This window comes from Talpa europaea, assembly GCF_964194135.1.
Source record: "Talpa europaea genome assembly, chromosome: 6".
NCBI lineage: Eukaryota > Metazoa > Chordata > Mammalia > Eulipotyphla > Talpidae > Talpa > Talpa europaea.
Genome location: NC_140072.1, coordinates 3,083,976 through 3,224,440, shown reverse-complemented (window position 1 = coordinate 3,224,440; position 140,465 = coordinate 3,083,976). Strand labels below are relative to the sequence as shown.

At 58.4% G+C, this 140,465-nt stretch overlaps 2 protein-coding genes across 2 annotated transcripts; one reads left to right on the top strand and one right to left on the bottom strand.

Moving 5' to 3' along the window:
- The first annotated feature begins 26,652 nt into the window (after positions 1-26,652).
- Positions 26,653-30,856, top strand: ODC1 (ornithine decarboxylase 1). Its single transcript, XM_084235323.1, has 10 exons — positions 26,653-26,920; positions 27,153-27,326; positions 27,470-27,642; positions 27,896-28,030; positions 28,156-28,237; positions 28,409-28,492; positions 29,183-29,345; positions 29,426-29,538; positions 29,921-30,135; positions 30,571-30,856. The coding sequence occupies exons 1-10, from the start codon at positions 26,819-26,821 to the stop codon at positions 30,716-30,718; spliced, it is 1,389 nt and encodes a 462-aa protein (XP_084091449.1). The 5' UTR covers positions 26,653-26,818; the 3' UTR covers positions 30,719-30,856.
- Positions 30,857-36,366: 5,510 nt separating this feature from the next.
- On the bottom strand, positions 36,367-105,893 carry HPCAL1 (hippocalcin like 1; the record flags this gene model as incomplete). The annotated part of the gene is made up of 6 exons (XM_084235011.1): positions 105,827-105,893; positions 71,362-71,405; positions 48,127-48,219; positions 38,023-38,421; positions 37,074-37,179; positions 36,367-36,464 (listed from the first exon to the last, which is right to left on the bottom strand). Exons 4-6 carry the CDS (start codon positions 38,398-38,400, stop codon positions 36,367-36,369), a joined length of 582 nt encoding a protein of 193 aa, XP_084091137.1. The 5' UTR covers positions 38,401-38,421; positions 48,127-48,219; positions 71,362-71,405; positions 105,827-105,893.
- Positions 105,894-140,465: the final 34,572 nt, after the last annotated feature.

Genomic DNA, 140,465 nt, shown 5'->3' with positions numbered 1-140,465 from the left:
AAAAGAATCTCCATTTATCTGTTCATAAAAAGATTTAGTGTTTGTTTAAAAAACCTGAAAGTCTCAGAAGGATTTGCCACAAATACAAAGTTTAAGTAATAGCAACTACGTTTTTTTGCCTTGTAATAGATGCGACTATAATCACTTTTGATAAATATTTTCTCTCTCCTCTCCCTTCTCTGCGCTCCCACCTCTTCATTCCCCCGGCCTCCACCCCATTACGGAGCTGGAAGGTCAGACAGGGGTCAAAGGCTGCCATGAGAAAGGAAACCTGAGGGAAGACTCGGCCAAACACGTTGGGGTTTCTGGTGGGGTTGATGTGTGGGGCACACGCCCACGCACAGCTGTGAGGTCTCCTTGTTCCCACGAAGCAAGTCTTTCATGGTGGGAAGGGAATATTAATTTATTTGATTGGATGCCTGTCAGCATTGTTCTAGGGGGAAAAATGCCAAAACTGCACCAGCAAACCCAGCCATGACGAAGCACCAGCTGCAAGGCGCTCCTCTACCTGCCTCGCCTTCCCGCACCATGGCTTCCCAAAGCCCGGGGCCTGAGCACACAGCAGGCTCTGGGGATACACAGCCTGAGAATCCAGGGTCCCCCCTTAAAGAAGGCAGGGAAGGAAGAGCTAGCGAAGGCCCAGAGCCCAGAGTCCCATCGAGAGCAGCCCGGGCTCCTCAGGGGAAGGGTCGTGAGCGTGAGCGTGGGCCACGCAGGCTCCCTGGGTGAGCCGACACTGCCATTGAGTCTGGATGGACAAGCCAGGAAAAGACCCAGCTAGTGAAAGTGTCCAGAAGAAGAAAGAGGACCTCAGCCGGGGATGGCCTCCACACACAGAGCACGTAATTGTTTATGGCTGGGTTCTGGAAGGTGCCGGAACAGTCTCACCTCGGGGGCAGGGGGTGACTCTTGCCTATTGGACAGTGAACTTTTGGGGAGAGATGACATTTCCTTCTCTGAGATGCCTCACAACAGGCTTGATACAGGTAGGGCCGCTTCGTGAACGGAGAGTGATTCAGACAACGGCCTGGCACACCTGGCCCTGTGTGGGCGACATCTTGCTCTGGCCCAGAGGGCCTTAGCATCCATTCTCCTTTGGCAGAGACTCGTAGATCCCTTGAAAGCCCAAGAGTCTTCCTCTCTCTACACCGAGTTACAGAAACAACACTGAACAATGCAGCACTCTACCCCGACTCGGAAACATGACACCATCTCCAAAATTGGGGTGTGCTTCCATTTTTGGTGTCTAAGTGTCAAAGAAAAGCTTACTGGTAGAACATCACGTCGTGTGAAAAAGGGCTTTATCAAAGAAGAATGTTTGGTAAACTCGCCCAGAGTCAAACTAATTGGTTTGCCAGCAGATAGAATCTCCTGCGATCTCTGCTGTTAAATTAGCATTGGTCAAGATGTTTGAAGCTCAGAGGAGAGGGATTCTCAGAGGAGAAGCCATTTGCATAATTGGCATCACATGGTGTTCCCAGTGCCTACTCGGGCATCCAACCCTCCTGGAGAGATGAAAGAGACACTTTCCCTGGAACGGATCTGGGTTGGCTGCCAGTGGAGAAAACCCGGAAACTTCCAACAGGTGGCTTCCAGCCGTCCCCTGAAAACGAAATGTGAGCACGAACAAGGCCACAGAGGAATGGATTTGGGGGACAGGTCTTTTCTAGGCCTCAGCGTGGTTGACTTTGGGGTCCACCCATGATATGACAGGAGCACACCCCCTCCTTGTTGGAACAATCAAAAGTGACTCCAGACTCTGCCGAGAGTCCCCTGGGAGGCCAAGATCACCCCAGCTGAGAACCTCTGGGCTAGAGCCACAAGGGCCACCCTTTGCTCTAGACAAAATGTGGCACCTATAGCTTCGATTGAGGAGCTTCGCTGTCAGAAGAGTGGCTCCTGCATCTCCTTGCTGTCTTCCTCCTGATCCGTGGGGTGAAGAGGAGGTTTATGTCACAGTTCTCGGTGATGAGTTGGCAGCACTGCGGCCTAACTTGGAGCTGTGTCTCCTCATTCGTGTGGCCTTAGGCAAACTGTTCCTTCCTCAGGGCCTGGATCTCTCGGCACCCCCACACTTCTCTATCCTCACCTGAGCAAATGGGGTCAGCGACCCCCCATTCCAAGGTTTTGGTGAGGCTGAAGTGAAGCGACAGATGTGAAAGTCCCCAACTCACTGCTGTACCTGCTAGTTCTCAGACATGGTTGGTGGCCAGTTCTAGTTCAGTCAGGGTGATAGGCAGGGGTCCCAGCATGAACCACTAGGCAGTGCTTTCTGGAATGTGCCAGAACAGCCTCACCTCAGGGGTGGTTGCTGTGCACAAGCTCTGTGTGAGTCACCTGCCGAGCTCCAGACCCACTGCAATCAGTTTCTAGAATCAGGAAATGTTGGCACCGAGGGACAGTTCACTGTTATCTCTCTAGGTTGATTTGCTTTAAGCAAGAAAATGTTCTTCCGTGTGTTTCCCTAGAGATCATAAACCCAGCAGCAGCAGGGGAACCGGGGGCGAGCCGGGGGCAGGGCTCAGTCAAATCTTCCAGGGTCTTCCCAGAGGACCCCCTGGCTCGCAGACATGACTTCTCCACATCATAGATCGGTTTGCTCCCCCTTTCTCTGACTCTGAGCACCTCGGCCCTCAGTGATATTACCTGTGTCCCTCAATGTGCACTCACACATGGGTGCGTCTCAGCCCAGCAGGGCCACACACGCACCCTGGACGCGTCACAGAACGCCGTCTAGAAAGCTCCCCATGGAACTTCGTCCTTAGGACGCCTGTGCCCTCGGGCTGTGTTGTCAAAACGGTCATGGACATCACCCTTCTCTTCACCACCTTGACCTGCAGTCGATGGGCTGATTGAGCGTGTTTTACTTCTTAGGGATTGCTTTGCTGTCCTTTTTTAAATTACCTTTTTGTTAAAATTATGTAAACTGTGTACAGTTCCAAAGTTAGCGCTGTGAGGCAAGGCAGCTCAGAAATGGGTATCTTTGAGTATAAGTACTGACTGCACACAGATGTATATATATATGTGTGTGTATTATATAATGTAAGCATAGACAATATATAAAATATACAAGTTAAAACATATTCTCTATCTATCTGTCTGTCTGTCTATCTGTCTGTCTAAACTAGCAAGCTTCGTGTATGCGCTGCTTCTTTCTCTTGTCAAGGAGGGGCAATTCCCACCCTACCCCTCTCTTCTTGGCTAGTTGAATAACCAAATTAACATCAGACAGATGAGCAGCCACACAAAGATGGAACGCCAACCAATCGGAAGCCAGTGTGTAGGGAAGGTGGGGCAGGTGAGGTGGGGGGGTGCTCTCTGACCTCGTCCTGGAGTGGGGTCTGCCTCTGCTTAGGGCTGGCACCCCGTGATTCAGCCCAGGGATGATGCCAGGGCCCAAGGGAGGAGGAATAAGAGCTGCCAGCTTCCCCCAATTGAGAAGCATCCCCGAGGCCTGGGACCCGCACCAGTCCATGCCAAGGGCCTGCATTTGGGGCACTGCAGCCTCTGGCTCCAGGTGCCCATCCTGGCCTGGCCATCCTGGCCAGGTCCCCGGCCTGGACACTAGCACCTCGGAGACGCTGGGCGCCAGGTCCTTCTGATTGGCAGGTGTCCTCAGAGCCGAGCTTCCCACTCTAGTCCTTGTGGGGTCACCTGTTGGCCAGGTGAGGGGTTTCAGGGCGGCGAAGCTAAGGCTGGGAAAGGGGCATAAAAATAGTGGACTTCTGCGTTTGCAGCCCAGAGGCGGCAGCTTGAGTCGGCTGTGACCCCAGTGCCAGCTCCCCGGGACCCCACTCCAGGGGTGTCCTTCCACGCCCTTCTCCACCAGACGGCAGCCCCCACCAGCGGGAACCTCTCCGCAGACACACAGAGCCTGGACGGAGCGGACAGACGTGCCCTTTTCTTTCCTCCGGCGCCCGTCACTCATGTTAAAATCGCCAAGTGTAAATGTCGTTGAAATGTTTTTGGTCTGCCCGATGCATTGTGAGCTGTAATGACTCTTCCCACGCGCTGATTCTCCCGTTTCTCTGAGAATCTGACGTACAAAAGAAAACAAGGATCACCTTCTGCTTCAGTACCAGGTGTTTCCATGTGCTGACGGGGGGCTCAGTAGTTCCAGCATTCACCCCCAAATCTCTCAGTTCATGGGAACAGCCCTGGAACAGCTCAGGTCTCCCAGGACCCCAAGTTCATGGCTCCCCTACTCTTCTGTATGCTCCCCAAAAGAGAAGCACCCTCAGGCATGGGTTTGCTCTGCCCACCCTCCCGGCTGCCCCGCCTGGTGCTAATTACACGTGTGGCAAGGCTTCAAGGAGAGATGAAAGGACCAGCAAAACAGAACTTTCCACACGCCGGCCTCTCGCCTGACGGCTCCATCTATCTATTTATCATCTATTAATTCTTTTAAGAAGGTAATTGACTCTCCCGGCCCAGAGTGGAGACAGGTGGAGACCGTCTTTCCTTTTTTCTTAGGAAGAAAGGAGCCTAGCGGTCGGGCTGGGTGGCTTTCTCGGGGGCTGGGTTTTCGCACACAAACAAGGGTGCAGGACGGTGACGGCTCCTTTTTCCCTCATACCGCCTGGGCCTCAATTTCCCCTTGTGGCAACACCTCAACTCTGCTTAAAGTCCGCCTAGCAAGGGGGATTAGAAGGTCACTAAACCCATCCCAGAGCCCAGGCATCGAGAGCTAAAGCCAGGCGAGGATGCGGGTGTCCGCCCTGGACCGCCCCCCACGGGTGTCTGGTCGGTGATGAGACGCACCTGTGGGGTCTCTGTGGGATTCCAGGAGAAAACTCCTGGGGCATCCCTAAGCCAGGCGGCTCAGTCACTGTGTTAGGGGGAAATGATGTCCTGAGTTAATCCCATACAGGCTTTGTGGACCCCACCCCGACTCCAGACTAAAGCCATCAGGACATTGGGAAAGACAAATCCCATCACCACCAAAGGGAGGGTGGCTGGGACCTGAGGGTGGAGTTGGGCAGCCAGGTTGGATATAAAAACCAAACACGTGGGCCTTGGGGCTCGCTCTCTTGCTCGCCTCCTGGCTTCATGGCCCCTGGCTCGGGGCCAGCTCTCAGAGCGCCATTTGGGATTCCAGGTCGGTGGATCAGGTTGGACGCATTTAAAACTTTGTCTCCCACTTTTCTCCCTGAGCTGTCCATTTGCTTATTTTGTTAGGGGGAAATGATGTCCTGAGTTAATCCCATACAGGCTTTGTGGACCCCACCCCCACTCCTCCAGGGCCTGAGACACGCCTCTACCGCCTGGGAGGCCCCACTCGGCCCCCGGGGCGGCCCCAGCGCCAGCCACAAAAAGCAACGCTCCTCCATCCCGGCTTGTATCGGGGTTGCTCTACAACAGTTTCCCCTGCCCTTGTCAATAAACCTTTTATGAACCTTTCGCGTGTGCCTGCAGCACAGCATGGATAAGTCCTTTGAAGCGCGCGGGTGAGGACCCACAGTCAGGCACCCCGTTTTGGGGTTGCTCTACAACAACTGGAGATACTTCCTGCTCTTTGCCAGCCAAGGACTAGAAGCTGCAATTATCACGCTGCATCGATTATTGGTAGGGAGAAAACATAATTTTTCTAAATTACATAAATTAGCTTCTAGAACTTAAAAAAAAAAAAACACTTTCTGTGACTATATCTGCCTTTGTTTCTGCTTGCATGGAAATTAAATTTTTGCCTTTTCCTGCAAAATTATCTTTTATAGTCTACTGGATTGTGATAATCATACTTTGTACTTTTGCAGAGCCTTTTATCCGAGAATCTCAAAGCGCTTCATAAACTTTAATTAATTCTTGCAACAAGCCCCGTGAGGTAGGTAAGTATTATTATCCCCATTTTACAGATAAGGAGAGCGAGACATGGAGAAGTTAAGTAATTTGCCGAAGGCCCCAAAGCAGTTAGCAGCTAAGTCTGAACAAGACCGCAGAACGCCTGTCTCGGCCCCGCCTGGCCCGGTGGGGCTGCCCTGGTTCTCTGGGCCCCGGGGCATGATTGACGGGGAGGCCTCAATCAATTGCAGCCCAGGTTAAATACATGTTGTGCGGCTCCCAGGCGTTCGGCTGACTCAGATGTTTCGCCCCTGGGGACTGGCCCCCCTTCAGGAGAGCTGAGCAAAGCTGCACCCCCACTTCTGCCCCAAGCTGCCCCAGCTGTGGACCCCGTGGCCTTCCCACTGGGACTGTTAGGGGGAAAGGATGTCCTGAGTTAATCCCATGCAGGCTTTGTGGACCCCACCCCCACTCCAGACTAAAGCCATCAGGACTCTGGGAAAGACAAATCCCATCACCACCAAGGGGAGGGTGGCTGGGACCTGAGGGTGGAGTTGGGCAGCCAGGTTGGATATAAAAAACCAAACACACGGGCCTTGGGGTCTCTCTGGCTCCCGATCGCTCGCCTCCTGGCTTCACCGCTCCTGGCTGGCGGCCAACTCTGAGGGCGCCATTTTGGGATTCCTGATCGGCGGATCGGGAAAGAATCATTTAAAACTTTGTCTCCCACTTTTCTCCCAGAGCTGTCCATTTCCTCATTTCCCCTTCCCTTGTCAATAAACCTTTTTTATTAACCTTTCGCGTGCGCCTGCAGTAAAGCATTGATAAGTCCTTTTAAGCGCGCGGGTGAGGACCCACAGCCAGGCACCCCGTTTTGTATCGGGGTTGCTCTACAACAGGACGACCGGCATTGGTTGTGTGCCTGGCGCAGAGCTAGTGGCTTTGGGGCCCACGGCAGCTCCGGTCAATGAATTCTCACGGTGACCCAAAGCCTCGCGAGGCTTATCCCCATTTTGCAGAGGGTGGGGGGGGAAACTGAGGCTCAGAATGTGACGAGCACAGCCACAGTCACACGTGGCTTCGAGGTCCCCCTGTCTCAAAGATGAGCGACTTGACACCCCGCCTGGTGTCCCCTTGGGCCGCAGAGGGGCTGCGGATCCTACCACGGCCTCTCCCAGGGCCACTGTCCAGTGGGTAGGGAGCTTTTATTGTCATCATGAGCCGGGCCAAGCTACCACCCTCTGCTGGGGATGGGGTGCCCTCCTAGGAAGGCAAGGTTTCAGAAAGGAGCCGGGGGTCTCCTTCGAAAGGGTGCCCAGCAGAAGGCTCTCAGAGTCTACCCCGCCCCCCATATTCAATGGCCTCGTGCCTCGGGCAGAAAACTCCTTCCCTCAGGCTGGAGCGGGAGGGAAGGCTCCAGGCACTTCACTTTCTTACCCCCCCACCCCCGCCACATGACTGTTCACCCCCGTTTGAATTCCGATTCCGTGCACGTTTATGGTTACCCTTGGGCAAGTCTCGACCTGCATGTGCCTCAGTTTCCTCACCAGGAAGAGGAGCTGTTGCAAGGACTGAATGAGTTAATGAGCCCAAGCCCGGGGCTCGGCGTCCGCGCGCGTTGTGCTCGGTGAACAGCACGTGCCGCCCGGCCACGCTCACCCCGTCCCTGAGGCGCTCCGTGACTCTGGGGGCGTCCCCTTCCTGCCTCTGCTGCCCTGGCCAGCAGTCTGGTTCGTGCACCCCGAGGCCTGACCTTAACCCCCTGGTCCCCGCAAGGCCCACAAGCCCCCGGGAGAGCTGCCCTCCCAGTCCCGGTGACATCTTGCAGGCCCAGAGGGCGGGCCGGGGTCGCCTGCCTCTCCCAGCTGTGGGGTGCAGCGCCCGTCTCTCCTGACCCTGAAGCTGAGGCCCACCCTGCTAGAGTGAGGTGTGGGAAGCGGGGCTCGCCTGACATGTGATTTCCATTCTGCCCTGGCGGCAAGCGCGGCCGTGCAAGGAAGTCCCCTCCCTGCCACCAGCGGAGGCGCAGCCCTGCGGCCAGAGCTGCGGGCTCCTTTCGGGAACAGCGAGAGGCCGAGCCCTGAGAGACCCGGACCAGCTTTCTGTCGCTTTCTCTCTAAGACTCGCCGCACGTTATTGAGCAAGCTCTGAAACGCCAGCCCTACCGCGCTCCCTCTCTCCTGCTCCCCGGGCCTTGCTCCTGCCCAGGACCAACTTTGGAATCTTAGTTTAAGGAGGAAGGTCTTGGGCAGTTTGGTGGGACAAGTTCTCTTGAATCCTCCCTTTTCCCGCCCCAGCCACAAACAGGTGGCGGCCCGGCCTGCCTTCCAGCTCCCAGGCCCTGCACCCAGGCCTCCTGCCTGGGTCCCTCGGGAGCAGCAGAGGGCAAGGCGGTGCTGGGCCTGCAGCGTGTGGGGAGGCCAGGGCCGGTGGGCTGGGAGGAGGGCCTGGCAGCTAGAGCCAGGAGGCCCCTGAGGACAGGGGTGGAGGGACACGGCCCTGTTTGGTTTCTGTTCTGGCCCAGCATTTCCAGAGGTGCCCTACATGGGGACCGGCGTGTGGCCACCAAATACTGTCTTGGAATAAAAATAACCAGGAGAGCCGGCACCTCAGCCACCTGGCCACCCGGCCTCCCAGTCCGAGCACCCTGGGCACCACCTGGAGTCAAGTGCAATGCTTGACTCCCCCCCAACTAGTCTGTGGCACAAGGCCAGTGACGTGCAGGCCAGTCTGTACACACCCAGGCTTGCCCAGGTGGCCTGACCGGCAGCAGGGTGCATCCAGTTTGCAGAGGGGCTGCTTGTCAGAGAAGAAAGACATGTGCCGCTATCATGCTGCACCCCCAGCTTTGCCTGTGGGGTCCCCCAGCCTAAAGAGTGAGGGCAGGCACCCGCTGGCAGCTCACACACCCAGCCTCCCTGGTTTTCTGCTGCCCCTCAGCCTTCCAACCTGAGCCAGTCCCTTGGGCCCTGGCAGCGAGAGTTCCTGGGCCTATAAAACTGTGGACCCAGCTTCCGCCAAACCCATCCAAGTCCAGCCTGAGGGCCCAGTCCCCTGCTGTCTGGACAATCTGTCTTTCTTGTTTAAACAGTAGCAGAATTAAGTAAATATTTGCTAAGTCCATGTGCTTAGGTGCCCTGGGGACTCCCATAGTCTGGTCCTATAATCCCTTCACTCAAGGGAAGCCGGCAGCTTCACCACCATGTATCCTCCGAGAAGTTTCTGGACCATGGCAAAGGACCCAACGGTGAGAACAAGGAAGGTGCACCTCTGTGAGCCCTGGGGCCCGACATGAAATCTGCATTCAAACCAGCCCTGAGAACCACCAGAAAACAACCAAGTGCACCCTCAGCTCCCCAGATGGTCCCTCTCCACGAAGGGGCCTCAGGCCATGGGCTTGTATGAGAGCTGGCCTATAAGTGAGGGACCCCCAAATCTGTGCCCTCTTATTAAAAAAATTCACATCAGGAAACACCGTGAGGGCGCTGAGGTTAAGAGGGAGGATGATGCCAGGAAGGGAGGCAAGCGAGGGTGAGAGGAAAGGAAATCAGCCCCGGCCTTTGTTCAGCACGGCGTGAACATTCACAATAAACCTGTGGGCCAAAATAATAAAAAATAAAGTCTTTGTGATCGTAAAGGTTACAACTTACTTGTTACAGAAAGTTGGGAAAATACAGACTAAGAGGAAGGAATGATCACCTGAAATCCCACCATCCCAGGGTAATAATCAACTAAGTAGCTTCCGCTGAGTCACACCCTGAGAACCCTGTCTTACTTACCATTATTTGGAATTTGGGGTGTCGTTATTTGGAATTTGGGGTGTGTCTTACTATCTAAACACTGCTGCAAGCAGTAGCCAGTGCCCACAAAACCAAGTGGGTTTGCAACACAACACACTTGTCAGTTAAAAAGAACAGAAAATAATGGTCCTGGTTTTTCTGGGTGATTATCTAGAATCAGGAGTCTCAGATTGCACCGTATCCTGCTGTCTGATGGGAACTGTGGCCTTTCCCGGAGCTTCGATTTCCTTATCTTTGACATAGTTCTTGCTTCACTGAGCTGTGGCAAGAGTTAAGGAAGACCAAGCCGGCAGAGACTGGAAAGTTCTCGGTAAATGTCAATTCAATAAACAAAGAGGGTGCAGTGTGGCTCCGGGGTGCAGGTGTCCCAGGATTTATTGGAGTTTTCTTTATGACCAAATTAATAATTATGCAATTGCTTAGACCCAATACCACAGCAGCGCAGTGCCCCTCCCCACCCAAGGAAGGGGACTCAAAAAGAAGAATCCAGAAAATAAGACAAGTGTCCCAAGTGCTTTGTTTTGAGTTCTGAAATATTTTGGAAACAACCTAAGAGCCCACAGCAGATGAATGGACAAAGAAGATGTGGTGCAGATACAAGGCGGAATACTACTCAGCTATAAAAAAAGATAAAGTATGGCCGTTTGCGACAACGCAGGTGCAACGGCAGGGGGTGATGCTAAGTAAAATGAGACCAACAATAGATGATCTCACTCACATGTGGGACATAAAGAAAAGAGCAAGGAAGAGACAAACCCAAACCAAAGCAAACCCTAGCAATCCGACAGCCGGACTGAGGCTACCAGAGTGAGGTGTGGGGGTGGGGACAAGAGGGGGTGGGGCCCAGTGAGGGGGGTGGGGATTATGGGTGCTGCTGCTGCAGACAAGGTGTGACAAGAGACATACATACATGTCATGTTCACTGACTGAGTCAAGGACCCCCGTGGGGCAATGTGGATGCGTGGAAAGCACCTGCACCCGGGGGGGTTCTAAGCACAGCGAACAACCACGCCACACAAAGAGCCGGCCTGACGCTGCGGGGGCCTGAGTGGAGGGCGCTGGGCTCACATTTTGATGCTGGCTCGTCGGTTGTCATTGGAGCACCACACTCGTGCAAGACAGTGACAGGAAACGAGAACGCACTTCCCTGCTTGATTTTTTTGGTAAACCTAAAACTGCTCTAAAAAAAAAAGTCACATTAAAAAAAAAAAAAGGTAACAACTGGAACTCCTCAGACCCTGGCCAGGCAGAGAGAAGCAGGTCCCGCAAGCCCCCGAGGGACAGGAGCAGCAACGCGCTGATCCCGGTGGAGGGAAGGGGTCGGGACAGAAGGAGGGTGAGAGGGAGGGAGGGCCACGCGGGGCAGCAGCCGGAAGCCTCGGGCTGTGGAAGGACGTGACTAGCTGCGGCCTGTCCTGAGGCCAGAAACCACCTCGGACTAACACCAGCCCTGCCAGGCTGCTTTTTCTGAGCTAGAGGCTGAGATGAGGCAGCGGGGACGTGACCACCCCACTCTCCACCTCATCGCACCCGCGGGGCCCAGGCCTGCGATGTGCTGGCTCCTGTGATTTCTCATCCAGGTTCTGGGAGCTTGTTTGTGCTTTGAACTCGTGTTCAGACGACCTGGTCTCGTGAAGCTGATCTCAGGTCAGCGCTCAGGGCCTTCCTGTCAGCCACAGGCTGCGTAGCAACAGGGACACCAGGGGACGCCGACGTCACCCCGCCAGACGCCGGGGTGTCCAGCGCCTCACCGGCACCTAAGCCTTCAACACCCACAGCGGGCGAGGACCGCTCGAGGGTGGTCCGGGCACGACGCCTCCGCTGACCTCAGTAACTCTCGGAGGAAAGAGAAGAGCGGAAACAAAAATGAAAAAAATAAAATAATATCAACTCTCTGAAGACCTGGAGCGTCCTCGCCCGCCTCGGTGAGGCCTGCGTGGCCGCCGGTGAAAGAACGTGTCTCTCGGCCACTCCAGGATCCTGCGTCCCTGCCTCCAGCTCCGGCCGCCAAGCGCTGGCACTTGTGCTGGCGACTGAACCTCAATTCCCGGTCACCTAAGCGGACTGTCCCCCAGCCTGTGGAAAGGTACCCCCAACTAAATGCCGGCTCCTTCTTCCACCTCCCCTTTCCTGAAACCATACTCCGGCCTATCTGCGGTCACTTGGAATCTGTGACTTCCGCACTGACTGAGGAAGGGACAGCGCCCTCTCGGCTCTCCTGAGGTAGAATCCGCCCTGCTCGGGGAATTCCCAGCAGAGACGACCGCGACCTCTGAGCGTCACGCGGGCCTGAACAAAAAAGGCGGAGACGTCATCCAGGTCCCCCGCGGTTCAGTGGAGAAGCTGGGACCTGACCACACCTCAGCTTTGCTCTGGGCTCAGGCCTAGACTCCTGGTGATTAGCCGACCTGAAGGGGGTCAGAAGGGGGTCACGAGGCTGGCATCGCAAAGTGCCAAAAGCAGAGCTCTGCCCACAGCTGGGGCTGCCCCAAGCAGGCACTCGGCCCAGGGGCTAACGTGTCGGCCCTGGGCTTGTTCTTTGGATCTGGAAAATCAGCATCGGGGTCGTAAAGACCCTGAGGGCTCAGCAGAGCCACCCTCCCGCCTGTCCATTTTGTAGATAAGGAAAGTGAGGCTCGGACAGGGGAACAGCTTAGCTAAAGCGATGCGGCTGGAGGGTGGCAGCGCCCGGGCTAGCAGCCAGGCCTCCCGACGCCGGCTCCCTGGGCGGCTCCAGGAGGGCGCCGTGTGGCCCCGGGCAGGGTGCAGGCCAGGCCAGGGCCTTGACACACTCACTCCCGCCTTTGCAATTATGCCATGGGGCGCATCTCCCCCCGCGGTTGGCGGCCACAAGGCTGCTCTGTGATGTCACTGGGAGGCGTCACGTGTGACTTCACGGGGTGTGACAGGGCCACATGCCTCCTCTGGGCCGCAAATCTGCAGCGCAGTGTCTTTCCAGGCCTTTCACACAGGCCCGTGTGCGCCGACAAAGGAGGAGGCGGAGATGACAGGCCACGCGGGTAATGAGGGGGTTGGTTTTATGAGCAGGAAGAACCGTCTTTGTCCAGCAGCATGAAAAAGTGGTTTTTAAGTGAAAATTATGTCATTGGGTGGCTCTCTGACTCCGGCAATTCTCGGCACCTCACTAAAAGTTACAGGGGTGCTTTCTTCCAGAGGGAGGTCAGAGCCAAGGATGCACGGCCTGGGGCTTGGCGAGCCGCCCCCACTGGCTCCTGTAGTGCTGAGTTAACAGACTTTGCAAGGAATGCCCAGGCCTAGGCCAGAGTCCTACGCCGAACAGTCCATGCCATTCAGCGGAGAAGCGGGAGCTGACGCCAGGCTGGCCCGACTCGGCGGGAAGGGCCAGGTTGAGAGCAGACCGTGACCCTGGTGCGTGCAGGCGGCCAGCATGCGGGCACTCTGCATAGTGCGGCTCCTGTACAGTTATTGTCATGGCCGGCCTTGGCCTGCAGCCGTAGAGTCCAATACGGCCACCACCAGCTAAGCCTGGCTATTTAAGTTTCAACTCATTGAAATGAAATATAACTGAATAAAACGGGGTTTCTCCGATCACTCGAGCCCACTGCAAGTGCCCAAGGTCACAGGCCACTAGTAGTTGGCAGCAAAATGCCCAATGCGTTGGCCTGGAGAGTGAGGACCATCAGCGGGTCGGAAAGGCCAGAACCGCGTGCACACAGGGCTCTACGAGCAGACATCAGAAAGTCAGGCCCGGGACAGTGGACACCATTCCCTCCCGCACCAGCGGGGCAGGAGCTCACCGGCTGGGCCCTGCGTCTGTCCTGTACAAGTGACAGCATAAACCTTGTGCACGCATGGAGTCTAAGGATTCACAGTGGCCTCTTATGTTGCACTTCGTATATGGTTTTGGTCCTGGAAATCCAATCATGAAAGAGTTATTACAAATATGATACATAAAAATAGATATACATACATATGAAAAGATAAATAAAACTATAAAATCATGTTCTTCCAGGAGAAAGTTCCTGGTGATTCCTAGGGCCTGTTTGCTTTCAAGGAACCCTAGTGACCTAGATTGAGACTGTGCTGTCAGCGCATGTCCTCAGGACAGAGTCCTCGGGGAGACCCCTTCCAAGGACAGGGGCATCGCCTGAAGCAGGAGGGAGACAGTTCTGACAGGGGCTGGAGGTGACCTCTCCCGGGTCGCCCCTACCTGTGCCCTTCCAGGCTCCCCATTCCTGCTTCCCCAGCCTCTGGCCGTTCCTCTCCGGGCACACAGGTGAAGTGGCTCCGTCTGCAGCCTGTGCTAGGTGACCCTGGCTGACCAGTCTCCAGGCCTCATCACTGCAGTGAGTAGTGCTTACGTCAGCAAGCCGGACAGAAGGAATCTGGCCCGGCGGGTTTGGGTCAGGTGTCTCCCCTGAGTCCACTTGCTGGAGCCTGGGGGTGGCTTTAGTGCAGGGTTAAGGCACAGGTGCTCCAGAAGGGGCACAGGAGCTGTCTCTTTGGTGCAACTTGGCAGGAATCAAGCCCCCTCGGGAATACAGTCAGACAAGAGAAAACAAAAGAACTGAAAATCTCTGCAGCATCTGCCAGGATCAGATTTGGCGAGAAACTCAAGATTGGAGCCTAAATTTACAGTGTCCAGTGTCTAGAACAGTGCCAGGTGAATATCCGTACAATGGACGAATGAATGAATGAATGAATCCACCAAATGACAGAGATTCAGAGTACAGCACTTTTATGTCACACACACATTTAATTTTCTTATTTATTTATTTATTTATTTGTTTGTTTGTTTGTTTATTTATGTATTTATACAAGCACTGGGCACAGTCAGAAGCGCGGGAGGGTGAGAGAATCCACCAGAGCCAGAGCGGGGAGCAGAGCAGGCAGAAGGACCGAAGTACACTGTTGAGGGGAGCAGCAGGGGCAGGAGAGGTCTGCGCGCCATGCGGGACCCTCCTCCGGTGGCCGGGGAGCAGCCGGGGATCGAACCGGCACCGCGGAGGCCCCGGGCAGCTTCGCAACCCAGCGCTCAACCGCTGCGCCACTGGGGAGGCCCCACACATTTAATTTTCAAAGAAAAAAAATGTTTCTTCCAAATGGCCCTCAAGTCTCCAACATCTTTCAATTTACTGAAAATCTGCCCCGCACACCTCCCCGGGAGACTAGAGGGAGTCCACTCTTGGGTGCTGTGCGGTGGGAGGACACGAGCTGGACCGTCACCAGCCACTGCACGGGCCTGTGGCCTATTGAGGATGAAGGAGATCTGAGTATGTGCTTCCTGCTCCTTGGAAAACGTCACTGCAGTAAGTCTGCAAATCGCAGCAGAGTTAGAGGGGGCGCTGAATGTTACTTTGAAGATAAAGGTGGTGTTTCTCCCTTCAGACAACATTTTTTTTTTTTTTAAGATTTATTTATTCATGCAGACAAGAACCAGGGTACAGGCCAGATGCACGGGAGGGTGAGAGGACTCACCAGAGACAGAGTGGGGAGCAGAGCAGGCAGAAGGACCGAAGTACACTGCTGAGGGGAGCAGCGGGCGAGACAGGAGAGGTCTGCGCGCCATGTGGGTCAGTTCCCTGGCTGGGGATCGAACTCGTGCTGCAGTGGCTGCTGATAGCTTCATAGTGCCGAGACAGCCAATTGTGCCACCAGAGAGGCCCCAGACAAAATTTTAAATGTGCTTTAAATCAGTAGACTTTGCTTGTTGGTTCAAAGTCAGACAATATGGAACAGCAATAAAAGGAGAATAAGAATTCCAGCCATTCACATATGTTTATATAAACACCCACTGTTTGGGACGATGCAAAAGTTCTGGAAATGGATAATCATGAGTGCATTGGCTGCCATTGAACTATATGGTTGTTTTATGTATTTTTACCACAATAAAAAAAATTTTAATTCATACCAGATACAAAATTTTATAAACATGCTTTCATCTTACCATACAAGAGGGCATCTCTCCACAGTGTTATAAAACATCCATAAATATCATTTTAAAGATTGTCCTGCGGTTAATAGTGTAACTGTATTATCATTCAGCTCAGCTCACGGTGGGTATCTGGAGTGTTTCCAAGTCTGGGCTATTGTGACATTTTCATGAATATCCTTGCATATAAAATGCCATCCTTGGGCTAGCGTCCTAAAAGTGGGTTCAGGAGATTAGAGGTCATGGCATGGATGACCTTTGGAAGGACTGCTGGTGTCGCACGGACACGCACGTCCCCTGGATACACGACACAGCATGTTCATGGCCCCTACTCCCTTTCTCCTGGGCACCTCGCTCCGGCTCTCGCCACGCTGCTTGTTGTAGAGAGGATAGTCACATCACGGGCGTCAGCTCAGAACATCTGAAAGAATATGGCAGCCGGCCACCTGGGACTGCAGAGGCAGAGGGTCCAGGTGCCCCTGGTCCGAGCAGGTGTGTTCCAGGGAGAGCCAGAGCGAGAGCAGGTGAGCAGAGACACGCCTAAGAGAGACGGGAGATGGGGGTGACTTCACGGGACGGTGCCAGAAGACTTCAAGGTGAAACCAGGACACAATGAGCAGGATGGGGCAGTGGCCCATTGCTCTAGTGCGTGGTTAGCTGGGCTGACTTACCAGCAAGCCGGGATGTCCCCCCCACTTGACTCTCCTACCTGGGAGCACAGGCTAAAGTCAGCTCCAAGCATCTGTACAGAACGAAACCACAGTCGTCGGAAAAGAGGAGCTTATTGGTGGTGTGGTGGGTGGGTGGGGGGCGGTGGTTTCTACGTGGGTGCTGTGGAGGGAAAGCCTGGCCACCTCCAAGGCCTGGGCCCTGCCACGGGGTGACAACACAGACACATACCCCTAAAGCTGATACGCCACCTTGTCAAAAGAAGCAGAAACTGGACAAGACCCAATCTGGCCAAGAGATCCGGGGCACCCTGGAAAGATGCAGTTCCTGGGGCTTCCCTAATTGGAAAGCAAAGCTCCATCTGCGAGAGCTAAGGGAAGGTATCCCAGGTGGGGGAACCAGCCCCGGGGAATGCCAAAGCCGATGGAGAGCGGATTCCAAGCTCAGCACCTGAGCACGAGGCACTTCAGACAGTTGATGAAATAACCCTACAACCATAGCCCTACAAAACCCCGCACCCCACAACCCACGCAATAATGTTAGCTGCCCAGACTCAGGCATGGAGACGTCTCCGGAGGGGGCTGGCGGTGCAGAGCACGGTTTGTGCTCCCTGAGGTGCCGGGGCGGGGCCGGGAGCCGCTGCCCAGGTGCAGCCGGTGAGGACCTGCTTTGTCTGCAGATCGTTTTCCAAACCGATAATAACACTGCCGGGAAGTGGCTGTGCTTGTTATTATCACGGTGCCCATCAATTCCACACAATGTCACTGATAAAATTCTCCTCCGTGAAAGAAATTTCTTTGTTCTAAGCCATTGCTGTGGTCATGATTGAGTTTTAATAACATAGATGTGCACTTCACGGCTGCATGACTCGCCCTGTCATAAGCGCTGCCTTCTGCACCTAAATTAATCCAGAGAACGCCCAGCAGCACCGCTGGCCCCTGACTCAGACTTGGCTGCACCCGTGCGTCTCCAGAGTTGGCTTCTCCCCGGGGTGGCTGTCCTGCAGCAGGCCGGCCAGCTGGAGGTGAAGGGCGTGGCCACCGGAAGTCCCAAATGGCGGCTCCCCTGCCTGGAGCTCCGTCCAGGAACAGCACGCCAGGCGAGGCCAGGTTAGTCTCTGCTCTGTGACATGGGGCCTCTGCCGGAGTATCCGTGGCTGAGTGAAGCAGGGCTAGGCTGGATGGAGTTCATCTGGCGGCATCCTCACTTCCGTGGGCGTGGGGGGATGTCCTTACCAGCAAGGTGGGAGCCGCCGATGGGTTTAAACTACTGACAAGCCTGCCGGGCCTCCACTTCCCTTCTTGACGGGAGGCTGACCACAGCTGCGCCTTCTCAGCATCTGGTCCAGACGCTTCCAGCCTCGGCTCCCCACTGGGCTCTTCCTCCAACTTCAGGCCTCGTCCAGACCCTGGCCTGTCGCTGGTCTGTGAAGCGGCCCCAAGTCCGAGCATTGGTGGGTGTGGCCCTGGAAGAGCCAGCGGGTAGGGGGAGACCTTCGGTGCCCAGGGTGTGCAGAGTTGCACAGACACTGGCAGGGGCTGTTTCCCTGGGCTGGGGCCAAACCATTTATGCAGACCCTGAAATTCAGACCCTTATTTCTTGAGTAAACCCTTACCTAATTGAATCATTTTTGGATAATTTTGCCTCATCCCCAGTATCCCTTCCCCCCTCCAGATCCAATGCAAGCAAGGTGAGCAGGCTGAGACCGGCCGCCCCGCAGGGTGGTGGGAGAGCAGGCGGGACGCCGCACGCCCCTCGTTGGGGACGGGACAGTGGGGGAGGCCATCCTGGCACACAGGTGGCACGGTCTGCTGAGGACGGGAGAACGGATCTTGCAGGTGGGGTCGGGGGTCGGGGGCGTGAGCACCTGTGGTTTCCCCAGCTGCGGACAGAGGAGGGGGCCCCAGATGCCGCGCCCGGCCCGCTTGGTGCCTGAGAAGAAGCGCAGACGGGGCGACTTCTGGTTGCCCCGTCTTTAAACACACCGCCGGGCCTGCACACACACCGCTCTGATCTGAACACCACCTCCTGGGCCCCGGGGAAAACTGAAGTTCAGCCCAAGTCTCTACCCACCTCATTTTCCCCTCCTCGCTGGGACTTCGGTCCGCCCCAGGCGGCCACAGCGACCGCGGCAGTTCACACGACGGGAACACAGCGGCTCAGGCGCGAGCTTTCAGCAACAGGGATGTGCCAGCCCACGGTCCCGGAGGCCGAAACCCACCATCAAGGCGCCCCCCACCCCCATGCTTCTCCCCTCTCTCCGCAGGGTCTCCGGGTGTCCTCGGGGTTTCTGGGTGAACAGAAGCGACGCCTCCGGTCCACCTTCACCGTCACGCGCGCTCCCACGCGTGCAGCGTCTTCCCTTGGCGCCTGGCCGTGTCCCAATCTCCCTTTCCATAGGACGCCCGTCGGGGGTCGTGCCCAGCCTCAGGCTCCCCTAACTTGATGCCCTCTGTAAAGACTCTCCAAGCAGGAGGACGTTTTGCGGGACTGGGGTTGGCACAGCAATACGTGAACCCGGAAGGGAGCCGGCTCTGCGTGACGGGGGCACCTCCATGGCCACGCAGGCCCGCTGGGCGCATCCTCGCCCGTCAGTCAGCCGGCGGTGGAGCTCCCGCCCCCCGCTCGGGGTGGAGAGGCCGGGGTTGGGGCCCTCTGCCCAGAGAAACAGCAAGGGACTGGGCTGGGAAGGTGATTTCTTGGCGAAAATGAGACGCAGACGATAGAGGCCCTTTCCTGCTCCCGTGGACCTTCTTCCCCTGCACGGAGGCCGAGCCCGGGCAGCCTCCTGGAACCACCAAGGTGGCCGAGCCACACCCTGGAAGCGGGGAAGGCGTGCAAAGCCAGGTCTGCGGTGTTGGTCTCCAGGCACGGAATGGATGAGACGGGAGCCTCCCTTCCTTGAGACGTCACGTCGTGGGAGATGATTAATTTTCCGTGTTGCTTAAGCCACAGGAACGTGACGAGACCGGAACTGCCCTCAGAAGTGGCCTGCACTTGGGCAGGAAGAAGATTCTGGTGAGTCTTTGGCCCGGAAGTTGTGCCCGTCATGGGGTGGCTTGGCCTCGGCCCCCCAGGTGCTGCTGTCTCTCAGGGTGCAGATGGAGATGCTCCCCCTGAAAGCCATGGGGAGCAGCTCTCTTACCCTCAGGTTCCTCCAGGGAGGGCCTCGCAGGGACTGGGGTTGGGGGAGGAGGGAGCTGGGTCCTCTTCCTCTGCTTCCAGGCCCCTCTGGCTGGCACCTCACTCCGTGAGGCTGGTTTCCACTGGACAGCCCCCCACTGGTCACCGTTCTGCTGGGGAACCTCCGTCCCTTTTACCCCCAGCCGTGGGCGGCAGCAGCCCCTGCGTGGTCAGACACTGTGTCCTCTCAGTTCCCAGGTAAAGTCTCTCGACTGAGCTGCCTGGTCAGGCCCGAGCGACACAGGGCGTGACGTTTTATGCCAACGTTTGCGGGCTGACCTGCCTCCTAAAATCGCCACGTCCTGCCGTCACCAAGGACTTGGCTGGGCTAATGGGAAACACAGGTTGAGGCCAGAGTGAAGCGCGTGCACAGGGAATTTCCTCACCCCACCCCAGGGTGGGGTGTGGCCCCAGACTGGCCCCTCGACCACCCGGTCCTCTCCCCAAGTGCAACATGGGTGGTCGCTTCTCGCCCTGACCGCCAGTCTCCACCCCGGAGGCCACGGTCAAGCTGCCCTCTGAGCCGCCCCTAACACCCAGAGCAGAGCTGCCGCCTCTGCCTGGGGCTCCACAGTGGCCCCCGTGAGGCCACTGTCCTGGTCACCAGAACATTCCAGAACAAAAGCCTGAGGGCTGTGAGGTCCCGCCAGGCAGGGAGCTCTGTGGACCATCTCCTCCTCACTGGCAGCGGCAGGGACTTGGCGTAGGCTGGGCTCAAAGGCGTGTGAAGAGACATGACGGCCATCACCTTCAGACAGGCCTGTGGCCTCTCCCTGGGCCCCAGGCACGCGGTCACCTTGTGCCCAGGACCCAGGCTCAATCCAGGTGATGCTACCGGCCCCTCAGGTGGTCTTGGTCCTGACTTGGCAGGAATGTGAAGCTCACACCCGCCCTGGGCGGGGCACGCACCTCCCAGGTTGTGTAAGGGCCCCCCAAATGCCCATCCCTGCCTTGAGAGGAAGAGCTCTTGCAGGCTCTGGGGCTTTCCCCGAGGTGGGGCCCACAAGGGTGGGGCTCTGCAAAAATGGGGCACTGGCAGCCCCAGCAGAGGTGCTATGACATGTTGGGTCAGAAGCAGACACCAGTGCTCAGAAGAAAAGAAAACAGAAGAGGTTTTCCTCACTCGTGTGGAGGTCAGGCCTCTTGGGGCCTTCTCAGGTCCTCCTTTTGGGGTTCCCCAAACCCCAGCCCGTAGTGTATAGGGGACATAGGCTGTCAGTCGGAATTAAAATGGAGAAAGCCAGGAGAATATCCGGAGTCCTCAGTCTCTGGAACTTTACCTAGTGCCCAGGAGAAGTGCCCACAAGCTCACGAGCTATGGGGCAGTCAGAAATCGCCGGGGCCCTCAGCACAGAGGAGATTCCGTGTATCGATATTGAGGGGCTTTCTTTTCTTTTCTTTTTTTTTTTTTTTAAAGATTTATTTATTTATGCATACATGAGCTGGGGTACAGACCAGAGGTGTGGGTCGTGAGAGGATTCACCAGAGACAGAGTGGGGAACAGACCAGGCAGATTGACCAAAGTACACTGCTGAGGGGAGCAGCGGGCGAGTCAGGAGAGGTCTGCTGCACCATGTGGGTTGCTCCCTGGCTGGCCGGGGATCGAACTCGTGCTGCAAAGGCCGCAGACAGCTTCACAGGTTGCAGACAGCTTCACAGGTTGCATCCCAACCCCTTGCACCACCAGGGAGGCCCTTTGAGTGGCTTTCTTGTGCCGGGCACTTGGTGAATAACTGGATGTGTGAAGATCAGTAAAAAGCGGCAGAGGGCAGGGTCTGCCGAGCAGAGGGCATGAGGCTGGAAAAGTGAGCAGGGCCAGCCCACGAGGGTCCTGGGACCAAGCTCAGGGGTGTGGACCTGTCCCTTTGGACCGAGGATCACCGGGAAGGGTTTTAAGTAGAGGAGTCAAAGCGGGACCTGTCCTGCTTTGACCCCTCGTGCCAGGCAGGTGGGGTGTCTGACCAGCAGCGGGCACTCAGAGCTGGAGTCTGTCTTCAGTCGAAAAGGCAGGTGGGGAAGGTGAGCTCCGCTCATGTCATGTGCTGGTCGAACGAACGCCTGCGCCTCCACCCCTGGACAGAGGTCACCTCGGCTGCCGCAGGGCCCTGCTGGGCTCCAGGAGGCCCTGGCGTGGTTCCTGCCTGTCCTGGCGGCTTCCCAGTGAGCCACACCAGGGCAGGCCGAGGCGGGTGGTGATGCAACAGCACTTTATACAACTGAGTCTTGGGACTTCCACTTAACACACGGGTGCCTTCGGCCTCCAACAGATGCTTTCAGAGGCACCGGCTTCTCTGGTTAACACCACCATGACTCACACCAGGAGGGCCTCCCCGGAAGCCGCGCGGCATGCCTGGGGCACATCATTTGGCTGTCAGCACAGGCGGCACACTTTCAGCCTCCAAGGTTGGAATGGCATTTGGAAACACATCCAAAATTCGAGGGCAAGCCTAGGGTGCTGTGAGTGACTGAGCCGTGGAACACTGTTTTTAGTTAAACATCTAAAGGGACTAGCTGCTTCCCATGATCCAGAAGGCATGGACTACGGCATCCTGGCCAGGACAGGCCTTACCACCCTGGTGGCTACAGTTCTGAGCCTTGCGTCCCCCCGAGGCCCCCAAGTCAACTACTACCGTGCTTTGGGGAAGAAATAAGGAGCAGCAGCTCATGACCGTGGCAAAACACAAACCTATTTTCCAGGAAGTTCTTAATGTAGAATATTTCCAGTATTAAGTCTTCTATGTTATTTCTTTCCAGCGAAATTGGCTCCTTAGATGTGTCCCCTTATAAAACTCTTCCTTTATCAGGTGCATCCTGAATTTTGGTTCAGACAATGTGCTCACTGGACTTGTACAGAGTTCTCCAAGTAAAGATGACAGAGACTGCTAGAACATCAGAGTGCGAGGAGCTAAGTTCCATCCCGTCCAATCCAGCAAGGGAGCCTTGTACAGAGAGGAAGAGGTACTAGGGCTTCATGTGAGCTGGAAGCTGAGGGTTGCTTAACAACAAAATGGGAATTGGCCCTGGACCTGGGGCAGGGTGACTGAGGATGCAGCCTGCTTAGCATGACCACGGCAGGTTCTGGTTTGTTCGCCTCCTACAGCACGCGCAGACATCTCCTCTAGACATTGCCATCACAGCTTCAAGGACCTGTTGCTCTTCCACTGAAAGGAAGAGGAGGCAGCTCGCTGGAAGCACAACACTCACTTGAAGAAGGACAGGTTTAGTCGCCAACCTACTAGTTGAGGTTTATCTTCTTGACTCCAAGTCGGTAGCCCCGGCTGACTCAAGCCCCGCTGACTCCCAGATCCAAGCCGAGGGTCTCTCCTGGAGCCGGGGTCCAGAGCATGGTTCTGACCTGGGCTTGTTTCCCCATATGGGTCAGAAGCACCATCTGGGCAAGGTCTGGCCTCCCCAGAGAAGAGCCTGGCAAGCGGGCAGCGGATTTGGGGTGTGCTGGTAGGAAAGGCTTTGTATGGGGGTGACCAGTGTGCCCATCAGTGGGACAGACCCCCAGTTTCCTGAATAAAGAATCCACCTCTGCGTTCCAGCTCAGATTTTGGAGTCTAAAATACAGAGAATCGAGATGAAAGGCACCCCAGACCTGACCGAAACCCTCCCTATCTAAGAGTCAGGGAAGTGTCAAGTCACACCACAGCAAGCTGCGGCAGGGCAGGCCGGGGAGGGGCGGCTACCGCTGGGTTCCCCTCCTCAGGCTGCCACCAGGAGCCCACGTGGGAGACATCCTGTCCCTCTGTGGGGGGTCAAACAGGGGGCCACTGCCCACCAGGCGGGAAAGATGTGCCAGGGAAAGGGGTGCCGTGGGGACAATGCTCTGGCCTGGCCTGGGCACTGGACACGGGCGACTTCCGGAGCGTGAAGACAACTGTGCTCCTGGAACAAAATGTTTCTTGACAGAGAGGGGGACGGGCACCAGGTGCTCACGGTGGGATCTTCCCGCTGTCCCAAACTGCACCTTGGGCGGGCTGTTCCCTGAGGAGATGTCATCCCTCCCAGGGGTTAACCCGATGGGTGGAGATAAAATCCCTGCTCCCTCTCCCAGCAGAGGCACCGGGTTGTCTCGACAAAGTAAAAACAAAGCGGAACAAGGTGCCCGCGAGAGAAGGGGCTCATCCCTCCCTGTCTGACGCCTTGCTCGGTCCGTGCGGTGCCCTGGAAGCCGCGTCTGGCCGGGGGCAGCGGGTCCTTCAGTCGCTCGCTCAGCCCTGCGAGTGCTCACCGCCTCCGCCTCGGACCCGGGCACAGGGATGGCGTTTCCAGGCCTCACAGGGTTCTGCAGCTGTGAGGATCCGGAGATCTAGACCAGGTGAGCTGGAGTCTCAGGTCCAGAGAAGGGGTGACTCGCCACACAGCCAGCGGGGCGAGCCCGCGAGGACCCCGAGCTGACCAGGGCTGGGGTCGCGGGACCTTTGATCCCCGCGGCGAGCCGGCGACTCCAGCCCACACCCGGGCGGGACCTGGCGGTCTGGGGGGTGTTGCCTTCAAGGAAAAGTGATGGGAGAAAAGAAACCGTGGGCGCCTGGTGGGCGAGGCGGGGGGGGGGGGGCGGGGGGGGCGGGGGGACCAGCGCCCCAAGGACCGGCGCGGGAGCGCGGGCACCACAGGGCCCGCCGGCGTCCCTGGAGGACGGCGCGAGCCACCCGCCAGGGGCAGGGCCGCGGGGCGTCTGGGGGGGTCTGGGGGGGCCTGGGGGGCCTCCCATTAGCGACCCCGCCCCGCCCCAAGGCCCCCGGACACGGCCCGGCCCGGCGCGGCCCGCGGGGCTCGGGGGCTCCCGGAGTGGGGGGCACCAGGGCCGCCTCCGGGAGCTGCGCCCCGCACGCCCCGGCCCTTCCCGCTCCCTCCCGCGCCCGCGGGCACGAGGCGGCCGGAGCCCGGGCCGGAGCTCGGGGCCGAGCGCGCAGCGAGCCGCCGCCGGGCCCGGGCCTGCGCCGTGGTGCGCGTGCGCGGGCCTGCAGCCCGGCCGCCGGGCGCGAGCCGGCCCGGGGCCCGCGGCGGTGCGCGTGCGCGGACTTGCCGCGGGGGCGGGGCGGGGCCCAGGCCGGAAAAGGGCGGGGCGGCGCTGACGTTTTAGGGCCGCGACCCCGCCCCTGGGCCCGTCCCGGTTGGCCGCGGCCGCCGCGCCCCGCCCCTGCCGGGGAAGACGCCCGGACGGAACCGATCGCGGCTGGTTTGAGCTGGTGCGTCGCCATGACGACACGCCGGCGCTATAAGTAGCGGCGCGGCGGCGCGGCGGGCTTTGTCAGAGCGCCCAGCCTCCGCCGCCGGCGCCCCTGCCTCAGCTCCGCGCCACTCGGCCGGCGGGCCCCGGAGAGCGAGGCGCGGGCGGCGGGCGGCGGACGGGCCTGCGCGGCGGCGGCGGCGTCTCCATGGGGCCGGCCCGCGGCGGCCGCGCGCTCTGAGGTGAGGGGCGCCCGCGCGGCCCGGGGCGGCCACGTGTCGGGGCGGCGGGGTCGGGCACGTGGGCGGGGGCCGGGCGGAGCCGGCGGCGCGGCAGGTGCAGGGCTGGCGCCGCGCTGGCCCGGCGGGGTCGGCGCTGCCGGGCCCGGCGCCGCTGGTTCTTCTCGGCTCTTCAGGGGCGCGGGGCGCGCGCGGGGCGGGCCCGGGAGAGGCGCCCCGGGTCGGGCCCTGCCGGGCCGGCGCGGCCCGTGTAAGCAGCCGCCGACCGGCCCCTGCGCGGCGCAGGCCCGCGGGGGGCGGCCGGCGGCCTCGGGGAGCCCCGGGCGCGCCCGGAAAGGCTGGCGTCGCCCTGGGAGTCTGCGGGGCGCCCGGCAGCGGGAGCGCACGCCGTGGAGGTGGCTGCGAGGACAAAGAACGTGCCGGCTTTGCCCAGGCCGCGCAGCGGGCGTGAGCTCGTTGGCTCGTGACCTTTTTCGGGTTTTCTCTCCCACCATTACCCGGCGGCAAGGAATTCCGTAGCAGAGAAGCCGCCCTGCGCTCCTGGGTTCGTCGTTTAAATGCCGGAGCCCGGCGCGGGTCCGGAGTGTGGGTGTGGAATGTCTCCACAGCGCACGTTTTTTAGACCTTTAAAAATTTAAGACACAGGAAAGCAAAATAACTTGGGGTGTGCGCGGTGTCTTCAGAGGGAAGAGGAGTGCTCCTCCAGTGTGAGCCTGAGCGTCGCCTTAAAGATAATTTACTGAGACCATAAATGGCCCACTCCGCTGCCTTCTGAGCCTATTTAGTATTATTTTAGTAGGTAGATGGATTTGCTGGCAGTGCTACTCTTTTGCCTTCCCCCAGGGCTGATTTAGGCTCTGTGGGAGGCTGACAGTGCTAATCACATTACATCAAGACTTCCAACAAGTCCTGCCACGCATGGGTTTGGATTTATGGTGGGTCCGTCCCCCTGGGCCTCTCATAGTGTCCCATGCCAGAGCAAACTGTGACCCCGAACCATTGCCTGGTCTCCGCGCCAGTAGGCTTGTGCACTGAAGTGGGTTGCACAGTGAAGAAAGCCTTGCTCAGCAAGAAATTAAATAAGATAAAATCAATTTCAAGATAACTGTCATGCTTCATGAAGGCTAAGGACAGTGGCTCTGTCAGGAGCTTGCTTTCTGCTTATTCATAATTCATTTGCGCTTGCTGCTTAGGTTGGCCAAAAAACAACTTGAGTGTGATTATCACGGAAATACTGGCTGCTTGTAAGGACGGTTGGGATTCCCAGAATTGCTAATTTGGTAGGCTACGCTGGTTCAGGAATGCTGCTTTCTGATCAGATGCAGCAGCTAAATGACAATGCATTATGTTAATTTGACAGTTTTGGGTTTTTTTTATGTGCAGCATGAAGATTGGCTTGTAGGAGTTTCAGGAAACTGGAGAGCACTTAGTTAAGTGCCCTGGACATTCCTGAGACCTGCCAGTCTGTGTACACTTCAGTGGAAGTAGGAAAGTGCGGGATGCTTTTACGGCAACCTTGAATCATTGTGCTGCTATTTTACACCTACTTGGTGAAATAGCGCTGAATAAAATGAACTGGCCGTTATGAAACTTGTTCCATGTTGGTGAACTAAATGCAGAAAAACTTCTGAAAGCTGCATTTTGCTTTTTTTTTTTAAGCACAAATACTTGAAACGTTTGTTTTGAGATATGTGGCACTATATAGGGCGTTCTCGTGCGCTGCTTGGAGAAATGTGCGCGCGCGCGGGCTCAGTGCCTGGTCTTTCGCTGTGAGGTGGTCTGAAGGTGGGCAGCAAACTGTGTGTTTGTTTCTCAGATCTTTTCCACCGCTGCCCCCGCGTGCGCCTGTGTCCACAGCAGGGCTTGGAAGGCCTGGACGATTGCCGTTGTGAAGAGCTGGCAATAATATAAATTCCATCTCTTAGTTTTCCATGTAAGTATTCATGGTCGTCGTAGGTTTATCTGGTTAGGAAATACCACGTGTTGCTGATGGCCTCTGAGTAAGTTTCTCCACCCAACATGAAGTTTGTTGGTTTCAGAGGAACGTCCAGAAACCATGAACAGCTTTAGCAATGAAGAGTTTGACTGCCATTTCCTCGATGAAGGCTTTACTGCCAAGGACATTCTGGACCAAAAAATTAATGAAGTTTCTTCTTCTGTAAGTATCTGAAGGCCATGCCAGCAGCCCGGTGCCAGGCAGATGTGGGAAACTTTGGTGGAATCTGAAGGAAGTGTCATGGGTGGGACTTGTTGTTAGGGAACTTGACAGTCAGTGGACTGTAGGTCAGCCAGTGATGATGGTGAGATTCGTGTTGGGGCCTAAGGGTAGGATTTATTAAGAACCATGGGAACCAGTGGGCGGGGGCTAACGGGGCTGCTCCTGGCTGCAGGATGACAAGGACGCCTTCTATGTTGCCGACTTGGGAGACATTCTGAACAAACATCTGAGATGGTTAAAAACTCTTCCTCGGGTCACCCCTTTCTATGCCGTCAAGTGCAATGACAGCAGAACTGTAGTGAAAACCCTCGCTGCCACCGGGGCCGGATTTGACTGTGCCAGCAAGGTATGCACACGCCTCAGGACCCCGGGCTGGAGACTAACCTGGGGCTCCCAGCAGGGCGGGGCAGAGTCTTGTTCCTTGTGCATAGTGCCGACTCCCCTTGTCCTTTGTTGAGTCCATATAATGTAACCCCTCTTCTTTCTCAGACTGAAATACAGTTGGTGCAGGGTCTCGGGGTGCCTCCAGAGAGGATTATCTATGCAAATCCTTGTAAACAAGTGTCTCAGATTAAGTATGCGGCGAATAACGGAGTCCAGATGATGACCTTTGACAGTGAGGTGGAACTGATGAAAGTGGCCAGGGCACATCCAAAGGCAAAGTGAGTTCCTCCCTCTGAAGGCGGGTCAGCCGTGGGTCTGTAAGTCATGGAGCAGATTCAGCTTTTCCCGTGCCTGGATTTCTGTCCTTGAGTAGATTGTGTGCTGGGTCACGCAAAGTAGGAAAGAGCTTCAACCCTCATGATTGGCGCATATTAAACTCAGGCTGACACTCACAGACTTAGGGCTGCTTTTTACTTGAACTCTTGGCCGTAAGTGATCTGTCGTGAGAAATGGAACGCGCTTTTTTTCTAGGTTGGTCTTGCGGATTGCCACGGATGATTCCAAAGCTATCTGTCGCCTCAGTGTTAAATTTGGTGCCACACTTAAAACCAGCAGGCTGCTTCTGGAACGGGCGAAGGAGCTAAATATTGACGTCATTGGTGTCAGGTGAGATCTTGGTGGTGGCTTAGTTCCAGACTAATATTAGACTTAAACAATGCGAAATTTATAGCATTTTCTCCTGCTATAAATAGTTGTTTTTGTAAACAGCATCTTCTGTGTTTTTACCACAGCTTCCATGTGGGAAGCGGCTGCACGGATCCTGAGACCTTCGTGCAGGCCATCTCAGATGCCCGCTGTGTCTTTGACATGGGGGTGAGTGAGTCTATGAAAACCCCAGGAGGAGTCAGGCGGGAGCAGTGATGTGGTAGCTTACCTGGGGCGGGAGGCACCCCATGTTACAGAGGCTGGAAAATCCCCCTGCTGCACTTTCCATGACTTGTTCTGAGTCTGCCTGTTTGGTTGACTTAATTTTCTTGATTCTAGGCTGAGGTTGGCTTCAACATGTGTCTGCTTGACATTGGGGGTGGCTTTCCTGGATCTGAGGATGTAAAGCTTAAATTTGAAGAGGTAATTAATAACAAAACTATGGATACTGTAGCTATTTTAACAAGTTCCATTTTTGAATATTTCAAAACTGGAGTATGTTAATAGCAGCAGGGACCGTATGAACACACGAACAAATGCCTTGGTATATTTTAAATGACTTACGTGCTATTTAAAAATAGTATGTGATATCCTTTAGTTTTCTAAAGTAAGCATGAGTCAGTTTCCCAAAAGTCTTAGAAAACAGATGATCACATTAAGAAATGTTGCTGTGGACCGGGAGAATGTGCTGATTCTTAAGTGCATCATTACCCAGTGTGCTTTGCTAGAATATATACTCTTTATAACAGTTTATTAAGTCACAAAGTGAAGCCACTGTATGATGCTTAAATTTCCAAAATAGAAGCACACTCTTGTTTGCTGTGTGAGGTGGGCAGAGGTGCATGTCGTGGCATATGTTTGCTAAAAGTGTTTAGGTACCTTGACTGGTCATAACTGGAAATACATTGTTTGTGTTTTTGTTCAATAAAATGATACAAAACGGGTAGAAAGGGTGTTGCGATGGGGTTGTTTGCTGCCTTGTATTGCTCCACGACAGCCCTCCACTTCAGCTCATGGGGTGTTCTGGCTGTGCCCCGTGTTTTCACGATGTCACATTCCAGAGCAGTCCCCAAGCCCTCTCCTGACCAACCGCTCCTGTCTCTCTTCCTCCAGATCACCGGTGTCATCAACCCAGCCCTGGACAAGTATTTTCCGGCAGACTCTGGAGTGCAGATCATCGCAGAGCCAGGCAGATACTATGTTGCATCTGCTTTCACGCTGGCTGTTAACATTATTGCCAAAAAACTTGTGTTGAAGGAGCAGACAGGCTCTGATGGTAGGTAGAAGGGATGATTGTTGCACCTGTAACTAAAAGTGGACACTAGCAGTGGTAACTGGACTGATCTGCCTTTCCAGATGAAGATGAGTCAAGTGAACAGACCTTTATGTATTATGTGAATGATGGCGTCTACGGATCATTTAATTGCATCCTTTATGATCATGCGCACGTGAAGCCCCTCCTGCAGAAGGTATCTTCTTTTTTTTTTTTTTAAAGATTTATTTTTATTTATTTATACAAGCACTGGGCACAGTCAGAAGCGCAGGAGGGTGAGAGAATTCACAGAGCCAGAGCGGGGAGCAGAGCAGGCAGAAGGACCGAAGGACACTGCTGAGGGGAGCAGCGGGCGGCAGGAGAGGTCTGTGCGCCATGCGGGACCCTCCTCCGGTGGCCGGGGAGCAGCCGGGGATCAAACCGGCGCTGCAGAGGCTGCGGGCAGCTTCGCAACCCAGCGCTCAACCGCTGCGTCACCGGGGAGGCCCCAGAAGGTATCTTCTGAACACACTGTGCTCACATCAAACCCGTGGGTCAGAACGAGTCTAACTGGGCGTGCCCTCCTTTCTCAACTGCAGAGACCCAAACCAGACGAGAAGTACTACTCCTCCAGCATATGGGGCCCGACCTGTGACGGCCTCGACCGCATCGTGGAGCGCTGTGAGCTGCCGGAAATGCACGTGGGTGATTGGATGCTCTTTGAAAACATGGGTGCGTACACCGTGGCCGCAGCTTCCACGTTCAACGGCTTCCAGAGGCCCACGATCTACTATGTGATGTCGGCGCCAAAGTGGTGAGTGGCAAGCGCCCGTTCATGGTCCTGAGGAGGAAAAAATGCCTCAGGATTATGCTTGCTCTTGGCTAGCTGAGTGGGAAGCTGTTTCGGCTAGGGCAAACACTCACGGTGCTGGTTTTCAAACTTTTTCCCCCATATTAAGTTTTTGTTCAGGAGATGGAGGGAGGGAAACCGCTGCAGGGGCACCCCTGCCTTTTTTCCTTCTCGGGGTTTCCCTGAAGTGTAACCATGTAGCACAGGCCCGCTCTGCATGCTTCTGTGTAACTAGACTCTGACAGGATGCCCCTGAGCCGCGGCTTTCCCAATGCGTTGAATTGCTTCCTGCTGATGCAGGAACCGAGGACACAGAGACTGGTGATGAAGGTGCTCTGGGGAACTGCCCGGCTGCGGCTGGCTCCGGGTTCCTGAACCTGCCCCTTCTGTCTCTGTCAGGCAACTGATGCAGCCGACCCCGAACCACGGCCTCCCCCCGGAGGCGGAGGAGCAGGACCCGAGCAGCTCGGTGCGGGTGTCCTGCGCCCAGGAGAGCGGGATAAAGCAGCCCCCGGCAGCCTGCGCGTCCGCTGGTATTAACGTGTAGGCATGCTCTGTAGCGCTTACCTGCGAGTTTAGCTGGAATTAAGGGATTCGGGGGGACCATTTAACTTAACGACTGCTAGTTTTGAAATGTCTTTGTAAGTAGGGTTGGCACAGATGCAACAATATGGAAGACTAGGAGATGGGGTCACGCTTATCTGTGTTCCTATGGAAACTATTTGAATATTTGTTTTATATGGATTTTTATTCACTTCACACGTGCTACTAAGAATGCCCCTCAGCTGCTGAGCAAGCGTTTGTAGCTTGCGCATTGGCAGAATGGGCCAAATGCCAAGTGTTGTGACCCGTTTTAAAAATAAAGTATCTTGAAATAATTAGGCATGGGGAATGTTTATCGTGTATCCATTCTAGATGGCTCATCTTGAATGTGTCTGAAGAGTGCTAATTGCTGTTGGTTCCTACAGGCTGAGAAGTGGTCCTGGAAGACGCGTAGGTAGGTTGCAGTCGCTTGAAAATCTGGAGACGGGCCTCCTTCCTGGTGGGCATTTTGTTTCAGGCGCCTGAGTCCCACGTCGAGTTTGCTGTGCATACTCACCACGGACAGTGGGTCCTGGCCCACGTGCAGGTAGAAGGAAACGCTTGTGCCTCTGCTACAGACAGTGGCTGCACTGGCTGGGTGGCCCTGGGTCCCCACCTGAGTGTCCAGAACCCTTGTCAGTAGGCCTGCTCTCTGCCCCCGCCCCCCCCAGGCCATGCACAGTCTTAAGTCAGGTACATGGCGCTGCATTTGGCAGCAGCTTATTTGGCTGGAACAGGCTTCTGCATCGGAGCGCTTTGCCTTTCACTCTTACCTTGGCCACTGACTTTGTGTTCCCATGACTGCCTTGTTCTCTGCTTTCCAAATGAGGGTGTAGACGTAACCCCTGAAATGAGATTTTTGAATCCTGCAGTGAGGAAGGCAGAGTCTCTGAAAGCCCAGAAGCCACCAGAGACCTAGCTGAAGTAGAAGGGGTGGCCCTCCAACTGGTGCCACCAGTACTGGAGCAGAGGCATGGGGGGTGGGGGTGGGGGTTGACTTCCTGTGTTCCTGGAAAGAGCCACCCTCCCCCAAGACTTGAGTCCCACGTGGCCAACCATGCGCTTGCAATGACTTGCTGAAGTTGGCTCTTGGCTGCTCAGCTGGACTGAGACTTGGCTTGTCACCAACTCCGGTCTCCCTGGGTCTCCCAAGAATAGGGCTGGAGTTGCCAGAACATGAATAAGTTTCTCATGAACCACAAAGAAAGTAGGTTCCTCCTGGAGGAGTCATCGGAGGGACACCTGGCAGGGAAGCAGCTTGGAGCCAGGTCAGCCCCGCTTCCACGAGCACGTCCGTTTCTGCTTGCACAGGGTTGGTGCCTGCTAGGCACGTTCAAGAGAAAGGCGTTGACAGGAGTACGTAGGCAGTGTCAGGAGACACAAGATGGACACTCAACCTAAAGTCTTGGTAAATGAAGTTTTCCACTTTAAAAAGGAAGGGATGAGCAGGATCTCAGCAGTGTTTTGGCTGGAAGAGAGAGGAGGAGAGGTTTCTGCCCGGAGCAAATAGGGCTCACAAGGGCTCTTCTCAGCCTGGGGAAGTGCGGTCCAATCCCCATGCGTCCCACACCCCAGCCTCTGGCTGACCTCAGCTTGCTAAAGCCACTCGGGACCCCAAAGCTCCTGACCTCAGCTAGGCCAGGCCTCCTCCTGTGGGGTGTGCGCCTGGCCTGGGCAGGAGGACCCCTGGAGTGAGTTTGGGAGGATGGGGAGAAGAGAGGGACCTCTGGTGTGTGTGGATACTGTCCCCCCAGACCCTCAAGTCCTAGTTTGTGTGTGTATCTAATATCCCCAGCTCACTCCTTCGACCACAGTTAAGGCCAGGTAAAGTTTTCAGGCCACAAAACTAGCAGCAGAAAGCATGTGAGGTTAAAATGAGGGGTACCCAGGGAAAGAACACCCCCGGGGCAGCAGGGGCACGGGACACACAGCATGGGGTCACAGAAACAGAAGCCTTGGAACTTGGTTTTCTAAACTCAAATGCCTGTGGCGCAGACTCACCTGGCAGATTGGCCCAGGTGGCGGCAGGCTCCCGGCGCGCCGGCGGGCGGTAGAGGGGGAAGCCCATGGCAGGGATGTTCTCGGAGGGCATTTGGCAGGGTCAAACACCATCGTCTGACTCAGCAACTCAGCCCCGTACGCACATGCGCACGCTTGAGGCACGGACAAGAACCGAGGTCTGAGGAGGGGAGAGACCGACCTCACATGCCCCTTCACACCCCCACGTTGCTTATTGTAAAGGAATTCTGGGTTGGCTTGTTTAAAAAAACGACACCCCTTCACCCTCCCCCTCCTGCCCCTTTTCCTGCGGTACCTGCAACTTGGTTGTCAGCGCCCACTGGGTTACTTGTTCGGTTCTTCTTGCTTAATGTTAGTCTAGTAGACGAAACCCCCCACTTCTGTCTTCCCGCGCCAGCTAGCGTCACAGCCACAGGGAGGGCGGGGGACACTCATCCGGCCCTGAGGTGGGGAGGCGGCTTCAGAGACGGACGGAGACAGGCATGAGGGTGGCCTGCTCCCTCCAGCTCCTCACCTGCAGGTGTCTCCACTGGATAACTAGTAGCGTGGCCAGATTTAGCAAATAAAAATAAAAGCTACTGCAGGGCACATGCGTACTCTGGTGCTGCTCATCTGAAACTCCAAACGAACCGGGCAGCCCTGCTGACAAGGCCGCCAAGTCCTGGGCGCCAGGCACTGGCCTCAGCGCTTCCAAGCTCGCGGCCATGTTCTCTGGGCCACCGTCTCCGCACCTGCTGGGAAGCCCAGGGCTGAGGGGCCGGCAGCCCCTGCCCTCGACGGCCCTCCCGGCCGCGGCCGGCAGGGGGCAGCAGCGCCTCGTGGTTGAGGCTCCCGCACCCGCAGGCAGCCGCCACTTGCCCTCAACAATACAGGGCTGGGCCCCACCGTGACGGGAGTAGGGGCTGGGGCGGGCGATGCCTGGCCGGGCGTCGGGGCTTTGGCATGGCCTCAGCAGCCTCGTCCCCAAACGGATCCTGAGCCCCCGCCAGGGAAGCCCACCCCAAGCTGGCCCTCTCCCCCCGCCTCCCCCTAGCCAGGAGAGCTCTGAGCAGCTGGTGGGTCTCTGCGGCCTGTGCGCTTGCTGAGCCTCGTCTGGGCAGAGCGGGCATCACCCAGCCACCTCCCGAGGGGCCCACTCGCCTGGTAACCCTGCTGCCGCCCTTCTTACCTGGGCGCTGGCCACGCCTGCACCAGCCTTGGCTGTGGCTGACCCTGGCTCCCCACTGAAGCGTGGGTGGTGTGGGGCGCGAAGGGTGTCCTCCCCGTTCCCGGGTCCCCCACCGAGCCAGCCCGGCAGGCTCGCCCCGGGTCACGTGACCCGTTTGTGGCCATCCTGCGGCTTGCACTGCCCCTCTGCATCCAGGGCCACGTCAGGCCGATCCAGGCAGCAGGCTGGGCCCGCGCCCGCTCAGGCATCGCCCACTGATTGACTCATCCCAATAGCCCGCTCAGCTGGGCCGGGGTCTGGGTAAAGGCTGCGGGAAGTGAGTAACAAGGGAGATACACCTGATGGGGGCGGGCCGGGGCCTGCTGTGTGGGTCAGCACAAGCTCAAGGGGGCCACGATACCCAGGGTGGGGACGGGAGCAGGGTGGGTGCCCGACGGCTGGGCTGGGCTGGCTAAGAGCCAGGACCCCCCCCCCACCCCATCTACCTGGAGTCGCCCCTCAAGCAGCGCCTGACCCGTGACCCAGGAGCCGCCTACCTGCTGACAGGCCGGGATGCACCGACCCGTGGCGCTGCTTCTGCAGAGGCTGTGCGGGGTGTGGGCGCGATACCCCCACACGGACAGACACGCCGCAGACTGGAGCCCAAGTCCCACGAGCCCACAGTCAGCACAGACCTCGCCCTCCAAACACGCATGCGCACCCCCGCCTTGCCATTCTGTGGCAATTGGACCCACCTGGCCCAGCTCCCCACCCCCACCGCCTGGAGGGCGCTCGTGGGGCTGGTGCTGTGGGTACCCATCAGCACGCAGCTTTGGTGGCACTGCTGGCCCAGAGGGCACTTGGCAGGGGAGGCTCATTTCTAGGCACGGAGCCCTAAGCGACGCTGTGCTGACTAAAAGCGAACAGCCATGGTCCCTGAGCCCTGCTGTGAGGCCCGCGGTGCCACAAGCTCTGCCCACTCAGCCTCACCACCGGGCCGGAGCTTCCCGCAGGTGGAGACTCAGGCTCACTGAGCTGCTGCAGCCGGGGCAGGGCCGCAGCCCCGTGGGTGCCCAGACCCCCGACCTCATCCCCCCTCCCTGGAAGAAGGGGCACCTCCCCGCTGCAGCCAAGGCACTGGCCTGGGTGTCAGCGAATGAGAGGTGAGGCTGTGGGGGAGACTTCCGGAAAGTTCTCCTCAGGGAAGAACAGAACGCAGGGCTCCTTCTCGTCCTGACTGTGACCTGCTCCCGGTTCTGCCCAGGACAGTCATGACTACGGGGGACTCCAAGGTGACAGGTGTGAGGACAGACGAGGACCATGAGGCCGGGGGCAACCATGGGGAGCTGGCCAGAATGTGGGGGTCCCGGCGACGCCCCCGGACTGCTGAATCAGGCAGGCAGACAAGGGGCTGGGCTCCAGGCAGGACACGCAGCCCCCTCTCGGTGCAGCACCTGCTGGGTTTCCGCAGCTGGGACCGCAAGCCGGTGCGCAAGCCGGCGCCCTGCCCGCCTCCCGCTGGCCATGTGTAGTCCTGCGGGGGAGGGGGAGCAGGGAGGCCGGGAGGCCACAGAGGCGGACAGTCAGGCCCGCCAGCACCGGTCGTCTCCAACGTCCACAAATAATCCGGCTCTGAGTAGATCCTGACTACTGACCGGCAGTTCACAGACACAGAGCGGGCCCCGGGGGTGCAGGAGACCCCAAATTTACAAAGAGGGTCTTTGTGGGGCACAGAAACCACACAAAACTCAGAGAATTTGGTTTATTTGATCATTGTAGTACAAGAAATGCCAGACCAATCAACAGGGACGACGGACCTCACACGGCTGCGTGTGCTCGCGACGTGGGCGGGCGGGGGCCGCGGCTCGGCTCGCATGCATTCCCCGGACACGGCGGCTGCGCGCAGAACCACGAGTAGCCAGGCTCGGAGGGGTCACGGCCACGAGGGAGCCACGCTTCAGGCAGTCAAGGCATTAAATACAGGACCTACACGTCACATGTCACTTCACCAGACGCATAATTTAGATATGGAAGGGGCACGGCGGGCGGGCGCGGCTGCGGTCGAGACGACGGGCTGGGCGGGCCATGCACGGGGAGGGCCTGCCTGTCTACGCTCCCTCCGTCCCTGTCCCCACCTTTCCCAAAGAGTCACCTGTGATCACAAAATAAATTAGCTGGCCTCGGTGCCATCCGAGACAGTCCCTCCGGGGTCCTCGACGCTGCTCTGGGCCCCTGCGGGCAGGGGTGCCCTGGAGCCCTGCGTGTAAACATCCCCGGGAGTGGCCCTGGGGGGTGTCCGGGAGGGGGGTGGAGGGGCACGCAGCCGGCCGGGCGGGCACGGGTGGCCCAGGGCCGGGAATGACGGAGGAGGCATCCACTTTTGCAAGCAAAGCTTAAACGGCAAGATAAGCCTGTGTTTCTCGGCGACTGTCCAGAGGCCTGAGCCCTCAGAACTGACTGGCGCTGCTGGGGTCACACTGCAGCAACCGGACGATGGAGGGGTCGCTCTTGGCACCTTTGATGAATTCTTCCAGGGACAGCTTACCTGCAGAGGGAGGACAGGAGAAAGGGGAGCTGCCACACCCCAGGACGACACGCCCAGGCCCACAGGAGACGCTCTCTGACCCGGGGCACGGCTCCACGGTCACCCGCAACCTGGAAGCCGGAAGGGTGGGGGTGCAGGTGAGGAAGCCCTGCGGGCAGCTGGGGTGCTGTGCTAAGAGCTTCCTGGGCACCATCTCACTGAATCCTCACAGTCCTGCTGATTATATTATCCCCACTTCTCCGAGGAGTGAACGGAGGCCCCGGAGAGTCAACACTCAGCGCAGGAGCCCGCAGCCTTGCCCCACTGGGGGTGGCGACGTGCTAAACGGGCCCAGGCCACGACGGGACGCTGTCTCGTGTTGCGCATCTGCAGACTGTCGGGTGGGCTTTCCGCTGCTTGAGGCCACACGGCCAGCCTCCCCCGGCGCTCCTGGGTCAGGAGGGCCCATCCCCAGCCAGAAGGAGGTTCTCCCTCCACACAGCTGCACCTGGTTCTCCCTCCACACAGCTGCACCTGTCAGCAGGGCCTGGGTGGGTGGGGCGCAGAGGGAGGGGAGCACCCCAAACACACAGCCTTGTGCCCAGCCGCCTGCGCACCACCACCGCCTACCGTCGTTGTTGGTGTCCATCTGTCTGAAGATCTTGTCTGTCCGCTTCTCCGGAGTGGACTCGTCCTCTGGCATCTTCATCACGGAGGACACCATTTTGTAAATAGCCTGCGGAGGGGCCCAGAGAAGACTATGCTCAGAGATTCTGGAATATTCCCCAGCGGGTGGGGCCTGGGTGTGAGCCTCTGCCCAGCCTGGAGGACCCTTCCCGGGCTGGAATGTTCCCGGCTCGGCTCGCCGAAATGACTTGGAAGAATATCACAGATGGCAGGGGGTGAAAAAGGAAGCTCAAGAGGGTGAAAAGTGACTCCAGTGTGAAGCGGTGACGCTGGAGGGAGAGCTGGGGGGTGCTGGGAGGGCTCCACAGCTCCTGAGAGTGGGGTGACCTGGGTCCCCACACGTAGAACCCTTTACGCTGCATGTGCTGGGGGCATTCCACGTCGTGGCTTTACACCTCCCTTAAAAACAAGAACACTCAGCCTCGGAGACCCAGCAGGCGAACCCCATAACCACCAGGGCCAGGACTGACAACTGACCAGAGCCCCCGACCTGTAGGGTTCATTCTCCTGGCGTGAGCAGCCCCCGGGGAGGGGGTGGGCGCTCCACAGGCCGCAGCTGCTGCCCTTTGCTCAACTCTCAGCTCCGAATTCCTCACTGCAGAGCACACCTCTTCTGGGGGTTCCAGAACAAAGCCCCCCCCGCGCCCCTGCACCGGGCCAGGCAGCTCTGTGTTCTCGGCTCTTGCACCTGACAAGGCCAGAAACTTGTATTCAACCCCCACCCCGGGACCTGCCTGAGCTGCCGACAGATAGTGGGGAATGGGAGCCCCCTAAAAGGGGGCACCGGCCCTGTTAGGTCCCAGCGGCAAGCTGCCCAAAGCGCACAGGAGAGGGGCCGGCAGAGACTGGCCGCGGGGTGCCCCGCCCCGGCCCGCGCGCCCCGCGGCCGCACCTGCACGATCTCCAGCATCTCGCTGCGGCTGATGTAGCCGTTGCCGTCCAGGTCGTACATGCTGAAGGCCCACTTGAGCTTCTGCTCCAGCTTGCCCCGCGAGGTCACGCTCAGCGCGATGATGAACTCCCGGAAGTCGATGGTGCCGTCGCCGTTGGTGTCGAAGGTGCGGAAGACGTGCTCGGCGAACTTGGAGGCGTCGCCGTAGGGGAAGAAGTTGGCGTAGATCTTCTTGAACTCGTCCACGGTCAGGTGGCCGGTGGGGCAGTCCTTGAGGAAGCCCTTGTACCACTCCTGCAGCTCGTGGTCCGTGAACTCCGTGTTCTCCCGCAGGTCCTGCAGCACCTCGGGCCGCAGCTTGCTGTTCTGCTTGCCCATGGCGGCCGGCAGCAGCTGCACCTGCAAGGCAGGAGGTCAGCCAGGAGGCGGCGGCGGGCCTGGCTCCCCGCCGACACCGCCGAGCGGGCCCAGACGTATCCCTGCTGCCCAAAGGCCACCCCAGATCCCAGGTGTCCCGGCCTGTCCAGGACCTAAAAAGTGACAGGAAGAGGGGGGTCGCAAGGGGGAATCATTAACCATTCCCGAGGGGCAGGGCAGCTGGCCCAGGAAGAAGGCGTGTAGGACAGACATGAAGGAGAACCATTTCCAAAGCGGCTGGTGGCTCAAACTCACACAGGCCTCCTCTGGGGAGCACAGGGCAGGCGCCCAGAGGGGGAAATATGGGGGGGTCACACCTGGCCAGGCTGGGAGGAGACAAAGAAAGATCTCCGCTTCAGAGACAGGGACTGGGGCTCGGGGGGGACCTGCTTGTCCGTGCCGGGCGGGCTGTGCCGAGGGGCCGAGCAGGACGCGTTCCTGGCAGCTGTGCTCTGAGCCCCGCTCGGCGGCACAGTCCATCGTGGGCAGCGGTGGAGGCGCCGCGTGCTCCCAGCTGGCGTCCATCTTGGCGCCCTCCCCGCTAACCCGCTCACCAGGAGGGTCTGACAAGATCTCACTGAGATTTCCATGACGCGTGGCGTGAGGCCAGGAAAGCCAGGTAAAGCCAGAGCCCCCAGCCCGCTCCTGGGCCCTCCCGCGGCGTCCGGCGCGCGCGCCCCTGGGTCTAGGGGAGGCAGCTCCCCCTGGAGCCTCTCGCTCCCGACACAGGCGACCTGGCAGGGGCATCCGGGGCGGAGCACGGCGCCCGCAGCCACCTCTGCTGCTGCTGAAGCCAGTGAGCGACCTCCCGGACGACCGGCAGGCTGGGGAGGCAGCGGATGAAAAGCCATCCTTGCTGCGAAGACCGGGAGGCCCCCGCGCCGAGCTCCCGGGCGAACACCGGCCTCCATGTGCCAGAAAATCTCACGTGCATCCTCAGGGAGAGGCGGGGTGAGGCCGGGCGTGCGGGGAGGGGGGGCACCCCGTTCTGGGCTGGCGTCATCTCTCCTTTGGCTAAAAAGGCCTCCAGTCCGAGCAGGGCTTGGACAGGCAAGTAACAGCCTCTCGGGAGTGTCAAAGATGACGTTTTAATTCACGGCAACGGGCGAGCGGGGGAGGAGGTCCACGGGCGCCCCTGTTCCCCTCGGGGTCTGGCCACTCGGGGGGTGTTCTGAATGCGCTGAAGTGCTTTTAAAAATGTAAACATGTGGCTGGGAGCCCCGTGAAAATACTTAACCCAAGAGTCAGTACTTCCTGCAAAGTAAAGCCTTCTTCATGGCACGGCTCTCGGCTCCTTGGTGCAGCTCCCAGAACCAGAACCTTCCACCCATCCCAGCTCGAGGCGGCTGACGGCCGGGTCGCCCTTTCATCCCAACGCCCTCAGCGCCTGCCTGGAGCCGGCGCCCGGAAGCTCGCGGGGCGGCGGACTCGGAGACTCGGTGGGAGGGGAAGGCAAGCAGCAGAGGCCAGGGCTCGGGCTGCGGCTGGAGGGGACGCGGCTCAGGCTGCTCAAGATGCAGGGGCTCGTTCTGAGGCGGGAGCACTCGTTCGGCCTGGGGTGGAACAGGACAGCGCGGGCAGCAGGGGCCAGTGGGCAACTGTGCTGTTTCTCAGGGAGCACCAGAGCCGGTTCCTTCTGGTGGCCGCCCACAAATGCTCCTCCCTGCGGCCAAGTCCCTGTCCTGGGGAGGGGAGGAGCTGGCGGAGGTGAGAGCAGCAGCAGCCTGCAGCCTTGGCTTCCAGTGTAGCTGCTCCTAGGAGAGGCCGTCCCCACCCGGGGCTGAGGTGCCTCCCAGGACCCACAAGGTCCTAACACCAGGCCTGAGGCCGGCTCCGCCCTGGGGCAGCTCGGGCTGCAGTGCAGCTGGGCGGACACTAGAGGGCGAGATTGGACCGGCTCCCCAGGACCTGCGAGCAAGACCCCAATCCTGGCTTCAGGATTTCGCCCCTACCTTGCCTCAGTTCCTCAGTTTCTCCATCTCTAAGCCAGATTTGCCCAATAAGGTAACTAACTATCAGCCACTGAGCACTTAAAATGAGGGTGAATCTGTAAATATGCCTTAAGTGTAGCATAAACACTGGACTTTGAGACTTCGGAAGAAAATTTGATATAAAGCATCTTAACAGTTCTTCTATCTTAGCATATAAAATTGCATATCAAATATTAAATGCACCAATGGAGATATAACAGGTTAAAATAACTGTGTCAACATCGATCTCCCCTGGAAAAGTTTAACCACGTCTGTGTGTGGCTCACGTAGTATTTCTAGTGTCTGCTCCGTCCTGGGTAGATTCTGGGGGCACTGTGGGTCTGGGGCCACCAAGCAGGGACTCTTCGAGTTCATGAGCGCCCTGTCAACAGGCCCACTGCTGACTGGAGCCCAGGGGGAGCGTGGCCTTTGTTTATGTCACTCCTTAGTGGCCTTGAGTGAAAGATCATGGTGTTTACATCTCCCAGTTGCACGTGAGTGCCTCGTTTCTATTTGCAGCAGCTTCTGCCTCTCCACTAGAGGTCAGCTACCATAGACACTCAGGCTGGTCCCACTAAGTATGGGGAGGGGCAGCTGCAGAGGGGGGAATGGGGGGCCTCTCCTCCGGGGAAGAGGTCGGTCAGTAAGCCCTGCTGCCCAGTCACAGGGTGTGTGGGGAGATTTGAATCATCCCCGCGCCCCCCACGGCAGGGCCACTTCCGGGGAGCTTCCCGAAACCTGTCGCATCAGGATTTTACCAGCTGGATGGGCTCCACCCAGTGACCTTGCTTGAGAAGCCCGAGGAACACTCCTGATTTCCGCACCCAGCAGCTTCAAATCCCCAACCTTAGGGGAAATAAATAAAAGGAAGGAGGGGCAGGGAGGCAGGCCAAGCCAGCCACTGAAATCCCTTCCCTATCTTAAGTCATCCTGTTTCCACTCCCCAGAGGCTGCAACGCCCTCCGTGAAACTGGAGAAAGAAAAAAGGGAAATCCCAAGAGAATGTTCTTTCCCTTGTAGAAACTGCTAATGCGACAGGAAGGGGCATCGCGGTGGGGGGCTCTCCCTTCACACCTGTACCTCTGCCTGTTCATCCATGTGGCTCCTCACCCCAGCTGGCCGGCAAACTCCTACTCATCCACCAAAGCCCAACTCAAAAGTCACCTCCTTGGGGAGGCATTTCTCAGCTCTTCTGCAACTACAATTTCTCTCTCTTTTGCACACGAATTCCAGTGTTAGATCTACCCTAGCACACCCCAACTTCTATTATATCATTGACTTGTGTCTTTCCCTCATTAGACTGTGAGCTCTTGAGGAAAGAAAACACCTCATTCATGCCCACAGGAGAGCCTGCTGGGCCCATCTGCTCTGCCTTGTCCTCAGGATCTGCCAAGCACGCGCCCAACACCGCGTCTTTGTGACTCTCTGGGGAACACCTCCTCTGAGGGCCCCTCACAAGCAGTGTTCGCCCTCATGCCTGAGTCCCTATCCTGCTCCTTTCCTTAGCATGTGCCACTACTTGGCGTGGTGCCACGCTAGTGTAGTTACTGTCTGCCTCCTCTCGCCAGCCACTGTACCCCCCAGTGCCCAGAGCAGGCTGGACAGTCGGTGCTCAGTCAGTGTATTGGAAATAATGGCTGTGGCCGTGCGTCCCAAAAGCCAGGAGCTGGGATGGCTGGACAGACGGAGTGAGCGCGTTTCTTCTCGGACCCTCGCCTCTGCGGTATCAGGGACACAGGAAGGAACAGCAGGATTAGGGTGGCAAAGTGCCAGGTTTGATGCTCCAAGAAGGGACATCCGGTAATTCAGACTCGGTGTTCTGGAAATTTCCATTTCCCGGCCCAGGAACAGCTGCACCAGAGTGGAGGGCCTGGGGCAGGTCAGATTCCAGGCCCCTTCTCCAACCAGTGCCCTCTTCTCCCTCCCCCCTGGGGATCACCCTGACTGTGTGGCCCCACGGGGTTCCCTGTGGCCTCCAGCTGGGCTGGCTCATGGTGTGGCCTCGCCAGGGGACCCACGTCACTGCCACCCAGGGGGACGCGCCGAGCTGCTCCCGCGGCGGAAGGTAAGTCAGTGGAGCCGACATAAGAGTGTCCGGGGAGAGAACTGGCAGGCAAAGAAAGAGAAATGGCCAATGGAACAATCTTCCATGGAGGGAGCACCAAGCCAGGCCAGGTGACTTTCCTTAAAGCTGGAACCCACGTCTGTCCATCCACACACCAGCCCAGCACCCACAGCCCTGGGAGGCTCCTGGCCTCCACCGCAGGGCAGCCTTCTGCCCTGCTCTGAATGCAAATTTGGGGGTGGCAGATCCCCAAACGCCAGGCTGAAGTGGGGCGTAAAGTCCCTGAATCTGTCCCCTCACACCCTCTCTGGGCCAGGTGGGGGAGCACCTCAATGAAAAACCACCAAGACTCCCCCCAGGTGCCCACGGTGCCCCCACCTGCATAAAACAAGGAGCGAGGTGCGGACCAAGGTTTACTCACAGCCCGGGGGGTGGCCTGTCTCCAGGAGAGCTCTGAGTCGCCGCTAGGTGCCCGAGTTCCCCAGCTGGGCAGGCAAAGGGACGGGTGTGCCAGGGCGAGGCGGCTGGGGCAGGAGCCACGCAGCCATGGGGGCTGGGACGCGAGTGGAGGACATGACTGGAGACGGTGCCAAGAATGTAAGGCCTGTTGCGGGGGGGGGGGGGGGGGATGGTCCGGGAGAGAAACCAGAGGGGGCAGAAAGGGTGGGCTCACATGGCCCCACCTCCCCCCCAAATGCCTGAGCTCCATGAAAGCACTCGGCGCCCCAGGGCCTTGACCACAGTCAAGAGGAGCAGAAAAACATGAAGCCAACAATCTTGTGAGTCGCCCACTGTCTCCTCTCGGCCCTGGAGCCGGGCGCTGCTGACAGGGTGGGGGGGTCTGGGCCGGAGCTAGCCTGTCCAGAGATCTGCCCGGGGAAGGGGCCACTCGTCCAACTCAGCTGTGCTTATTATGCGCGTAGATTTGGGGCACCGGCCCCCGACACCTGGGAGCCAATCCTTCTGGCCGCTGGTGCCTGGCGGCCCTGACCGGCCTGCGTGAGAGTTGTCGGGAAGTGCAGAGTGAGCCTGAGTCCATGGGGCACTCCTGGCCCAGACGGGCACCGAGGGAACCGAGACTAGGGGGCAGCGCCCAACCCACTCTGTGGGGGACCCACGTAGAAGGGGAGCTCTTGGGGGACACCAAGCCAGACCCTGGAGTCAGGGAGCTCTCCCATCTCAACGCCCCAGAACAAGCCTCTGTCTGGTCCTCTGGAAGATGGGGCTGGAATGCAGGCTTTGGGGATGACAGGTGGGTCGGGGTGGTGGTTATGGATATAGGGGCCCCCAGTGGGCAGCAGGCACACAGTAGAAGGCCCACCAGGGTCACATCCAGGCCCCCCATGATCTTGGCTATATCTCAAGGTCTCTGGGCCTCAGTTTCCTTGGCTGTAACAGGGAAATAACACCCGCTGGTTTCACAGCATCCCTGAGAGGACTAAGGAAAATGAGGGCCGTCAAAGGGGCCTGTTAAATCACAAGCCAACAGAGCCAGGAGGGAGGCTGGGGCTGCAGCCTGGGAGTGGGTGTGGGGTGTAGGGGGGTTCCTGCACCCCCAGCAAGCCCCTTGTCCCCGCCACACAGCTCTGGGCCTGCCGCCCCACCAGGCACCTCGAGCAGTCACAGGACAGCATGGAACAAGCAGAACGGACAGATTTACAAAGGTAGGGTGTGGGGAGCCCAGCAGCCACGGAAAAGAAGAAAAAGCACCTCCAAAGCCTAGGAGGCGAGACCAAGCGCTCCAAGGACAGCCCAAACCTGTGACGCCTGAGTCGCAAGTACCGTTACCAGCACACCTGCCGCGCCCCCTCCGAGCCCGGCTGTCACGCGCCTCACTTCCCTCGTCTGTAAACACGCGTGTGGACGACGGGACCCGGGGCCCGGTCCAGCCCCGAAGCCTGTCTCCGAGCCCCTCCCGAGCTCCCCAGCACTAAGAAGCTGTTGCCTTGGCTGGGATCCGTGTCCCTGCCTCAGAGTTTGGCTGGCAGGCCTCTTGCTTAGCTCTTTTCCCAGTGGATGGCACGAAGAGAAACTTCTGCCAGGTCCCTGCGTGAGTGATGACTAAATTCTCAATCAAGGGGCCCCGAATGAATGAGGTTTGGCCAAGATGCTAAGAAACCGTGGGGGAAACTGTGAGAGGAGACGTCGCTGTAAATGCCAGACTTCAGGGGTGTTTGCAGACATGGTGCCCCCCGGCGCCCCGTGCACCCTGACAAGGCCCTCGGCTGCACCAGATCGGCTGGGCCGGAATGGGGGGGCTGCTGGCCACAGGGAGGCGGCCTGGCACTGCGCCCCCCTCAGCTCGCCCGCCGATCCAAATTTTTTTTTTGTTTTTTAAATCTGGATGAAAACTGCCAGTGAATCATCTCATATGTTATTTGATTCATGTTTAATGTCTTTGGGAAGAAATAAAAACAGTAAGTCATTCTTAATAAAAATGGCCTCAGCTACAATACAGGCGCCTGGATGGTGCCATCCCAGGTGCCCCGGGGGCCCCAGCGGCTGCGGTCGGGAGCTGTCGCTGGTGTGTTGAGAATCCGGGCGAGCACAGCACACAGAGCTGCCCGGTGCTGATTTTATTTCTTTAAATCACACCCCTGAAGCCATCGATGCTGGAGGGGGAGCGGGCGCACGCATGCTCACGCGTAGGGGACACCCGCTACGTGGAGTCAGTGCTGAGTGTTGGGGGGCAGCCTCGGCACCCTCAGGGTGCTTCCGGTACAGCTGGGAAGGCAGGTATGAGCTCCTTAGCCCCGTCTCCTGCACCCCATTAGCTCTAAGCCAGAGCTGACCATTCACCCAGGACGTGGTCGGGCTCACCGCACCGCCAGCTCCCGGCCCCTGAAAGGCTGGCAGGCCTTGAGGAGCAGGGAGGAGCAAGAAGGCTGCTAGGGCGGGCGCCCCTCCCACGCAGCTGAGGCCTGTGCGAGGCCAGGGGTCTCCCGGGGCTGTGGCCCATGGGGGTCCGGGTGGCCTTCAGAACCAGCCCCCCAGTCCCACCCCACCCAGGTCTCTGAACTTCCCATCAGACATTTTCCAACCCCTCTCGCTCCCGACGTGGGTGTTAGTGTTTCCCTGCAACCCGAGGTCCCGGCAACAGCCCAGAGCGCCCCCTTGAGAGTCCCAGTCAGCACTTCCAAGCTACACATTTGCACCTGGGATCTGACAAATCCGAGAACATTCAAGGGCCAGTGCAAAAAATGAGGAATTTGACCATCTGCTAAGATCGCGCTGGACGCCTGGGGAAGCCAGGAGCCACCTGAGCCCGGCCACGGGGGAGCCGTGGGGGCTCAGCCCAGGCTCGGGCCCAGCCCCGGCGCCAGCAGGCGGGAGATCTCAGGGCTTGGCTTGGTGATTCATTCACTGTTTGGGCAGCTGCTCCCTCTGCCCACCACGAGCACCGAGGAAAGAGTGAGTGGCAGTGACCACCTGCCTTCGACATCTGCCTTTCCTCTCCCCCTCCCCCGGGAGGTGAGTCCAGGCCGGGGTTCCATGTCGCTGGGCAGGAAGTCCCCTGCCTGGTGCTGGTGCCCTGCAGATGGGCAGGACACGGTCCTGGGCCCGCCATGGACTCAGCAGCCTCTGAGAACGCCCGGCCACACCAGCGCCTGCTGTGCGTGTGTGAGCGCGTGAGCCACGGTGCTCTCTTGCAGCATCGCCCCGCAGCTGGGGCTGAAGGAGGGGACGCCCGGGGGGGGGGGCGATACCGCCAAGTCATCCCGAGGCACAAAAATAACCTCAACTCGCAGCCAGGGCAGGACCCTCCCTTTCCTGGGGCCGACCACAAAACCGCAGCCGTAGCTTCCTGGCAGGCTGCTGGGGAGCACCAGCGGGCGGTCCCCCACCTGGGGCCTGCAGACCAGGCAACACCTTGGGGTGCAGGCCCAACACCCAGGGGCAGGGTTAGCCCAGACCATGCTCTCCGGGCCTGCTCCGCAGAACCCAGATCTCCGCACAGGGGTTAATCTCACAGAAGAACTGCGGTCGGTTGAGCAAGAGGCCTCGCTATTTAAAGGACCCACAAGGCCCAGCAGGTCTGAGTGCGTCCCGGCTGCCCTGGGGCGCTGCTCATCACCTGTTTTGCTCTTTGGTTTTGTGCTGCGGGCGGGGTGGGCAGAGAGGGGGCTGCTGGGAACACACCCTGTGGCCCATCCCTGGGGAGACGGGTGGGGCAAAGGGACTTCCCATTTATTGTCATCTGGCCCCGGACATCATGCCAAGGGCGTTTATGTGCCAGAAGTGCCAGCTGACCGCTGGCGCAGGGCAGGGCCAGCGGCTAACAGGGCATGGTCAAGGGAGGAAGAGGTGGCCGGCAGGCTTCCCTGGCCTGGGCCGCGCGGGACACTAGTCTGAGCCGTATCTTGCAGCCCCAGAGAGGGAGGGCCGGCCGACCCTCCGACGGATGGCACTTGGGAGAGGCTGGTGGCCTAGCGGGTCCCGAACGCACAAATCCAAGGTCAGAGGCCGTTCTCTCACCCGCCACCCGGTTCCTCCTTAGAACAGAACCAAACACCCAGGAGGAGAGCGCTGGCTTCTCACCCACGGAGGCACCGCCGTGTCGGGGCAGCCGCAGGCAGGGCGGTGAGAGTCGCCCAGGAGCCCGGCGGGGTCCTCCGGAGGGCAGACGGGCGACCGGCCCAGCCCCGGGGTTCCGGAAACCAGCAGCAGATCCCCCGGCAGGGGTGCGGGACGGCGGGAGTGGACCAGGATAGCACGGGGGCGTGGGCCAGGCAGAGGGCACCGCTGGGGAGAGACCCGGGGGTGGACGACATCGTGGCGCTCAGCGGGCCAGAAGGCGGGAGGTGCTGGGGTCAGACCTGGCCGAGAGGCGCCCACTCCAGACTCTGCCCTCAGCTGCGAGCTGCGACAGCAGCGGCTCCCGGCGGGCACCGGCAGGGTCCAGGCAGGCAGGGAGGGGCCTGACCGCAGCCAGGCCCGGGCAGGGGGTGCCGAGGGACCAAGTGGGACAGAGGCAGGGAGCAGGGGACTTAGGGAAGAGTTCGGGGTGACAGGCAGATGTGGGGAATGGGACAACACCCTGGCTTCTGGGACGGGGGGATGTGGGGTCAATGCCCGGAGGGGATCTGGGTGGAGAATCAACCGGGGGCAGGAAGGAGGGAGAGGACAAGGAGGGGAGAAGGAAACAGTGGTTTGGGGGTGAAGGGCCTCTGTTTACCCAGGTGGGGTCCTGTGGGAAGACCCAGGGCTGTAGGATGAGAGCTGGGGAGCACGGGGTCCTGACCATACCCCACCAAGGCAGCTGGGGTGGGGGGTGGACAGGAAGATTCCAGGTACAGGTGGCGGGGGCTGGGGCTTCACGAGAGCAGGAGAGAAACACAGAATTTCCATTTTACCCTCCCTCCCGGCATCCCTCTCAGCGTGGACCCCAGATTCTGCTGCGTGTTCTAAGTCCCTCCCTGACACCCCCCCCCCCACTCAAGCAAAGAGGTCGAATGACTTGCCCTGAGAGACCTGCTAATTCAGGGTGAGACCTGGGCCCACATGGGGGTTCCTAGCATCTCAAGGGTCAGGGTCCCGCCCTGCGTCACCGGCCACACAGGCAGGACCCCGCAGCGTGACAGAGGGAGCCTCCATCCGGTCCTCACCGCCCCCTCCACCTCCAGACCCATCAGGCCTCCCAGTGGGACTTACCTAAGGACACGGGGGGGGGGGGGGCAGAGATGGAGCAGGGGTCAGAACCTCAGGGCTGGCTCTGCGTCCTCGATGGGGTCTCTAGACCATGCCCTGCAAGAGAGGACCACAGGTGATGCGGCCGTGGACACCGCCACTGCCTCGCGCGCCCCCGTGTCTGCTGGGGTCCCAGGGACTGAGAGCCCCGGACAGCGCACACCCCGGCCCCCGCCCCGCAGCTGTTAGGCACAGCATAGGCCCAGCCCCTGCCCCCGGGGTGCGAGGCCTCCAGAACCCTGGGCGCAGAAGCCTCCACGAGACACTGGCCACTGGCCCAGATCCAGAGCCATGCTCTCCTGTTTCCCCACCGCTCCCCGGGGAGGGGCCCTCATCCTCCCAGGCCTCCCCTGGACGCACCCCACCCCCAGCCCAGGGCAGATACCACCCACGGGGCTCAGGTGACCAGGGCAGGCAGAGTCTATCAGCAGCGGCACACGGTCATGGAGAGGAGCATCAGGGGTCCCGCCACTCCCCAGTCCCCCCCACCAGCTCCTGGGCAAGCATCCTGCACGTTCCCCGTGCCGGGCTAACCATCAGAGGCTCCCCCTTCACCCACTCTGTGACCCCGCAGCATCTGCACGGGCTGGGACATGACGTGTGACTCTAATACCCTCGTGGCTCCCCCCGCGTGGACGGTGCAGGCGAAACACACGCTGTTTGCTTTAGCACAACCCCCCAACAGCTCTGTGAGGTGCGATGATTATCGCCCCATTTTACAGACGGGAAAATGCACTTCTAGGGAAGCTGACTGCAGCTCAAGGGCACGTATCTGTATCTGCCGGGTGGCAGAGCAGGATGGAGCCCAGGCGGCCGGTTCCCCCAGCACGCCTCCCCCGCCCCCGCCCTGTCGGCTCCTTCCCGTGCTGGGCGCTCCCGGGAGCTTCTCCTCCCAAGTCACACACGTCCCCAGTCACTCTCCTCCACAGCCTCTCCCCTGCCGACAGGACCACGAGCCGTGTGCACCCACCCAAGTGGACCGGAGGAGCTCGCCCCCCATACAGTGCACGAGGGAGTCCCCTCAACTCACCCCCACCTCCACCCTGCAGCTGCCAATCCATGAGGGCGGGGCCGGGTGGTCTCCTGTGCCGGGGCCGGAGCCCAGAGGGAGCAGGCTCTCAGCCCTCGACCTCCAGCAGCACACAACCCCCAAACTGCAGCACACAGGGACCACTGGAAGTGCAGTGCCTTCTGCTCAGGGGTGAGGTTCAGCCCCTTTCCCTAATATAGAGCTTCACGCGCCGATTACACAACTCTGCTCGAGCCCGCTGCGGGGAGTCAGCACCTGGAGCAGACAAACCAGGCGTCTCCCGCCAAAACGCTGATGGAAAGTCACTATTTTTTAAGGTAGTGCATATACTTAGACAGTGCCGTGTGTGTGTGTGTGTGTGTGTGTGTCTGCACGCACATAAAGTGCCATGTGTATGTATGTACACACACAGAAAGAGCCATATACAAAAGCACCTATGTATACACATATATATTTAGCAGCTTTATTTTTCTTCAGGATTTATTTATTGATGCATACAAGACCTGGGGTGCAGGCCAGAGGTGTGGGGGGGGTGAGAGGATTCACCAGAGACAGAGCAGGGAGCAGAACAGGCAGACGGGAGGACCGAAGGCACTGCTGAGGGGAGCAGCGGGGAGACAGGAGAGGTCTGCTTGCCATGTGGGTTTCTCCCTGGCCGGGGATCAAACTGCAGAGGTTGCGGACAGCTTCATAGTGCTGTGCTTAACCCCTTGTGCCACCAGGGAGGCCCCAACTTTATTTTTTTAAAGCAGTTTTCTCTTCACTGCAAGACTAAGCAGGACAGTCCAGTGACTGGGCCGCCACTGTCAACAGGGACACAGAGGGGCCTCTGCAGCCATGACTGAGCCCGGGTTGACACACATGATCACCCAGGGCCCACAGCTTATAACAGGGTTTGCCCAAATGGTGTATGACGGTCATCCACCACGACACTGTCCTGCAGAGTGGTGTGACTGTTATAGGACAGGGAGAGGGGCAGCCCCAACCCCGCAAACCTGCCTATTCTACATGGGTTCTGCCATCCGCCGCATCAACACAAACATAGGAGACTTTAATGGGAAGGAACTTTAATAAAACTAAAAAACAAGACAGGAAAGTAAATGAGTCTAGTTTCTAAATGAAGCACCCAAAGTGACCTGTCCCCTTGTGGGTAAAAGTCCATCCATATGGGATCGGCCCAGAACAAGGCCCCAAAGCCTGCCACAAGTCTAAAGCATCTTCCAGTGGGGACCCACAGAAAAGGGTCAGAAACAACCAGACAAGCCCGGAAGGAAAAGAGCAAAATCAACATCAAGATAAAAGCTGCCATGGTCACCTCCCCACGGGTCTCACCCACATCTGTGTCACCCCGTCCACGACCAAAAGACAAGCGCAGTTTCTTCACATGTCTCTAGGCTCCATGTGCCTCCCCCAGGTCTCCTTCTGGCTCCATCCTGCTTCCTTCCTTCCTCAGTCTCTTCTGCAGCTTCTCCTCTTCCTGCTCAGCTCCACCCTCCCTTGGGTGGGAACCTCCCCCTTTCCTGGGGACCACCCTGTTGCATGACCACCCTGAAACTGCTCTGACTCCCCGAGTCCCATCTGTTCGGGCACACTTTTGAGTTAAGGCCCTCTGCTGCGTTCCTACCCTGCTCTGTGAGCTGGGCTTTGACGTGCAGGGAAATCACAGCACAGACAGGATCAAGGGCCCTCCCCAAGGTCACTTTTGAGAAAACCAATAACAGAGCCAGCAGCAGAATGTGCTGGAAGCCTGTGTGCAGTCATCATCCTGTCAACTCACCTTCCTCCAGCCCTCGTTGGAGAGCCCATCCTACTGGCCCGTTTACAGTTGACCGAACGGGGGGAACACTGCCAAGGTCACAAGCAGCTAAGCAGGCTGCCCTGCGTGCAAACCCCAAGGCCGGGTGCCTCTTTTCAGATGCAGGAACCCATCCATCACCAGGCTCAGCGGAGGTTCCGGGGAGGCAGTGAGTACACCTGCAGGTCAGGGGCCTCTGCCAGCAGGGGCAGGTGCACCGCAGGTGCTGACCCTCTCAGCCGGACCCTGCCCTCCGGGACACCCCCTCATGCCACACAGCATCCTGGAGCAGGAGCCCCGCTTGACTGCAAGCCAGTACGCCACCACACTGACCATGGAGGCTGCATGGTGCCCAGCCTCGAGAAAGCAGCCCTGCATTGCCAGCGTGCTCAGTGACGGGGCAGCATCATGTCCGCAGCACACCCATGAGACACAGCAGCCTCTCCGGGTCAGTGCAGGGCCGTGAGCAGAGCAGAGGGCTCGGGGGGCTCGTGAGCCTGGGACCGCCTGTCATCCTGCCATCCTCGTGTTCCCATCAGGGACAAAGCGGGAGTGCCAAGTCCCCTGGGGCTGGCCAGCTCTGACCCTGGGCTTTCCAGCAGGAGAAGGGTCCATCATTCCTGGGACTTTGAAGCCTTGGCTCCAGGGCTGCTGGGAAACACTCCATTAACTCGAATTGCAAATTTCCTCCCTGCTCTATCGCTCAGCCACAGGGGCTCCCCGGCCACCCGCTTTCCTGTGGCAGATAAAGATTACAGTCCTTGCTGCAGACGGAACCCAGCAGCAGAAGCCATTATACAGGAAGAATTATGTTGAGTTATGTCTGGTCGCTCCCGACATTTCTGTCTAGCGATGGTCTCACAAATGGCCATGCCTCTTCCTCTCCGGGCCGACAACTGTGAAGCCTGACTGAGCAAACAGACCTGGTGGTTCTGCTCTACCACCCCCAGCTCCCACGGGGTGGGGCTTGGGCATCTCCAGGGCAGGCTCTCTGGGACACCCTTTGGGGCTTATAAACTTCCTCCACGTCATCCTGACCCAAGCAGACCGGCCAGGCCCACTGCACATGTCACTTTCTCTGGGGGGGCCCTTGCGGACTCCCTGACTTTCCCACCCTTTGCTCATGTTAGGCCTAGGGCACCGCCCTCTCGTAGGTTTGGGCTCTCTGGGGAGTGACCAGTCTGACTCAATCTCATACTTGCAGCTACTCGCGCAGACCTGGCCCAGGGGGAGGGCCTGGGGAACAGTGAGGGGCCAGACCACCCCACCCCAAATCCCAGCTCTTCTTGTGTCATCTTCACACAGTATTTAACTTTTTTCTTCCTCTGTTTCCCCATTTGTAAAATGGAGATGATAATACTAAATAGTTTGTCAAATTTACATTCTTGTAAAAATGCAATGGCTAATGGGAAAAATGATTGGGATGTAGGAAAAGTTCAATAAATGCCAACTATGACTAAATCAACAGAAAGGCTGTGAAAACATTCCTATAAGAATCTAAACCAGGGGCCTCCCTGGTGGTGCAAGGGGTTATGACGCAGCACTATGTAGCTGTCCACAGCTACTGCAGCACACAATCAATCCCCAGCCAGGGAGCTGACCCACATGGCGCAGGACCTCTCCTGTCTCACCCGCTGCTCCCTCAGCAGTGGATTTCATCAGTCTGCCTGTTCTGTTCCCCACTCTGTTTCCGGTGGATCCTTCCATCCCCCCACACCTCTGGCCTGTACCCCAGTTCTTACATGCATAAATAAAATAAATCTTTCAGAAAAAAAATCTAAACCAACTGGAAAGATATAAACTACCAAAGTGGATACAGGAAGAGATAGACAATCTAAAAGCCTATAAGAAGATATTATATCTTGAACAGATATAGTAATCAAGAAGAGATTGAATTAGTAACTGCTCACAAAGAAAAACCCAGACCCAAAGGCTTTATTGCGGAATTTGACAAACATTTAAGGAATTAATACTAATTCTTCACAAATGCTTCTAAAATTGATTCTGAGGCCAGTATTAATTACCTTGACACCAAAACCAAAGACTTCACAAGGGAAGAAAACTATAGATCACAACGATGAGGATGGATGCAAAACTCAATAAAATACTAGCACCCCAAATCCAGCGACATAAAGAACAAAGGGAATTGCATATCATGACCCAGTGGGATTGATTTCAGGAATGCAAGATTGGTTTACCAGTCGAAAACCAAATCAATGAATGTAGTATACCTTATCAGTGAAATGAAAAGCAAAAACCATATGCTCATCTCCATGGATCCAGGAAAAGCATTTTGACAAAATCCAATACACTTTCATGATAAAATGCTGAACAAACTAGGAAGAGAAGAGAACTTCTTCAATCTGACAAACCTCCAATCTGTGAAAAACTCATCGCCATCAGCACACTTCATGGTGAAAGACTAGATTCCGCTTCTCACCCCCGCCCCCAAGATCAATCAGGAATGAGGCAAGGAGACCCCCTTGGACAACTTCTTTTCAACACTGGACTGGAGTTTCCCAAGATAATTCAGCAAAAAAACAAAGAAAGAAAGAAAAAGAAAATACCAGGCTTCTAGATTAGAAAGGTGAATTGACCTCTGTAAATAGCAGAAGTCATGACCCTTCCTGTATACAGGACATTCTAAGGAATCCTTAAAATAAAAACTATTAGGATAAACAGGTGCAGCAAAGTTTCTGGATACATGGTTAATGTGAAGAAAAAAAAAATTGCATTTCTACCGCTTGCAATAAAAACTCCAACAATGGAATTAAGAAAACAACCTCATTAGCAATTCCACCAAAAAGAATAAAATTCCTTAAAAAAAAAAAAAACAAACAACTTATACTCTGGAAACTACAAAACATTGCTGAAAGAAATTAAAGATCTAAATAACTGGCAAACCACCTCATGTTCATCTATCAGGAAAATGAACACAGCTAAGAGGGCGGTAATCCCCAAACTGATGTGTAGATCCAGGGCATTTAACCGTCAGAATTCCAGATTGTTGCTTTGTAGAAATTGGACTGACTCTAAAATTCACATGGCATTGCAAAGACCCAGAAAGTCAAAAACAATCCCGAAAAAGAAGAACTAAGCAGAAGGACTCACACCTCCTGATTTCAAAAATCATTACCACACAACTGTAGTCAAGACATTGTGGTGCTGGCACAGAAAGAAATAGGATCAATGGGATAGAACTGAGAATCCCCAAATAAACCCACATACATGTGATCGGCTGATTTCCAACAGGGGTGCCCAGGCATCTGGACAGTCCCATGCAAGAGAATGAAAGAGGATTGATTCCTGCCTCACACCACACGCAAACACCAACTCGAAACAGATCAAAGGCTTACAAATAACCACTAAAACTACAAAACTCAAAAGAAAACACAGGGGTAAATCTTTACAATCTTGGGTTTGACAAGGGATTCTTACTCAAGACACCAAAAACCCAAACACCAAAGAAGAGACAGATAAACTGGATTTCATCAAAAGGAAAAACTTGTGCTTCGAAAGACACAGTCAAGACACTGGAAAGACACCACCACATAGAATGGGTGAAGATATCTGCCAATTATCTATCTGCTAAGGGACTTGTATCTAGAATACATAAAGATTTCTCAGTAAAAGAGGGACAAATAACTAATTTAAAAGACAGGAAAAGAACTTGAATACCCATTTCTCCAAAGAAGATAGACAAGTAAGAACAAGAAAACATTCATTAGAAAAATGCAAATCAAAAGCCTAATGAGCTTCCACTTCGTACTCACTAAGATTGCTGGAATCAAAAAGTCAGATCAAGTGTCGGCAAGGCCCAGGCCTGGGGGAGCTCACGTCCCACGGTGCCGGCTGGCTAGTCCTTGGAAAACACAGTCAGAAAAGCACCCCCCTTCCAGCAGCCACACCAGCCCCCCTGGCCCACCCGGGTCTGCGGGAAGCCAGACCGCCTCTCCTACCCGCTCATGCCAGGAGGATGGATGTACTCAGGCGATGACAGATTATTCTAATATATCCTGAAAACCAACTTAATTAGGACGCAAAGTCCCCACGGGAGAAGGAGTGGGGTCTGGAGTCAAAGATGGATGCCTTTTGGATCAGGACTATTTCTGGGGCGACTGTGGCTTTAGGGTGACTGATTCCGCTGAGGCCCCCAGTGCTAAGGACTGTGGCTGGCAGATCACTGTCCCTCAGTCGACACAAGCCCCACCTGCAGCAGGTGTTCTCCCACACTCCATTCAGTAACAGGTGGGGGTGAGGGAGCCGCCCTGGGCCCTATCTGGGAACAGCCCGGGGAGGTAGGCGATGCAGTCACGCATCACTGAATGGCGGGACACAGCCTGACAAATGTGGGGCTGGGCTGTCGTGGCTCCACTTCACCCATGTCATCACACATTCCTGCATGGTGAGCCCCCCAAAGCCAGGCTGCAAGGCAGAGCCCGCGGGGACCCCGTCATCTGTGTGGCCTGTGTTGACCAGAACATGGCTGAGCTCCACGTGGCCTGCTGGGGTGCGGGTGAGACCCCCCCCACAGGCCGCAAGCTCCGCACAGAGGCGGGGGCTGGAAGGAGCAGGCACCACGACTGTGAGCTACCTGCTGGGCCTGTGTGGCCGTGACCAGTGCCCACCCCACCCCAGCCCACCCAGGCGGGGGCCAGCACTCTGGCTCCAGGGGGCTCGTTCCGGTTACCCATGTCTCCGAGCTTTCGGCAGGCAAGGAAGGGAGCCCACGACCTACAACTCTTTGGAAAGCCGGTGTATTTATGAAGCATGACCACACACAGTCCACAAGCCAGGAGCTCGGCCCCGTGTATGTATTTCAACAGCGGGACGGACGGGAGGCCAGCAGGAGACTGTGCAGGAATGGCCATCGGGGGCGGCTGGCCCAGGTCCCTCTGCTGGGGACAAGCGCAGCGCAGTGGGTCACACAGGACGAACCCCGACCACAGGCAGGCAGAGACGGACCTCGCCCGTGACCGTGAGCCAGGGACCACAGGCTGCACTGACCCACGATGAAGAGGAAGAACAGACAAAACGAGCCCTCGGTTTTGGAAGCCAAAACAGCAGGCACCCTTGCTGGGGGGGTCATGACGAGAAAGGGTCGTCGGGGGGCTGGTGACATGGCTTTCCTCATTTTGGGAAACTTACTGGTGCACGTGGGGGTCAGCGTGGTGGCCTGGGTAGGAAGGTGGTGCTGTCCACGCCCGTGTGACAGGGCCCGCGGGGGTCGGGGGAGGTGGGGGCAACTGGCACTTGTGAAAATTAGGAATTTTCCAGGGTGAGGTGACCATGTGTGGCTTCAATCAATCACATGGACTTTGGAAACAAAGCATCCCGGGGACAAACCTCGACTGTGAACAGCTCAGTTGCCAGCGCGCCCTAAGACCCTGGGGCCAGCAGGTGCCCGGGATGTGCATCCCACAGCGGGCGGCCGAGGATAACCTGATTTCCCCACAAAGAGACAGGAAGGAAAGCACCCCGAGTGCAGGGATCTGGACCCTGCAAATGCAGCCTGCAAATCAGCAGCCTGGAAACGGCACCCCCGGGGGATTAAGGCGAGCCTCCTGCTGCAGCCACTTATGCAGCAGCCGACAGAGCGTGTGGCGCTCGCTGCCAGAGCTGTGATGAAGGAATAAGTCATCTGAAAACACAAATAAATTATTCATTCCTCACAAATGAGCAGCCTCTGGGTTCCTGCAGCTGCCGCGCCACCGACACCCAAAAGGCTCCGCGAATCCTATTAGTGACACGCTCAGGCCCGCAGACACCGGATTCCGTGTCACCCATGTAGACAGCTCGCGCTCGACCTGCCGCACGTCTCCGCTCCGCACCCGCCAGTGAAGTCAGGCCAGTGTCAGTGGAAAATCACAGCCCGGCCGAGTGGCGGGGGACGCGGGGCTGCGGGGCAGCGCCCAGCGAGCTGGCGGCCAGGACGCAGGTCCAAGGAGCTGCTGTCCCAGCCCGGGCCCCTCTAGCATCCGCATCGTGCTGCCCGGCAGGAGCACGACAGGTCGGTCTGCACGCTAGGATGCAGATTCCCTGGCCCCCCCCCAGACGCCCCCCCCCCCCCCCCCCGGCACTCGGGCCCAGTCTGGGAACCGCATCTCCAAGAAACACCCAGAGCCGAGGCCACTGGGGGGCGGGGGAGAGGGCTGGGTCTTGGCGTCCCCTGGGATCGGTGACAGCTCGGCATCCCGGGGCAGCCCCCCCTCAGGCTGTCCCCCTCTGGGACCCGGGGCTCTGGCGGGTGTTGGGAGGATGACCAGAAGGAACATTTGCAAATCAATGTGTGCACCTGGCAGAGGCCATGCACGCACGGCTGGGCCTTCATGGCCAACCGCTCTCCTTTCTCTCTGGCTCCGGTCAGCTCATCACTCCACGTTGCACAGAAGAGCCTGAGAGGTGTGTGTGAGAGCGCAAGGTTCTGGCCACCACCCATGGCCTCCTCTGCCTAGAACCTGCCCCAGAGAACACCCCCCACCATGACCCGCCTCCAGATCCCAGCTCACCTCCGCCCCCATCAAGGGGACCCTGTGCTCACTTTAATGCACCTGGCGGCTCCCCTAACCGGCGCACCTTGTGGGATTGCTGATATGTCGCAGCCAGGGGGAGGCGCTGTGGGGCGAGACAGGCGGTACCCACCTCCAAGCCCACAAGCGAACCCACACACGGTGGGGGGGGGGTTAAGTGGAAGGTGGAGGAGAGAGCATGCCCACATTCCTCGTGAAGGGTTTACACCAGCGAGGCCCACACCTCCCCACCACGCAGCCTTAAAAACCACCCACTGCATGAAGCTCTGTCTTCCTCCAATTTGCTGTGGGCAAAACAGATGCAGAACCAACGCGGGAAAACGCCAGAGAATTCCATTCAGACGGCTGAATCCAGCCTCAGGATCCAGCTACGTCATAAACTCCACCGAGAGCCCCAAATCCAAGCAAGTTACCCCAAAAGGGTAGTGTCATCCTGGCCTCGTCTCGAGTTAACAGGAGACCCCAGGCCAGGAAGCCAGCACCTTCCTCCAGGAAGATACTCAGCCCCAAGGGAAGGCCCTCCTGCCCACACCCACCCTGTCTCCTCCCTCCGGCAGCTCCTCAAACGCCCTCTCTGCGGCCTCCCCTGCCCCCACATCCGTGGGCCACACCCAGGTGCCTTGTACACTTGGGGCATCAAATCACACCGCATAGTAACAGAAGCAGATTTCCTTAGGATTCTCTCAACATCTTCGTTTCTCCAGCTCCCTTTGTTGTAAGAATTCTGTCGACAACACAAATATGTGCTCACCGACTGCTTGGCCTGGGTAAGGCTTCCAGTCAACGGCAGCACATTGTGGTGACGTTCTAGGGAATTCAAAGCTCGGGCCTTGACCTCTGAGTCGTGTTTGTGTGTTCATTTCTGCCATGGGCTGACAGGCCTTGGAAAGAACCTCCCAATAACCCGCTCTGCCTCTGGAGCCCAGGCCTGCCTGGGCCAGGAGGCAGAAAGGAGGGCGGCAGGCGGGTCTTGCATCGTGATGAACAGCCCAGGCCCGGGCCTTCGCTCGAGGTGCTGACCCCTGCAACCCCCTCCAAGGGCATCTGGCAGGTAGAGGGGGGATGTGAACAGGGAAAAGCAGAAGCTTCCGGAAGAGAGAGTGCAGGTGGCCTTGAGGTTCATTGGGGGGAGCGGAGAGCAGGATGGCGAAAGATGGGTCGACACGGGAGGGGTTGCAGGTGTGGGAGGTAGGCTCTGTGGGGGCCGGGCCCCTCCCTGCACACAAGTCCATGTGGCTGGAAAACAATCTTATCTGCAAGCAAATGGCGGTTACATTTTCAACTCTATCCACACATTTCTCCAGGCGAAACACCTCTCCATCGCGGCTCAGCTCGGTCCCCTCGCCTGGCCATTTGGAGCGGGCGCAGCCTCTGTCTGGCTCACCCAGCTCTGGAGGGTGCCTTCTAGAAGGATCAAGCACCGAGCAGCAGGGCCTTAGTTAAATAGATGACAGTGCTCACCCAGGGTGAGATACTGCCAAAGCCTGCAAAACTGGGCCACAAAAGATGATTTTAATAAAATGGGAAAATAGTAGTCGATACATTATGTTAAACAGGTTATAAAGTGCTGTGTAAAAAATACAGCCTCGTTACATCAAACTTAAATAAAAAATGTGTTTTGTGACGGTGTTGGGATTAGGAACTATTGGACAGCGGGGCCTGGGGCTGCCCAGCTCCCCTTCCTGGGTCACAGCTGCTCAGCTTGCACCTGAGCCCACCAGGCCCATGATCACCCCATCTCAACTGGCGCCCCCAACATGGGCCCCGGGTCTTGCTCGCCTTGATAAGCTCTGGCACCCCTGGCTTATCTAAAATGCAAGACCCTCCCCCAGCACCCCCCACATGCCGCTCTCCTGCTCGGCTCCTGCCCACAGCAAGTGGCACCAAGCACGTGATGTCACTCGCTGGCTTGTCCTGTTGGTGCTGGGTCTCCCTCTGGACGGGGGCCCCTGGAGGCAGGAGGCTGGCTAGTTTATTTCATCCTTCAGGCACACCCACAAAACCTGACAGCACGCCCAGCACACAGAAGGCTCCAGAGAAACACCAGTGGAGTGATGAATTAGCATTGTAATAAGGAAAATGTAACAACAAACATTTTAAATGTCATTTTTCCCGTCCCCTAGGCGGGGCACACTCCTCCTAACAGGCATTTTCATGCTGTGCTGGCATTAAGAGTGGGATCTTTTTCCTAAGAGGAAAGCAAATGTGGGAATAAGCTTCTCATTAAAAAAAAGGAAAGAAAAAGAAAGAACAAGGTCTGTTTTTTGGTAAGATCAAGTTCACTGAGGTATCATTTAGACAATAAAATTCACCCTTTTTCGATATTTTAGGTATTTTTTGCCAAAAGTATGTAACCCGCCACCTGACATTTTCAGGACAAAAAGGGGACTTGGAAAATGATATATTAATAAGCAGCAAGGCCTGAAGTGAATATCCATCTTCTCCTTAATTCTTTTATTATTTGATAGTTTCTCAAATGCTCCTTCATCTCCCCCCGCAGGGGGCGGGGAACAGGGAGCGCTGCTGGGGGAAGGGGCTGCTGCCTTCAGACTGGGGCTGAGTCCTCCTGCACGAGGTCCCTGTGGCCGGCTCCCCTCCCGCGCAGGAGACAGACGTCACCCAACCCCAGGAGAAAACAGGACCCTGCAGACCCTGGTGCCCGCCAGGGATCAGGACACCAGCTCGGTGCCTCCTCTCTCTGCCCAGCTCCCCCCAATGCGCCCAGCCCTCCTCCAGGAGGCCCCCAGAGCCCGCAGCCAAGCCCGCTGCTCCCCCCACCCAGCGCTTCCTCTGAGTCTCAGGTGTCACATGACGCTGTCTCCCTGCAGGCTCTGAGAGGGCAGGTCTGGTTCAGGGCCACCTCCCGGTGCCCAGCAGGGGGGACCCGCGCCCCAAAAGCAGGACCAAGCTCACCTCTGCACCCTGCACACCATAAAAACACAAAGAGAAGCAGCTCTCGCCCGGATGCTGCGTTGTGGGAAAGCGGTGAGCAGCGCCAGCAGGTGGGGGGCCCACGGGCAGCAGGGGGTGATGGTACCAATATCACAGTGGGAACAAGCCAAAGGCCGGAGGGGGCCCCACAAGGCAGTGCCTGGGTAGCTTCTCTTTCGCCTTGTATTTTGCCAACTTTCTGATCTGCTGTTACATAACTTTTGTAATGAGAGTAAGTATCTGTGCAGTCCACCCTCTGGCGTCCGGCCCACTGGCCTCCAGGACAGGCCCAGCACCCCAGGAAGACCAGGACAGTCGTCGGAGAGCCGATGACGCTTCCCAGCTGGAATCCCCCAGGCCCAGGAGGGACGCACAGGCAATGAACTAAAGTCAGCTCCGCAGGAGCCCGGGCGAGGGTGCTCCCAAGGGCTCCCTGTTCAAAGCTTCCACCCAGGTAAGATCCTGGGGACAAGTGCGGGGCCTGACCCTCCCCTCAGTGGAGATGTCACAAGTCTGTGGGGGCTACTGCTGGGCCAGGCCAAGGCTTCCAGGAAGCCAGGCCCAGACACACTCTCCGCTCCAGAGGGCTGCGGGCGAGGTGGGGCCGGAGCTCAAGGCTGCTCGAGGCTGCTGAGCCCCAACTGCCCAGCTCTGGTCCCCCCGGAGGTGGCCATCCCAGGCGACAAAGGCTCCACCCAGTAACAAAGCTAGGGTGTGTGAGCCTGAGCCCCAAGTCCGGACACGGGGTGCTAAGACGGGGGCCCTGGCACCCTGGGAATAAAGGGAACTGGGTCCCTAGAGCCCTGAAAGAGTTAAACCCCAACAGCTGCCGGGGATTTTGAAGCTGATACCATCACCGCAGAGATCGGATCCGGCTCCCAATCTCCGGTTTCCAGAACATTCCTGTCACTTGTCACTTCAGATCACTTTAAATTTTAATTTTTCTATTATCAAGTCGGATGATAATGATGAGACTCCAAGGCCCTCCCCCACATCATGCTTTATTCATGGGGCAGGGGCAGGTATTGTTAGCAGAAAACCTGCTGGAGGCCGCCCTTCCTGGGCAGCCCCCAGCCTCAGTTCCCTCCCCAGCCGTCGTCCTAGCCCGAAGCCTGTCTGTCCCTGCCCCACAAGGGCCACCCTCCTTCCTGGAGCAGCCTCGCCCCCCGCAGCAGCCTCACCTCCCGGAGCAGCTTCGCCCCCCGGAGCAGCCTCACCCCCCGGAGCAGCCTCACCCACCTGGCATGTGCCTGCTGCCCTTGGCCACCTGATGTCACACCTGTTCTAGACTTCCTACCTAGGGTGGAAGGTCAGCTTGGGGGGAGCAAGGGCTACTTCCTTTCCGGAGGGGCTCTGAAGCACTGATGTGCTCACTCAGGAGGGCACTGAAGGGAGGGGGTGCAGGGTTGGGGCTTCCAAACACAGTGGGGGGGACCCTGAATTGTCCTTAGCTTCCAAGCCAGGGAGCTGTGGGATCCCCAAGAACAGTGCTGGAGACACCATGCCTCCCCTTTAGGCTCACCTGCCCCCTCCCCCAGCAGCGAGTACCCAGGGCACCTAGAACAGGTATCTGGGGTGCAGCAGGTGCTAGCAGCTGGCAGGGGATGAGGAGCAGGCATTCACATTCCATGGCATCCAGCTGCAGCAGTGAGCACGTTGCGACCACACAGCGTGTTCCTGCCTCTTCAGTATCCTCCAGGCCGAGAAACGAAGAGAAACACCAATGAGCCCCAGACCCCGCTGGGACCCAGGGTGGCGGTGGGGCCCGTGGCCTGGAACCTCTTGGGGCCGCTGTGAGGGTCCTGGCAGGTGCCACAGGGGCAGCAAAGGAGCACAAGGAACACCTGCCTTGCCCTCCGGGCACGAGGCCACCAGGCCTGGAGAGGGAACTTGCCGGGCAAGGCCTGTCTGGGGAGGGCCCAGGGTCTGTCTGCCCGGCTGGTCTCCAGGAGAAGGGCGGGGAATTCCAGGGACACACACGCAGTTGAGGCGAAGAGGCCAAGGGGAAGAAGGCTGATCCAGAAACAGGTCTGTCACCAGCTGCGGGAGGAGAAGGGCCTCTCCGGACCCCTGTCCCCACTGGCCTCTCCCGCCACAAAAACACGCCCCTGGCTGAACGGCAAGAGGGCCCGATGCCCTGTCCTCGCATGGGGCCTGCCAGCCAAGAGACCACCCCCTTGGCTGCCCCGGACCACAGGAGTCCTGGGCCTCAGAGCTAGGAAACTGCACACAGGGAGCACGAGAGCCAGGCGGACAAGAACAAGGTGGAGGATTTGCTAAGAGCAGAGCTTCCTGGGGGACAGCGGTAAAATAGGCCAGAGGCGCCGGACAGTCTGTCCCTCCATCGCTGGGGCAGGGGACATTCAGACTGGCTGCCCCTTATGACCCTCAGCGAGACTCACACACCCCCTGCAGGCAGCAGGCCACACACCCCAGTGCAGTGGGTAACCCCCCAGCCCCCCGCTTGCTGAGTCGTCCTCCTGCCACTCCAGGCCCCTGCCCCACTGCCAGCTCATGACAGGCCCTGCATCTGGAGGCGCCTGGTCTCAGCTTCCCACAGGCAAAGGGGGCAGACCCCCGTAACACATCCAGTCCAGTGGCAGCTTCAGGCAGGCCGCTTTGCGTCACTGAGGCCAGCAGAGCCGCAGGCCAGACAAGAGGCAGGGGCAAGGCAGGAACTGGCGACCACGTCTGCCAACAGCAGAGGTACCTTTTGGGGTGCTCCTGATGCACTTCTCAGTGGTCTACAGAAGGCCAGGGTCGATGGTTACCCCATGCCCAGAGCCTGACTTCGGGGCCCAGCTGCCACGGGGCTGCCTGACCTCCGCCAGCTCCCATGGCCGTCCAGCCTTGGAGCAGACACAGCCAGCCTGGCCCTGAGGGGGGCACCCTCTGCCCCGGGACCCTCTTCCTGCCAGCATCAAACCAGCCATTCCCCAGGCCACCCAGCGCTGCACAGGGAGCCCAGGGTTTCCACAGATGGAGTAAGTCACAAAACAGGCCAGGGTGAACCCCACGTGATGTGGGCACAGGCAGGCTGCTCCCCGGCCCCCCAACACCCACTGCTCTCGGACCGCGGGGGATGAACTGGAGGAAAATGAGACGCGTGTTTTGGATTAGGGGCGCTGTCCCTGCCAGGGAGGGAGGGATTCTGGAAAGCAAGCGGGAATGGCCTTCTCACTCCTCCACTCCCCACAAGACCCAGCAGCCCCTACGAGACGCCAGCGTGTGGTGACACGCCACACCCCAAGCCGAGTCCTCCCCACCCCTGGGGCTGGTAAGTGGACCAGGTACGCGCCTGCACGTGGACAGAAGGCTATATATAGAAAGAGAAAGCTGTTTTTCCCGAATGTTAAGCAGTAAAAAGGTTTCAAGGACACGCTGGGGGTGCCTAATGAGGGCAGCGGCGTCTCCTTTTTCAAAATCATAGGTTGAAATTCTTACAGTGTAACTAATTCTGGGCTGGAGGCATTTATGCTTCCTGGAGCTCACTGTCAGCCTCCCCAGTGGGTCCTAACGCACATTCATTACTATTTGATTAACAGGGGATCAGTGACAGTTTCCAACAGCTTAACTACCACCTCCTCCAGGAAGTCCTCAAGGATCCTCCCCTTCCCCCTTCCCCTCCACCCCCCTCCCCTGCACCGTGAGAAATCTCCTGAGGCCCTACACGCCCCAGGGCAAAGGCAGTCCTGCTGTCCTGTCCTGAATTAGGTCCAGGTACTGCCTGTGCTGGCCACGCAGAACTGAACTACAAACCCAACATCCGGCCCGAGGCCACGATTCAGTAACTACTTATTTGAAAGGACACAAAAGCACGCTTTCTCAAGGATGACCCGACCCGACTAGTACGCTGGCCCAGTTCTCTTTCCTCGGGCAGAAAGCGCCCTCACGCTCACGTGGCCCCATGGCCAGAGCCCGAGACGCGCAACGTAGAGACAAAAACGGGGCACAGCCAAGGCCTGAACCTCACCCCAGAGCCAGGGCTCCCCCCGGCCCTCCCCCAAAGGCCAGGTGGCATCAGGCAGGGAGGCGCAGGGGAGCCCGCGGGCAGAGGCTGACGTTGTGGATGAGACTCCCCAGAAGTTCTTAAGGAAACTCACTTCTTTCTGGAAACAGCTGGGGTAGGAATCACCCTGGGATTGAAGTCCACTTCCCATCTTGTCGGGTGGACCTCCCTGCCGCAGCAGACGGCTCTGGGTTTGCTCCCTGGCAGGCGGAAGGCCAGAGTGCTGCCTGCCCAGCTCCAGGCAAAACCCAAATGGTAGCAGGGATGGCAGGGGCGCAGCGCCCCAGGCAGGACTCTCCTGACACCAGACAGAATCTCCCCAGGGGCCGAGGAAAGATCAGCCCCCATGATGGGGGGGGGGGGGAGTGTGAGCCCTGGAAGAAACTACGAGGGGAGCCGGAGGGAAGATCCCTGGGGCGCAGCCACCCCCGCAGAGCGGCAGCCTCCCTGTGTGGGCCAGTGACAAGGGGCAGGTGGGGCAAGCAGGGGCTGTGCCAGCTTAGGAGACGGGCTTTTGGGGAAATCAACTCATCGCAGCATTCCTGTGCCTGTCTCCACTCAGGATAGATGTTGGCTAAGAAAACGAAGCCGGTTATGGCAATGACTTCCAACAGATATAATCAAATAATCTATTCCTGGATTCTGCAAGCACTGAAACGTCGTAATTCAATTCCTGAAATGTCATTTGGAGCTGCTGGTGCAGGCGGCGGAGCAGCTCAGTAAACACACTCATCGCTCAAACCCAAACACACGTCTGCTGACCTTGACACCCAGCGCCGGCTGTGCTGGGGGCACCAACCCAGGTCACGCCGGCGGGCAGGACCACGGAGGGGGCGGTCCTGGAGGAGGCAGCGATGACCTCAAGTAAATATTGACAGTTCCGCGGGGTGCGGCAGGGAAATGTTGATCCAGCACAGGGATCTCGAGGAAAGAACACTCTCTGCGCCTGGGGCATCAGAGCTCCACAGGAGGGCACAGCGGGCACCAGAGCGCCACTGACCACTTGATTAAAAGCGAGGGGGGGCTGGCTCTGGGGAGGGAGAATAGGGACCCATGCTGCCCTCAGGGGGCTGCAGTTCAGAGGCTGCAGATGCACACCTGCACACACACACACAGACACAAGTGTGCTCATGCACACACGCAAGCATGCAGACACATACATGTGCATCCAGACATGTGCGTATGTCCGTGCACATGCATACATGCACACGGTCACACAGGCACATGTGTGCACTCAAGCCACATGTGTGCACACGAGCACACACACAATGCATGTATGCCCAGGCAGGTGCACAAGCACCGTGCACACACAAAGCCTCAGGGCAGGCAGGGTGAGGTCCCCGTGGAGCTTGGGGTCCAGGCCGGTGAGGGGCAGAAGGCTGTGGGGCAGGTGCAGTCTCCTTGACCCTGGCCCCCAGCAGGGGACCCAGGGTTTTCTGGGGTCTGTGTATGGGGCTGGGACTTCTTGGCACTTGGACAATTTTTTGCCAGGAAGCCCAAATCTCAGCTAAACAAGCATGCGGGATAATGGTGGTTGTTATCATATAATTTCATTTCACTCGTTTCTGAAGTCTGTGAATTTTCCCCAGCAGCAGTGATACTAAAATTTTAGTTTAAATTGTGCCAACACAGCGCCTCAATACTTCCCTCCCTGGAGGAGACGGCCACAGGCCGGCTTGCGTGGGGACAGCTCTGCCCGCGTCCCAGAGCAGCAGCTGGAAATACCCGGCCAGGCCTTTCCTGCAGACTCTGCCCGGGCCCCCCAGGCTCCCAAAACAGGCCAGAGCCAGCCTGTGTAGCACCAGGCCACCCCTGGGCCAGCAGAATGCCCCCTTTCTCACACACAGAGGGGTCCAGGGTCTACCCAGAGCGGGGCCCCCCAAAGTCCTGGGCTGGCACAGCCCCCTGAAGGAAGGGCACCATATGGGATATATCTGGGGCCCCCATGGCCAACGGCTCCGGCACCAGCTGCCAGAGGTTCAGGGATGCACCTGGCAGTGTCCCCTCAAGAGCATAACCAGGACAGCACACATGCGGGGAGCCCGGAGCTGTGGGACCCGGGGCAGGGGCACAGAAGCTTCCAGAGATGACGCTTGAGCTGAGGTGAGAGGTGGGGTGGCAGATGGGCCGGGAGGTGGAGGAGCAGGAGCCGGCGCCATGAGCTCGGATGGGGGCTCCCCCGGTGCCAGACAGGAGTGCGCTGGGAACGCAGCTCTTCACTGGGAGTGAATTTAAGATTTGCTATTTATAGGAAGCGGCACTGAGCACCTCTGGTCCCCGAGGGGCCCTCCCCGGCCCACACTCCGGCCTGGCTTGAGCTCAGTGGGTGGCCCCAGGCCCAGACAGAGGAGACTCAGCGTCCAGCCAGTGTCCAGTCAGCTGTTCATACTTCCCAGGAGCCCCCACCTTCTCCGAGCCTCATGGGGGCCACCCAGATGAGGGGTCCAGGTGAGAATGGGAGAGCGCCACGGCCTGGGCACCTGTCAGCTGCGGCTGAGGCCCACACTCTGTGGCAGCTGGGAGAGGAGGGGAAGGTTGTGGGTGCGCATATGGGGATGCAGAAGGGAGGGAGGCGGGCCGCCCCAAACTAGGGGAACAGAAGTAACAGCTCTTGGTTGCAGCCTCCAGAGACAGCTCCTGGGAATGATCTGCCCGTCCCCCCAGGGCCACCGTCCAGCACCACCACCCCATCCCCCCCAGGACTGTCCCCACAGCACTGGAAGGTCCGTGTACAACCAAGAACATGCCCAGAGATGACGCTCAGGCTCAGAAAGTGTCCCCCACATACACATACATGCACACAGAAGGGGCTGGAGCAGGCGCCGCCGCTGAGGTAGCCTGGACTCTATGGCCCTAGAACAGCATCTGAAAGGAGCAAGAGGGGGCTGGAGGCCTACGTTCCACAGACACCAGGTTCCTCACCCTTAAACCAGGTGGACTAGATGACCAAGTTCTGGAAGGGCGGGCAGCCCTGCTGTGATGGCCTCCTGGGCCGGACATGGCTCAGCTGTGTGTGTGTGTGTGTGCACATGCACGCCAAGGATGCCTGGCGGCCCGGGTCGCAGCTACAAAAGGGGTGCTGGGAGCAGGTGAGAGCTGGGAGGGCCTGTCCCCACCGTGTCCTCCTTAAAGGTGGTGCTGGGTCTGGTCTGTGCAGGCAGAACAGGCCCCAGGAGGAGCAGGGTCACTCGGGCCAGGAGGAAGTGGGGGAAGGGAAGGAACGTTCCATGAGAACCAGCCAACAGGAAAGGGAGTTTCCTACCAGGATGAGCCCAGGCAGCCCCCAGGCTCCTCCCAGGAACCCATGTTATCTGATGGTCTCCCCAGTGTTCCCTCCTCACACCAGGCCTCACCTCCCTGGCAACCCCACTGCAGATCACCTCACTTCCCAAGCAGCCATGCCCTAAGGCCCAAGGTTGTCACCCCATCCCGGGGATCCTGTGGGAGCCCTGGCTGAAGGACCAGCGTGGGGGCCCTGACATGCCCACCCTAAGCTGGACACCCACTCTGAGTCCCCCCGCTGCCCCACATGCTGAGGACAGCTCATCAGGCTCACAACAGGCCCTTCCCAGACTGAGGCCAAGGCCCTTGAATGCAGCCTCCCCAGCAGTCCCCAGAGCCCAGCCTCTTCCGGGAACCCTGCGTATCCCACCCGGGCACCCACAGCCAGGCGCAGGCATGTCCCTCCACACCCCAAGTCACCCCTGCACTGCCTGTCACTTAATTGGCCCAACAGCGGCCACCGCACACTGGCACGGAGCGAGGCTCCTCCGTCATGGAGGGGCAGGCCTGGGGGCTCCCGACAGTTCAGAACCCGGGGCCCAGGGAGGACCCAGCTCGCTCCAGGTGGGAACCTGTCCTAGCCTGGGGTGCCCACACCTGGCTCCACCTAAGAGCCCCCTGGGGATTCCCGGCCCAGCGCCCCTGCAGAGCTGAAGGCCCAGAGGACCCAGCAGTCAGCACCTGAGCCTGAGCTCAATGAGGGTGGGGGGAGGGGTGGGTCACACCTTCCAGAACCAGCAACACCCCAGCAGCTCCCCTAAACCGAGGGGCCACACAGAGGCAGATACGCAGTCCCAGGAGCCCCGAGGCTCCCCAAATCCGCGGCCAGCAGAGGGTGAGCTCCCCAAGCTGGGGGCGGGGCTCAGTTCACACAGCCCAGCTCTCAGAAACACCCTCCTCGCGGGGTGTCACCCTAACCTCGAGGACAGACGTCTGCAGGAGCGACTCCCCTGCGTACTTCAGAGGGGACAACAGCCCCACTGAGCTCGAGCACAGGCTGGAGCAGGAACGGGCCTAAACCCGCAGGCTGGGAGAGCACCTGCTCCTCACCCTTCCCTGCACAGGCTGTGCAAACGCCACCCTTGGGGCCGTCCCTCACTGGGTGTCTTTCTAGGGTAGGGGGCAAGAGACAGCAGCACCCCCTTCACAGGAGGTGGGGAGAGGGCAGGGAAGCCTAGAGGCTTCTTCGAATAATGAGCCTGCGTTTGGCACAGCCAGGGCCTGCCCTCCCTCTCCCCCAGCAGCAGAAACGGGATCCCGTGTCTGCAGATAAGCACGGGGCGGGCCGGTCCTGCTCCGGCTGCCAAGCACAGAGGTTACAACAGAACATTGTGAAGGCCTCGGCCCCCCACCCTGCCCCCCGCTCGCCTTTCCTTCCCCTTTCCTACCCCAAGGAGCTAAGGTGCGTCGGAACAAGGAGGGAGAGGGATGGACGGACGCGGCCCTCCCTTCTCTCCACCAAGGTCCTAACCCTCCCAGGATCTCTCTCCCCAGGGTGGGGCCCCGGCCTCTCCCCCACCCACCCTGGGGAGCAGGACCAGCAGAATCGGACCTGGGGCCTGTCCCCACCTGAAGGCCCAGGTGCCAGCCCACGCCTGGGCTCTTCCCGCTGCCCCCCCCCCCCCCCCAGGGAACAGCACCCGGCAAGGTTCCAGCCAGACTTGGGGGTTGGGCCACCCCAATTCAAGGACAGCAGCACCCAGCTGAGCAGGCCCGGGCCCTGTTCTACCACTTCCTGTCTGGGTGACCTTGGGCTCATTTCTCAACCTCGTGGGGCCTCGTTCCCTCATTAAAGGGATGGTGACTCCCGCTCAAGGCTGCCGCCAGAGTCCAATCAGCTCATGTCTAGGAAAGCGCTTGGCGACCTCCCTTGAGGGCGAGGGAAATGTGGCGAATGCCATTCCCGAGACGACGGCGGGAGAGAAGCCCTCGGATGCGATGGGGTGACACCGGGAACTTAGAGGGGCCTTCGGCATCCTGGGCACAGCGCAATGGACGCAGCCCAGGAAATCATTTAAAATAACTGACACACCCATCAAGTCCCCAAGCCCCCCGAGGCCAGAGAACGTCGAGGCCAAGGTCCTCTGTGGGGATTTCCCCCGCTGATGCTCTGACGGCCATGGGGGGACGTGATTCAATTCCCGAGCGCACAGTGAGTCCTCAGATACCCTTGCCCCACCAGATGACAGGCGACTAAAGTCAGGAACCTTCTGGAATGAGCCTGGGGCGCACCCCACACCTCACACAGCTTTCCTGTCCCCTGGGGATATGTTTTTCAAAGGAACATTTAATGAGATGATAAGATGCTGCTGTTTTTGGTTTTGCTTTCTACGCCTTTCAGCCTCTCAGACCTGGGCCCTCTCCGTGAGGGCGGCCAGGGATTCTGTTTCTCACGTACCTCCCTGGCCCCCCGGACCCCCAACTCCCCCCCCCCCAACCCTGCGGGGCCACAAAGCATCGGCCTAGGGTCCCTTCCAGGGAAGCCCTACACCGTCCACCCCCCGGGAGGGGTAGGGCCTTCTCTCCTCAGGCCCACACTCCCTGGTCAACAGGCTCTTGGGACCTGGCCACCCCGGAATCCGGGGCCTTTCTAGTGACTGAGACCCCAGAGCTGAGGGTGGGACCGCTCACAGGGTGTCCAGGGCTCAAGGGCTGGGGGAGGGGCAAGACCAACTCACAGTCTCCCGGTGTGGAGACCAGAGCAACCAGCGAGCCGTGCCCAGGGCATCGCGAGGCCCTGACCCTCTCTAGATAGGGAAGTGGATGCGCCCACTGGGGTCGGGGCTGAGTAAGGGGAGTTGGGGCGGAGGGTCCACTGACTACCCCTTCAGGACCTTGAGGTGGCTGGAGTCAGGGACCCTAGAGGAAGGGACGTGGGGGCTGGTGTCTGGTTTGAGGGGAGGCCCCACAGCCCCGAAGGCTAGCGTGCCGGAGGCCTAGAGACGCGGATTCCTTTCCTGGGCCAGGGGTAGCCGGGGTCTCCACCTCAGGAGAGGGCCAGAGGGACAGGCCCCAAGGGCCAAGGGCAGGAGAAAGGCTGCCCCTCACCTACCCTCTGACCTTGCTGTCACCACAATGGCGGTGAGGACAGACCCAAAGGGACAGAGAAGGGCAGGGAGGCTGGGAACAAAGACGCCCAACTGCTATCCGCCATCCCTGCCTGCAGAGGAGGCAGGTAAGAGGGAGCCCCACTGACTCCAGGGAGAGCCAGGTGGTCCCAGTGTGACCTGTCCTGAGGGCACGGGGGTGAGGGCCCCATGGCCTCTGCAGACCCCCACAGCTGCTTGTAGGGAGGGGAAGGGGGAGGAGGCACTTCACATGGCCCAGCCGCGCCGACCCCACAGCTGTCTTCCCTTCACAGGGCCGGGCCAGTCTGGGCCTCCTTTAGCCTTTGTGGGGGAGAGGGGGTGCATACGCCAGCCAATCGGGGTGGGAGCTGCCTCCACGGGGAGGAAGCAGGGTTGGAAAGAAGACGGGGGCAGGTGCTGCAGCTCAAGTCACAAGGTCACAGCCATGTCTCCCACAGAGGCCAGTGAGGTGGGGGCCACTGGGGACCAGGTGTCCACCCCCTGCCTCCCCTCCCTCGCCGCACAGCGGCAACTATTCCTGCCGAAAGACTTACTATGTCATGAGAGTGCTGCTGCGGACGCTGCTGGGGGCAGGAGCCTGTGGGGAGGAGCAGGAGTAAATATTACTCTGCAAGCGCCTGGGGGGCGGGAACAGCACCCCACAATCCCGGGCAGCCCTCGCCCAGGGCATCTAATGAAGATGCAGGAGGCGTTTGCTCTTCCTGCTTCAGTCCTGGAGGACACGCGTCCCAGCGCGCGCGAGACCAGCCGGGCTCTGCCTGCACCGCTGACCCCACCGGGGCCGCTCCCTCCGCCCTCCCCCGGGGTGGTCACGGGGCACCTGTGGTCATCCGGCCCGAGGCAGCGGCCTCACATCCAGGGCCCACAGCGTAGACAGAGAAGCAAGATAAGAACCCACCACAAGGGAACAAGGGAGGATGGTCGTGACGTGGGGTAAGCCCAGGTGTGAATTTCCAGGGGGTGTCATTTCGCAGAGTGGCCGGGGCCTACCGCAGCCCCCCGTTTGCTAGCACCCCTCCCACCCCACCTGGCTGCCCCGTGCCTGTGTCTTCCTCACAACTGTAGCTACTAAAATGTCCTTTCTACTAAAAAAGAATGTAATACCAGGTAAGAACTTTTATATCCTTATTTGATAAAACATAGTTACCCTGTATTGATCCTAGTTTTTTTTCTCAATTTTAATTCCTATGGAAATAACACTGATTGCAACACTATGTGTCTGGTCTTTATCCTTGAGTCTGTTTTTTAAGGTTAACCGAGTCACAGAATCCTAAAGCTGGGGAGCCTCTGCCTTTGCCTTGGGCCCTAAAACTGGACTTTCCCCCGACTACTTTTCACCCCCAACCTCACCCCTGCGAGACCCACTCTCCAACCCGGGGCACCTGGGTGACGTCCTATCCTCTGCCAGGCCTGAAGTGACCGAGGCCTCAGGAGGTGAGGGGTGCCAGGACCTGCCTGGCTGGCTGTGCCCCTGACCTCAAGGTCCCACGCCCAACAGTCTTCACTTCGCTGGCTGTCAAACCCCAAACTTTTGAGGCCAGCAGGACATAAACACTCCCCACGCGACAGACACAGAAACGGAGCCTGAGACCACCCCAAATTCCCCAAAATCAACAGCAAGGAAGAGAACTGTATCCTTGCGGATGCTCCCAGCCCACAGCACAGAACTGTCTCTCCCGTGGCGACATGGTCCACCCAGGCCCACCCACCCTTCCCTGCGGAACCGGCAGCAGCCTCTTCCCATGTTTCCAGTAGCCGGTTCAAATCCAAAAGTGGTAAGTGTCAAACCTGTTCAGAATTTTTGTTCTGATGTCAGGAATAGTACCTGCTTGGGTCAGAGAGACTGGAAGATTCTGTTCATTCCACTGCAAGCGCGTGTGCAGAGCAGAATGTTCCAGGCCTTCTCAGAAGGCAGAATTGAGCCCGTGCCTGGGCTCCTGCCCCTCCTTCCTGTCGTAGGGACCCTGAGCTGGGTGCTGCAGGATCTCCTGGCCCTGGGCACCGAGTCCCCAGAGGGCAACAGAGGAAGGGACAGACCTGGGTCTTGCTCCGGCAGGCCTGACCCGAGCCAGGGAGACCAGCTGGCTGGGGATGAGGTCAATGGCTTCCAGGATAATTAAGTCAGATCCAGACAAACCTACTGGGAAATCAGCCCATTAGGGAAAAGAGAGGTTTAGACTAGAATGGGAGGTTTTCGGTGATACCAGGGAGGGCATCAAGGTCTATTTTGTATCCTAAGAAGGCGCTAAAGGGATGGGGTGAGGGGGAAGGGGAAGGGCAGGTCCCAAACAGGTGGAAGCAACAGGGAGCAGACAGCGCGCCCCCCCACACACACTAGAAATCCGAGTTGGGGAAAAGAGCGGGGAAGAGAGTGGACAGCAGTACTCCTGGGAGGTTAGTTTCTGAAATAATGGCCTTGGTGTCGGGGGTTGAGTGCCGCGCTGTGAGGCTGTCCGCAGCTTCTGCAGCACCGGTTTGATTCCCGGCCGGCCAGGGAGATTCCCACATGGGAAGGCAGACCTCTCCTGTCTCCCCGCTGCTCCGGCGCTCAGCATATTGTCTTCCTGCTTCATTCATGTCACAGCAGGTGTCCTCGTTCCTTTTCACTGAGAAATAATATTCCATGTTGGAGAGGCCGCGTTTTGTCTAGCCACTCACCCTTGCTGGGCTGTTTCCTCACTGTGCACAAGCCTCGCGCATGGAACACAAGTTTCCGGTTCTCAGCCTATACCTGGGAGTGGAGCTGTCAGCCCGATGGGCAACCTTTTGAGGAAATGCCGCACTGTTTTCCAAAGTAGCTGCATCATTTCAATCCCATCAGCCACACTCAAAGGTCCTGATTTCCCCAAGTCCTCACCCATAGTTGTGCTTATCCGACCTGATTCCAAACATCTTAGCAGTACAAAATGGCGTCTCACTATGGTCTGGGTTTGAGTTCCCCGGTGACTGATGAACCACGGAGACCAACTGGCTGCAGACATGAGGGTTTACTTCTGGAGTCTCCATCCTATTGCACCTTATCATACGCCTGTCCTCATGCGAGCTCCACACCATCTAGACCACTAATGTGTTGTAATAAGTTTCAAAATCAGGAAGTGTGAGTCCTCCCATTTACTACTTCGTTTTCATGGCTGCTCTGTCTATTCTGGGTCCCTTGAGTTTCCACATGAATTTTACAATCAGTTTGTCAATTTCTGCAGAGTTCAGCTGTAATTTTCACGGGGGTTTTGTTGAATCAGAGATAAACTTGGAAGCAATGCCCTTGCTCAATGAACATAGTATGTCTTTCGAAATATTGAGTTACTGTCTTGCATTTGGGGGGGACGGGGAGGAAGCTACTGTACATGAATTTGTTTGCTTAACGGTCAGATTGTTCATTGCAAAATGCAAGTCATTTTTCCATGTTGATCTTACATTTCACAAACTTGCTAACTTTGCTTACTAGTGACTTATAGTTCTCTTAATGGACTCCTCAGGATTTTGTATATAGGTGTGCTTTGTTTTCTCACACCTCCTTTTATCGTGTTTTGCAGATATTACTTTTTTGTTTCAAACAGATCACAGCTTTGCATTGAACAAGTCCGTTGGCGGCTTTTTTCCAGTAGCATGAGCCCACTTGGTGTCTCTGTGGCATATTTAATTAAGCTATGCACACTATTTTTAAGACAAAATGCTACTGCACGTTTAGTGCACTGCAGCAAAATGAAGGCATAACTTTTACATGCACTGGGGAACCAGACATTCATGTGGCCGACGGTAAAGTGTGATGCTTGCTTTGCTGTGGTGGTTTGCTCTGAGGTGTGCCTGTAACAAAATCATGTCATCTGCAGACAGTTTTGCTTCTTACTTCCAGGTCAAGAGGCATGTTATTTCCTCTTCTTTCAGAAGAGTTGTGGCTAGAACTTCTGGAACAATCTTGAATAGAAGGGGCAACAAGAGACATTCTTGTTGGGTTCCTGGGGTTGGAGAGAATGCTCTCAATCTTCCACTCCTGCGTGTGATGTTGGTCATGACATGTTTAAATCTAAAAACTTCAGGCTGGAAGTGACAAGACTATGAGGTTTGTCCAAGTAGATAAGAGAGAGAAATCACAACACTTTCTGTCTACAGAAGTAAGCATAGATATGAAAGAACCAAGAAAAAGCAGAGCTCTACCAGCCCCCGCTGGGGACAGTCCCCATGACGCACGGGGTGGGTCAGACCCCGGGGAGGGCAGTTCTCTGAGCTCATCAAGAATCTAAGGAGGTGGTATTTGCCCTCAAACTTGCCTGTGCAGCTGTACTTGTCCAATTACATAAATGATTACATTTTATGTAAACCCTCGGAATAGAAGCTAAAAAGCAACTGAAACAGAATTGAAGGTTTGGGGAAGATTGCTGTCAAATGAGGCGTGGACAAAACAGCTAGATACTATTCGGGTGTAAGAAAATCTGTAAGTACTGGGCATTCAGTTTTTACTTCACTCGGAAGAAAGAGAATTGCACAAAATCTATCAAAGGAAAATGCAAAAAAGACAATGGAGGCCATCATTCTGGGGGGCTGTTAATCCTAGAAAGGCCTTAGCCCCGAATCAGGAGATGGGGGAATAAACGCATGTTTTCGGTTCGGATGAAATGCCTTCTGTGCAAATAAAATGTTCCTGGTATATCTGTATCATTTTATGACCCCCTTTTAAACCATCTTTTTCAGTTAACCAACTCACTGACACGGCCGACCGACAGTACTGGAACCAAGAGCTTCTCCTGGGCACCATGGCATGGTGGTTACCTGGGCTTTGGTAAAGTCCTACCCCTGCTGGGCAGGTGAGACAAGATGTCAGTTCTTCTTCCACTTCCCCATTTGGTGTTTTCAAGACTTTCTACTAAGTCCATACAGCTTTATAATAATATAGGGCAAAATTTCTTTTTTAAGATTCTGATCCTGTAACTTCCTGCTGATGATGGGGAGAATTCAGAAACGGGCACTGGCCTGGCTGGGTGGTCCTGGCCAATAAGGTGCCCAGGGCTACAGGTGAAGCTATGGGCATATGAGAAGGGACAGCACACAGCTGACCCCCCAGGGCTCTCTGACTGGACGGGGTTCCTACTCGCTGCTGGAGCCAATAAAACCCGGAAGCAGACCCCAGTGGGCACCGGCCCTGAGCTCTGGGAATGAGGCCGCTGCTGCCCCTGACAGGCTGGAGTCACACCCCACTGCGCAGATCTGGGTTTCCTGGGAGAGGGCCAGGATTTGTAGTATTTTTAAAGAAACACGAAGTTTCCGTTTTGATTTATGCAAAATGAGAGAGGAAGAGGTGGTTTCACTGCACCTAAATTCCTCCTGGAGGCTTCGCTTCCCTACCCAGCAATACGCTGGGTTTGCAGGAGGCTTCGGAGCAGCTGATCACAGCCTGGTTCTCCTGTCGCCAGGGTAGGGAAGTGGGGCTGGGGAGGTGGGGATGTGTGTTCTGATTTGTATCTCACGTCCTTCAACTGCACCCCCACCCCTCAACCTCACACTCATAATGAGCTTTCCTTATGTTTGAAATACATCCGTAGGCCTGGGAGCCTGAATCAGGCAAGTCACAGAAATGAAGGAATTGGGGAGCCGAGTCCACTGGGCCCGGGCTCTGTGCCAGACACCACGGGGATACCAGGGATACAGGAGGGGCTCAGAACTCCCCCATCCCCGCAGGCACCAATCAACAGCCACTGGCATATCATGGAAAGGGGTGCGCAACAGGGCGTGTCTAAAACTGCAGGGGACAGGCCGGCAGAAGGACCCAGAGGCTGAGCAGGGCTGGAAGGAAGGGAAGGGTGTGGCGGGTTGGGACTGACACCCAAGATCGGATCCTGGAAACTCAGGCAGCAGGAAGCCAGCCAAGAGCCGGGTGTGGGCGGCGCCATCTGAAACTGTTTTCCTCCCCACTCCTTCCCCCTCCATCCGCTCCGGGGCTGGAGCCTGGGGTAAGGAGCTTGGCGGGGCGGGTCGCACAGCTCACACCCATCTTGAGGTGCTATGGGCAGGCAGCACGGGCTCCAGAGGGGGCTTTTCCCGGAAGCACTGCACACCACGGGCCCTGACAGCTGGGAGAGGTGCTCAGAGGCGGGCCCATGGGTGCACCACCAAACCAACGAACCTGCAAGCAAGTCGCTCCAAAGCCAGGGCCCAGGTATGGCCACATCCCCGCGGGGTGGCCTGTGCGTCCACTGAACTCACGTGAACGGTTTCCACCACACACTCCCCCTGGGCCAGGGCTCTGCAGAGTGAGATCCAGGGACAGGACGCCAGGGCTTAGCTGTGGGTACCTCTCAGGATGAAGCTTGCACCAGAACCCCGGAGCGCCTGGTCCAGATGTGTGGGCGGGAGTGGAGAGGGAGCAGTGCAAGCAATGAACCAGATGTGGTCACAGGGGCCTGAGCCCGCTGGGGGAAGAGAGAAGGCGGGGGAGGGGGAGTGTGTGTGTGTTGTGGGGAGTGTGCACTGGGGGGAGGGTGTGTGTGGTGTTTGCGTGGGGTGATTGTTCTGTGTGGGGTGTGTATGTATATAGTATGTGTGTCATATGTGGTGTGTGAGGTGTGTATGGCATGTGCGGTGTGTGTGTTGTATGGCGTGTGGTGTGATTGTTGTGTGTGAAGTATATGTGTATGCTGTGTGCCATGTGGTGTGTGAGGTGCATGTGGCGTGTGTGTGTGTTGGCGCAGAGGAGAAACAGAGGCAATGCCGTGTTGTGTTGAAAACACAGCCCATTTGGCTCTGCTTGATGCTCACGGCACGAGCACCTGGTCACCCTAAGAGGCGGGAAACGCGTGTGACTCTGCTCACGGGCTGGTGACCCCGGCGAGGGGCCTCTGAGCTGATGGTTCACACTCCCTGAAGACACAGACACCGCCGGGGCCTCTAGATGCTCCTCTGTTTAACTGTCCCTAGAAGACGGATCTGCCACCTCATTCCAGAAGGAAAGAAGCCACGGGAGGTGGAGGAGGGCAGATAAGTCAGCTTTGGGGGTGAAGGCACCTCCTCAGAGACTCCAGAGGCTGGTCCTAAAGGGGGCACACAGGCTGCTAAGTGGTCAGTGAGGGGCTTCCCCTTCTGTCCCGCCGTGCTGGTCCTCCACCAGCCCCAGAGCTCCCGGGCCTGGCCTCTGCGGGGCCCAGCCCCCAGGTCTAGACACCTGTCATGTCCCCAACGGGGGTCCAGCCGTGTCCTCCACATCCCCTGCTTCAGCTCAGAGACCAGAATGACCAGACCAGCACCTGCCCCGGAAGCAGTCGGCTCCTGCACTGACCGAGGAGGTCTGAGGCCTCCCAGACACAGGCGCACACTCACACACACACCCCTCCCGCACACGCTCAGACGGCCCCAGGCCCAGGCTTCCACTACAGCCACAATCACCCGGCGGGGCTTGGGTCCCCAGACCATCTGTGGGTTCACACTCCCCAGAGGTGACCAGATGTTCGCAGTGGCCACCCCTTCGGGAAGGGTTACACACACTCGTTTCTCCAACAAACAGGTTCAGATCACGTTTACAGGCAGAGAAAAGCTAAAGCGTGCAGTTCTGCAACGTCTGCGTGGAAGCCGCACGGCCGTGCGGCCGCGCGAGTCCCCGTCTCGCCTGGTCCACACCGCGCAGCAGAGCGGCCAAGGGCGGGAGGCGGGAGAGCAGGACGAGCTGCCCCGACATTATCTTCACTCCTGGGAAAAGGCTTCTCTGCTGTTTCCCAAAGGGGGGTGGGAAGAGGAGAGCTGGGAGGCGAGGGAAGGGGGAGCATGCATGGGTGGTTTCGAGAAGCCTCTTACTCATTTGATTATAAAATATTTCTGAGCCACCAGATGGTATAAGAGCAGCTGCCGATGCCCGCATAGCTTTTGTTAATTTCTTTGTGCAGGGCTCCATTTCAGGGCTGATGGGCCATACCCTGGAGTTCCAGAAAGACCAGAATGAACACAGCGCCCGCGGCCCGAGCAGACGCACCTGCACTGCAGGTCCCAGACCCAGGCACCTGGAGGCAGGTGGGCAGGAACTGCCAAAGGCCCCCAGCTGGCTCCAGGCCACCCCCCTTCCCCCCCATCTGGGCGCTGTCACATAATTAACTGTGGCCTCCGGGCACTTCCCTCCCTTCCAGGCCCGCAGCTGGGAGGAACAAACATCAAAGTCCACGTCTCCCCCGTCCTCCAAGATCAAAGCCGCGGGGCTGAGGAGGTCACCGCGGCTCCTGCTTGGCATGTTCTTGCTTTCCATTTTCTGTGTGGTTTTTCCTAAGAGACCCTTCAGTCCTGGTCCTGCCACTGCTCGATAACCTAGTCAAAAAGCAACAGGCTCGGGGGCCTCCCTGGTGGCGCAAGGGGTTAAGATACAACCTATGAAGCTATCCACAGCCACTGCAGCATGAGTCTGATCCCCGGCTAGGGAGCTACCCACATGGCGCAGCAGACCTCTCCTGACTCCCCGCTGCTCCCCTCAGCAGTGGATTTCCGTCACTCTGCCTGTTCTGCTCCCCACTCTGTCTCTGGTGAGTCCTCTCACCCCCAGCACCTCTGGCCTGTACCCCAGTTCTTGTATGCATAAATGAATAAATCTTTTCAACAAAGAAAAAAAAGCAACAGGCTCAGCCCTGCGGCCTCAGGCCTGAGCCATCAGCTCTGCCGGCTCCACCTTCAACAGAGGCTCAGTGGTGCTCTCCATGGCTGCCCAGAGAGGCTGCCGGAGGCGCACACCTACAGTGGCTTGCTCTGGAGCAAGCCCCTGGCAAGAGTGCAGCCTGGCCATCTGTCCCTGAGTGCCAGGGACTCGGGCCCTCCCCTGCCCTCCCCTCCCCTTCTCTGGCCGCTCCCCTAGCCCCGACCCCTTCCCCACGCAGAGTGGAGAGAGCAGCAGAAAGACTTCTGATGCCCTCAGCGTCTGGTCAGAAGCCCCTCCCAAGGAGTCTCCTGTTTCTGGTTTCAGACACAGTTTTCACCAGATCCAGTTGGGCTGCCCCGACTGGGCACTGGCCACGCTCAGGGTAGGATCTGCAGAAAGGCAGTTACAGCCACACACCCACTCAGCAGAGACACCCCTCTCCCGCTGAAGCTACTCCTCACCCTGCAGATGCTGCAGACTTCTAGAAGCCTCCAAAGAAAGAAGTAAAGGCCCTCAGGGCAGAGGCCACTTACTGCGGCAGAGGCTAGGCTGGCTCACCGCGTGAGGAGTACCCACTCTCCCGGCAGGGCCGGGCATCGGCCAGCACACACGGAAGAGAATCCCCACCGCGCTGCATTCAGCCTGCTCAGGAGAGAGCCACGGTGCCAGCCCTCTTGTTGGAGGGGCAGGGAGGGAGCTGAGTAATGAGCGGCATGTTTGGGGGCTGGAACAGGCCTGGGGGTGCTGGCATGGATGCCTAAGAACAGTTTTTGGCAGGACAAACGCCCAGGGTGGAGGGGGATCCAAACAGGAATGAAAAGGAGCAAATATTTCCCTTGTCTTAAAACCCTGGCCCCCTCAACCCTGATCTTAGGGAGGAAGAAATCGGCCCGCTCCTCCTGCCATCCCACACGGTCGGCTCAGGAGCCAGCACCCCCAACACTGCGTGGCTCAGTTGGGCCAGCGGGGCTGCGCGGGTGGGGAGACCAAACAGCCTTGGATTCAGGCCATAGGACATAGAGACTGGAGAGCCTTAAGGCCAGGCCGAAGAGTTCTGACCCGTCTGGGGAGGGCGCCCGCTTCAGTGGGGAACGGACTGTGCCTCCGGGCCTGGTGACCAAACAAAACTCCGCTAGAGAGAGGCGCTTAAGGCCGGGCTTAAGCTCATCTGGCTCTTGACAGCCTTAGCACATGCTGTTCCTTCTGCCTGGAATGCACTCAACCCAGCCCCCTCCCTCCCCCGGCTAAAATGCCAGCAGCCTTCTCCCCCAGGCTGGGCTCCTGGGCCCTCTGGGCATTGCCTTGGGACTGGATCCTCATGTTCATCCTCCCCCACCCGCCTGAGGCCCCAGGTGGCCACTCCATCGGCACCGGCCTGGCGCTCTCTGGCCTCACTCACAAAACAAGGCCGGGATTCCAGGGGCGCCTTTGCAGAGGACAAAGCAACCCCCTGAGTGGAGCAGGGCACGGCGCCCACCCCCAGTTCACCCGACAACAAGTTAATAATTTACTCACCAGCAAGGAAAATCTGTCTCAAATCTAACAAACTCCCAATGAGCATGCTGGACATGAAAGACCCCTTCAGCTCCCAACTTCTGGATCTTCTCAAACGCTAGCCTTGTCCCCAAGGTGATCAGGAAGGGGTTGCCTTGAAGAGGTCACAACCCTCCAGAAGCCCTGGGCCCTTGCCAATCTCTGCTCCTGGGCCCTTCTCCCTGGGGCAGGCTGATGGCATGACCTCAGCAGCCTGGAATCGCTACCCAGTTTTATACCAGCCAGCAGCTCCCATCTACGTTTCTCAAAGTTTTTGGGCAGCTTCCAGAGAGCAAGGAGAGAGTTTCTGCTTAAAAACCCCACCCTACCCTGCGGTCACAGGCCAGCCCCACGAGGGGACACTGAACAGAAAGCCCCCCACTCCCACGACAAATCGAGAGCCCTGGGCAGTCAACCTAGTCTTTAAGAAAATCGCCAAGGGCCTCTCTGGTGGCGCAGGGGGTTGAGCGCAGTGCTGTGAGGCTGTCTGCGGCCTTTGCCCGTGAGTTCAATCCCTAGCCGGCGGGGGAGCTACCCACATGGCGCAGCAGACCTCTCCTGTCTCCCCGCTGCTCCCCTCAGCAGTGTACTTTGGTACATCTGCCTGTTCTGCTCCCTACTCTCTCTGGTGATTCTTCTCACCCCCTGCGATTCTGGCCTGTACCCCACTTCTTAAGAAAAAAAAAATTGCCAGGACTGCCCATTTAGAGCCCGACTCCGCAGAAAACCTGCCTCTGGGTGCGGTCGACGGAGCTTGGTGTGCAGCCGGCCCGTGCGGCTGTGCGGGGATCAAGAATCCGTGCCTTGCTGGACGGGAAGGAGGAGACGCGTTAGCCCAGGGGAGAAGTCTGGGGGTCCATTTAGAAGCTGTCTTGACTGTAAGAGCTCTTCTAACCACAGGAAAGTATACAGGACAGGGTGCAGGGACAGGGAGGCAAGGGCTCCCCTGTGCCAGGCAAGGGCTCTCCCCGTTGGGTCTCCGGCCAGTCTGCACCAAGGGAGCTACCAGCGCGGGCCTCTCGTGTCACTTCTGCGCCTCACACGATAATTCCAAGGTTCATCCCGCTGAAGCAGGTGCCACCGCCCTCAGCCCTTGCTGGTGGACATGCCTGTGGACAGACCGCTGCTGTCTGTCCATCCATCAGTGATGGACTTGAGGCCTTTCCACTCCCGGGCTCCTCGGAAGGACGCTGTGGAGCTTCGTGTGCAGGCCTGCGTGAGTGTGTCTCTTGGGTCTACACCTGGGGAAGGAGCTGCTGGGTCATTCGGGAACTGTTTCATTCTGTGAGGAAGTGCGAGGTGGTTTTTCCAAAGCACGCGCCCCATTTTTATATCCCCTCCCAGCAGCACACGCGTGTTCTCACTTCACCTCTTCACCAGCACCTGGGATTGCTGTCTTGCTCACTCTGGCCATCCTGGCGGGGGCGGTGGGGGGATCCATCTATATGACGTTCACACCACATGTCCGAGAATCCTGGTCCTCACACAGAGGAAGGAGGCAGAGAGGATTCTGACGTTTCATAGAGGAGTTACCGGCAGCTCAGAGAAAATGAAAAAACTGACAGAAAGTCATCAGAAATAAAAGGCACAGGTACTAATCCTGGCTCAGTTCCTCCCTGGACCCGCTAGACGCTGGCAGGTCTACAAGGGACAAGCAAGGGCTCCTGGCATTTACTTTGAACGGCCCCTTCCTCACCCACCCCAACATGCGGGCTGGAGAGATTTCAGCACTTAAACGCAAGTCCTCAAACCAGGCTACCCGGTCTGGAAGGTGCCGCTCCTCAGAAAAGGCCGCCTCCTCAACCACAGCCACATCTCTTCAGTTCTAACAGGATTTGAAATGCTCCCTTAACTTCTAAAAATAGTAAATCCCCTCCCCAAGCCAGTATGGTCGCCTATATGTTAATACAGATTAGACCAACGCAGCCGTAGCCAGCTCGTCCTCAGGGGACAGGTGAAGGAGCTTCACCAGGGGTGCCAGCAGGGCCCCCCTCAGTACAAGATGGCCACCAGGTCCCCCTCAGGACCAGGTGGCCTCCAGGCCCTCCTCAAGACAAGACAGTTGCCAGGGGCCCTCCTCAGGACAAGATGGCCGCCAGGCCCACCTCAGGACAAGGTGGCCACTGGGCATATCGGGAAATGCAGTGGGAGAGCATCAGGGGAAAGGCCAGGCCATAGGGTTGGCTTTATCAATGAAATGTGAGGTGAATTGGTAAGTCGTCCAGGTCAACTGCTGAACAGAAGTTGAAAGCATGGACACGGGCCCCCACTGCTGTTCTCCTCCTCCATGAGTCCAAGGGGAGAGTTTGGGGGGGGGGGGTCTGCTCTGCCAGCCTGGGTCCCAGAGGGACCCACAGTGTACAGGGGATAGTCTTGGAGCCTGAGTGGGAAAGAAGCCTAAGTGGATGCGAACCACAGAGACAGGGACCATTTGTTACCAGAGTATGACTTGGCGGCCTGACGCACAGTCGTGCCTTTACGCGCACAAAACTGCAAACAGCCTAATGGCTGACTAAGTACTCTGTGTGTGTGTGTGTGTGTGGAGAGAGAGAGAGAGAGGTGTAGCGGCAAAGAATCTGTTCTCCCTTGGAGAGACAACCAAGTGCCACAAACACCTTGGAGATCAATTTAGTAACAAATGGTAATATGGACACAGATCTAGCAATTCTACTGCTGGAGAGTCTAGAGCTCTCATTGTAGTTTTCTGCTCCAACTAAGTATCTTAGAACAGCAAAAGGGTTGTTCTGGGTGGGGAATGCAGTGCGGTGCAGCATTCCGTGTACCTCTTTCACGGAGCTGGGCTGTTGTCTGGGCTGCAGTTTCATCCAAAGGCTAGACTGTGATGGGGCCTCCCACAGGGCCACCTCAAGACATGGCATCTGGCCTCCAAGAGATAACAAGAGAGGACACCCAAGATGGCAGCCACGTTCTTTCTTTAACTTAACATGTAAGGGACACGGATCTTCTGCCATTTTCCATTGCTTAGAAGCAAGCGAGTACATCTGGTCCACACCCAGACTGCCTCCCGCGGTGCCAAGGAGAAGCCAGTGTTCATCACAGCATTTTCTATCACAGTGAAAACATGGAAATGACCTTAATGTATATGACCTGGGAAATGGTGGCTTATGGAGAGAATGGAACTTAATCAGCAGTTACCCAAAGGGGGAGTTGGGGGGAGGAAGAAGAAAACCATGAGCCCCATCTATGGATCAACATGACTAAGCTCGCAAACTGTCTAACAAGCTGTCAACAGGGAACTATAAAGCGATATGAACAGCTAGTAGAACAAGAATTTACGAGCATTCCTAACACATTAAAAACTCAGGCTTATTTGTCTAAGCAATGCACGTGTGTGGTCAGAGCACAAAGTACGTGTGGACACAGCGCCCACCTTCTGCAGGGGGAGCGGAGAGAAGAGGGGGGTTCCACTGGGCCTGCCATCTTTCCAGATCTTCACAGAACAAGTGACGAGAATAGCATCTAATTCCTGCTAAAATCTACACACACGTCCATCGCACGTGTCTCAGGACGCCACACAGATGGACACGCAGGGCGTCCTTTGCTTCCACCACCGACTGATGTCGCTAGTGCCGTCTCCGTCAGTCTGGGTTTCCAGGCCTCAGAGATGCCTCAAAACAGACAGGAATGAGTGCCCAGTGGGGTATAACGGAGTGCTAATGAGTTATTTGGGGTGTCATGTGGTTAGGGGGCATTTTTTTTTTTTACTCTTCCAAGTTTTCCAATCTTACCAAAGTGATGCAGATTTTTTTCGTGTGCAACAAAATATTTTTTGCAAAAATAAAGTTAGGCTCAAAAGCACAATGAAAACCAGAACAGGCTGGCTTCACGATCAGGGGAACTGCAGTGTCCAGGGGAGGATCTAGGGGTGAGGCAGGATAGTACCTGCCCCCTGGAGAAGATGAGGCCGTGGTGCCCAGTGCTGGTGTGTGGCCAGAGACACCCCAACATCAGGAAGCCCAGGGAGGCGACTGCCAGGCCCCGGGCCTGGAGGGAATGCCCCTGCTGCTCGTGCACCGACAGGAGATGCTTCTGACCTCCAGCACAGGCCGCATTTCCCCAGAGGGTTCAAGGACACGGGTCAGGAAGAGAAACGCCAAACCAGTCCCCAAGCTCAGGCCCAAGTGCCACTGGTCAGGACGACCACCTGAGTGACGCTCAACATTCCCCAAGGCGTCAGGGAAACACACTGCTTCTGTCACGCGGGACAAAGGAGAGAGGTCGCCATCCACAGCACCCCGAGGCCCCGACCGCAGCGAGGGTAGGGGCCCTCTGGGACGGCAGGCGAGACGCCCAAGAGGACCTGTCCTCTCCCACGGGCCCTGACCGCAGCCTTGCCCTGCTGTGTGGTGGAGACACCCACGCCCTGGCTGTCCGCTCACACTCCTCGTGGTTGCACTCTCAGCAAAGGTCACTTTAAGGAAGAACCCCGAGACCTGGAGGTCCCCTGTGGCCAATGTCCCACCCACGACCCCCCATTCAGCTTCCTGGCTGGAAATCCCCGCTAGCCCTCACTGTAGATGGGGGTCCCCGTGATCTCTCTCCCACTGGGACAGAGGCGCCTTCAAGCAAGTCCCAAGCAAAGTCTTCCTGACCCTTTAAAAGCATCTGGATAATTTTTCTTTACTGGGTCAGCCTGGCTCCCTCACTGCACCGCCAGCCCCCGCGCAGGCCTGCCCACCTGGGCACAAGCAGCCCAGAGAACGGCTTCCCGAGGTCCGCTGGTGGCGTGGGTGGGACAGCAGCGGTGGAGGGAGGGCAGCTGCAGAGAAAGTGGAAACCGCAGCACCCAGTTAAAAAAAGTGACCTATGGGGAGCATTTTATTTTAAATATTCTAAGTGCCATTTATGCAGCAAGCGTTGGGGCCCAGGCCTGCAGGACCTGCCGTATCCTCTGGTCCTGGTCCTGGTCACAAAGCCCCGGCTGGGATGTCCTAAGGCAGAAATGCAGCTGTGCTCCCCAGGGTCACATACCACCCCCACACCTAGCGCTGGGCCAACTTATAATAAAGAACTGTTTAGAATGAAGAGGGGTGCACAACACGGGGCTGCTGCAAGGAAGTCTGAGTGGAAAGAGACGGGGAGAGAAGGAAAGGAAGGCGATGGTGCTGGGGCGGGGAAGGGCCCAGGCTCTGCTCCCAACTGCCTCTGCGTGACTTCAGGCAAGTCACTTCCCCTCAGTCTCCCTCTGTCATCCCCCACAGAAGTAGGAAGGGAGGGGAGATGGGGAGATGAGATTAGCCAAACAAGCAATTCTGCTCTCACTTCCGGTGAGAGGGGCCTCCCTGGGGCCCGGGGAGGGGCCCATCTCTTGAGTCGGATTCCGAAGAGGAACACCCACAGGGCACGTCTCCACTGCCGGCCCTTCAACACCCAAACTGGCTGTCTAGACTCTGCAAGAGTCCACAGGACGCCCCAGGCTTAAAGTGCTTCTAAAGCCTTGCAGGGGCAGGCAGGCTGCGACCTCACTGAGGCCCCCCACTGGACGGCGCCCCGCCCTCCTAGCCAGCACTGGAGCCCCCCAACCTCCGCTCAGACCTGCCACCTCCCGACAACTCAGGATCAAACCCACCCATATCCCCCGCTCCCCAAAGCAGTGGCTGTCCCTCAAAGTGTCAGCCATGCCCCCCCCCACCCCCGGGCCTAGGGAGAAGCTCTGCCAAGGCTCAGCTGTGTGGTCTGAAGCAAGTCACAAAGCCTCCCCCTGGGCCTCCCCCTTTGCCCCCTCACTGCTGAGGGGAGGGGGGGTAAGCCCTGGATGCTCACGGCCAGGGTAAGTGCCAGGCGCACCAGAGACCCAGGGACCCTCACGCCGCCCTCCCTCTAGGCCATGGTCCCTGCAGACAGCCAGGACAGGACACGGGAACAGGCTGGCCTGAGCTGGGGACCTCGTGAGCACAGCTACGGGTGCGGAGCTCTAGGCCAGTGTTCCGCAACATCCTGGTCAGGAATTTTACAGGAAACATTACCCAAGCCTCAGTAAGATGTGGGCATGGAGGGCAGGTGGGCGGCTCCCTGCTCAGGGCATCTGCAGAGGCTCAGCTGGAGCGAAGTCCAAGCTAAGGCCAGGGAAGCAGCCCAGGTGAGCAGCAGGTCACGGTGCAGCCAGAAACGCAGGGTGTGGCTTGACAGCAGCGGCAGCGGGCCCTCCTGACAACAGGTGACATGGTGCTACCTCCTGACATGGCAACAGGTGACATGTGCTCTCCAGTGAAATGACAACAGGTGACGTGGTGCTCCCTCGGGAGATGACAACCAATGATGTGAAACTCCCTCGGGAGATGACAACATGTGACATGAGCGTCCCGGTAAAGCGACCACAGTGGCACAGGCTCCCCAGTGAGATGAGAGGTGACAAAGGTCTCCCCAGTGAAATGACAACAGGTCACACGGGGCCCCCTCGTAAAATGACAAGAGGTGACGTGGTGCTCTCTCACCACGTCCTGCCCGGGACACTAGTCCAGCCTGGGCAGCAAGCTCGGCAGGGCCAGCACGGCGTGGCCAGGCAGCCAGCAGGGCTTCTGGTACCCAAGTGCACGGGAGACCAGAAACTCCCCGCCGGGAGGGGGAGGAAGGAGCAGCGTAGATGAGGCAGAGCCCCGAGTGGAAGAGGAGGCGGAAAATGGTCCAAACAGGCCACTACAGAGGCGGTGGGCGAAGGAGCTCGCAGCACCCCAGCACGATCCGGCCTAAAGAACAAACCTAAAAGGCAAGATTTCCACGCCAGCCTCGCCACGGGCACGGTGCAGCTGCAGAGATTACTGGGAGCTCATCTCCCACCCTGGAAAACCCCACTTCTCGTTCTGTTCAGCCAACAAAGATTTCCTGAGTGTCTGCCGGGCTCAGGAGCGGTGCCACAAAGGACGCGAGGAAGGGGCTGGCCCTGTGCTTGAGAAGGTGGCCAGGAGCCACGGGAGGGTGCCAGGCAGCATGGCGGAAGGTTCTGGAAGGCTGGAAGCGGCACCTGGAGGGAGAGTCCAGGCAGGACAGCCTGGATGCCAGGCAGTGTCAGTCCCCAAGCTGCCGTGAGTGAGCTTGGTATTCTCACTTAAAATGTACATCCTCAGGCCCCAATCCAGCAGCTTCTGACCCCGAAAGCCTGGTGTGGGGCCAGGCATTGGCCTCTGTGGTCTGGGTGCACGAGCTGCAAAGCGTCTGTCAGGCATCTGCCGAGCACTAGGCCTGGCTGGAACTAAAGGCGCCCCAGTAAAATTCTTTCCCTCGCTCCTGCTGGTCCCTGGCGGGCCTGGCTCCATCACCAGTCAAACAGACCCTTACAACCTTCTCAGCGGGCATAAGCTCGTGCACCAACCCAGGACCCAGCTTCAGGTCCAGGGGGTCACCGGGATCTTGATCAACAAGATGAACCTCTTTAGGCCTCCATGTCCTCCTCTGTAAAAGGACCTGCCATCCGCTGCCCCTGGGGACGGCGGGGCGACAGGGGCCACACCATGTTCGTTTCACAGCGGGCCTGTCAGCCCCTGCTTGCTGCTGAGTTGCTGCTCAGAAATGGCCTCCGCTTGATGCTACCTCCCTCACCAACCTCGCACCGAAGCCCTCACAGACACAGCCTCGGGTCCCTCAGTCAGGAACTGAAAAGTGATGGGTCTGGGGCTAACCATCAAGCACCCACTTGTGAGCGTCTATACAGCACGTCGTCAGCGCCACACCATCTGCAGAGAACACTGCCCGCGAGCCGGGAACCCCCGGCCGGCTCCCACTCCCCAGTCCCTACCGGGGAGACCAGGCTCTCGGCCAAAAGTCAGTCCCCCTGAAGGTGAGAGGGCCGCCCCTCCCCGACTCCGGCAAGCTGGCTCCTGTCCATTTTGAAAATAAAAATAAATCAGAAAACAAAATTGAGCCCTGATGTTAATATATAACGACGACGACGACGACGGACACGCGAGTTGCTGAGGCTGGGGAGTGCGGGAGTGCTTGGGGGTCACGGGTCAGGAAGCGCAGAGCCCGGTCTCAGCCCCCCTCCCTGTGCTGGTCAACAGGGACACAGGAGAAGCAACCAGCAACACCCCCTGCCCCCCCCACCCCCGCCATCCCTCACAATAGCTATCCCGGGAGCTGCTTTACACATCGTGGGGTAACACAACCACCACCCACAAAACGCACGTTTTGAAGTCTGTTTAACATGAACTGAAACAAGCGTTTCTCCAACTCCTGGCTATGGCTGCAAGTCACAGGAGGCTCAAAGCCAGAGAAGGGGGCTCGAGGCCCCCCAGGAGACAGGGTGTGGGGCCCCGGGAGAGATGATCCCCAGCAGACGCTGTGCCCAGAAGCTGGCCCTGTCTCCTCCTCACAGACAGGGGTGTACAGGTTAAAGCTGGGTTCTGATATGGGGGTACACAGGTAAGGTTGGGTTCAGCACCCCGTAAAGAGCCCCCTGTAGTTAAGTGGCGGACTCCCGGGGGCTGAGCAAAGGGACAGCAAAGCACAGAGCTGGCGGCAAAAGCACACGGGACAAAGCCAGGGTGGCCCGGGGCCAGCCCAGCTGGAGCAGAGGGTGGATCCTGGGCAAGAGGCCGCCGTGGCCGGCGGCCCAGGCTGGGGCCCACGCACCTGCTAGCCAGCAGCAGCCAACGCCTCGTGCGTGGGGGCCGGCGGGGGCGCAAACATTCTATAAAAAACAGTGTGTGTCGGGGGACACAGCCCCCATCCTCCTGACAGCGGCACCGGGCATCTGTCAGACCTGCCCCAGAGTTACTGCAGGAGGGAGCCCGGCAGGGCCTCGCAGCCCCCCCACACACACATTCTGCCCTTGATTTCCCCCCGAACCCAACGAGCGAGCGGGGCAGGTGGCCTTACCCAACCTCACAGGTGAGAACACAGGGCGGAGGTGGGAGGCAGGTAGACCCAAGTTTCAGCCAACACCAGCCACCCCCACCCCTGTACCCCCACTCCCAGAGCCACTGGCGAAGGTTTGAAAGTTGGATTAAGTCAGGGATCCAGCACCTGCTCAAGGGCCTGCGGGTGATGAGGGTGGCGGGTCAGCCTCTTCCTACCCACGCTGAAACCAGGCTACCCAGACATGCTGGGGTGGACCCCGCTGAGCGGCTCCCTCGCAGCCCTCCACCAGCACCCTGCAGGACAGGGGCCCCCCCTCCACACTTACTTTGAGGAGAAACCCAAGAGCATATGGTGAAGTGTGCACGCACACACACATACACACAGCGAGTGTGCCCCCAGGCTGCCTGCTGCCCCAGGCTTATTCCCTTATTCCATCAGGCTGAGCTGGGGAGCCAGCAGGCAGTGGGCAGGCAAAGGAGCTCCCACCAGCCGGAGGGCAACCCAAGCCCAGGCCGCACCCAGCCTGCCCGCTCTTGCCCCTGCTTCCGCCATCCCCGCCCCTAGTCTGCTCTGCCGAGGGTCAGCGTTATAGCCACAGCCGATTCCCACGCGGTTTTTAAAATCCTCAGTTGCTTCATCCTTTCCCAACAACCGCCCTGCAGAGAGGGGGTGAAAGGCCAGTGGATGTCATTCAACAAAGAGCCACCCGATCTTGGCCCCAAAGGCACTGAGCAGCCCCAATCAAGTGGGGAAAGCGGCCTCCGGGCAGGGCAGGGCGGGGCAGGTGAGGGGGCTGGTGGCACCTGAGCTGAGCCTCCAGGTCTCCGCCCAGTGGGGTGAGCAGGTGTCTCCCTGCACTTGCGGTCTCAGGCTCCTGGAAGTAGGGAATCGCGCTGCAGAAATGCACAGAAGCCATCCCGGCAACTCATGGCCAGCACTGGCTCTGAGGCCTGGGCAGCCCTGGGCATGGGTGCGGGAGGGGGCTGGAGACCGGCTGGAGCAGGCTGGTGTGGACGCCTGTGTAGAGAATGTTCAGGTCTGGGCCCCTGGGGCCCCACAGACACAGTGCCAGCCAGGAACGGCTGCCTTGGAGCCTGGAGACCTGGCCACTCACCCTCTGGACCCCAATGTTCTCCTCTGTAAATCAGTGATGACCCCAGAGGGGAAAAAAAAACCCTGTGGAAAACGTGATCATAGCAGCTGACACAGAACCAATCAAAACAACCCCCCACACGCCAGTCCTCAGCCCAGAGGAGCCCCATTCCACCAGAGGTCAGTTAAGACCAGAAAGCAGGGTGTGGTGTGGTCAACACACGTCTGAAGGTCAGCTGTGAACCGAGACTCCCAAATCTACAGCATTGTGGCCAACGTGACCTCACTACAAATCAACACAACTGAACAACCGGAAAGATGGGACAGTCAGGACCCCGCGGCTTCTTTGACTGTCCTCGCCTTCACTGTTCCGGTTTCTCCCAAATGCAGGCTGAAAATCAGCAGGCACACAGAAACCCCCAAAACCTCACGTCTGAGTAGTGCTGGCCGCCTGTGTGACGTTCGCAGCACAGAGTGACTGTCCCCAAAGCCTGGAAACTGAGGCAGAGGGGACATGACCCAGCTGACCCCAGATTTTTAGGGGCAGGGTCTTCTCCCCCAAGACCAGACTCCAGCGCTGTCCACCCGGGCTGGGAGAAGGTGTCGCTCTCCCTGGAGGGCAGCCTGGAAGAATTTCTGAGTAACAGACCCCACACCAGATAGTACGGTTGCCGTGGTAACCAAAGTCTTAACATCTTTGGCATTTCCACAACCCTAGATTGATCCAGCGCTCAACATTAACATTACAATGAAATCGTATTTGCATTTAATTAATTTTAATTGGCTTTTACATAACTAAGTGTCTTGGTTTCACAACAGGGTGAATGAGATCTTAATGGTGGGACCCTGACTAGGCCAGGATGAAAGTGAACCAACCGGGTTACACCACCATATTTGGAGAAATAATTCCTGACTTCCTGAAAGGGCGCTTCACCGAATTTTTCTTTTTCCGAAGACAGCGGCAGTTTCTGCATGTTGAAGTTCACCCGCTAGACTTTGTATCACATTAAAAAATTAAAGATCAGAATGCTTTTGTGTATTAATGCAAGGTGTGTGCAGAGTCTGAGGTGAGACAATGGAAATGCATCTGAGATCCGGCAGGAAAAATTTTGCCTTTTTTCCCCCATGATGTGTCCAAAAGGACCCCTGGCAGCTACCGGGGGCTCCATAACTGCTTATGAAATTAATAAAAGGGAGTCCTGGTTCCCAGGGGCCTACAAGCAGTGAAGCCAGCTCCAGGTTTGGTGTGTGGGGGGGGTTCACCTGGGGGCCAACACCACAACTGCCAGACTCCCATACCCTTGACAATTCCAGGCCAGTCACTGCCCCAAGGCAGAGCCGACTTGGACTTGAAGTGAACAGGAAGAGGTTTGGTCTCTGCTCTCCAGGGGATTCTGCCTTCCAGGAAGACTAACTCGAAATGCTAGTCCCAGGAGGGGTCTCCACCATGGGGGTGAGACAAGGTGCACAGGGCACACGTGGGGAAAGGCACACGTGGAAGCCTTAGAAGGACTGGGGGTGCTTGCAAGGTGAGGGCTAGGGATTCCCAGTGGAAGGGCTCACAGGTGCCCAGGCCTAGAGCACGGGGCGGGAGCACAGAACTGCCCATCAGCAGAGCTCACTATGCTGGGTCATGAGGGGAGACAAGGGGTATGGCAGGGCCACGGGGTATCGTGCCTGCTCGGTGCCAGGACTCAGCTCTGTCAGCAAGGGAGCCATGTGGCCGATCACATACAGGAAAGGGGCAGGGGCAGGCTGGAACCAGGCAATAATGCAGCGGGTGATGGCGGGTGATGGGGGCAGCACAATGAAGGACAGGGGCCAGCAGAGCGATCTTGTTCTTGATGAGTAACCCTGAGACCAACTTGAAAAGGTGGAGGGACAGGGATGCTGAGAAGGGCTAGAAAGGCTCCCTGACTTGCCAGAGCCTCTGCGCAGGTGGTGGTCTACGGGGCAGGGGGCAGGAGAGGAGACTGCGAATAGCTATTCTAAGTTGGACGGTCCATCCAGCAAAACCCAACAAGACATGTCTTAAATGGGAAAAGGTTTTGTGGGTGAAACAACAAAATGATGGGGCAGGGAGGCCACAGTTTAGGCCGTGGCTCTAGAAAGCAACCAAGGACCCAGTCCTCAGCACACGGACTTCCGCCTCATGGTCACAGAACAGCTGCCTACTTCCAGAAATCACATCTGCTTTCCAGGTGGGAAGAGGCCGAATGGGCCAAAAGCAGAGCAGGCCAGCACCCTGGGCTAATGTCTCACGAGCCCTCCTGGCTGGGCAGTGAAGCCTAGAGCTGTCCTCCCTCTGAGTACGGGGCGTGGGGGCCCTCACGCTTGACACCCTGAGGCTGCTGTCCTCTGGCCCAGCCTCCACATATCCCCCATTTCTTCCCAGTCTGCTAAGCTGTCAGCTTCTCTCACCACCCTCTTCAATACTTTAATTCTTGGAGGAGGTGGTCCCTGAGCAAGGCTGAGCTATGAGGTGTTTGCAAGGGTACATGGGCTGTTGACGAGACCTTGCCAGTCAGAGGAGTTAGCGGGAAGCCAAAGTTCTCCTCAAACGATGGCCTGAGAATCAAGATAAGCGTCCTCTTTCCCATGTAACCCAAAACCCAAGGCCCACAACGAGGAGCCCAGCAAATGTCAAATGTGAAAAAAGTCCCTGAGAATTTTATAGAAAAAGTTCCCACCAGCCTCTCCGCCGCACCCCCCCCCCCCCACTGGCCTAGGCAAAGGTGACCAGTTAGTAGCCGTGAGCCAGGGCAGGCGTCAGAGAGCTGCGTGCAAACATGTGCCCTGACATGGCCATGCTTCACCCTCTGGACAGCATTTCTAATGTGCCCAGCATGTCACTCCCCACCTGCAGACGGACCTGCTGCAGGCCCTGGCTCCAGCACCACGCAGAGGGCAAGTGCTGACCCCTTTCTTCCGGGAGGCCCGACAGCATGGACAGCTCGTTCTCCCGGCCCCTTCTGTGCGCTGATGGAAACCACAGGCTGACCCCAGGCTTCGGGGAGAAAAAGTGCAGAAGGCCGGAACTTCCTCCCTACAAGAGGAGTCAGATTTACGACTTGTTGACACTAGGCCTACAGCACATTGGTTGAGACAATCGCGTGGACATGGTGGTGTGACATTTCTTCAGCACTTCAGAGTTCACCAAAAAGTCTACTGGCTACTTTTACAACGATCTGGGGAGGGAGGTTGATAATTCCCACAAATGCTCCGGGGCATCACCGGGCAGACCCAGGCAGCCTGTGCAGGGGAGGCAAAGGGGGTGGTGTTTAAGCCCCAGGGAGGGGAACAGAGTCCACAGGTTCCCTTTCCTTTAAAAAGACCCGCCAGCTCACTGTCCACTAGACTGTAAGGAAGCCAGGCCAGCTTCGCAAAGAGACATCTCTAGTCTGTCTTTAGCCTCCAAACTGGAGTTCAGGGACACAGGATGTTTCTAAACCAGGGAGCTCGGGCCGAACCCCGTTTTCTTGTTCACATTGCAGCATCCTCTTTGGCTTCATCAAATCTCAGTGACCGCAGAGGCTGCAGCTGTCACATTCTCAAAATCGCCCATGTCCAGGGCAATCTCTCCGGGCTGTGACAGACCCATTCACAGTCCCCACCAGCTGATAACTGTGCAAAATCGCCCCTCTAGCAGGGAAGCTGCAGGAGACTTTTGCTCACTGCAAACCCAAAGGAAAGCAGAAAATGAACACGTGACTTTTGCTGAGGATCCTGAGGACTGCCCAGAAGCCCACGGCAGGAGAGCGGGTGCCCGCTCCAGCTGCTGATGTCCTGCAAGGCTCTATACATGGGGCACGAGGATGCTGAAGCCCACATGGACACAGGAGAGTGGACAGTGCCCAGTTTCTGCCCAGACCCGGGGCATGCACCCAGCTAACCACCGTGTGACTGCCTCCAGAAACTACTGGAGAACTCAAGAATATGCAGAAATTCCTGCCATGTGTAAAATTACAAAAAGTACGCTCACAAGGCAGTGTTCTACCTTCTAGAAAATGCCACAATAGTTCAAGTGCCGCAACTGCTGTACCGTCCCCCCTACAAGGCAGGTCCACTCATTCCGTGGAACAGGTAGGTCAGAGAGGAGCTTCGGGGTCACCACCCCAAAATGGGCAGTCACTGTCGGTGTCAGATGGAGGGGACCTGCCCAGGGCGCCTCTTTGGCGTCCCGCCATCTTGGGTCACACCATAACGTGAACTAAGTGCAGCACCTCCAGAAGTCTGTTTACCATGTAAGGCCCAGAGTCACCCTATATAAATGCTGAACTAATGTGCTGAATTTTACGTGGTGCTCTCCATTCACATTAAAAGGGGCATTCTGGTTTTATTAAAAGATTTGGTTCTTACTGCTTCACATAGGTGCTTCCGCGATGCATTTCAGTGTTTCTGGGGAGAAGGTAGGGTTACCCGATATTAATAACTGAGCAAACAAAACGGGGAGGGGGCAAGATTCTGTCAGAAACCACTATACGAGTCAACCAAAACATATGCCATTTATTCAGAAAAAGCCAACTCACACACACGGTTTCAAAACTACCACGCAGAGTTGGGTTTTGTCCTTTTCCAGGACAACAGGAATACCCAGGAAGCCACAGGGGTACACCCGGTCTCCATGATAACCTACTTGCTTCCCATGGTGGAGACTTCCTTGCTGCCTCTGTGGAATCCTACAATAACCTGAGGGTCCAGCAGTCGCAAACCATTTCGGAACACTGGGGTCATACCAATTCTTTTTAAAATATAGTTTCCTGGGCCTCCCTGGTGGTGCAGGGGGTTAAGACACAACCTATGAAGCTATCCACAGCCACTATAACACGAGTTCGATCCCCGGCCAAGGAGCTACCCACAGGGCGCAGCAGACCTCTCCTGACTCCCCGCTGCTCCCCTCAGCAGTGGATTTCCGTCACTCTGCCTGTTCTGCTCCCCACTCTGTCTCTGGTGAATCCTCTTACCTGGGCCTGTACCCCAGCTCTTGTATCCATAAATAAATAAATCTTTAAAAAAAAATAAAATAAAATATGGTTTCCTTATGGTGATGACCCTGAAATAATTTACCAGATGTATATGGAATTTTGTTGACAACTATGTTTTCTTTCTCAAGATCCTATGTGTGGACAGCAGACTATAAAGATGTGAGTCTTAAAAAGTTCTAATCCAAGAAACTATAAGCAGGCACTGAACTAGTAGCAAAGGCCACCTCTGTCCTCCTTATTTTATGGCAATATTCTTTGTCTGGAGAGACAGTCCAGTTTCCAGCATTTCCCTCCTTCATTTACTCTAAAATTAATTTTTCATAGTAGCCAATTTCTCTGATGGCTGCCCTGGTCTTTATAACTTCCCACTACTAACTCAATATCCTGGATACAGACAGAGTAAATCTCTGAAAGATGAGGGGCTAATGGCCTCAGAAGTCTTTGGAAGGATGTCACCAGAAGTCAGGCATGATCCTTAACAAGAGCCAAGATGGGGACCCCAGGGTACAGGCAGGGAGCAGGACCAGAAAAATTCAGTAAGAAGATCAGGCTTCCAGCAAGGCCGCTGCAGGAGCATGTGGTGATAAGAAGGACGAGCAGGAGCCAGAAAGGTAAGTTCCCAGAGCACCAAGCCACCTGGCAGGAGACCCAGGGTGAAGACAGCAGGAGTCTCAAAAGTTCCTTCTGGGTAAAGAAATGAGGCATACGTCTGATCTCAAGTAGCACAGAAACTCATTCTAGTCCACAAACCAGCTCTACCCTCCACCAAGATGAAATGGTGAATTTCTCAGCAGATTCAGAGCATTTTTCTTTATATCGCAGTTAATACAGTTACTCACAATTGAATTCAGATGAGATTAACAAATTCTAATCATGTATTATGACAAATTTCCAATAATTCAAATCACCACAAGTATGGAATTTGTGGGTTCCAGCCAGTCTGGCTATAAAATGAAAGTTTGCTAAGCAAATTAAGAAGCAAACAAGGTTATAGGAGGAATGTGTTCTCAGGATTCCTTTCAATGCCTTTTTTCTAACTGCACGCTCCTGGTTGAGAATTCAGAGTGCAGAAAACAGGAAAAAGCAGGAAAGAGAAACCACTGAGGGTCTCCCCAGACTCAACCACCGTTTAAGAGTTTGGTCGATTTCCTTCCCATATATTTTCTCTGACAATTTTTTTCCCTTCCAAACATCATTGAAACAAGAGTATCTGTATCGTTCTATATCTTGCTTCTCAGTCCCACATTGAAGAGAAATATTTGAATTGCTTATTCTCAACCTTTTTAGCAAAGACCTCCTAGCTTACTACCACAAATGTTTTCATTTCAAAATATTCTAATAATTCATTGAAAGAACTAATTTGAGGTGAAATCTGGTCAGGAGGTTGCATTCATACATATATTCCTGTCTGGAAATAATACAATTACTTGTCTTCAACAATATTCCCTAATTCTGACTTTCTCCTAAGTCACAATGAGTCAAAACAAAGTTCCGTCTATCAATTTCCCTGATAAGCAGAGGCATGATCTCCCAGGGAAAACATACACTTGCCCAGAGGATGAGGAAGCCAACACTCTGCAGAGGTTTTCCTTCCCAGAGTGTCCTCTGAAAGGAAGAGGAGAGAGAGTCTCAGTAAGCAGTGACGGGCAAAGCGTGGATCCCACACAAGGTCAAGCTCTGACCAGAACTGAAGACCATCAGCAAAGGCCTGGAGAGCACAGCAGGGAGTCTAATTGTCCCCCAGGGAGAGGGGCAAATGGGAGCTCTGTGTTACCAGAACAGGTGACACTGGCTCTCTCCAGGGCCTGAAGAATGGGTGGTGGATTGTCACTAAAGGTTCTCCAGAAAAACCAATAAGCTGGATGTAAGATAGACTCATAGATAGATCAATAGATTGATGGATGGATGGATGGATGGATGGATGGATGGATGGATGGATGAATGGATGGATGAATGGATGGATGGATGGGTGGTGGATGATGGATGGACACACAGACACATACGTAGATACATAGTTAGATGAATTATCACAGGAACCAGCTCATGCAATCTTGGAGACCAAGAAGTCCCACCATGTGAGCCCTACTAGCTGGACACTAGCAAAGTCCGTGGTATAATTCAGTCCAAGGACAAAGACATGAGAACCAGAGAGTATAATTCCCAGCCCAAGCCCAAAGAACAGGAGAAAATCAACGGTGCAGCTCAGGCAGACAGAGCGAATCCCTCCTCCCTGCACCTTTTTGTACTTTTAGGACCCTCGCTGGATTGCTGATCGTTTCCACTAGGTCTGCCAATTCGAATGCTGAAATTTTCTCAGGACACGCTGACTCCCATCTGGTGTCCTCAGCCCTGGCATGTTGACAGAAATGAACCATCCCAGGTGGGATTGTCAGGAATCTCCCTGATCAGTGATTTTCAGGAGGCAACCTTCAGAACACCACTCCCTCGTCCTGAGCCAGTCCCGTTCCCTGTCCTGTCCTAACTTCTCTTGTGATCCCTCTGAGAGGAAGGGCCCACAAAGATTATTCGCCAGAAATGCGCTACATGAAGAAGTGGCCCAAAGGGTGGGAAACCAGGCTGAGGCTGAATGACGCAGGCGGCCGTGATGGTGATGGTGACGGTGGAGACGCGATGACAGTGACTGTGGTGAGAGCGGTGGTGATGGTGATGGTGACGATGCGGGTGGGGATGTGGTTGTTCTGAAAAGCCAGCAACAGGCGCAGGCTAAGACACAGAGGGCCACAATGAGACCACCATGCCCTTGAGGGTCCCTGAACCAGAGAACCTAGATCTCCTTACTGTCCTCCACCTCCCTCCCCTCACCCTCTCCAGCGGTGAGGGAACTCACTCCTGAATGCATGTGCTTCCCTTCCAGCTGCTCTGAGGACAGCCAGCCACGCCACGTCAGTTTTAGGTGATGGTACTAGCACAGTGCCCAGAACATGAGCTCAAAGCAGCCACGCCTCATCCCGCCTTCTTCAGAGCCAGAGAACAGGGGGAAGCGTCTCCAGGGAGCGAGGAAGGATTGGACGTGCCAAAGGTCTGCATGAAGGAAAGCCGGGCCTTAGCATCTGTCCGAGGCCTGTTTCTAACTCTTTTTCTGGAGAGAAGAAAGAAAGAAACCCAGAGGAGCAAAGGCGGCCGACACGTGATCGCCCACCCTGAGCCGGCCGTCCAGGCTGCCCCGCCGAGCGCGGCCTCGGCAGACACGTCGGAGGAACTTTAATGAAGCCTCACTCCTACCACCGCCGCCCCATGCTTTGGTGAGAGCTGGGGGGGGGGGGTAGCCCCAGTCCTCCCACCCGCGGCCCAGGCCCCATCTCCGGGGGTCCCCCGGCAGGGCACGCCACCTCCCACCTTCGGGAGGCCTCTCCGGCCACGCGCGCGCACACAGACAACTGCACAGGCTGTGCACTGGAGACGATTTTCTTGAAGCCCAAGTGACTGATGTGAAGAGGTTCTCACTTCCCTCCAAAAACGGGTGACAGCGGCACGGAGAGGATGGGAGTGGCAGGGAAGGGCGGGAGCTGCCGTCAATTCTGTTTTCTGGAAACGTCTGCTCAGTGCACAGGAAGGAAGCAGAGACCTGAGCATCTTGCTGCCGAGACTGACCGCACTCAGCTCTGCACGGAACTGAGACCCCGCCGGGCCCCGGCCCAGAGCCCCTCGGCCCTGGCATGCGACGGAGCCACCTCCTAGCACACAAGCGCTTCCTGGGGTGTCAAGAGAGGAACAACGTACGGGGCCCCCAAGGTCAGGGTCAGCAGGGGTGCATCAGGGACCCTGAGAGAGCGTCTCAGAGAGAACTGGGACAAGCGAAAGCGGCAGTGCCCCAAACTCCCGTCTGTGACCCACCCCAGCTCCCTCCAGGAGCCTCCACGCACACACCTGACAGTCACCGCCTCGCACGGCCCCTAAGAAACCCGACTCTGGAAAGAAATACTAGGTGGCAGAGAACCACCCCAGAATGCTTGCACAGCAAGAGCAGCCACCACCACTTCCTGCAGACATGCGCCCACGGGTCAGCGGGGGTGACCTCCCTCTGCCTGAGGGGGGCCAGAGCCTCTTTTGCACATGCGCAAACTCAGGGTTCCCCCAACCCATAAACCCCAGAGAGGGACTGGACCCCAGGTCTACTGAACCCCTGCCCCGCCCCGCCCCGCCCCCAGGGCAGCCTGCAGCACCGGCTCAAACAGCCTTGCCCTCCAGAGGGAAACAAGGTTCTTTGCCACGGGCAGGGCCTCTGGCCCGTGGGCGACGCAGGGGGTTGCCTCCCGGGTCTCCCTGTGGCGCCAGGCATCCCTCCTGTCTCAGGCTGCACGTTTCTGTAAAGGGGTCTCCTCTTCTGCTACCTTCCTCAGAGGAGAAAAAGACACAAGTAAGCGGCTTCTGCGATGCACCCAGCCTGCAAGTGCCGCCTGCCCCCTCCCCGAGGGCCCCGCTGGGGTGTTCACAGGCCTCTCTCCCGTGTGCGCTTCGGGTGAGCCGCTTGCCGGGCACCGCTCAGGCCGCAAAGGCGCCTCCCTGCTTGGGAGGAGACAGGCCCAGGACAAAGCGGACCCCCCCTTTCCCTCGCCCCAGGGAAAGGCGTGTGAGGGAGGGCGCGTCCTGAGCCAGGCGGGGTGAAAGAGAAAGTGACCTAGTTCCTTCTGCCACTTTCTGCTGAGTCTGGGCTATTTACTCTGCTCTGGCAGCCTCGCTGCTTTTTCCATCTAAAAAATGGGTTTGGTCCCTTTTGCTCACAGGCTCTTGGGGAAACCAGATAATGGAAGGGCGACCTAGGTGCCTGCTGACAAGGACTGGATCAGACGTGCTCTCTCCATACCTCGGGGTGCTGCTGGGGTATAAGGCAAGATGAGGGGCACCATCCACAGCAAAAAGGGAGGAGAGCAAAGCACGCCGGAAAGAGAGACGAACATGGGCCGCCGCCACGCGTGAGTGGAAAGGAATCCTAGCAGACAAACTGATGAAGCAAAGTGCAAACTAGTGAATGGAGAAACAAACGAGAACTAACACACTAGAAACAAAGTGAGGCTCCTGGGGTTCAGAGGGAAGGTGGAGGGGTACACAGCAGCCAGCATCCCAGAGACACACTCTGCCTTTCAGTCTCACGGGCTGCTGGGCGCTCTGGGCGCCACGACAGGGACGTCATGGCCCAGGTGAGTCACCTGCACCAGGTGAGGAAGGAAGCACCTGTTAAGTCCCTTCTCTGCATCTAAGAACCCAGCATCCCACAGGGAGGCAAGCACCAGGGACCTGGTCAGCACCAAGGGTTGCACCAGAAGCGTCCAGGAAGGTCACGCAAAAGAAGTTCTTAAGTCAAAGCTCCACAAGGGAGCCTGAGGGCAGGAAGAGACAGGCCGGGTGGGAGGCTGGGTAGGGGTGGGGTAGAGAGAGGGCGGGAGAGCAGAGGGCCCCGAGGGTTGGGGGTGATGGAGATGTTCTAAAAGGCGATTGTGGCACATCTGGAGATTTACCGAAAAACACTGACCTGTGCACCTTACACGGTACCCCCCATCGTATAGAAACGCTGTCTCCGTGCAGCTGGCAACTCATACAGAATTTTTTTTAATGATGAACAGGAGTTGAGCAGATCAAGAGGTCCGGGTGGGAGAGAAGAAAGGAAGACTCTGGATGGGCCCAGCCCTGCCTGGCCCACACAGGTCACCCAGCCGCCCGTCCCCCACCCCCCCACACACACTTGTACCCTCACACCTGCAGCCCAGAGCTTTCTGCAAGGCCCCTGGGCGGTGCTCCCGCCACAGCACCAGTCAAGCTCCCTGGCCTGGTTTGACGGTGTCCACAGGCTCACACCCCCCACCCAGACCACGTCCACACAGGCAGGGATGACTTGTGTCCGGCTCTGCCAGAGCCCAGCTGGAGCAAGACACACACAGGTGTCCAGAAGAACATTCACGGAGGAGGAGACTGGGCCTGGGGCAGGGACTGGAGATGAGAAGACTGGCTTTAAACACCCGACAGCAGCATCACGTAGAGAAGGAGCAAGAAGGCTTCGGTCTGTGGGAAGAGGGGGTGAGGGGACAGGGAGAAGGGGCAACAACAGAGTGGACCCTGCCCCACTAGATGGTGGGGAAGGGGAAACAGCCTAGAAGCCCTCCTGGGATCTCCAGCCCTAACAAACAGGTGGAAGACGGGCTGGGATGCCGGAGTTCTGGACTCTGCTCACCGGCCCAGAGTCAGGGTGGGTCTGAGCAATGGGAGGGCTCGGCTGTGCTCAGCTGCCATGCCCAGGTAAGCCCGGGAGGGGCCCAGCAGGTGAAGAAGGGCTCTCGGCAGGCCAGGCGCCTGCCTGCCTGCCGGGGACAGCTCCCATGCTGAAAGGGACACAGAGCAAGAGGGGATCTGGGCCAGGGCACAGGGTGTGGAGGGAAGGCTTCCTCAGGGGGCCAGACATCACCATGGAGGGCGAATGGAACACCGTGAGTGGTTCTGGCCCATATCAGAGACGCCTCGCTCCATCCTGGGAGAAGACATCTGGTCTAATGAGGCAGGCGGGGTGCAGGCCTCCACCGCAGCCTCCTGATTTCCACGCCCACACTAAAAAGCAGCAAATATCCAGAAAACACAACCACTGGATGAGTGTGCTCCAGGAGGAGGAGGTGGAGGGGGTGCGCTTGGCTTATAAAGGTAAATAAAGAGGCATCTTCTGCCCCCGTGCAGGCAGGGGTGGATTGCAAAAGGACGAGAGCCCCAGATCCCGCCTGCCCAGATCCTGCCTGCCGCCGTTAGTTAGTCATGCCTCACAAATGCAGAAATAGGAAGCTTCGCCTTTGAAATTCAATTTCAACTTGGCCAAGGTAGGGCTCTCGAAAGGATTTACTGTGCTTTTCAGATGATAAAATAAAGTCCTTAGACCTGTACCTTGCTCCTCATCAGCACCTAAGCAATGTTCCACCTGTCAAACTGTATTGATTACCTGGAGCAACATGAAAACCCACACCAATGGGTGAGATTCCAGCCGTTATTTGTATTCATTTATTTATTTAGGTGGAAAGGGATTTGAAAGAGACATTCTTATCCAGGGGGGCCAGTGCCACTGAGAACCCCAAGTCCTTCCATGATCTCCAGATACAATTACCTTCACAATTACCTTCTGTCATCCCCCGATTAGAAACTCAACCCAGAAGGAAAAGGACAAACGCCACCTGCACGCACAGCATGAAAACGCCAGGGAAGGCAGGGAGCCGCGGGAGGTGGGCGCTTCCAGGCGCCCCGTGCCCCGCCGCCCAGCACAGTAACATCAGGTGCTGACAAACTCGCAAAATACACATACTCTCCCATCAAGTCCAGGCTGGCAACTCATAAATTGGCAGCATTATCCCACAACAAACAGGGATGGTTTCAGGCTGGTGGGAATGCTCAGTTCTGATATAAACCCGATCCCAATCTAGATAAAATTTCAGTTGCCAAGTAGCTTACTCTGTGGTGCCAAGTAAACTCTGGGGCGCCTTGTGAGTATCCTGGATTGTTGCTGGTTCAAATGTGACCTTGGCACCGTCCCACTTCTGAGTGGCGACTCCAGGTCTTAGGATAAGGAGGACGGGGAGACAGGCTGCCCTGCCACACCAAGTCATGCGGCTCTGTGGGTGGTAACCCCTGGTCCCAGCACGCAGAGCGCCCGGGGCAGGCACGAGCCAGGCCAGCGAATACAGTGCTGGGGCTTCACCAGGCTGAACAGAAGGGGCTGCGCCTCACCCCCCAACCGTGTGCATTTCTCATTCTGCACAGTCCCGTGTCAGACCCTAGCACTGGCATAAATTCTAAAGGAATTGGTCGGCACTTTTATTTCTCCTAAAGCCTCTGCGTAGGAGGGCTTGTGGGAAATGAATGAGTCCTCGGCCGATCTCTGTCCTTCTGGGGGTTTCACTTGTCCTTGTTTCGCTACAGTCGAACAACCTTCCCCAAGCCAGGTCTCCCAGGTTATTGTGGCACGTTGACATCTATTTCCACCTGGAAATAAGCCTTAAAGTGGAACCCGGAGGGTGCAGGCAGGTCTGGAACGCGGCACCATATCCCACAGCAAAGGAGAGGCAGCGCCCCTGGGCTTCCTCTGGCACATTATCCAATAAGCCTCAAGAGCTCAGTAATTACAGGCACTTTCAAAAGTGAAACAGAAATAGATCTAGGGCCAAAACGCTGGTTTGCTTGAGACAAAGGATTGGTTTTAACTTGAGGGGAAAAAATAGTTTGGGGGTCTGTCTTCTGTGCAGAGAAACACAGACTGATTTTTTTTTTAATTTTTGTTTCTTATTTAATTTGATTGTGGGAAGACAGTAGGATGCAGATCAAAGAGCTTTTCTCCTCAGGGATATAAAATCATTAGGGGAAGAAAAAACAGGCTGCATTCTAAGTGTGCCAGACCCGCTGTCAGGACGAAAACGCGCTTGTTCAGCTTCCCTGGCCTGCGGGCCCCCTGACATGTCGGGGCGTCAGTCCTGGGGGGACCCAAACCAAAGAAAGGCACCAGAGGGTGCTGCTCCTGTCTCATAAATGCAGGCCAAGGGCTCCAGCGTCCCGAGGGCACCCCGGGCGCACCTGATGGTGGAAAGGCATCCGGCACCCCAAGCAGGCTCCCCAAGGCCCTGCGCACTCCTGGCCGCGCTGGGTTTTCAGCTGAAGGTTATTTGTTTCTCGAGCTCGGAAGGTCCCGACAGAGCCGCTGGCCTGGCAGGGGCAGGGGGCGGGGGGCGGGGGGCGGGGGGGGGGGGCGGGGGGGGGGGCGGGCGGGGCCGGGGCGGCTCCCCGGGCTCCCCGGCGCCTGCCTGCGGGGCTGTGCGCATTCGCAGCGGCTCAATTTCAGGAATAGTGGGTTTCAGGTTTTTTTGTTTTTTTTTTTTTTAATTAAAATCAGAATGAAGAGTCCGGATTCGGATTCGATCCAGTGTCCTGAGCTCGGATGAGCCAAGGGCGCGGGGAGGGAGGCGGGAGAGGGGCGTGGGGGGGTCCGGCAGACCCGGCCTCCGGGGGTCGGGGTGGCCCGAGGAAGGGGCGGCCCCGGCGGGTCGGCCGCGGGGAGCCGGGGCCGGGGCGCGTCTCGGGGCGCCCCTCGCCGCGGGCTCCGCCCCGGGAGCGGCGTCCGGGCGGCACTTGTTGACCAGATGGGCTGCCCCGCCGGGCGGGACCCGAGCCCAAGCGCGCAGGGACCCGGGGCGCAGAGGGGCGCGCCGCGGCGCCCAAACTTTCTCGAATCTCGGTGCAACGCGGTGAAGGGGGGCAGCAGGGGGGCACGAAGCACGCGGGGGGGGGGGGGGGGGGCCGGACCAGGAGAAGCAGCGGCTGGAGGAGACGCGCCGGGCCGGGAGCGGCTCCACTGCGCGCCGGGCCGGGCGCCCTCAGCGCGCGCCGCAGCCGTCCCGGCCGCCCCGGGGGACCCGCGCCCTCGCCGCGGGGAGCGCTGAGCCCGGGAAGGCCGCGGCCGGGGCGCAGCGCGGGGGCGGGGGGCGGGAGGGGGCGGGGGGGGGCGCGCCCCTGACCCGCGGGCAGACGCGGCCGGAGGCGGAGGCGGGGCTCACCCCGGGCCGGGCCCCTCTCCCGCCGCGCACGGGAGCCCCGTCCCGGGCCCGGCTCGCGCTGCGCCGGCCGCAGAACTGGGGGGCCCGGCCCGCCCCCCGCGCCCGCCCCCCGCCCCGGCCCCGAGCTGCGCCGCCGTCCACGCGCCCGCCCCGCCCCGCGCCCGCGACGGCTCCGCGCCCCGCACGCGCCCCCTCGGGGCCCGCAACTCCGCCGCGCGAGACACGCGGCACCCGCGCCCCGGCACCCCCCGGCACCCCCCCCCGGCACCCCCCCCCGGCACCCGGGCCCCGGCACCCCCCGGCAACCCCCCCCCGGCACCAGCGCCCCGGCCCCCCCCGGCACCCCCACCCCGGCACCCCCCCGGCACCCCCCGCGCCCCCCGCGCCCCCCGCGCCCGCTCACGCACACCAGGACCCGCGCCCCGGGCCCCCCTACCTGCGGGCGAGGACGCGACGCCGCTGCGGGGCCAAGTCGCGGCGCCGCGGGCGCCGGGGCGGTCGGGCCGCGGCCGGGACGGGCGCCGAGCGGGCGGCTAGGAGCGCGGGCCTCCGGGCCCCGGCAGCCGCCGCGCCGGCCCTGCGCGCATCGCCGCCGGAGGACAAAGGGGAGCGGCCGCGAGGCGCGGGAGGTGAGGCCGTCGCCGCCGTCCGCCCGCCGCCCGCGCCCGCGCCGGGAAGGAAGGGCTGGGAGGGCGGGGCCGGGGGCGGGGCCGCGGGCGGGGGCGGGGCCGCGGGCGGGGGCGGGGGCGGGGCCGCGGGCGGGGCGGGGGCGGGGCTCGAGCTCCGCGGGCCGCTCGTCAGGCCACGCCCCCGGCCCCGGCCCCGGCCCGAGCTGCCCGCGGTCCCGTCCGCGCTGCCCGCGGGCTCCCCGCGGAGGCCCCGGCGCGTCCCAGCCGCGGGCCCGGGCGGAGGCAGGTTCCGCCCCCTCGGCCCGGCCGGCGCGGGGAGCGGCCGGGAGGCGGCGCGGGAGGGAGGCCGGCCCGGCAGGAAGCGCGGCCGGGCGCGGAGGGAAGGGCCGCCCGGGCCTGGCGCACCGGCCCCCGGGCCGACCCGCGCGCCCGAGCCCCGCGCCGGGCCGGCGGCGGGCGCGAGGAGACAGGGCTCCGGGGCCCGGGCGGTCGCGGGCTCCGCCGCCGCGACGACCCCGCCGGCCCGAGACTCGGCCCGGCCGGCGCCCCGCGCCCCGCGCGCCCCCCGCGCCCCCCGCGCCACCCCAGCCGGCACCTGCGCGGGGCGCCCCCAGCACCCGGCCCCAGCGGCTCCTGCAAACACGGGGCTCCGGAGCCCCGAGAGTAAACACATGCACACCCCACCTCCGCCGCAAGAAAGGTAACCACAGAAACAGCCAGCAACGCGGAGCTGGGCCTCGCTGTGAGGCTGAGACTAACTGTCTTTCCAGCGTCTCTAGGGGGAAACTCAGATCCTCCTTCCAGCCTCCTCCACAGAAGCAGGGAGAGCGCTGCCGCCACCCCTGAGGCTGCACAGAAGGGGGGGGGGGCTGGCAGGGGCTAACAGGCCAGGGGGGCTGAGCCCAGCCTCCTCTCTGTGCAGGCAAATGCCCCCTAGTCAGCCCTGCTGAGGGGCAGAGAGGTAAGCGGATAGGCTTGGTGGGGTCTCGGGAACCAGCCTGGTCGCGGAGGGTGCCAGCTTTCCTGCTCAGCAGAGACCAGTGGCAAGGACGCTGCCTCGGCTTCCTGGAGCTTGGCCATGGGGGTGGGGAGCCCCCAGCCCAGGCCCATCTGCCAGGTGACCGCAGACCCTGGGTTCAGCAGGTAGGGGATGTTCTTGGTGTGGCCACACATGCACCCCACTTCTCACTGCAGATTGAGGGCATGGAGAGGACTCCACCGGCGACAAGAAGCCCAATGTTGTCCATCTCCTGGCTCCAGCCCCTCCTTCTGGCGCTTCCAGCCAGCAGCCAGAGAAGAGACAGTGACAGGCCTGGAGGAGACGCAGGTCACCTCTGCCCACAATTACACGGTGTCCCCAGAAGCCAGGGGTCTGGGGCTTGGGCTTCTGTGTGCCCAGGAGAAACAGTGACTTGGATAAGCTCATCGCGGATCCTCACGCAGACTCGCGGTGTGCTCAGTCGCAAGGCAACAGATGGCCAAACACAGCACGACAGTCAGCATCATCAAGGCCTCAGCGTGTCCACCCGCAAAATCTGCTCGTGGGGAGAGGGTCAGGAAGGCTCACGGAGGAGGTGGCAGTAAGTAGGAGGGAAGTACATGGCAGACATTGGCAAGAGGCAGTGGGGGATGAGAAAGCTCTGGGACAGCAGACTGAGCCTGTTCTTGAACCCAGCTCTCACGTGGGCCTCTTGCATGGACCCATATTTGGAGCCTTCACAGGGCCCTCCCTCGTGAGCCTCTCGTGTGAGCCTCTCACGAGGATCCCCCACATGGGCCTCACATGGGCCTCACATGGGACGCTTGTGAGGGTCCGTCACAAGAGCTCAGTGCTCGTGCTAATGCTATCCTCTCACCAGGCATGACTTCGCTTTTCTCTCCACCAGTCTGACACCTTCCTATCCCTCAAAGCTCAGCTCAACTCTCACCCTGATACCCCTGAGGTCCCCAGAATCCCTGAAAGCACCCAACACAGATGCTGTGTCTGTACAGGGCGGGACTTGGGCAGAGCTGACGGAGCTGCATCCCCCTCATCCTTGCAAACTCCGAGGGGCCAGGCCAACCTAGAGTGCTCCTTCTCCTAGAGCAACAACAGTGGACAGAAATGTGACCTCCCCCGCCCCCCAACTCATACAAGGAAGCCCTAACCCCCAAGTGACTCTTGGTGAAGACAGGACTTTTAGGAGGTCATTCAGGTGAATGAGATGGTAAGCGCATGGTCTAATGTAACAGGCTGGATGGCCTTATGACAAGAGGGAGAGCGAGAAGCTGCCTTCTCTGTGCAAAGACCAAGTGAGGACACAGCAGAAAGCAGCCAGGGAGTGTCCGCACCAGATTCGGAACAAGCCAGAGCCCTGGTCCTGGAGGCCCAGCCTCCAGACCTGTGAGCCATCAATGTCCGTTGTCCAAGTCATCGGAGCAAGGCACTTCGTGTCGTCCGAGCAGCCCGAGGCGTGCCCTGCCTCCTTCCTCGTCTGCTGTCTCCACCCCTGCCCGACTGCTCCTCTGTTCTCACAGCTGGTGCCCAGGACACCGTCCTCACCATGTTCCATGAGCAGTACATTGCCCTCTGGCCTCTGCTCCCCGACCTTCTCCCCAGTCTTAGCTTTTGGAGCCAGGCCGAGTGTCTGGAGGAGCCTAGTGGCCGGCGAGGGCACGGCAGCGGGACTCTTGCGTGGCCAGCACCAAAGCCAGGCCCTGGGGGCAAGTGTCGGGCCCAGCTCCTCTGTCACTGGCTTCAGGACCCCAGGAGGTCCCTGAACCTCGCTGAGCCTCTTGATCTACCTCAGGGGTGGCTGAAAAACTTCAATGAGCCAACACTGGATGTTCTCCAAATTAATTTATATATATAGACAAATGCAATATGTATAAAAGCTCTCCTCCCTCACTCCTCCCTCTTCTTGAGCAAGCCTAGAACATTCTCTTTGACAACCTGGATTGAGCCCTAAACCAGGGTTCTAACCTCTGAATCTGTAAAATGTGGATAGCAGTGTCTCCCCTGGGTTAAAAAGGGGCGTGTGTCAGGGTCTCTGGCAGCAGGCCCTCAGTAGGTGGCAGGTGTGCTGCCGTGGTCCCCTGGGATGAAGTCCTGGAAGAAGAAAAACACCCAGTGACCCATGGCCAGGAGACCCGGATTCTGCCCCCGTTCCATGTTCTGCACCACCCGAACAAGACCCTTGGCCTCTCTGAGCCGCTTTCCCCAGGATGGCTCTGGCACCCAGTGACAGGTGGGGGCAGCGGGTCGATGCTCCCGGAAATGGCTTTGCATCTGTGAAGCTCATCCAGGGGCTGTGAGTGCTGATCTGGGATGCATCTTCCCAGGAGTGGTGGGTGGCGGGCCAGAGACCCGTGCCATGTGTGCCGTGCCCTGTGTGCAGCCGAGGGCCCGTGACCGCGAGGCCTGGAGGCTCGGTGCTGGAGGGGGCGGTAGCCGGCCCAGCCCCCATCTGGAAGGGGAAGCCCCGGCCCAGGGCTCCGCAGGCCAGGCCTGACACCCCTTCCACATCAGTGAAAGAGGAGGGAACCGCCGAGGTCTGTCTGGCAGCCTCAGGCTCACGCTAAAGCACAAAGCCCCACGCTCAACACACACAGGCTTTGAGCGCTGCTCGAACCAGTCCCAACCGGGAAGGGCCGCGTGGTGCCTTGGCACTCTGCCCCCTATGGCTACTCCACCAGGAAATAGCGCTCTGCTCCGAGGGGGAGAAGCCAGCACCTGCCCTGCACAGGTCAGGAGGTGAGTGCCTGACACACAGGGGTGCAAAACCCCTCCAGCCCGTGTCGCTCCCTTCACCCGCTAGCCCAACGCTATCCAAATGCCAGGAGAAAGAAAACGCCACCCACGTATGTGATTTGAAATTTTGTAGTATGCACATTTTTAAAAGTAAAAAGACTCCAGTGAAACTAATTTTAATGATACCTTTTGATTAACCCAATAGATGGAAAATATTTTTACTTCAACATGTAATCTATCTAAGAATTTTGGTGTTATATTTTGCATTTTTTTTCATAGAAGCCTTTGAAATCCAGCATGTTCTGTGACAGCCATCTCAACTCAGACCAGCCGTAGCAATGTGTGCAGCAAGATGATGCAGCTCCGTAGCCGCTGCGTCAAGGCTGGGAAATGGAGGGCGCCCAGGTACACCAGCGGGCCGCAGCAATTAGGGTCCATCAGAGTCCCTGAGGCCTTGTGAAAACACAGCTGGCCAGGCCTCCTCCAGTGTCTGACCCAGATATATGTTGAAATTTACATCTTGGAAACTATATCATTACTACCAAGCGACAGTGAGCAAGTGAGTGTGGTCCTGACATCGAGATAATAGATGGAGGAAACACAATTCAAAGGGCAAAAAAAATCCATGCCTCTGGTCTTTGATTTTTCACAGGTTGCAAAGACAATTCCACGGGGAAAACATAGACTTTTCAGCAAAGTGGTGCTGGAACAATTGGAATGCCCCTTGTAAAAGAATGAAGTTGGGCCTCTACCTCATATCATTCACAAAAATTTAACTCAAAATGGATCAGAGACCTAAACTTAAGAGGTAAAACGTCTAGAAGAAGAAAACACGAGCATAAATCCTTGTGACCTTGCATTGACCTTCTTAACTATAAGGCCCAAAGAAGAAGTTGACAAGTTGGATTTTATCAAAATTAGAAATGTTTGTGCTTCAAAGGATGCCAACAAGGCAGTGAAAAGACAGCCCGTTAGAATGGGGGGAAAATATTTGCAAATCGTATATCTGATAAGGAATGTTGACTTGGGGTATACAAAGAACTCTTACTACTCACCAATAAAAAGACAAATTCCCCAATTTAAAAATGGGAAAGGATTTGGGAAGACATTTCCGCCAAGACATTTCTCTACACAAGGTCAATAGGTCATGAGAAGATGCTCGGCACCCTTAGTCGTCAGGGAAGACAGATAAAGACCTCAGTGTGATGCTACTTCACATCCATGAGGGCTGCTCTCATCAAAAAGATGGACAAATAGGGCCTCCCTGGTGGCGCAGGGGTTAAGTCTCAGCTCTATCAAACTGTCGCATGTGCAGAAGCAGCAAAGCACCAAAATGGACTAAAAGAGAAAGATTCTCGTCCTGGGTCACAAGGCTCCAGACAGGCCAGGGTGGGGAAGAGACCAGTGGGAACGGGGCTTCATCAGCCTCTGACCCTTGTTGTTGTCCAGCACTGAAGCCGCATGTCCTGACCACAGCCGCTACTGCAGATACCTAGGAGTCTACTACATTATTCTGTGCTTTGGATATTTTTCATTAAAAAGCAGCATGAGCAGTATCCCTGGCCCTGGTGCCCTGCTGTGAAGTCTGGGTTCTCATGGGTGCTGGTGCTGGGTCAGGCTCAAAGTCACTGTGTCAGGAACCTCCACCTTTGACCCAGCCCCCAAAACAATAGAGAGGGGACCTCCTGGTGTGGAGGAGATGGTTGTCATGAAGCCCAGGCACTAAATCCTCAGAAACCTCGCCTTGGTTTCTGCAGGAAAAGGCTAAACGTTAGCCTGAGCATGCTGTTTGCAGGACCGTGAAATGCCAGTAGCTTGGAAGGATGTTAAGTTCCATGTCTTCCAAGCAGTGGCAGGAATGTTGCTCTGAAACTCAAAACACAGCAGCACCAGGACTGGGAGGAATGGCCAAAGCTGTGTGTGGAGAGATAGGTGGGGCCGGCCAGAGGCAGGTGGAGAAAGTCTCCTGGGGTGGGGAGCTCGGGAGCCGTGTCAGAGGGAGTCCGGGGGGAACACGTGGAAGGTCCAGAAGAAGCTGGGCAATCAGATTTGGAGAGGGGTGCAGCCACTTTAGACAATGCATGAGTCTGCCCCCCAAAAGCAGGCCCCTTAACACCTCAGGGCCCACAAGTAGCATCTGCTTCATGAGGGGCACAGGTCTTGCCAGGCAGGTGCAGCCATTCCCACACGGCTCAGCAGTCCCAAGGACTGCCAGAATCCCATCACAGTTGACACCCCCTCAGATGCTGGGGCATTGGCTATTGATGGCTTTTGGCTGATGCCTCGCTGGGAATTCATTCCTCCCTAAGGAAGCCCATATTCAGTAACCGGTAACTTGGGGACACGGCCCGCAACACCCCCAAAGCACCACCCCAGTCTGTGGGGAATGGATTCCTACTTACTGCAGAGGTGTGTCCCCAAGGGCACTCCTTAATAAGCCTCTCGCCTGCAAATCTCATCTCCAAATCTGTTTCCCAGGGAACCAATCTGACACGGGGCTCTAACAGTGGTCTGAAGTTATCAAGAAAATATTGCAATGCGTGTAGGAGCCTCATTTTGAGGCTGTGTGTAATAAATCTATATTCAGTTCTGCATCAGAATCAGCTGTAAATAAGAAAAGCCTGGAAAACAATGGCAAGACAGACACTGAGTTCTTTTTCACATTAAAGTCCACGCAAAGCTATAGGACAGAAAGCAGATGGTGTTGCGTTGGGCAGGGATGTGTGTGTGTGCATGTGTGTGTGCGTGTGTGTGTATGTGTGCGTGTGTGTGTACCTGCTCTAGGGTAGGGAGATTGACAGGAAGATTCTGTATTTTGACTGGGATGGTGGCTGCATGGGCGTAGAGATTGCTGAAACTTATTGAACTATGCACATTTTGTTCTATGAATTAAAATGCAATAAATTTGGCTTTAGTATTTTTAAGTAACCCAGAGCTGGAATTCTGAGATTAAAGTGGCCGCAGGTGGCGGGCCCACTCTCCTTTCCCTGGAGTTCTCCTTGTGTGGTCTTTAGTCTCAAGTCACCGCATGGCCCAGAATGGCTGCCAAAGCGCCAGCATTTACAGCCTTTTTCTAGAAAGGAGGACAGAGGAAAGCGAAAAGGGCCACAGCTTCCCTTCCAAAGGGCCGGGGAGTGGTACCCGACACTTCTGCTCATATGTCATTAGCCACAACTTAGTGATGCGGCTGCGCTTTCTAGTAAAGCTGGCCGGAGGGCCTCCCCCGGTGGCGCAGCGGTTGAGCTCTGGGCTGTGAAGCTGCCCGCAGCCTCTGCAACGCCGGTTCGATCCCTGGTTCGATCCCCGGCTGCCGGGCAAGGGTCCCACATGGCGCGCAGACCTCTCCTGCGGCGCCCGCTCCTCCCCTCAGCAGTGTATTTCTGTCGTCTGCCTGTTCTGCCCTCCGCTCTGGCTCTGGTGAATTCTCTCACCCTGCCACGCTTCCGAGTATACCCAGTGCTCGTATAAATAAATAAATAAATAAATCTTTAAAAAAAAAAAAGGAGGCCTGGGGTGCTTTCACTGGGGTCTCTGCAGTTCCAGACACAGGTGGGGTTCTGTTACTAAGGGGCAGGAGGACTGCCGGGGCAACTCTCACAATATCTTAGAAATATTTCCGGAAAAAAAGGTGGTTGAAATAAAATGTGCTTTCTAGGCTTACACTGGAAAGCATCGGCCTGGGGAATGGACCCTGGGGGGTCTCGGGGAAGGCGGAGGGCCAAAATGCCAGCACACGCTGGGTCTGCTCCCCCGAGAGGATCAGGGTCTGTCGAGGTCCATCACCCCCTGCAAACGCCTCTCATTTCCCCAGTAGGTGTGCGGTGTCCTGTGCTGGGATGGGGGTGGCTGGAGGACCCGGGCTGTGTGCTAAGGGATTCTTTGGGGAATGATGAAAAAATCCTACAATTGACCCCGGCGAGGCTCGCCCCACTCTGCAAATACACTAAAAGCCACTGAACTGTGTGTTAGGAATGGGTGCATTGCACACGATGTGAAATATTTCTCAATAAAACTGTGACTCCCAAAATTTGATTTTCCCGCAGCCTCCGGCCGGCTGGAGCGAAGGCCTGGCGCCCCGGGTCTGTCTGCGCGTCTGACGGCGCGAGCGTGGAGTCAGGCAGAGCCGGTGACAGCCCGCCCTGTCCCTGCCTGCCCAGGCGTGGTGCGGGGGTGGCCCAGCACGCAGTCCCCGCGGCCCTTCCCCGGAAGCCGGCGCCCCTGCCTGCCCTCCTCCAGCCCCGGCCCCACGGCAGCCTCAGGCCGAGAGAAAGGCGCCCTCTGCCTGCTCATCAAACTCCTCCCGTGCCCCAGCCCAGCCCCAAAGGTTTAGAAGGTCTTGGGCCAGCGGCAGAGTCCCCCGCCTGCTGTCGGCCGTCACAACCCGCCCCAAACCCAGGACGCCGACAGGCTGCCCCACCGTCACCTCCGATGCTTTGCTCCTTGCGCTCTGATTTTAAAAACATTATGTTGAAATCAAGTTTGAAGGGACAAGGGGCCGTCGGGGGTGGTGGAAAATTAAACATAAAGAGAGGGGGAAAGCCTGCTGGGGATCTCGGGGAGCCAGTAATAAGGCGAGCCTCAGAACGATCCCACCTGTGCCCCAGGGAGCTGGAGTGTTTATTACCAGCTATTGACCGCGGGTTTCAAAACACAATGATAAAAATAAATAAAATAGAATTTGTAATAACAGCTGAGTTTGGGCCCTTCCATTTTTGCCAAAGGAGCACCAGCTGAGAGGGAGCAGGGCCCTGAGCCTGGGGACTCCGCAGACCGACAAAGGCGCCTTTTGCTGAAAGGGGAGGGAAGAGAGGACCAGGGTCTCCATGGGGAGTGAGGAGGGGCCAGAGCTCCCCCTTCCTGGGGACCGGCTCCCAAAGGGACTCCCTACCAGCGCTGTATACTCTGGCAAGACAGAACACCACACCCTGTCCTCCTCACCCCACCGTCTTCCCAAGCCCCACCACCCCCAGAACCTCATCAGGGTGGAGCCTGCCCGCTGAGAAATCAGGGCGCCCCGAAGGTCAGCTCCCCTTGTCCTGGCCGGTGGGGAGGCACCCCTGCCCTTCCTCCTGCTGGGGGGGGGCCCTTCCCTTCCTCCACATGCCAGGGTCTTCGCCCTTCAGCACCCGTCTCAAAGCCTGGATGTGGGCCCCCCAAGAGCCTCTGGCTGCCAGCATCAGCTCCCCCAAATCTTAGACCTGCACCTCCAGGACGTGGGCTCCGCCTCGCTGCACTGTGGTTGGGCTTTGCCCTGATGGGGAACCGGCCTGCACCCCACCCTCAAGCATGCTGGGGGTGAGGGACTCTGTCAGCTCCATGGGGTAACCCAGGGGCCCCTCTCTGAGTAGGGAGGGGTGAGGGACAGGGCCTCCCTGGGCCCCACAGCGGTGACTGCCTGGCTGATCTGCAGCGGGACAGGGCAGGGAGCCCTGGGGAGCCGAGGGCCTAGTGGCCCCTGCAGCCTGGGCCGCCGCCTTCCTCCTGCCCTGCACAGGCAGGACTGAGTGACTCAGCACTGGAGACAGGCTTCCTGCTGAGAGCAGCTGCTGCTTCCGCTCTGTGGCCTGGCCCAGGAGCTTCTGCACTCTCCAGGCTTGGGGCTGGTGTGCCTGAGATGCCAGCTCTGGACCAGGGGCAGACCTTCAGGCTGGAGCTTCCTATAAACCACTGGCTGCTGTGCCGCGCTGGGTATGCTGCTCAGCCTCTCTGATCCAGTTTTCACATCTCTCAGCTCCACTTTCCTCTCAAAGCCAATTTGAGATTTAAATAAAGTGCCACCCCCCCTGAGCTCCTGTCCCTGGCAGGCACCACCCCTTCTCACCTGTGCCAGTGGCTCCTGCTGGCAGCTGCCCAGGCCGCCCTTCCTGCTCCAGCTCTGAGAAGGCCTTTTTCCCAGCTCAAATGTCTCCCCAGGAGACAAATGAGGTCCAGGTCTGGCTCCAGCATGTTGCTTCTTCTCCATAGAGTGCCAGAGACCCCACGGGCGGCTCTCCGTGTGCCTGCCCCTGTCCCGTGAGGCCTGCGCAGTGCCCCCGCAGAGGGTCCGAGTGTTTCCTCGTACAAGAGGAGAGACACCGTGGCACCAAGGAGCAGCCCACGGACCCCTGAACTGGAGCTTCCGCTGTGTTCCCTTGAGCGAACCCCTCGCTTGGAACCCCAGGACCCCATCAGTTCCCAGAAAGCTTCACTGTATGTGCTTCGCCCCGGGGTGCTGTGGGGAGCGGGTGAGACTCCCCCAAGGAAGGTATTCCCATGGGACGGCAGCACAACCATCACGGGGCCTGAAGACACCTCCCGTGGGGGCAGGTCCCCTCAGAGCAGCACCTGTTTCTGCTGCCTGCGTAGGTCCACTGGCCCCGCCGGCCGCATGGGGGCCCTAGAGTCCCCTGGCGTCCACCCTAGGGCCAGACTCGCTCGTCCCCACCTCGGGAGCCCGGGCGAGGCCTGGGCAGGAGTGGGGTGGCTGGGAGCCATTCTCACGGCTGTCCAGGAAGGGCTCCCCTCAACTTCCATCTGCTCTGTGCCTCAAATGCATGGTTTCCCCCGCCCTGGCCATCCAGCAGCCTGTGGCTGAACAACGTCTGACGCCACCTGCAAGAGTGTCAGGAATGGGGCCTGGCACTGAAGCGCTCAGTCCCTCGCCTGCCCCCCAGCCCCACCCCAGGCTCCAAGCCAAGGCCCAGGTCGCCCCTGCCCATCTGCCCAACCAGTGGTACCGGGACCCGCGCCTCAGCTAGAGGGTGTCAGCGCTCTCGGGGCGCGCTTGCTCCAGACCACCAGCCAGAAGGAAGAGCCTCGGCCCGTGGCACTTCCAGGCCCTCTCCAGCCCCCTCCCGCCCCGCTCCAGACCACCAGCCCAGAAGGTCTGCGGACCGCACTGCGGGGATTTTCCTGGACGAGTGTCAGGGCGGCGCATGCCTGGTTAGGGTACCGAAGACCACAATTATTCCCCCTTATAAACCCAAGATCTCACTGGCTCCCAGTGAGAAAGTTCTTCTTGGCTTGTAGACACCTCTGACTGTGTCCTCACCTGGTGGGTGGGTGAGGGAGGAAGAGAGCACACACATGCACACACACGCACACGCGCACACACATGAGCGCTGTGTCCCCAGGAGGACACTAGGCCTGTTACATCAAAGACCTCCATGAAGGCCCCGTCTCCAAATACAGCTTCTCCAGGATGGGCTTCAACGTGTCCCCTGGGGGTGGCGCACCCAGCCCAGGGAACCTGCACGTCCAGACAGTCCCTGGCCGCCCGCAGCCTCTCTCCCTCTCGTGTCCTATCCATGCTGGGCTAACCTTCATCTCGGGGCTTGGCAGGATCCCCACGCCACAGGCCCCACCATCTGGCCTCCGGAGGGAAGGAGGACACCTGGGTAGGGGTGCTGAGCCCCTCTTTCCATGCTGGCTGAGGACCTGGGGGGAAGGAAGCCACGAGGCCTCACTGCAGGGAGATGAGCCCGGCTTATTCAGCTGCTCCTTGGGGCCCTGGCCCTGTGGGCAGCTGACACCCTGGAGTGCCTGTGGAGTGGCCTGCTGGGGCTACCCTGCCCTGGAGAGGGCGGCCACCAGGTCTTGGGGGACAGCACAGCGTCCCTCCTCCCTGGCCACTTCTGGGGCCTCCTCACCTGTGGCCCTGGGCTTGCGCTTCCCAGAAGAGGCCGTTCTGGAACCGCGCCGGGTGCCCTGATGTCTGAAGGCCCGTGGCTCGGGTCACAGCACCCATCCTGCCCTCCAGCAGTGGACGGAAGGGGTGGGGTGCAGAGACCCCCAGTGGGCAGCAGGCGGTAAGGACTCTGGGAGATGTGCCCAAAAGGGCGGGAGGCATGGCAGGCAGCCCGTGGGCAGGAGGGACCAGCTGCTTCTCTGGGTGGAGATTTGTCTGGGGAGCTTGGGGAAATGAAACTGGAAAGGAGAGGGAGGAACGGTCATTCCTCAGAGCAGAAAGCCTCTCAGAGAAGACACCCAGAGGGGAGGCGTCTTGGGCCAAGCTCACAAAATCCTTCACAGTTAGGGGACCGAGGCCACCGAAGGTGCAGGGAGCACCAAGCCAGGGGGTCTGGGATGGGCAGAATGCTTGGCAGGGCCCCAGGAGGCAGTGGCTTTGAAAGGGGGCAGAGTAGGTGTAGCCTCCAAAGGCCCTGGGCCTGGGGCCTCAGCTGCTCTTCAGGGTCTGAGCCTGAGGAAGGTGTGGCCGCGTCCGGACTTCAGGGAGCTTGAGAACAGACGGCTGTGGGCTGAGGGAGAGAGGAGACACAGCAAAGGGCTTCCACGGGCCTTTCCAAGTGCAGGATCAAACTGGACGTTTAGAGCCACAGTTGAGAGGCCATGAGTGTGGCCGACGCCAGCCGTCTGGGGCACTGCCCTCGGGGGCGCCTGCTCGCGTTATAGACGCCCCAGAAATGCCTCCCCAGCCTTCGGGACAGGTGTTGGCTTAGCTCACCCAGAAGTTGGTTAAGTGGAATATTACTTTTAAAAAGCAAACATATTTACCCTCTTTATTACCACATCAATCATACAGAAGAGCCAGTCAGCTCTGCCGGGCAGCGCTTCGCAGGGCTTCGCAGGGCACATGTGGGCGTCTGAGCCCACAGCCTCCTTGGCCTCCGCTTCCTGCTTCTTTGAAATGCAAAGAGAGCTTCAAGCAGGCTCCATCGAGAGATGTCTATCTTTTTTCTAGATTCTCTGACAGGTGCCTCTCCCTGCCTGCCAGTTATCTAACAAAGCACCGGGCCCTGGTCAGCCTTAAAGCAACAAGTAGCCTCGTCCTCTCAAGGCCTGGGGTCAGGATCCTGGCCCACCGCGCGGTCTGGGGCTTCTCAGGCTTCCTCCCAAGGGTGAGGCCCGCGGGCGGTCTGGGTCCCAGACTGCAGGATCCACTCCCAGATTTGTTACTCTGCCCTGGTGGCCACAGGCCTCAGCCTCTCCAAGAGGCCGAGTGTCCCAGGCTGGATGGTCCCCCAGAGCCAGCGCCCAGGACCCCAGGCAGACACTGCCACCGTCTAGAGGTCGCCCAGGCAGACACTCAGTGTCACTTACATGTGCCTGACCAAGCAGGCCAGGCTTGGTCTCCCTGGGGAAGAGGGGGCAGGACGAAGAGGCCGGGATCAGGGGCCGCGCGAGAGCCGGCTGGCGTGGGACTTCGCTCCACAGCGACATTTTTAGAGCAACTCACCAATAATGAAGCTTGACCGGGCACTTAATTTTGTGTTCGTGGAAACAACTCTGTCCTTGAATCCATATATTGTTATTTTTGTATATTGAACGACACAAAACCATTACAAGAATAAGCAGGACTAAGTAAATGGCTTCGGGACCCTCAGGCACTATGGTGGGGAGGGGGGGGCGGCACAACCAGCCGTGGCCTGTCGCTGCCTGGGAGCGGGCTCAGCCGGAGGGGCTGAGGGGCTCAGTAGAAAGGACCTAGAGGCGGCTGTGAGGCGCCCCGGGGACCTTGAGGGACTGAAGGGGCCGTGGACACAGGCTCCTATTCATTTCATTGGTGAGCCCGGGACCCGCATGAAGTTCCCCGGTTCCTCACTTAACACAGCTGACAGGTTCTTAAAAACTACAACTTTAAGCAAAATGACATGTAACGAAAGCAGCTTGACCACAGGTTAACGGATAGGCGGGCGAAGGTCCAAGGCAGCTCTCTGCTCGGGAAACCACCCACCTTCTGGGCAAAGCCCCGACGTGCTTCCAGCGGGAAACCATCCCCCGGCCCCACTCACGGCCACACTCACTGGGCCCTGGCAGCCTTCAGGGAGCCTCTCCTTCGGGGAGCAGACGTGCAGGAAGGGACGGTGCAGACCCCCAGGTGGGGCCTGCAGGGGAGAGCGGGGGTGCGCTCTTGGCCTCGTCACAGGGCCCACAGACCTCGTGCCGTCTGGGGCTAGGGGCTGCCGGCTGCCTTCTGAGGCTGCGCCTGGCTGGCAGGTGCTGCCCTCGCCCTGCGTGTGCCATGGTCTCCCCCGAATGCATCCCGCTCTCCCCTCCTCTTCTCATCAGATCTCAGCGCAGCAGATCAGGGGGTTGAGATGCCACATCAGTCTCTTTAAGACCCCATCTGCCAATACGGTCAAATGGGGGATCCTAGAGCTTAGGACTTCGGTATGTGAATTTTAAGGGGGACACAATTCAACACTAACAGGGACAGAGGGACATTCCCTCCACCCTGGGAATCCAAAGGGGCTCCCAGGGTGGCCTCTGCCCCGGCTGGTCCTGAGGGATGCACAGGAGTTTTCCGGGCCGGAGTGGGTGGGGGTGGGGAGTCCAGTGCTTGGTGAAAACCAGGTCACAAGCCCTGGAGTGTGGAATTTGGGGTCTGAAGGAAAGGCCCCCCTTGTTTGAGCAGGGGTGCCTGGTCCCTCCACCCAGCCCTTCCCTGTTTCACCTCTAGGAAAAGAGAGACCAGGGCGGGGCCCCACCCTAATCCCAACACCACACACAGAGCGGGCACCACCCGTCACTGCAGACCGCGAGGGACGGACGGGTGTGTGACTTGGCCCTGAGCGTGGAAAGTTAAATCAACTGGAAAGAGTAAAAGGAAGTTGGAACAGAGTTTAACCCAGCCACAACCACAGCCCGGCAGGGAGAGGGGTCACGGGCCTGGTGGAAAGTATGACTCGCCAGAGAGGCAGAAGGAGAAACAGAAGAGGGCCGGCGTGCCCTCCTGCCTGCGGGGGCGTGGGGGGCGTCCTGTGGGACACGGACCACACGGGCCTGGCTGGCCCTGCTGTCTCTTCCTGCCGGCGTGGCTGCGGGTGTTTGACCAGGTCCTGGGACAGGAAGGGCGGTGAGGACACAGCCCTTGTCGTGGCCTGAACCTCACAGGAAGCAGAGGGGAGTGCATACCCCCCACGTGATGCTCACACGTGCAGCTCACACACGTGTGCATGCACCCAGCTCAGGGCTGCAGACCCCCCCTCAGCTGTGAGCCCCTTGCGCGGCAGTCCCCTCACCTCTAAGGGGGGTGGGGATGGAGTGGGCACCAGGGGACCCTGGGTTTCCGAGGTCAGGGGCCCCGGCACAACACAGACTTCAGGGGACAGCCAGGCGTGGGGCCAGGCGGGCTGGAAGCCGAGCCCGAGACTGCAAACGGGCTGGGATCGGGGGTCCTGAAAAAATGGACACTGCCACCCCCATGCCACCCCATGCACCCGTCTCCCAAGCACAGTGTAGACCTGCTTGGGGCTGGTGTGGAGGGAAGAACCATTGCTAAATAGAGCTTCTTTGTAAGATTTGACTCACCCTTTTGAAATTCCAATTTGGGGAATGTTTCATAACGTACATACTGTATTGGTGCCAGAAATGAGCAACCGGGACACCGCAGGGGCCTGCTCAGCACCTAGAGCCACTGGAGGAGGGGCTTCGACCCCACTCCTGCCTGAGGGCCATGGGGAAGCCCCTCCTTCCTCCCCTGCCTCCTGCAGGGGATCTGGGGAGCCCTCCCCCGGGAAGGAACCATGAGAAGTTTAGTCTGACTGGATAAACCCTCTGGTGCAGAGACCGGGCTTGTGTGGGTGCACACACACAGGTCCCTGCCCCTGTGCACACACACACACCCAAGCACATGCACACTCCCCACTCAAACTCAGGTGCCAAGTTTCCAGGCCCTGGCTCAGTGCCCTCTGGGCAGGGCTGGCCTGATAAAGCTCCCATGTTGGCCGGAGGAAGGCGATTGGCACCGGACAGCACCAGCTGGTACAGCTCTGTGGCCCCAGCCCACACCATTGACCCATCTGCTACATGGAGTCAGGCAGCCTTTATGGGCTCTGTCCCTGGGCACCCCCCTCCTGGAGAAGCCCCTAGAAGCCTCAGTGCCACCCCCCATGGGAGGCTCCAGGCTCTGGAGCAGACTCTGGTCTCATTCACAGCTGGCAGAATGGGGCCCTGGAAGAAGAGGAGACGGACCTAGCATACAGGGCCTGTCAGCCCAGTCCTTTCTGCCTTGTCCAAGCCTGGTCTGGCCCCTCCTGCCTGTGTGTCCATCCCTGGAACCCAGGGACCCTGGGAGTGCGGAAGGACTAGGGGGACTGGGCCAGCACAGCAGGGGCTGACCGGGAGGGCCCCTGTTCAGCCAGGCCTCGGGCAGCTCCAGGCCTGAGGACCAGCCACACGAGCGGCCTCAGGACACTCTCGCCGCTCCCTCCCTCCTCATCCACGGTGGGAGCACGGGACCTCCCCCTCCAGAGGGAATAGCCTCCCAGGGCAGGGCTGTGTGTGTGTGTGTGTGTGTATGTGTGAGTGAGAGAGAGAGAGAGAGAGAGAGACAGAGAGAGAGAGAGAGAGAAAGAGAGACAGACAGACAGACAGACAGACCACTCTCTGCCTGCCACTCACACAACTTCTATGGTTTTGTTTGTTGTGTGCGACATACCTCTGACCCCCGGGAGGTGATAAAGTCACTATTTGCACTATTTGCACAGAGCTCACAGCGTCAGGGCCGAGCCTGTCCCACTGGGCAGCTCCACGGCTGCCCCCACACTTTGTGGCCTCAGGACCCCTTTGCAAGCTTCACCCTTTGCAAGCTTCAAAGTTGCGGAGACCCCAGAGCCGCTCTGTGCTAAGTGAGGGTAGGTGAGGGCGCTGTTTACGGGCGTTGACTGGAGCAGACAGTGCAGCTACAGTGCAGGCTGGAGCAGGCAGTGCAAAGATTTCAGTCACTTGAAATGAATAAGTCCATCACATTAACATATTTTAAATTAAAAAAACGATATTCTCCAAGATGAAGCAAAACTAATTTAGCGAGGAGAGAGACGCTGGCTTACACTTGCAGCAGGCCCTAGCGCCTGACTTGACAGGGATCCGGGTACCTGCCTCTGCGTTTCATCTGTTAGAGCAGCACACGCCTCACAACCGCGGGACGCGCTACTGTGCTCATGAGAGAATGAGAAGAACAGAGCGAATAACGTCTAAATAGTGCCTGGAAATTGTTTTGATCTGTAAATCCCCCCAAGGGGCGTGGAACCGGCAGCCCTTGGGCCACACCCTGCGCTACAGGCTATTGCTGGGTGGTCCTGCCTCCCCTCACTCGCGGCTCCCTGATTCCAAGCCGTAATTCTCTGTCCCTCCCCGCACAGGGGATGATTTGGGGAACCCCGTGAATCTTGCAGCTCCCTTTGCTTGCCCATCCCCCCACCCTCTTGCAGGCGCATCGTCTGAAGGTGGCTCTGAGAGGGGGACTCCGTGTGGTAATAACCAGGGACAGGAGACCCCGCGGTGCTCTCAGCGTGAGGCCAAGCTAGTCAGCTGGGAAGAAAAGGACACCAAGGTCGGGGTGCAGGTTGTAGGGCAGGGGAGGAGGCGGCACCCCCACTCGACCAGGTCTCCTGGGGAGCCTCGGTTCATTGCTTCCAGGAGCCTCCTCTGCCCCCACGTCGCTCCTGGAGCCCCCACTTCCTCAAGCCCTGAGCCAGGACAAGCTGTCCCCGTTGTCTGTGGTCTAACTCCCGGGGCTCCGGGCTGTGGGAAGGGACGGCGTCTTCTCCAGCCTTATAACCTGGCTCCCCAGCCCTGGGCTGGCCCTGAGCCAGCTCTCAGAGGAAGGAAAAGAGAGGCCACCGGTTCTGCCCCCACCACTAAGGAAACCTTAGTTCCCAGACCCATTCCCAGAGCAGATGGAGGGCGGAGCGGGGGGGGGGGGGCCTCCGTGCAGGGCAGCTGCGGGACGGCAGTGCCAGGGTGTAACCCCACCCAGAGGGAGCTCTGTTGGCAGCTCCTCAAAACCTCTAGAGATAAGCTGTGCCGCCAGCAGGCCGGGCGCCCCGCTGCGCAGGGAGGCGTGTCTGGAAATCCTCTCAATCCAGCCAACTTGGAGGTGGCGGCTGGGGAAGCGCCGGGGACTCCATGATGATGCCTTGGGCCCGCCTGGCCCTGGCCTTCTCCCAGGCACCGGGTGGCGAGGGGTGAGGGGGGTGGAGGGCCGCTTCGGTTCTTGTCTCCACACCCCCAGCTGGGTTCCCAGGCCTGCACTTGGCACCTGATATCGCAAATCTACCAGGAGACGTGTACTGGACGGACCCAGATGCCAAGTGCGGGTGCAAGTTAGATCTGGGTCGGGATAGCAGCGACCTGGCTCCCTCGCTGGGTTCCTGTATTCAGTTTTCTCAAGATGGAACCCACTGGGGCCTTGGCGCTAAGGCCAGGCCCCTCTCCCTGAGATCTGCAGAGGAGTGACCCACAAAGACATCCATCACCTGATCTCTGCAGCCTGTGACTGTCACCTTACGTGAGACAGGACCTTTGCGTGCATGATTAAGGGAAGGACCTTGAGATGGGAGATTATCCCAGATTGTCGGGTGGGCCCTAAAACTAGTGTCTGAGAGATGGGGGGCGGGGGGCTAACAGAGGGGAGGAGCCCCAGCAAGCACAGAACAGCGAGGCTGGAGGCAGCCCAGCTGCTGCCCTGGGGTGGAGGAAGCGCCTGAGCCCGGCAGCGCAGGCACGAACCCCGCCAGCCTGATCGCAGGCTTCGGACTCCCAGCAACTGAGAGAGCAAGTGGGTGATGGCTTATTTTTTTGATAGGTTTAATTTGAAAATAGAGTGAATTGACACTTAATTTTTTGGAGCAGAAAGCAGTGAACTTGAGCAGAAAGTAGAGACTTCCCCCCTACTCCTTACTCGCACACTCACGCATGCACACGCACACTCGCACACACACGAATGCACAACACCATGGGAGAAAGGACCCTGGGGCCTGGGTCTGATCAGCCACTTACACAGAGCCCTGAGGACCCACGTGACGGCAGGTGAGACGCTGAGGCGAGGGCCCAGTGAGCACAAGGCCAAGGACACCCTAACGAGGGCCAGGGGGCTGTGTGCCTCTGCGGTTGGTCGTGCCGGTGGGAGGAGAGGGGCAGGGCTCGCTCATTCAGAGGCTGTGACACCCCCCCCCCCAAAGCCTACCGGGCATGCATCTGACAGGCCTCAGAAGCAGGTCAACAAGAGAACTAAGACGTCGTGACCAGAGGGACCTCAGAACAGGGTGGGTGGGGCAGGTGAATCCCTTTCTGGTCAATTGTGGAAACCCTGTAACTCAGAAGCTCTAGGGCTTCATTCTCCCCCAGCTTCCGTCAAAGCTCAGGACTTCAGTGGCTAGTGGGTCCTGGGACCCACCAACTCTTCCGGGAGGACCCCAAGTTCCCTGGGGTCACACCAGGCCTGCCCACAGCAGCCCACAGCTGGCCTTGAGTTCCGCTTTCTAAAACCCCATCTCAGAGATCCTTGAGGAGGTGGGAGTGGGGGGTGTCGGGGTCCAAACAGATGTGGGAACAGGGTTCTGATGGTTCTGAACCATCAGTAAAGGACAAATAAGTGAGGACCCAAAAATAGAATAAAAGAGGCAGATGACAAATGAGGAAGTGGACACAGAAGGAAAATAGGTTAGGACTCAATTAGAGAAAAAGAAGATTAATTTCCTGATTTTTTTCAGCCCGTATTCGCTGTCACTGTACCATCGGCAGCCGCGGGTTTTACAGAAAAGGTTAAAAAAAAAAAAACCCAGAACAGAAAAACTTCCATTAACTCCATCCACCCTCCTCTCACCCAGATCTAATGTCGGAGGCCTTCTCTTAACAAGAATCCTTTCAGTGGGTTTGGCTTTAATCAAGAAGCAAAAATAGCTTCGAGAAAAAGAATAAGCTTCTGTGTAAGATTAACCAGAACCAAGCCCCTCTCCACGCGGTGGGTTCAGAGAGCTCCCAGGTCACCTCCAGGCCTCTAGACCCTGCCACGGCACCCCTGGGGTCCTCCCTTCAAAGGGCCTGTCCAGGTCACTCTTCTACTCAAAGATCCACCATGGCTCGCAGGGCCCCGACAGAGGTCACGCCCTCTGGACTTGAACTTTCTGCATCCCCATGAGTGCCCCCCACACCCGGGGCTCTCACCTCTGCTCCCTGCGTGGCCTCGGCCCAGTCCCGCCAGCGCATCCGCTCACGTGCGCACCCGGAAGGCCCCAGACCCTCCTCCACGGGCTTCCACCTCCTTCCATCTTCCGGGCCTCGGGCCTCCCAAGCCCGCACCCTGCCGTGTGGCTCAGGCGCGGCCACCAGCACGTCTCCTCTTCCTCCTGCGCTCACAGCTGCGGCTCCCGCGCCCAGGCTGCCTTGCGGGTAACTGGCCAGGTGAAGGAGATGGAGCCGAGGCACTGGGGCAGAAGACACTTTGGCCTCTTTCAGGCCTGGCTCCTTAGACCCTGCCTTCCTCCCACCTCCTTTGTCTTCTCTTGGCTTGCAGGGAGCAGCCTCCAGGGCAGGCGGGGGAGCCTGGGACTCTGGGTGTCACCGCAGAAAGGGAGGCTCCCGGAATCCCAGCTAGCCACGGACTGCCGGGCCCTGCCCGCAGCAGCACCGAAGCTGAACTGCCCACGGCAGGAAATAAGTGTCTTGTCCTGAGCGACCGAGACGCCCGAGGGGTGAAGCTGCGGACGTCCCCTTGCCAGCACGTCAGGCAGCACTTGGGCCCCTCCTCCTTCTCTCGTCAGAGAGAAACCGAGTCTCGCTCTTTGTAGGGCCTGGAGGACTTGCCTGCGTCTCCTCCGAGCTAGTTTCCACCTCAGCAGCTTTCCCACCGTCTCCAGGCTTCACCCCAACGCCCCTCAACTCCATTTGCGCCTGTGTGGCTGCACCCCTTCCTGCCAGTGGGGTCACGTCACACCCCTCCTGAAAACCCGTTAGGGATTTCCACCATTTTAGACAAACTCCACGGCCCTTCCGCTGCGTGCTCAGCCCGCCCCTCTTGACCCTGCACTGCCAATCCCAGCCGCCCGTGCCCAGGGGCTCGGTCTCCACGATGGTCTCCTTGGTGCTCAGGACACAGCTTCCTCCCCTGAAAGGCACCCTCCTTCCCCACACTCAAGGGCAGTTTGCCTTGGGGCAGAAGGGCCTCCCAGGCCGCCCAGGTTGCCTGGCCCCAGGTACACACCCCATGTTGGCCTCGGTCCTATGAAGCCATTATCTGCCTTCCTGTCTGCAGAGAATGTTTGTGGGGTTCTGCCTGCCCAGCACCCCTGAACAGTTGGGGAGCTATTCCTTCTCCCCTATTCCATGTGGTTCTCATGGACCCCTCTAACAGGGGATCTGCCCTTCCCCGGCCTTGGGGGGTTTGTGTCCCAGATCTGCCCCCTTGCCATGACTGGCGTACGTCCAGCAGGGTCAGTCACCTGACTTTGTCGTTTCCTTATCACTATACCTGAATACCACAGAGCGGTGGCTCACAAACAACAGAAATCTGTATCTCACAGTCCCAAAGTCTTGACCTTAGAAGTCCAAGGTCAAGGCACTGGAGATTTGGTGTCTGGAGTGCTCCCTTCCTGGCTCAGCCAGCACCTTTGCCGTGGCCTCACCTGGCGGGAGGGCAAGGAAGCTCTCATGAACCCCATTCCTGAGGCCCCACCTAAGCACCTCTGAAAGCCCCCCTCCTAAAACCATCACCTTGGGCTTAAGACTTTGACATGAACTTGGGGGACATTCAGACCACAGCACCAAGAGCTTGCTTTGGCCCAGGAATGAGGTAGGAAAGCAAAGGTGTGGGTTATGAGCCCCGTTTTGTGCCTCTGTTCAAGATCTTGCACATACACCCCCATGAGCAGAGCTGCGAGGGCCCCTGGGTGCTCACCGCCCGCACCCACACCCTTAAGAAGCAGGCGGAGCCTTTGCGGGGTGACACCCAGGTGCAGGAATTTGTGAAGAGCCACCCAGCTGGGCCCAGTCTGGATCAGCCGGCCCCTGGCCAACACTTTGGCCTTGGAATTTGGCGGAGGTTACTTAGGAGCAAAGGTGAACTGATAAAAATTATTTTATGAGGTTTCACACATGCCTGCTGAAAGAGAGGGTTCTTTTCCCTTTGGGGTTTGTCAGAGGGCTGGGGGCAGCCATCATGCCCTCTGAAGTCAAGGGTGTGTCTAAAGCAGGAGTGAGTCACACACGGGGCAGTCGAGACCAGCAGAACTGACAACGGTGGAGACCCGGCCGGGCCACCGAGGCCCGCACGGAGGACTCTCCAGTCTGCTGAGCCCCCAAACAGCTCCTACATGGTCTAGATTTCATCCATGGCCAAGCAAAAGGATCCTGGTTCTTCAACTGCTTCTCTTCTCCCTTCACCCTTATCTTCTCAATGGCAGGGACATTTAATTCACTCCTGGGCCTGCAAAGTAAACCAAGTGTGTACTTAATCCATGCTTGTAAATCGTCTATGATAAGTGTTCCTACTATTGATGGTAGAAGAGTAATTTTCTAGAAAAATCCAGGTCACAGTAAGTAGGTGGGGTGGAGGCCTCAGGCTGTGGTCTCCTGTTCAAACAATAAGGCCAAGCCTGCATTCCCAGCACAGCACACCACAAATCCACACAAGGGTTCAGGCCTAGAGCAAGGAGTGTGGGGACGGGACCAGGGATGTGACACGGGTGTGGTGACCGTCAGGGAGAGCTTGGCCAGGTTCGAAGACATGCAGGTGGCTGTGAGGTAATCACTGGTTCGGCCGTGCTGGCCTGTCTCTGCAGCTGATGGAAGCTCCTTGTGTTCTTAGCAAAAGTTAATTGAGCAACAACAGTTTAAGTGACACCCTCCCGACACTGCTCACCCCACCCCTGGATGCTGGTGGGTAAGGCAAGTGCTAACAATGGGCCTTGATCACCCTTCTGGAGTGACTGTACCTGGAAGGCCTAGAAGGTTCATTTTAATTTTTCCGTACCTTGGTAGAGGCTAAGTCCCTGGGTTGGGTAAACTGAGGCAGGAACCACCTGCTGCATTTAGGGGAGGAAAGGCAGGAATACTGGACAATACTGGCTCCTCCATTGCCCACAGATGCCTTTTGGGGTCTCTTCAGCCAAGCCCAGGTCCAAGATTTGATGCCAGGAGAGAAGGGCCTGTGGACTCAGCAGAGTGGGTTCCAACTCTGGCTGTCTCTGCATTATCTGTCCACCTCGGTGCAGCTGGAGACATCCTCTCACCAGTCACATTTAAGGAGAGGGTCAGGGGTGCTGACAAGGAGCCTGCTGATGACAGCTGGGGTCACTTTCTCCCTGCCCACCTGTCCCCAACCCTGGAAACTCCATTTGAATGGAGACCCTTCCTCGTCCAGGGTCAACTGCCATCCTGGCCTGGCCAGGAACTGCCTGGATTTAACAAGAACAGTCTTCAGTCCCAAGCAAGCCAGATGGTGGTGGCTTTCGTCAGCCCGGAGCTGACTAGACGCTCATAAATATTTATAGTAGACACTCAACAAATATTTGTTACATGAATAAATAAATTCCATTCAGTTCAATTTAATACCATCTGATGTAACAGGCCGGTATGGGGCCCGAGGCCGCTTCTTGCTCGGCTGCAGTCCGCCAGGCTCCTTCGTGTTCCCCGCTTGACCGGATCCTTCCGTGACGGGTCAGAGCAGCAGGCGTTCCTCAGAGGGAAGCCAGGGCCCTGACTGAGAGAAGCTAAAGTTCAAGGCCTGTTTCTGGCTCACAGCCTCCTGCAGCCCCCCGCCAGTGCGGGGGTCGCCCCAGGATGAGGGTAGCCTGGAGGTGGACGCAGGTCTCACGTGCAGGCTTCCTCCCCGCCCGCCTGCCCGACAGGCCAGGCAGCTCTTGCTCCTCAATTTTGGGGTCTGGGCCTGCAATGACCAGTCCCCCTCCTGCTCTGGCCCATGTACCCTCCCCAGCGAGGGAATGAAAGTCACTCTCCAGCCCACAGCCTGGCTCGCTCCACGCAGTGAACTCTCCAGGAAGAAAGCCTGGAGTCTCAGGAGGGACAGAGGAGAAGGGGCTGAGCATGCCTGCTGCCCGCTGCCATTGGGGAGCGGGGCGCCTGGCGGGGTGCAACCAGGCCCAGGGGACGCAGTGTTACCTTCATCACGTTCATGTCCAGTTGCGGCCCGCCCAGCAGGCCAGGGCTGGGACTCCCGGTCTCGGGAAGCAAGTGTATTCGGCCCTCGGAGCCGCATGGGGAGAGCGGGCTGGGCGCGGAGTGCTGCAAGGAGAATGGGGAGCAGCAGCCCGGCAGGGGCGGCCACAGAGCCCTGTGACGGGGTGGGGAGGGGCCGTGCCGCAGCCTTCCCGCCCGGTCCTCTGGGCTCCTGCCTCTCCGTCCTCCTGGAGGCCCCTTGGCCCTGCTCCGCACCGGGACTCTTGGAGGGACATTCAGGCCCAGACTTGGCTCTCGCACCCCAGGGGGCAGCTCCGCGTGGGCTCAGGCATGGTGACTGGAGGACATTGCCCCAGACCCGCCCTGCTCCCCTGCCCTTTCCACGGGGGCGGGAGAGGAAGGAGCCAGAGTTGGACCAAGGACATCGCCCATGATGGGGGCTGCTGCCCAGGCTGTGTGGTGACCGCGTGTGTGGGTGAAGACAGGCCAGCCTGGGTGGGGGGACACTGGGTGGCCGGGAGTTGGTGCCAAGGCCACCATGGCTACAGCCCTGGAGAATCCCAGGAAGCCACACCCACGGCCCTGTCATTGCCAGGCATGTTCACCCCGACCCCCACATGCCCTCAGCTATTGGGGCCCCCACCCTTTGAAGAGGGCCAGCTCCAGGGGTGCATTTCAGCATCAGGCTGGGTTCCCCATCTCACACTGGGTCCTCTTCCCTCCATCTCAGAGCCAAGTGGCCTCCAAGCTAATCACTCCGGAATGGTTAATTTTCTGCATCAACTTGGCTGGGCCACAGTGCCCACGTCAAACATGATTCTGGATGTTTCTGTAGGTACTTTCTGTGGGAGAGATTCGCTTTAACAAAGCAAAATGCCTCCGGTTGCGGTGGGTCTCCCGACAGCAGCTGAGGCCTGCGCACACCGTGGCCACCTCCCCAGCCAGAGGAGTCGCCGCAAACCCAGAGGCCCTGGCGGGCTTGGCCAGACACAGGGTCGACCTCCCGGACTCGGCAGAGGTGGGGTCTGATGTGGCGTCTCCTGCCTGGGTGGCTGTGATGATGTGAGGGGGTAGCGGGCAGGGGTGAGCAGGGGCTCCCAAGAGGGGCCCCCAGTCTCTCTCACCGGCACGGCCACATTGTTCCACCCCTGGTCTTGGTCCACAGGACAGCATTTCAGGGGCGCACACACACCATGCTGCACACACACACATTCACAAATGCACACACGCACCGCTGCACACACACCCCCCCACTGCATATACACACACAGCCCAGCAAACAGCTGCCTTCAGGGAATCTTCCAGGGGGGACGAGCAGTTCCCCGCGTGGCCTTTCTGGGGCTCCAGGTGCCCCAGCCGCCGCTGCAATGGCCCCTGCGGAGTGGCTGCTGATGCAGGGCTCGCCCGCCCACCTGGCCGTGACTCATCCCACTGCAGTGGCAGCGACACTGCCAATTACAGGAGAGCAGAGCCGTCCTGGAGGCCGCTTGGCTGAGACTGGGCAGTGGGGGGGTGGGTGCTAGGGAGTGGGGAACAAGGCGACTCTGAGCCCAACCCCCTGGCCCATAGGACAGCACCCCGCTTACAGGGCCGACACTGGGCAGTGCCCAGCCAAGTGCTCATCAGCCACGGGGACCCCACTAAGCCAGAAAGGCCCAGAGAGGAGAGGTTCTGGGGTTGGCTCAGCATGCGGGGCTGGCACCTGACGGCATGAGGAAGCCTCCCTTCAGGCCAGGAAGGGTCATCTGAGGGCAGCAGGGGCCCAGGGCCGCAGTCAGGGCGAGCAGGACTGGAGTCAGAGGGACAAGCAAGGGTAGGAGTGTTAGTCATGGAGGGTGGGGGCCCTGGAGAGAGGCCTGTGCTAGTCACTGCGAGGTGACGCTGCCTGTCCAGGGGCGCTCACACCCCAGCCACCGTGGGAGTAAGGACTGGGGGCCCCGAGGCAAGTGTGGGTGCACCTGCCGGCAGCGCACTGGCAATGTCCCCCCTCGCTTCGGTTCCAGACACGGCGGCTGCCAAGCCTGCAGCCCAGCCCCGGCCAGGATTCCTTCCCTGTTTTAGGTGCCCCTCCTCAGGGAGGCGCCCTGGCCCCCCCACACCCCATCTGCTCTCTGTCACCTCTGCCCCTTGCTCGCGGCTGCTGCCTCCGTCACGGTCCCTGGGCTGTTTGCCAGTTTACATCTGCAAGGGAGACACGAAGGAGAAGAAAGGAAGAAGCGCCCCTGTCCAGCCCGCGTGTGTGGGCGGGCCGGGCCCTGCAACCCGCCCTGGCGGTGACTGGCCAGGCGGGTGCGGGAACAGAGGTGGGCAGGGGTGAGGCCGAGGGCCGCCCGCCCTCCCACCAGCATCACTTTCTAACTGAGGCCACATAGTTCAATTGGCCTCAGACCCTAAGAGCATTAAAAAAGGAAAAGAAATTTATGTCAACTTTTCACAGAGATTTGCTTTCACAGACACAGCAGAGCCGGGAGGCCAATCGGCTGATGTCCTGTCCCTATACCAGTTGGAGCTGGGAGATACGAATGCAGAGAGGGGGCTACCCGGAGCCGAGGGTACCCCAACAGAAATTCAAACCTCCCGTTACCTAAAGAAAAGCCCCTCCACGCCCCCCATGTCTGAGCTCTTGTCACCAGCCGGCGGCGGCCACGCCCACACTTCTTGAGCCCTAACCTAACCTGCTTTCAGCCAACACAGCCTAACTCCTTTGCTCTCGACCCAGGTCCCCAAAACCTACATAACCTCATTCCCCTTCTTCATCGGGAGGTGCTGAGATAACCTCCTCCCTCTTGACAAATGAGTTGCAATAAAGTTCCTTTCTCTTTTCAACCCCTGAAGTCCTGGTGTCTGGGCCGGGAGCGAGCCTCGCCCGGCAACAGCTGGCGTGGAGGACACTGACATCTACCCCCAGGGGGAGCATTCTGCAGACAAGCACCCTCTCTCCGCCTCCCTGCGGGGGCATGCCCCTAAGACCCCTGTTTACTGACTTGCAAGGGAGAAGGGTCTGTATCACCCGGGAGCCCCTAACCTCCATCTGGTCAACCAAGGGTGCACACGGGCCGGCTGTGAGGATGATGAGGTCAGCAGAGCGGGAGTGACTCTCCAACGGGGGAGGCGGGTGCTGCTGTCCTCTGTGGAGATCCCTCCGGGGGCTCATCCTCTCAGAGCCCACCCTGCTGTGGCTGACACGACCCGCCACCCTCTGGCCCCTGCTCAGACCTCGGCCGCTACCCCTGCCCCATTCCCTCAGCTCAGGACCCAGACTTCTCCCCACCAGCCTCCCCAGGACCTTTGCACGCGCTGTTCCTGCAGCTCGTGGTGCTCCCCCCAGGCATGCTCAGCTCCTCCCCATCTCTGCTCAGGGAGCTGCTGTCTTCTCCACACGGGTGAGCAAGATCAGCCGGCGCGATTTTCAAGTGAGCCCTTTTCCTCGTGACATGTTACACTTTTATCTATTTACTTCTAGCCCCTCCCTCAATGTGGCGCAGAGGAGATGGGTTTTGTCTGTTTCACTCATGGCTGCATCCCTGCCTCCCCCTGAGCAGTCCTGGCAGGAAATCGGTGCCCCATCAGCGTTTATTAGTGGAACACAGGGCCAGCGCGAGTGCCTACTCAGCAGAGCGCTTGGCGTACCCAAGGGGCTCAGTGGATGCCCTGGCAGGGATCCCGCGAGGAGCTGCCGGGTTTAGCAAATCAAAATACAGGTTGTTGCACCTTAGTTGGGCATACACAAAAAATGTATTTGGCGTTCATCTGAAATCCTATTTTATTTCATCTGGTCATTCTACCCGAGTAGCCCGCTCCTCTGACCTCTGCCTCCTGAGCCTTCCCTGACCTGCTGTGTGGTCACTCTGAGACCCCCGAGGAGCCACCAGGGAGCCCCGGCGTGGGTCAGCTCTCCCCCGGGCCTGGGGTCATCAGGCCCATAGCTTACTTGCTGCAGCCGACCCTGCAGCTTGGGGAGGTGAGTGAAACATATGCTCAGTTAGAGGATGACAGATCAGGCTTCGATGAAGCCACTGGTAAGAAAATTCAGGAAGTCAGAGTCCAGGGTCCTCCTGGAGTGTCCTGCCTCTCCTGGCCACAGAGTCCTCCAGCCCGCTGCCGGCCCCCCGACACCCCGCCCCATGGCTCTTCCTTGCTCCGAGGCTCCTGTGTGCTGGCCTTTCTCCCCAGACGGTGACCCCCAGCCCCGGGGCGCCTCCCCTCAGCACCAGCACAGGTCACGCCAGCTGGGCCCTGGCAGCTTGTGGAATCCACATGTGGCCCAAGCATCTCGCCAGCCTGTCAGTGCCTGCCAGCACTGCCCCTCCCGGGCCCAGCTGGAGGACGGCGCTGGGCGGCTCTGCCCACATCCGCGCCCAGCTCAGGCGACGACCATTCCCAGCGAGCTGGCGGGACTCTGGTGTCCACTGGGAGCCACGGGGGCCAGGCCCCTCTGCGGCCAGCCTTGTCTTCCCAGGGGGCTGTCGCAGGCCGGTGGGACACCCCTCCCCAGGCCTGCCCGCAGTCAGGGCTGTGGGGGAGCCTCTCTGGCCCCTGCGAGCCGGAGGACGCATACTCGGCAGCAGCTCCAGCCGCCCTCTGCCGCACAGGAGCACGGAGGCAGCTGCAGAGAAGCAGCGGGAACCTCTTCAGCCAGGCCCGGACAGGGCTCCCTGGGCCTTCACTCATGGCCGTACCACCCCCCCACCCCCATTGTTCTCCGAAGCCTGCTCTGCTGTAGCCTTCGTTTTTGTATTTGTGTTGTGAAATATTTCAGAGACCAACACAGTCAACCAGGGCGGGCGGAGGGGAATGGGGGGGTGGAAGGTGGGGGGCTTGCCATGAAAATCACCCCAATAGGCCTTTAGATTGCAGAGACAAGTCACCAGAGCCCCGTGGGGCTCAACCCTGCCCTCTGTTCTTCTCCCTTTTTCTCTCGCACCCTCCGCCTCCCTGCCCCTCCCCCAGCGCCCTGGGCACAAGCTCTCCAGTTAGACCTGAGCCTGCGGGGTCTGGGGTTCTGGGTGCTCTCCCCGCACTGGGCAGGAACTAGGGGTTGGCTGGGTTCTTCCTGCTCTGCTGCCCTCCCCTCCCTTCCCGTCTCTCTGTGTTTAGTTATTAGGGAGCAGGGCAAGTCCCCCCTTTGCCTCAGGCAGGGAGGGCTGCGCCAGACCTGGAGAATCTGCCAGAAGACACCCCTGGGCCTGTTCTACAGCCAAGGTCCCGCCTTGCCACGCCCCTGGGGGCCAACCCCCTTGGTCCCCCAGCCTCTCCTGGGGGCCAAGCCTGCTTCTCTCCCCCACTTGTCTATGTGAGGACAAATTATTTCCTGCAAACATTGTCCACATGTCACTCCACCCCACGATCAATATTAATAATCAAAGTAATAACCGGGGTTGATTAGGCACCTATTATGCGCCAGGCAGCATGGTCAGCGCTCTGCAGCCACGAGGGATGGAGAGACTGGGCCTCCCGCCCCGCCAGCCCGCTGTTGGGGAGCAAAGGGTGGGCTGGGCCCCTGGGGCCTTCCTGGCTGCTTTCTGGAGAGCTCTCCGACCCCTCAATCCTGCCTGTAAGACGGGGGAGCCCCCGGGAGCTCCTGAGGGTCCTGGAGACCCTCCTTACCCACACCCTCCACTTGTGACTGCCCCGCGCGTGACACCGGCCTCATTTTCATGCTTCTTTAAATGTAGATGCATATTTTTAACATCCTCCAATGCCCTCAATTTGTTTTCTCATTTTCATTCTTGTTCCAATTGCTCCTCGGGACTTGGGACCTAATTTCAGCGGGTCAAATGCAGTTTCTCGGGACACCCACCTTTGCAGAGCAGAATGACCACAGGTGCAGCAGGCAGTCCCTGCCACCTGGCTCTGTGCCAGAGCAGGTGTGGGGGGCGGGCTGCCTGGCAAGGAGGCTCACCTGCCCCCCCCCCCAGAGTCCTGGCCGGTGAATGCTGGCCCCAGAGCGGCGAGTGGCTTTAGTGGACTCTGCTTCAACCTCCTTACATGTGCTTGGGGGAAACTGAGGCACACAGAGGAGCTGGTAAGACCTACGCTCTGATCCTCAATATTGACACAATTCAGTGTCAAAAGGATGCGTGGGAAGCGGGATTGCCACCTGCAACAGACCAAAGCACAGAGCACACCCTGACAGCCACAGCACACGCCACGCCCCACGTGATCCCCGGAAGATGCAGCGACCCTGTTACCCCTGCAGACCTGGGCTTGACCTGGGCGGGCGTGGCCCTGATGGCACTCACGGCAGGTGAGTCCAGCGGCACAGGTGCGGGGCCAGCTGATTGCTGGTAAATGCTGTCCTTGAACTTGGGTAATTTTTAGAAATATGAGGTCAAGTCTGAAGTGTTTTGATTCTGGGTTATAAGACCCCATGCCCAGAAGAAGAGGTCCCAGGGGAAGTAAAGACCTTGGGCAGCAAGTAGGAGGCTATCGTGAGGGGCTGTTGAGGGCACCGGCTTCATCAAGCAGCCGACTGGGTTTGAACATGGGTTTCCAGGTTCACAATGTAGGCGCAGGGTGGCCAGAGGGTTAACAGCGGGGCTCCAGGGCCCGAGCCTCCCTTACCACCCGCAGCCCTGTCCTGCCCCACGGTGGCCCTGGGCAGCTGCAGACCCCAGCTCCTGCCCCCTCGGCCTGGCCAGCTGTGCCCGTTCCCGCCTGCCCTGCCAGTGCGAGATTTTGCAAATAATGATTAAGCCCCAAGGCCAGGGCTCTGGTAAAGGAAAGTGCAACCATCTACCAGGCTTTCAATTATTGGAGACACTTCACGAAGGAGGTGGCAGTCATGCCCAGAAACTCTCAGGATCTCCCCTAGAGAGGCTTATCACCCCCTCCCCACCAAGCTGTGGGTGTTGGGGTTTCCAGGCACAGCCATGAAGAGAGTTTAGAGACCCAGGATTCAGAGGGGAGGTGGAAGGGCTGAGCCCCCAGGAAGGGAACAAGCACCTTGTCTGCAGCCCCTCCAGATCCTTGCTGCACACAGTGCCGGGGGGCGGGGAGGAAGTGCCCCAGGAGTGCTCCTGGGACAGGGGCAGAGATACTGAAAAGGGCCAAGGAGGCCTGTGCTTCCCAGCCTAAGCTGCCCGGGGCCGCGTCTCTACCAGGAGGGCCTCCCTGCAGGTCCCACGTTCTACCCCACCCCTCCACGGCAGATGCCACCCGGGCGCTGGTGCTTCTCAGTTCACTATTTCCCGAGGGTCCCTGCAAAACCTCCGCTCAGGCCTCTACACTCCTGACACACAGTTTTTAATGTGTGTGTGTAGAAATATGTATGTGCATGAAAGTGTGCCTGCATGGGTGAACACCTTGCACAGGTGACGGTATGTCAGAGTGAATGTGTGTGTACATCGGTGTCGTGTGTATGTGCACAGGTGAGTGTGAGTGTGTGTGTGTGTGTGTGATAGCAATAGTTGTCCTTTCTAGGTCTTCTAGGCGGGCACCCCACTGGCTGTGCACACAGGTTGGCTGATGGATTTCTGGGGAAGCGATGCCACACCAGGCCACTGAGACCCATGGACCTGGGGGACCCACCCAGGCCAGGCCTCGCGGCGTGGGCGAGTGCATCGCGAAGGCGTGTGCTGCCGAGTCCTGGCTGTGAACCTGAGGCTGGAGGCCAAGCACTTGCATGTGAGTCAAGGGGGGTGAAGTGGGGTGCCTCAGGGTGGGCTTGCTGGTGTCTTTAACCACTGCCCCAAGAGAAGGCGGGGTGCTGGGTGGGGTGGGCTGTGTCCTGCAGCCTGCACGGCTCTGGGGTGTAGGCTGGAGGGGCCGCCCTCTCTGCCCACACGGGAGCCAGCCTACCTCTGACTCACCCCTTTGTGTCGGGGTGCCTGACTGCCCCGGCAGGGCCTGTGGCTGCTCTTGGAGCCACAGCACCCGCCCGGGTCACCTTCAGCCCCTCCCCTGGGGAACACGCTCACTCAGACTCCAGCCCGGAGGAGGGAGAGATGGAACATTCTGCCTGTGACCTTGCTTTCCCAAGTCACCACTTCTTCCCCGCTAGCCGCCCAGTTCTGGGGGGCCTATATGAACCTTTCAAGTTTCTGGAAACTTTTCTTTGCTGTGAATTCCCTGCATTTGAGGAAGAGATGTGGGACTACATCCCAAGCACTCGGGGAAGGTGGCAGGGACCCCAAAGAGGCAAGCCTCTGCTGCTGGGTCCCCTGAAGACTCTGTACTGAGTTGGGCCCCAGGAGGCGGCGACAGCTCGTTCAGGGGTCAAGCTGCCTCATCAGGCTACTCCACCATTTAGCAAACTGTCCCCCAGTGGGGGCTGTTGAAAAGTGGGATCCCAAGGCCTAGGAGGGGGCCTGCCGGGCAGCTGGGCCTCCTTCCTGCCTGATCAAGGGCCAAGCCCCTGCTTGGTCCACAGCACCAGGCCCTTCCACCTTCCCGTGCAAGGTGGGTGAGTGGAAGGGGCTGGCACAGCACCTGAGGGTTGACCAGGGAGAGGGGTCAGTGGCCAGTCATGCCGTCCGGGGGAGGAAGCCGGGATGGACAGGCCCATCAGCCCCAAGCGAGGGCGTCGCCGTTCCGACCCAGTCACCGAAAAACAGGGAGGCCCCTTCAAGATGGGGGCAACTGAGAGCGGCCCTGCCCCACCCAGGGAGACCCTGTGAGCCCCTGCACGGCAGCCTCAGCGCCCATCGGCAGAGAGGCCAGGGCCTGAGGGCACGGCGAGGCACTGAGGAACCCGGCTCTCCCTCTCAGCGCTCACGCGGAGGCAGGAGAGAGGAGCTCCCGCTTTGGGGAGGGGCCGGGCCTGGTGATCATTGCTTCCCTGGACCCTGGGGGCGGCTGAGGGAAAGCCTACGGAGGGGCAGCAGCGTGTGGTCAGGCTCTGTCACCTGCGGCCACCGAGCAGTGAGCGGCCACTGTCCATCCTGTGCACGTGCTGGTGTGGTTTCATTTCTTCTTGTCTGTGGATGCCTCACCTGGGCGCCCGCACCCCAGCTGACCTGGGCACCCACACCTGCCTGGGTCACCCCCCAACAGCCTCCCAGACTTGGGGGTGGCTCCATGTTCATTTTCTTTGTCCTTTATCAAGGGTTTGCCCTCCCGAAGGTCAGGGCTTAGGACTTGGAGAGTCGAGTCTCAGGCTGGCTTCCTCCCTCTCCAGAGCCCGGGGGGGCCCTGAGTGTGTCCTGAGATGCGGGTCAGGCCCGGGGGAGCCCAGCGCAGTGGGGGGCAGCGGGCATCCTGGTGCTCAGGAGGAGGAGGGATCAGCACGTCAAGGCCAAGTGCTCTGCGGGGACTCAGCCCCAGCTTGGCTGGATGCCAGCCGGGTGCCCGCGAGAAGGAAGCGCTGTATTCTTGCCTGTTGAAGTGGGAGGAGGTCAGCATCCACCCCTTTAGGGTGAAAGGACGCCCGTGGAAAGCCTGGCACGGGGCCCGCCATGTCCAAGAGTGCAGTTAGTGCCCCACTGCCTCCTTCAGGGGACTGAGCGCCCCCACTACCTCCTTCAGGGCACGCCCCAGTCCACCCAGCAAGCTCCACAGTCCCTTTCCCCACTCTGCCCCAAACAGGGGGACAAAGGAGGGACAGCAGAGGGTGGGGTCGCAGGGCTCACGGCTCCTCATGGGGCTGAGGATGGCTGCGCAGCTGAGAAACCCAGGCAGCCCCCAACCCAGGGCACTGCCCCCCCAACCCCTGCACCCCAGCTTTCCCAGCCGGGTGCCCAGGGTGGGACCATAACCTGTGCACAGTGCACACAGGACAGGACCCCCAGCCCCGCCCCCACCGCCGCCACCCTCAGAAACAAGACAGGAGGAGAATGGGGGGCGCCTGCCTTGACCTCCCGCAGGGCCCTGGTGCCTCCGCCCCACCCCCGGGCAGGAGCCCGCACGAGCCTCCGGTGGGGCGGCTCCTCCGGTGGGGCTGCTCGGGCACAGGCAGAGCTGGGCTGCCACGTCAGCCGCGGAGACAACTGGCTGCGCGTCTGGGGAGCAGAGACAGCGCGCCGGCTCCGCAGATGTCACCCGCGGGAGACGCTGTCAGAAGCGTGGGCCGCAGCAGCCACGTCCCGCTGTCCCCTAACGACCTTGCCCTTTTCCAGGGCACTCGTGGGACCCAGAGCCACACGTGACGCACCCACGCCCAGGGCGGCCCGTCCATTACCCAGGCTCGGCCGGGAGCGCCGCACCCCACTGCGTGTGGACCCCCCGCCACGCTCTCTGGCTTCGAGACTCTCCTTCTACCACACTCAGGCCCCAGGCTCCATCACCTCCAGCAGACTTGGGCTGCACCCCAAGGGGCTCCCTTCCTGCTTTCCCAGCGCCCCCTGACCCAGAACACGCACCACGCTCTGGGCACGGTCCGTGTGACAGGGTGCGATGAAATGACGTGGCTGGGGGCGGACCCACGTGTCTGAAAAGAGGGCCCCAGTGGGGCGGCCGGGGTGAAGAGGGCCCAGTGGGGCGGCTGGGGCCGGGGAGGGCCCGTGAGCCATATCGTGTTCTAGACGGAGCTGTCCCTGGGGACCGCCCAGGGGGGCCCCTTGGACCCCTCGCAGCTGCAGACCAGGTGGCCAGAGCCTCGGGAGCCCTGGAGGACGCCGAGGGAAAGAGGGGTGATTGGAGTGAGATGGTGGAAAGGGGGCGCAGTGAGATGGCTGGGGGTGCCCAAGGGGAGGAGGCTTTGCCTCCCGTGCAGATCAGAATTCTCGAGTCCCTGCCACGTCCTCGGGAGCAGGCGCGCCCTGGTGGGTGGGGCAGGACAACACGGGGTGGTGGGGCAGCTTCCCCGCATTTGAGGAATGATCTGGGACGGGAGGGAGCTGCCAGGAGCCCCCGGGAGCCCTCGGCCCGGCGGTCCAGGAGGGAGTTGCTCCGTCATGCCTCACACCCTCCTGAGGAGCCCC

Coding starts and splice junctions, on each gene's coding strand:
- ODC1 (XM_084235323.1), top strand. CDS start 26,819: ATGAACAGCTTTAGCAATGAAGAGTTTGACTGCCATTTCCTCGATGAA. Junction 27,327..27,469: donor GATTTGACTGTGCCAGCAAG/GTATGCACACGC, acceptor CTTCTTTCTCAG/ACTGAAATACAGTTGGTGCA. Junction 29,346..29,425: donor GGAGCAGACAGGCTCTGATG/GTAGGTAGAAGG, acceptor CTGCCTTTCCAG/ATGAAGATGAGTCAAGTGAA.